General features: G+C 44.7%; 7 protein-coding genes and 2 pseudogenes across 17 annotated transcripts; 4 read left to right on the top strand and 5 right to left on the bottom strand.

Moving 5' to 3' along the window:
• Positions 1 to 30,133: 30,133 nt before the first annotated feature.
• LOC136525385 (protein ALP1-like) lies at positions 30,134 to 31,475 on the bottom strand (annotated as a pseudogene).
• A 687-nt stretch (positions 31,476 to 32,162) lies between these two features.
• On the top strand, positions 32,163 to 35,038 carry LOC136525384 (uncharacterized). The gene is made up of 2 exons (XM_066518391.1): positions 32,163 to 32,255; positions 34,166 to 35,038. The coding sequence occupies exons 1-2, from the start codon at positions 32,163 to 32,165 to the stop codon at positions 35,036 to 35,038; spliced, it is 966 nt and encodes a 321-aa protein (XP_066374488.1).
• A 12,150-nt stretch (positions 35,039 to 47,188) lies between these two features.
• LOC136528796 (wall-associated receptor kinase 3-like) lies at positions 47,189 to 50,075 on the bottom strand (annotated as a pseudogene).
• Positions 50,076 to 58,527: 8,452 nt separating this feature from the next.
• LOC136528685 (uncharacterized) lies at positions 58,528 to 62,114 on the top strand. Of its 4 annotated transcripts, none has more exons than XM_066521654.1 (7): positions 58,528 to 59,340; positions 60,020 to 60,052; positions 60,857 to 60,977; positions 61,067 to 61,144; positions 61,235 to 61,318; positions 61,410 to 61,598; positions 61,856 to 62,114. In XM_066521654.1, the coding sequence occupies exons 1-7, from the start codon at positions 59,285 to 59,287 to the stop codon at positions 61,886 to 61,888; spliced, it is 594 nt and encodes a 197-aa protein (XP_066377751.1). In that variant the 5' UTR covers positions 58,528 to 59,284; the 3' UTR covers positions 61,889 to 62,114. The 4 variants fall into 4 exon arrangements, with proteins under 4 accessions (XP_066377751.1, XP_066377750.1, XP_066377748.1 ...); XM_066521653.1 differs by having other exon boundaries at positions 60,014 to 60,052; XM_066521651.1 differs by lacking the exons at positions 58,528 to 59,340; positions 60,020 to 60,052 and having other exon boundaries at positions 60,602 to 60,977; positions 61,859 to 62,114.
• A 3,129-nt stretch (positions 62,115 to 65,243) lies between these two features.
• On the top strand, positions 65,244 to 65,666 carry LOC136525383 (uncharacterized). The gene has a single exon (XM_066518390.1). It carries the CDS (start codon positions 65,244 to 65,246, stop codon positions 65,664 to 65,666), a length of 423 nt encoding a protein of 140 aa, XP_066374487.1.
• Positions 65,667 to 73,520: 7,854 nt separating this feature from the next.
• On the bottom strand, positions 73,521 to 79,551 carry LOC136527644 (mitotic checkpoint protein BUB3.1-like). 2 transcript variants are annotated; one of them, XM_066520434.1, is made up of 9 exons: positions 79,144 to 79,540; positions 78,905 to 79,035; positions 78,005 to 78,087; positions 77,033 to 77,299; positions 75,514 to 75,589; positions 74,385 to 74,465; positions 74,226 to 74,304; positions 74,038 to 74,138; positions 73,521 to 73,937 (listed from the first exon to the last, which is right to left on the bottom strand). In XM_066520434.1, exons 1-9 carry the CDS (start codon positions 79,270 to 79,272, stop codon positions 73,853 to 73,855), a joined length of 1,032 nt encoding a protein of 343 aa, XP_066376531.1. In that variant the 5' UTR covers positions 79,273 to 79,540; the 3' UTR covers positions 73,521 to 73,852. The 2 variants fall into 2 exon arrangements, with proteins under 2 accessions (XP_066376531.1, XP_066376532.1); XM_066520435.1 differs by lacking the exon at positions 73,521 to 73,937 and adding an exon at positions 75,242 to 75,339 and having other exon boundaries at positions 79,144 to 79,551.
• A 578-nt stretch (positions 79,552 to 80,129) lies between these two features.
• Positions 80,130 to 83,934, bottom strand: LOC136529035 (putative pentatricopeptide repeat-containing protein At1g77010, mitochondrial). Of its 7 annotated transcripts, XM_066522066.1 has the most exons (4): positions 81,379 to 83,934; positions 81,173 to 81,241; positions 80,413 to 80,489; positions 80,130 to 80,332 (listed from the first exon to the last, which is right to left on the bottom strand). In XM_066522066.1, the coding sequence occupies exon 1, from the start codon at positions 83,762 to 83,764 to the stop codon at positions 81,704 to 81,706; it is 2,061 nt and encodes a 686-aa protein (XP_066378163.1). In that variant the 5' UTR covers positions 83,765 to 83,934; the 3' UTR covers positions 80,130 to 80,332; positions 80,413 to 80,489; positions 81,173 to 81,241; positions 81,379 to 81,703. The 7 variants fall into 7 exon arrangements, with proteins under 7 accessions (XP_066378163.1, XP_066378165.1, XP_066378168.1 ...); XM_066522068.1 differs by lacking the exon at positions 80,413 to 80,489; XM_066522065.1 differs by lacking the exons at positions 80,130 to 80,332; positions 80,413 to 80,489 and adding an exon at positions 80,519 to 80,915.
• Positions 83,935 to 109,870: 25,936 nt separating this feature from the next.
• LOC136526770 (uncharacterized) lies at positions 109,871 to 110,564 on the top strand. Its single transcript, XM_066519363.1, has one exon. It carries the CDS (start codon positions 109,871 to 109,873, stop codon positions 110,336 to 110,338), a length of 468 nt encoding a protein of 155 aa, XP_066375460.1. The 3' UTR covers positions 110,339 to 110,564.
• Positions 110,565 to 122,160: 11,596 nt separating this feature from the next.
• On the bottom strand, positions 122,161 to 123,041 carry LOC136529318 (early nodulin-93-like). The gene is made up of 3 exons (XM_066522399.1): positions 122,856 to 123,041; positions 122,703 to 122,764; positions 122,161 to 122,581 (listed from the first exon to the last, which is right to left on the bottom strand). The coding sequence occupies exons 1-3, from the start codon at positions 122,917 to 122,919 to the stop codon at positions 122,360 to 122,362; spliced, it is 348 nt and encodes a 115-aa protein (XP_066378496.1). The 5' UTR covers positions 122,920 to 123,041; the 3' UTR covers positions 122,161 to 122,359.
• Between the last annotated feature and the right edge of the window lie 20,335 nt (positions 123,042 to 143,376).

Raw genomic sequence — 143,376 nt, 5'->3', positions numbered from 1 at the left:
CTTAGGAATTATTCCTCTAATATTCTACCTAACCATGCTAATGCTATAGAAAGGAGTGCTCTAAGTGATTTATCATTATCATTACTTATATATATATCTCTTATCCTATGACTTATCCCTGTTGTGAGTAGAATATTGGCTATGGTTTACTTCTCCTTCAATAGTATAAGTTATCAATACATGTACATGCTAGACATTCCTAGTGGTAAAAATATAAATAACGATACCTGTAATACTCTCAGGTAAAATGTTACAATGGTATACTATCTATGCGTTTGCGGATACTTTTCATTCATAGATTTATATATATATTCTCTAGTCACATACATTAATAAAGAACTACTTAGTGTTATTCTAGTAGTAAAACTACGTAGTACCAACACATATCTCTAGCATCGTCACTAGGGATGACAACCTAGTAAAGTTAGGATATAGGTTTATAATAGGTGGCTAAGTACTTCAAACAAGTGACACGTTAATAAACACCAACACCCACACACTCGCGTGCTCACTCACTCTCTCACTCACACTCTCTCACCCGCGCTCACCAAAGCGGAGAAAAGCACAGTGTCGCTGTCGTTGTGCCTTCGCCGGCTGCGCTAACCACCTACGCTGCACCATCGCTTGATTCGTCTCGCTCATAGCTCCACCGTGTCACGCGCTGCACCGTCGACCTACTAGCAACACCCAACGAGCACATGTAAATCCCATAGATCTATCGTTGTGGCCGCCATGGCCACCGTACGCTGCTGAGCTTGAGCTCGCCATGGCCAGACCACCTCGCGCATGCATCGCTCTCCCTCTCTACCATTCTATAGTCATGAGATCTAGTAGATGCTATAGCCATTGGTCGTTGGCTAATGTCGGCCTCACTGGAGGAAGGACGGGCACCACCCCGCCTTGAACCTGTTGCGCTACCGCCATGCACATGGTCGTGCTTTACCGGCGACTCCTAGGGCCCCAATCCTAACCCTAGACCTCCGCTAGACCACCTTGAAGCCGTAGCCAAGCTCATTCGAGGTCACTATGGCTTGAGATGGCTAGAGCGCCACCGTGCTCTCACCGTTGTGACACCTTGCATGCGACCGGAACACACCGCCGCTCCACCGTAGCCCCTAACCCTACCCTAAGTTTCCTTAAGGTTCACCAGAGCCTCCACCGAGCTCAGGTGATCTTGACATTGCTGAAGACGGCAATGGCACCACCGTGCGCCTCCACCACCCTCCATGGCCACCGTTGAGCTAGCTCCGATGAGCCCCTTGGTCGACCAACCCCTCTAGTAGATGCGCACGGAGATGGAGAGCACGTTGGTGGTGACCTTACCACCGGAGATCTTGCCGTCGGTGAGCTACGGTCGGTCAAAGTGCTGCCCCTGCTTTTGTGCTGGTGATAGGTGGGGCTAGGTTGACCCCGGGTCCTAGCAGTCAGCTGCACTGGGTGCATGTAGCATTAACCGATTTTGATATTTTCTTTAAATGTTTTCTGGATTTTGATGCAAACTTGTAAAATGCATAACTAAATCTAGGAGTGCCCAAATTGAGTGAACCAAATTTTGTTAGCTTCATCTTGATGAGTACTATTTGTTAACAATATGAAACTTGGTATTTGCTATAGTTTTATGCATTGTTTAAATTATCTTGTTTATTCCCATTAATCTTGAAAATGCATAACTTGAGTTTGGGAGATGCTAAAAATGTTATTCTAATTTTGCTAGTCTTTCTTTGACATGCTGGAGCTAGGAAAAATGTTAAACCTATAGTTGGCCTGCTTGTAATATAACTTCTTATTTTGGCTTAATTAAATGCTAGCTCTTGTGAAATTAATTGTGGTAGATTTATGTAACTTATGGGCATGAAATAATTTCCACATTGATCTGGTATTATGAGGAATGTAAGAAAAATAGTAAATCTATTGCTTGACAGTTTTCACTATGTTAAGTATATTTAAGTGGTAATACACCATGTAACTTTCCATTTTTGTAGAGGTTCTTGTACTTGTCCAAATGGCATGAAATTTAATAGTAGGCTTTTGAGAGCATGTATGGGCTGTTGTAATTTTTCTAGAATTTATTGAGCATTGAAAGTAGCAGTTCAAATTTTTATCTAAATTAAATGAATTAACAAAGGCTTATATAAAATTGGTTTGGGTCCAACCATTGTACTTTTTAACATGTTGGGAATATATAAAACCTGATGGTACAATTGATTGTGCCCAGTTTCAATTTGTTGTATGCACTTAGTTAATTATTGCTCTATAATTCACTTGCATCTAATTTTCTTGGCTTGGTTGCTTTGCATAGACTTAAGGCCTATTGTTTAGATTCTTAGGCTAATTGAGATAAGTTGTTAGCTGTAGGTTTTAAGTCTCTTACTGATGATGAACAACTTTATCTTAGGTTGCTAGGAAGTGGTGAGTGTATGTTTCTTGTACTAGAGAAGAGATATACACCTACTTAGTAAAATTTAGTTAATCATAGTATTACCTTGTTAATATATATATACATATATATTCTTAACAAACATGATAACAAGGTAATACTAAGATTAACATGGTAATATATATATATGCAGTGCGCCATGTCATTTATATCATACCTTGTGCATTCCCTATATTTATCCATATCTTCATGTATATAGGATCACCGGAGGGGATAACACTTCTGGAGTTCGAGGTCGTGGGAGAAGAGGACCAGTAGGAGACCCAGCAATAGGAAGTTCTAGAAGATGACGGACAGGCCTCGAAAGAGTTGTCTGAGTGCCTCGACCACCGACCCTTAGCTTTTCTGAAAGGCAAGCCCCGGCGCATTCTAAGTCTCCTATGTTTTACAAATACCAATTTGAGTTCTTTATGTTGGATGCATTATGTTGTAGGAGTTATTTGAAAACACTTGATGCATATGCCCTCCTTGTCTATATATATATATATATATATATATATATATATATATATATATATATATATATATATATATATATATATATATATATATATATATATATATATATATATACCTTAAACCCTGTGTAGGTTCATGATCGAATAAATGCTTAGCCATGCCTAGTTTGGTAGAAGTCAGGTAATTTTCTATCACCTGCGAGCTATAGATGGATACCTAGTCACGGTTGGCCATATTTGCTATCATGAAAAAGAATCATGTAATGATATAATTGGAGGTCGAATGGAGTCTATGTTGTAGGTTGACTCAAGTGATTCCGTCTATGCCATTTAAGGACCGCATCGTTGTTGGTCCTCGGTCATTTTAAACATAGCCTCTCAGTTAGCTGGCCGGATAACTCGCTCCGACTGTGAAGCCGAGTAGCTCAACTTAGGCCAGGAGTCGTTATGTTTGAGTGCGCACACTGGAGGTAGTAAGGATGTGCGGGCACTTAGATGTGAGCTCAAGGGCAGGTCGGGCCTAAGCATCCTGGTAGCTGGTCAGTCCCTGAGGGTGCGACGCTGATCGAACCCGCGGAGTTGAGTACTGGGTTGTACCAAAGGTGACCCAACGCGACCCCGACAGGGGAAGTGTGGGTTTTGTTAAAATTTTTGCCTAGCTGGTTACAATCGATAGAAGATCTTTCAATCAAGAAGCTCAGTCAACCCAGCGATTCTTTAAATCAAGGATTATCGGCTGGTATTAAATGATAATGATATTAACCAAAATAATCGATACTCATGGAACATCAGAGAACATCATCGGCTAAATGGAACATGATCGATATAAAGCGTCGAGCCGATAAGTTTGATAAAAAGAGTATAACATGCGAACAAATCGACTGTCTAATATAAATGAATCTACAAACTGTTTGAATCTAATCTATTATCATCAATGGTGAGATTTGATCATATCGATGCAGCTATGATAATGATAACAAACTAAAGCCAAAGAATCTATAAAACCATCTATATGTTGATAGATTCATGAAAACATGCTATATATGTGAGAGTCCATGTAAATCGGCTAAAATAGCCGATGCAGTCATAGCAAACAAACAGAGTATATATCTTGATCATGAATAAGACCACTAATCGATAATTTCTAATCTAAAGTCTCATCAGTGAGGTTCGATAGGATCAATGCAGGAATGATAGTGTCATTATATTTGATCTCATTAACTAGTGAGTTTATTTAAGATTGAAACATGTCTTTGAATGCATACTATGTTTAATTGGCATAGAGATAAAACAACCGATCTAGCGAAATTAAGCCATCAATTATAAGATTTAAAGCATGACCAGATCAAAGGATGACCAATTAAGATGGTATGATGCCGATCTATCTCAATCTTAATCAGGTGATTTGTTATAATTAAAAAACATTAATTATAACAAGATCGATAACTGGTGAATCAACCAAAAACAGCCAGAAAAATCTTACTAATCTTAGCAGATTCAATAACTGGTGATATTGTATTAAACAAGTTATTTAACACAAGATCAATAACTTTGATCTATATTATGATTCGTAAGAGATCAATCAGCTGATGCAGCCTTACAAACTATGATACAAATCGATAACTAACTTATATTATGGCTCATAAAAGATCAATCAGCTGATACAGCTTTACAAGCACAATACAAGTCATGACGGTACTCACAAGCAAGCTAGAGGTCGATTAGTCAATGCAGCCCTATTTGCTGAAGAACTCGCCGAGATCTATAGTACTCCTACTCCTAATACGATGGTGAAAGCCAGAAAGATTGTATTGATTGAGTGTTTTTTTGTGCAATAACCAGGGTCTAATATTTATACCCGAAACCTAAATATGAATCCTACTCAAATACGACTCATTACAATTCTTGGAATAAAAGAAAAAAGTTCCTAACTTAATAATAACTCGGACCCTAATTTTCCTAATTTGTAAAGTCCGACATATCTTCCTGGAGCCATTCAAGCATAGTCCCTTGACGCCGTCTACTGATGTCATCAATAAAATAGCCGATTCTGACATCGCATCTAAATTAGCTAATACCGATTTACATCTAATTGATTTCTTGATGACACAATCCTGGAAGTTTCGAGTTCCCGTGTTCTTCTTTCTAAATTTTGGTGTAAACACATGGCCCCCAATTTTGGGATAAAAATGATTTTATTCCAAAATTTCTATTTACCTGCTCACCATGTTGCGACTGCTCATTTCGAAATATACGCGTGACTCCTAATTTCTTGGGCCAAATTCTATATAATACCCCAATAGTATCATTTCCAACTTGCTCGGCCTACTTACTTTCCCCTTTTCTCTTGAGCAAGCTTCAATAGTCAAAACTGCCACCACCAAAACCTTAACCCTAGCTGATCTTCTGCTCTGCTAAACTGCTATTCAAGCCACCTTTCTATAATCTTCCTCAGATTCAGATCCATTTCGGCTGTAATGGTGACCAGCAATCACGTTCCTGAGGTATGCCTTCAGATTTATGTCCTTTAAATATTAGCCGCTACTCTGTATTTTCCTTTCTTCTTAGATTCATCCCAACTTGTTTCTAGGAAATGAGGAACGAAATTTTGATTCCATCAGCTGTTGTTCCTAATACCTATTATCTTGAACCTATAGGTGATCCTGATCCATCTGATTTTATCAACCAAGAAACCAATCGAATCCCCTTCAAACAATCTATAATAAATTTATTTTCTTGGAATACCAAAACTCCTTTTAGAAACTAGCCCAAAATGCCTAAAGGATGGAGAGATTGGTTCCGCAGGGTATCAGAAAAGAAAGCTGGAGATTGGGAAATTTCTAATTTAAACCAATGCTTGACACTCTCACTGTCTAGAATGGATAGAAATGATTCACTTCTGATCTCTGCATCTTATTTTTGGTCCAACACTTTGAATGCTTTCATTTTTTGTCATGGTTTAATAACCATTACTTTGGCCAACATCTATCTATTAACCGGCCTTAGAATAACAGGATCAATGCAACCTTATGATTTCTTAAGTGCTGGATCTAAGAAATTAACCAAAATATCGGACTGCATAGGATGGGCAAGTTACATTTTAAATCATATTGGGGATGGATCGACTGTAGATGATAGAGAACATGTAGCTTTCTTGAATATGTGGCTGGAAAAATTTATCTTTTGTGGGTCATCCTGTGGTCCAACCTATAATCATAAATACTTAGCAGAGCGTTTAGCAACCGGTAATGAAATCCCCCTTAGAAAATATCTGCTAGGATTTGCTTATCATCTGATGCACCAAGTAGCTGCCTAATTGCAGAAAAATAAACCAGTGCATACCATTAGTGGCCCTTGGTGGTTGATACAATTATGGTTGAATTTGTACATGCATAAGATTGTAAGACCCAATCTTAGGAATCTGATCTTTCGTTCTTCCAACTTTGCTGAAGATTATAAAGAAAAAGAAGGAAGAACTCGACAGTGTATGAATTATGGCAAAGCTGCATCAGCCATAACAATTGTTGTTGATGTAGGTCACCTTTTTAAGAAATTTTACAGAGGGTTTGATGCAAACATCTTGGCTTGGCTACCTTATGATGAAGATGAAGATAATAAGCTAGTTCTGCCAATTAAATTCTAGTTTGAATCAAGCTGTTCAGATGAAACAGCTGCTGCAATTTTTAGTTGCATCATCAAACCCTGCATGCTGCCTACCGAATTTCGTCAAGGTCATGGAAAAATGGCTACTGGTACTTTTCTCCTAGATAATCTTCCAACTTATGAATTCTATAACCCCTCTTTTGTGGCCTGTCAATTTGGCCTTGGTCAACTACCCCCTCGGTTATTTTTTAGGAATACTCTGAAGCCAAGAGAAGGTATCAGTGAAATAATGGAAGCTTTAGAATATTTTAATTGGGGTCAGATCTTCCTTCTCTTTGTCTGCATGAATGGACAAGAGCCACCTTCTCTTCAAACTTGTTTGACTCTTGGTGGCAAGAATGACACTCTCAGCTCTTCTACAACTCAATTCATCCTAACTATTTAGCCTTGGACAACAACTTTGCTTCTGATAGTGAGGTAACTCACCACTTTCCTTTTAGAAGGATTATCAAGTTCTTCTGTCAGTTCATCTAACAAATTTTTTGCAGGATACCGAATTTGATCCCCCAAGTGTGTCCAGCCTGAAGAATGGGATCAACTGCACCCACTCTAAAAAAGTTGAAGAAAACCCTAGATGCCCCTGCAATACTCACATATCAATCTTCAAAACGCAAGGCAACCCAAGGTGTAACTCAGAAAACCACCACTGGGAAGAGACTTTGCAGAACAAAATCATCAATTGCTCAGGTAAATTAACTTATCTTCCCTCTTAAGATAATATTCAACTTCTAATTCAATTCCTTTCTTATAGTCATCGACTATTGCATCTCAATCTGATTTGGGTGCCGAACTGCTGTCCCAGACACTTAAATCAGCATCTGCTAATCTCTCATCGGCTAATCCTCCTAAGGAGCAAATTATAATTGAAGCATCTGATGTCCCTGATAGATCCTAGATGACAGAAAATGAGAACCTCTCTACTTCACCACCTGATACTACCAAGGTATCTCCTCAAGCCTTCAATCCCATGTAGTCCTCATACTTCTCTGATCATTTTCTTTTATCAGACACCACCTAGGAAAATGCCTCCACAAGAGCAAAGATCTGACAACTCACCAGTTGAAGAGGACCCTATTGACACTGATACCCAAACTGTTGATTCTCTAGCTCGGCAAACAATCAATGGTAAGAAATTCATATGCTTATTTTATCCTTCTATAACAGTTATAAACTGAAAAGCTTCTTGATGCCTGCAGACACTAGCATCGAAATCCCAGAGCCGATTCAACCGGATGTTGAAAAGGATATTGACACATCATCAGCTATTACTTCTCCTTAGCCAGGGTCTCTTTCAGAAAAGGTACCGTCTCCCCCTCACCATCCATCTCATTGTCAACTCATTTGCTATTTCTAATCAGACTCCTTTTGTTCACATATAGGCACTTAACTCTCCAGCTTTAAGCTATTCTTTCAACTTTAAGGAATATATAGATGAAAGCGAGATAAGCTCATCAGCCATTTCTTCTCAAGAAATCTTATCAGATGAGACAAAAAATTGGCTAAAAGACATGCTGCCAATGCTCGAGAGGAACATAGTCGATTTGGTCTAGGATGTAGATCTAATAAGAAGAATCTTCTTAGCCATTAAGGATAATCTGCCCCCAAATCTTACTGAAGCCTTGATACCTCTATCCAACATCGAAGATCAAGCTCCCAAGGTGAAAAAGGCTCAAAGAAACCTAACTGACTGTGAAGCCTTGATGGCTAAGAAGAATTGTAACAAGCAGGAAGCCAAAGAATTAGCACAATTGATCGACAATCTAAAGAATTCTTCTTCCAAAATTGAACCAGAACTGACTCAGCTGAGAATTAAGCGTGCTGAGCTCGAACAAGAACTAGAAAGTATGAAAGCCGCCATTGACCGTCATAAGTCTAACTTGACTTAGATCCCCAATGCCATCAAATAGAAGAAACAAGAGATGCTGACCAAGGTTAAGGAAGGCAAAGCTATTTGCAGCATTCTTGAGAGCATTCCTGGATCAATCGAAGAAGATAAACAACAAATTGCAGAAGTTGATGCTATTCAGCTAAAAGCACTAGGAGCAATTCATGATGCTCTTAACTTGTAATTTATGTTCTAGCATCTGTAGTATATATTTTGTGTAAACCTGATGATAACTGTACTCTTCCTGTTGGTCTACTGTACTTCTTGGTTCGGCTAAAATAGCCAATTGAAATTAACCGATTTCCAATTCTGACTTTAGTCTGACTTAATTGAATATGAAAACGGCCCTTATTGCAAAAACCGTTCAAATTCCTTCTCAGTCATCAACGCCTCGTTTCCCTTGTTATTAGCGAAATGGCGCTTCCCCTTCCATTAATTGGGGTTGCTTTCATACATTCCAAGATATCTACTATCTCACCTTTATGGCTATAAATACCAGCCAAGGGCCTCGGCCTCAAACACATCTGTATCTGAAACTATTTCTCATTCTCTCATGTCTTTATACCTTCAAGAACCCTGTAGCGGTTTCTTATTCTTCCCCTCTTAAGATCCAAACCAAAATCCATGGCTGGCGAAGACAACCGTGGCAAGCGTGCGGCGGAGGAGGTCCTAGAGGAGAACATGCCGATGAGCCAGCGCCTCCACCGCATGAGGTAAGATCAACTACCTTCTATTCATGACAATGAATCATCTTCTAACTTGTTTACAGGTTTGTCCTGAATGACAGACTTCAACCTCTTCCTCCCAGGGCCGATGGACCCTCCAATTCTGCACCTACCGCTGCCCCCACGCCGGACTCGTTGTCGAACTCCTCCAACTCGTACACCGGAGACGACGTCCAGCGCTTCCTTTGGGAGTGGTGGGCTGCCAAGGACCGTTATTCCAAGGCAACTTGGAAAAACAGTCAGCTTGAGATCCGTCTTGGGGCCTCCCAAGCCACCCTCCTTGCCACAGAGGAGGAAACCAATGCTGCTCGGGTGAGGTTGGCCGAGTCCGACGCCATGGTGGCGGGTAAGCCTAGTTCCAAGAAAACCCTCATTCTTATCTACACTGCCCCTTTCTTGACAATCTTCTTACCTCTTTGATTGCTAGCCATGATGGTACAGTTAGAAAACCTCCAACTGGCGGCGAACGTAGCTATGACAGCCATCAACGTCTGGGGCCCTCTTCTCATCAACCGTCTGCACGACATCCCAGCGCATGCCCAGGAGATTGCCCTCCATGGCATTAGTCGTGGTGCAACGATGACTCTGGCCGCGGCGTAAGTCTAGACCAGGCACGACCTCTGCACCATGGAGCTAGGCTTCCCAATGTCCGATGATCCCAACATGCACAAGGAGTTGATTGAGGACTTCGACGACGCCATGGTGGCCATTGTGGATATCACACCAGCCCAAGATGTTGTGAATAAGGTGTTTGATTAGTTTGTACTAGGAGCAAACGATGAATGAATAAAGTTTTTGCCTTTTCCTTATGAATTCATCTCTGAAACTACCATAGTATGAATCATGATTGTCCTTGTTTGTGTTTTTGCTCTATAGGCGATACATATCGTATCAGCTTTTACCCCTTCGGTTTAATTTTTTTGAACTAAAGGCGATACCCTCCTGGTACCGGCTACTAGAGCCGATGACTAAACAAATCGGCTATCAAGTATTAATCTAAACGCTAGGATAATACTTCTTTATAAAATTTCCATTGATTGCTCTATCAAACTCCTCTTCCCCTTCTAGCGTTTCCAAAATATAAGCATTGCTAGGGGCACAACGTTTAATCCAATAAGGACCTTCCCAATTAGGCGACCATTTACCAAACCTGCTGTCTTTAGACCTAATCGGCAATCTTACTTTCCAAACTAACTCTCCTTCACAAAACTGTTTGTTCTTGACCTTTTTATTATAATGCCTTGCAACCCTTAATTTATTGGCGTCAATATTTTCAAGAGCGCGCAGCTGATAACAACTTAAGTCCTCCAAATCATCCATCATAAGGTTTTTATAGACTTCGGCTGTCAAATCATTTTGCAATGTAACACGTCTTGATCCAGTCTGGATCTCCAAAGGAAGAACTGCATTATGCCCATATACTAACTCATAAGGTGATGATTTAATTGATCCATGGCAAGCCATCCTATATGCCCACAATGCTTCATTAAGTGTTAGGTACCACTTCCTTTGTTGCTCTTCAATTTTCTTCTTAATCAACTTAATCAAAATTTGATTGGATGCCTCTGCTTGGCCATTATCTTGAGCACAATAAGGAGAAGAATTTAGTAATTTAATTCCAATACTAGCAATAAAATCTCTGAATTCTTCTGATGTGAACATTGTCCCTTGATCAATAGTAATAGTTTGAGGAATCCCAAAATGATAAACAATATGCTCCCTGACAAAATCAACCATATTCTTTGAAGTTACTGTTTTCAAAGAAAACGCCTCAACCCACTTGGTAAAATAATATATTGCTACCAATATAAACTTGTGCCCTCAACTTGAAGGTGCAAAATTTTGGCCAATTAAATCAATTCCCCAGCCTTGGAATGGCCATGGCTTAATTATTGGGTTCATAGCTGATGTAGGTGATTTCTAAACACTACCAAAACACTGACAACCCTGACATCCCTTGTAATGTTCAAAACAATCTTCTAATATTGTTGGCCAGAAATATCCAGACCTGCGAATAACCTATTTCATTTTATAAGTCGATTGATGAGCTTCGCATATTCCTTCATGTACTTCTCCCATCAATATTCTTGATTCTTCTTGACTTAAACATTTAAGCAAAACTCCATCGACTGTTTTGTAATACAACTGATCATCTAACAAAACATACTTAGTCGATTTATATCTCAATTTTCTGGTAACCTTCTGTGATGGATTCTTGAGGTAATCGGCTATTTTAACTCTCCAATCATTAGCCAAGGTCTCATTACTTAAGATTTCTTAGAACACTCGATAGCCTGACGCATTCAGAGCTAACCGATTGGGCTCTTAATTCTGTGCTCTTGGAAAATGCTGAAGAGAAGCAAGGGGAAACTCCTCAAGTAACTTTCAACATTCATCATGGTATCCCTTCATAATATTATCTTTACATTCATACATGCCGATCAACTGATTAATAACTAGTTGTAAATCTCCAAATATTTTAATTGACTCGGTCTTTACATTCATACATGCCAGGGAACCTAAAGGCTATTTTTGCTATGTCTTCTTCAACCATAAAAATTTGATTATAACCTGCACTACCATCCATGAAACTAATTACCTTGTGTCCGGCTGCTGCATCTACCAACATATCAGCTATTGGCATCGGATAACCATCCATCGGTGTAGCTTTGTTCAAATCTCTAAAATCAATACAGACTCTCAACTTCCCATTTTTCTTATACACAGGAACTACACTCGATATCCACTCTGCATATCGGCAAGGTCGGATAAATTTTGCTTCTAGTAGTCTTTCAGTCTCCTTCTTAATATCATCAAGAACATTTGGATTCAATCTCCTTGGAGCTTGTTTAAATGACTGATATCCAGGTTTGATTGACAACCGATGTTCAACAATGGATCGATCTAAGCCAGGCATTTCATAATATTCCCAAGCAAAATAATCTTTAAATTCCTTTAACAAATCTATCAATTTCTATTTATACTCATGATCCAATTTAGCACTTACATACGTCGGCCTAGGCCTATCTCTAGGACTAATATCTATTTCTTCTAACTCATCGGCTGATGTAAAGTCATGTCCTAATTTACCATCTATATCATCTATTGGATTATCTATTAAAATAAACTTTCAGAGCCGACTGCTCAGATCGGCTGTTGGCCTTCATCATTGATTCTAATGAAGCCTCCTTCCCATCGCTTGCCAGAAAAACACTCAAAATCTTCTAGTTTCCAATACATTAGATCAGCTGTTGCTATACTCATAAAATCATCAGCATGAACTAGCTCAATATTGTCTCCATGCCACTAAATCAAGCATTGATGCATAGTCGATGGTATACAATTGGCATTAATCCAATCATGACCAAGGAGTAAACTGTATGAACTCTTTCCATCAATGACAAAGAATGTAGTGAGCAAAGTCATGCTTCCAATTGTCAATTAACATTTATTGCCCCCTGGTCTTGGACGCATTACCCTAAAAATCCTTAAGCATCATGTCAGTCTCAATCAGATCTCGTTAAAATGCAAATTTGAAACCAGCGCAATATCCTTGAGAACAAAGCTCTCGTTAACCCGAATGGTTCCACGAGAGACCATCTTACCTTTGCTATTGTCCCTAAATGTGATGTACTCCTTGCAGCTCATGGCGTCGAGGCTGGAGAACCACTTTGAGTTTCCAGTCATGTGGCACGAACAGCCGGAATCAATGAGTCATGTGTTCTCCAGGCCTCCGTCCTGCATCAATAGAAAGGCATGGAATGAGCAAATGGCACACCACTAGGGTTAGTAAACTGTGAAGGATACTAGTGATGAGTCATTTGCCCTAGAAAAATGTTAGGAAAAACACCAATCATGGCATGTCCCATTTGAGGAAAGCGATCACCATGAGGGGGAAAAGTGGTCCGCTAAAGCCATGGGACTGAAAGCCACCGCCATGGAACTCAGGATCGTATTGACCATGACCTATACCCCACCAGGCACGACCACCACATGGTCTCGCAACCAGAGGCCTAGCACCTTAAGGCATTGTACCTCTAGGCCTAGCATTGTGCCTCTGAATAGGCGGTACATGTACGCCAAGGGGAGGGCGGTACATGTTTTGGTTGTTCAACTCATACTCTCACCGCTCATCTCTCTTCCTCGTAAAGCAGAACTCAGCAAGGTGACCATCCCTATGGCAGTAGTCACAGTGATACCTCACCTCTCTCTTGGGTGATGGTTGGTTCACTCTCTTATGGGTATGGTTCACTCTTAGTGGCTTTTGGACTCTAGGAAGGGAATCCTCAGAGATGTTCGGTAGAGTGTCAAGTGGGTTCCTGAGATGGTTAAGTTTTGGAATCCACACTTATTTCTAGGGTGGAGCTTTTGGAGGTTCTTCAAACACTCCATCTTTGATAGTAGGCTCAATGGGCTTAGGTGGTATGATTTTGATCAACTTGGGAGTGGTGGAAGGTTTTTCACTTGGGTTCAAACCACTACACTCACCAATGTTGCCATAGAGATTTTCACCCTTTCCACCTAAAGCAAAGCCTACTCCCGATCTACCAGTTCCCCTCTTGAACTGGCTTATCATCATGCCCAACTATGACTCACTGCAAGACACCCAGCTCAAGATGGACCGAAGGTATGTGTTTTCTTCCTCGGTTCTCATCTTGTCGTGCCTGCAAGACTCAAGCTCTAGCTCCAAACTCTCACAAAGCGCACACCTAGCAATAGCTGTGCTATCTGAACTGACCTTCTCAAGAACTAAGATCTTGGCATTCTTCTCTGCTAGCTCAGATTGCAAGCCCGAGCAGGACTTGCATGCACCCAACAAGCTAGACCTAGCCTTCACCTCCTCAAACTCATCAAACAGATTTCCATACTTGGTTTGTAGGATAGCAAAGTTAGACATGTGAATCGCACAAGCATCGCACTCAGCCTCGTCAGACACAACAACAGAGGACTTAGCAAACTCTAGATCCTTAAGCACTTGCTCTAGCTTGTCCTTATACTCTTTCCTCTCACGAGTAGCATGCTTAAGCAGCTTGTCTTGACTAATCAAAGCTTCACTAAAAGCATCTACCTCAGCGGCGAGCTTGTCAGTAGAAGGTAATACCTTAGGGGTGTCATCGTCGTTGAGAGTGTCATCCTTGCCTGTCTCCTCATCACCAAGAGCCATGGTGCAGAAGCCACCATGTGTGAGTCGGCGAAGAAGCAGAGCTCATTCAGCTTCTCCTCGACCTTTCTCTCAGACTCGTCGTCACTTGAGGAGAAGGAAGCTCGCTCGTTGCCAGAGTCGTTGTCGAGGTGGCTGAGGGAGGTGAGGAAGGCATGCTGCTGAGCCTTGGCCTTCTTGATGTGCCTCTTCTTGAGCACTTCCTTGTCGAATCCTCCCTTGGACTTGTGCTTGTCGGAGATGTACTCGTGCTTGTCCTTGCGCTTGCCAGCATCGAACTTGTCGGAGGGGTGCTTGCTCTTCTTGGGGCAGTTGGCGATGAAGTGGTCGGGATCTCTACACCCAAAGCATCCTTGGTTCTGACCACCACACCAGCGATTCAAGCGGTTGTTGTGGAACCGCGAGAACCGGCTGATGTTTAGAGCTAGCTCATCATCCCCAAGTGCCTCCACCTGCTCCTCTATGAGAGACACCAAAGAAGACAGGGCAAAGAAAGCATGTGAAGGGTTAGCCAAAGAACTTGAAGTACCATTACCTGAGACCAATGCCATGGTCGGCGTAGAGGGATTCTCGAGTTTGGCTCGAGTCTGGTAGTCAATCTTGGTGGACTTGAGCTTATTGAATTGCTCATCCACGGTGAGGGTCTCATAGTTGGGTGACTCAAGGATAGTAGAGACTTTCACATCCCAAACCCTCCGATCTAGGGCGTGTAGTAACTTGAGAGCCCTCTCATGATCATCATAGGGTAGCTGCGACTTATTTGCCCGCATCTTGTTCATAATGGACTAAAATCGAGTGAATATGGCATTGACAGACTCTCCAACCAACTGAACAAAGTTCTCATACTCACGTCGGTACGTCTCAAAGAGTCTGGTCTTGACCTGAGTGGTCCCCTCGTGATAGCTCTGAAGCCTCACAGATCTCTCGAGCCGTAACAAGATTGGAAACCCGCTCAAACTCAGAAAGCGAAAGATTCAAAAAGAGAGCATTACGTGCCTTGCAATTGGCTTCATGCTGATCAATCTGCTCCTGACCAACATGTTCTGCAAGAACAACGTAGGTCTGATCTTCACAGATTTCCCAAACCCACGAGCCTATGCTCTGAAGATAAGCAGACATGCGAATCTTCCACTATGGGTAATTTGTTCCATCGAAGAATGGCGGCTTGCCGGTACCGCGCTCCATGTCGCCTTCGCGGATCATGGACCGATTAAGGTGGAATGATCCTTATTCAGCTCCGATACCAATTGAAGGACCAAAAACGGCGACCAGTGGGGAGGTGAATGGGAGCCTTAAATTTCTTTCAAAATATTCAGCTGCTGTCCCAAAATCACCACCAAACACTCAGAGCAACAATTGCGATGTCCACAACCTAAACAAGTGGGTGGATGTTCCCTAGGAACACAGCGAGACATCACGGAAGAAACCGGAACACAAAACGGAGCTCAAACGCGCGAGATACGAACAAAACAGTGAAACATGGCGGTCAGGCTCTCATACCGGACATGTCCGAGGGCTTCACCGGACAAGTACGGAAACCACGTAGAGAACCAAAGCAAGACTCAAAATCGCAGTTCCTACCGGACTTGTCCGGGTTGAACTCGACAGCACAGAGGGACCTTGGGAGAAAAATTGAGAACCCTATCAAACGGTGTTCAAAAATTATGAAATTTTAAAAATATCTTCTAGACACCATGGGGTAGCTCGCCACCAAATTTCAGCTCAAAACTCAAAAGATTTCCGACCAGACATGTCCGAGGTGTCTACCGGACATGTCTGGTATGCACCAGCAGATTTCAAGAAAATTTGATTCAAAGCCTGAAACTCGACTAAATCAACTCGGATTGACTTCAAACTTTGCAGGGAGGTTCTTGGGGGTGTTGAGAAGAAATCTTCAGAGGATTAACACCCCAAAACCAACAAATCTCAAGCAATCTCAAAATCCATCAAGAACGGTGGGGTTGTCTCAAAAATCCTCAAATGGATGGATTTTCGTGCTCGAGTTGAATCTGTCCAAACCAGTTGGTGGGAATGATTCTCAGATGTCCTTGCATGTTTTGATCCAACCCAAAAGCACCCCAAAACTCAGATTCAAGGAGATCACCCAAAATCAAGTGAAGGGGGATACCGAGAGAGGAAGAACACCAAAACCAAATCAAAACGAAATTGACTCAGATCTTGAAGCCCGGAGGACAAGATGAGGTTAAGCCCTCCATTCTCATTTAGATCAGGTCTACAAGATTTTGTTTACACAGATGAATGATTTGGCTAAATCATATGCGGATCACTACAGTAGTCTAGAGGCAGGGAACCCTAACAAGGATGAAAGAAAATGACTGACTGGAGAGATAGGGCTGGTTGGATCAGCCCTCCCCTTATTTATAGGGCTATTACAAATGACCAACTTGCCCCTAGATATTTTGAGCCAAACCACTTAACCCCAGGGGCGTTATGGTCCAACTCGAGATCCCGCTCGCGAGTAGCGTACTCCATACACGTGCCCCGCTCCTCGACACGCGTCGCCACCATCCTCGACCGCCGCCCGCCAAGTCTTCTAGAGCCTCCGCTCGACTTGCACGTCCACCATCTTGACTTGGTCAACACGGTCACTCCTTCATGTACACTTGTGCCTGTCGATATCCCCAGGTGTCAGCCACCATGGCTAGTCGTCCGGCTTCTCCGATCCCTCAGTCCAAGCCTCCGGCATCCGTCCTTCACCGCTCCCGGTCCCTCGGCACGAACCCGCTTGACCTTCACCTTCACTGTGGACCATCGTCTCTGAGCTCCACACCTGCGCACCACGAGCCAAGAGACATGTTGCACAACATAACTCACACCACGGTTAGTCCACAAACTCAACCCGAAGCGCTAGCTCATTGACAATCACTCATCACAATATCGAATCACAAGAGCACATATCAACATTATGTGCGCTCTATTCAATTTGTATCAGATATACTTCCATCGCTACTTGCATTGGAAGCAGGGAACGGCTTTGTGCTGAAGGGATGATCGCCAGTGTCACTAGTACTAGGCTACTAGCCACTAGCGTCTCTAAGCTGAAGAGAATCAGGTAACTGGTTTGCTACTTTGATCTGTACTTTTGTGGACCATGACTGCTTTATCGTTTTTCTTTACCTAGAGAACTAAGACGCATACATGCCAGCGTATCAAAAGAGGCGCCCGGCCGACTTTAGCTGAACACTTGCTCTCTATCGAAGCAAAACATCTATGCACTGTCACCAAAAGTACGAAACTTGCCCTTGACTCCATCTCGCAACTTTACAAGCACATATAAATACGAGTTCATGGCGAAGTATTACCATGTGTTATACTTGTGCTTGCCCATGCCCCAGCTGATTGAAATGAGCCCAATAATTATAAGCGGCGAGGGATTTGGTGTAGGCAATCTAATTGGAAAACAAAGGTAACACGATCGAGTCAAATTAACATCTTGCTTTCAGGTTATTTTTATGTGAATCACACACACTTTTGTGTGCTTTGGGTAACTTGGAGCTAACTCTTACGAAGTTACATGCATGCATGCAATTGTGTTCTCCTCAGCTTGGCTCCCGCTGTACAAGAGCTATGGGACGTGTGGCAGATCAATGGCCTGATCCTCATCAGCCTATCCCTGCAAGTCTTCCTCTTCCTCACAGCGAGCATGCGGAGGCGCAGCGCCTCAAGCATACTGCGCACCCTCCTGTGGCTGGCGTACCTGTCGGCCGACTCCGTGGCCATTTTCGTGCTCGGCCACCTCGCGGTCCAAGCGAGCAGGCCCCACCATCAGCTCATTTCGTTCTGGGCGCCCTTCGTGCTCGTCCACCTGGGCGGGCAGGACACCATTACGGCCTTCTCCAAGCAGGACAACGAGCTATGGGCGCACCACCTGCTAAGCTTGGTTACCCAGGTTGGGGTCGCCGGGTATGTGGTAGCCAAGGTGTCTTGGCCGGACCGCCGCCTCAGGAATGCCATGGTACTCATCTTCCTCTCTAGGTGCTTCAAGTATACTGAGCGTGTCTTGTGCCTTTACCTTGCTAGCCCGCCGGTGCTCAGGTCCAAGTCCCTTGGTAATTTGTCGCGCATGCTAAATAATTTGCATATAGCGCAAGACAAAGATGATGTTGCGATGTCCTTAGAGATCGCCGAGCAAGGGGTGACCGCCACATTTCAATACATGTTGGAAGGTTGGACCGAGTGGTACTGGTACGGATTGAGTTCCCAATGCCCATGTGTTGAACCTAATTTTGAGGATGAGCCTAATAGAATTGTAAGTATGATAAATGACATAATGTCGGCGAATACAACCCTCAATAAGGAGGCAAGTATTTTAGCTGCCGACTATATATCAGACAAACTGAACAGGGTCTTTCTTGTTAGATTGATCTCTAATCCCAAACTGGGCCCAACGACCCAGTTGGGCCTTTGATCCGTGCCCTGATCGGGGGTGCCCAGCCCACTATGGCTGGAGGGCCCCTGTCACACTGCGCAAGAAATAGAGGTGGGGGCCGGCAGCTCAAGTCACGAGGTTTGCCTGAGCCGAGCTCCCCATCGACAAACCCTAAACCTGATCTAGTGAGGGGCGCAGCCAGTGACGGGAAGCACCTCCACCACAGCACTATGCCGCCTCCGGACTGCGTCACCGGACTCCACTGCCTTCACCGCCGGTCGCCACTGCGCATCACCGACACCGTCTTCACTGACCGTCGCTGCCCAAGCGCAGACACCGATTCCATGGCGGACGCGAGCAGTTCCTCCTCTGCGGTGTCAGGTTCGACACGATCTTCTACTCCACCCCTCTCTGTCTCTCTCGTTACACTAGTAGATGTTCTAGGGTTCATGATTCTATTCAACAGCAAGTAGACATGCTAGTTCTATGCCTATAGATCCTGTTCAAGGTCTAACAATCGTACCAGAGCCTCGTTTGGGTATAGATCTAGCCTATCAGATTAGATCCATTCGGATCTGAGAAAAGAACAGAGGGTTCGATCCGTTTTCAGATTGAAACCCTAACCCTACTCGGGAAACAAACCCTAACCCGTCGGGGAAGAAGAACAGCGACTCAACCGTACACTAACCCGTCGGGGAAGATAAACAGTGAATGAAACCCTAACCCTAACCAAACCGTAATCTCCATCCTAACCCCATCCCCAACCCCAAATCGGAGAGATCCAAGAAAAGAAGAAAGGAAAATCAAAGAAAAGAAAAGGGGAAGGGGAAGAGGCCTCATCGGCGCGCGGGTGGGTGCTCGGGCCAAGGGTGCCGTGGCCAGGCCGCTCGACGGCGGCACACTCATCCGCTGGGGAGCGCGCGCCAGCGAGAGGGCCGGCGATGGCGCCGTCATCGTCGGGACCGAGACAGAGGTGGAGGAGTATAGGCTGGGTCAGATCTAGGGTTTCGAGGGGATTAGGGCACCACCACTAGTCCGCTCAACGGTGGCGCGCTCAACCGCGTGGGGAGCGCGCGCGCCGGCGAGGGAACCAGCAACGGTGCCAAAGTTGCTTGCGCTCTCGCTCTCGATTGCTGCTGCTGCTTGCTGCACTGAGGAAGGAGAGCGGCTGAGAGAGAGAGAGAAAGAAATGAATTAGGGTTTCCCCGGGGGCGCCGCGGCGTCGGTTTTTATTCCGAGTGAAACGCGCGCGTGGTCGTCGGATCTGGATGAATGGCCAACGTTGATCGGATCGGCGTCCGGCCTAGGCAGGAGCGCGCGCGCGGGCAGCTTTGCCAGCCCAGGCCCAGGTTGCAGCCTGGGAGGGACAGCGCACGTCAGCGAAGCCAGGCCGGGCCGATTTCTTGGTCGAGCCGATGGAACAGTGCATATTTGAGTCATTTTTTGTTTTTCTTTTTCGAGTAAAAGTTTTATTTCTTGGAAAATGGATAAATGGCTTAAAGAAAATAGAAAAGAGGATTTGTCCTGTGGGCAAAATTCATTAAATTGAATTATTTTTCCGCTGCGTATTTAAAGTTGTTATTTTCATTATTAAATTTGAACCAACGTGAGAATTTAATTTTAAAAAAGTAGATATGTTTTTAGTTTATTATAATATTGTTATTATTCTGATCAATGTTGATTAATGGCAATATTATGATGTTTTGCCATGCATTAATTCTATTTCTGTCCAACGGTGATGTAGAATTAGTGTAGAGGACAATTGTATGTTTTAATTTTGACCAACGTTGAAACTAAGGCATGTAATTGTTATTATTATATTTATGTTCTCACTCTATATGAATTATGTTTTCAGACAGATACAACTTGATGGGTTGTATCAAAGAGATCCCCACTCTCAAAGGTGACAACTATACGGAGTGGAAGAAAAAGATTGACCTGGCCTTCATCTTGGCTGAGGTGGACTAGGTAGTCACATCACCGAGTCCCACTATGCCTATGGCACCAGTGAGGGAGACAAACGAGGCTGATGCCGCTTGGGCAACAAGAGAGAGGGATTTTGCATCCCAAAAGATGTCCTATGACCTTGAGCATAGGAAGTGGGTTAATACCAATAAGAAATGTTTGGCTGTGATAAAGAACATGATTGAGCCTGCAATTATGTGCTCAATCCCAGAGTGTGACACGGTCACCGAGTACCTTGATAGAATAAAGAGTTAGTTCACTGGCTCTTCAAAGACATATGCTACCCAGCTGATAAAGCAGCTGGTTATAGAGAGGTACTCTAGAAATGGTGGCATAAAAGAGCACATACTAAGGATGAGCAATTTGGCATCCAAGCTAAAACCAATGGATTTGGCTCTCAAGGAAGAGTTCCTTATCCATCTAATTTTTGCTTCTTTGTCAAAAGAATTTGACACTTTTGTTGTCAATTACAACATACAGCCCGAGAAATGGGACTTAGAGAGACGCATGGCTATGTGTGTGCAAGAGGAGGAGAGAATGAAAGCTGCCAATGGTGGCACTATCAATTATGTGAAAGACAACAAGAAAAAGAATAATAATGCTAACTCCTTAAAGCCAAAGGGAAAGGGTCCCATGCTGCATCAGCCTCAGTAGAACAAGTTCACAGTAAAGAAAGACCAGTGTCTCTATTACAAGAAGACGGGACATTATAAGAAAGATTGTCTCGACTACTTAAAGATGATCATAGCAAAGAAAGGTGAGAACATTATTACGTTCATAAATGAATCCCTGTATGTACTGTATTCAAAATCTACTTGGTGGATTGACTTAGGTGCAACTGTTCATGTTGCTAATTCTTTACAGGGATTCCGTTCGACGAGGACTACGCAAAGAAGCGAAAGACACATTAAAGTTGCAAATAGAGTTCGAGCAGATGTCGAAGCCGTTGGCGATCTTTCTCAAGAGCTTGCTGATGGCTTCACACTTTTACTCAGAGATATACTTTATGTTCCCCCTTTACAGAGAAACTTGATTGGTGTTTCATGCTTGGACAATGATGGATATGATTGCCATTTTGGAAATTGCAAATGTAAGATAACATTTAATAATGCATGTGTTGGTCTTGCTATCTTACAAAATGAGCTTTATTTGTTATCACTATATGATGATGTGAATGTTGTATGTGATGATGGGAACATTGCGTGCGACAATGAGAATATATTCTCGTCTGCGGATGTAAACAGAAAATGAAAGAGAGCTCACGATGCGTTGTCGAAATTATGGCACTATCGTTTAGGCCATATTTCGAGAGGGAGAATAGAAAGACTAGTTAAGAATGATATTCTTCCTCCATTAGAGCTCTCAGATTTAGAACAATATAGAGAATGCATAAAAGGAAAGTATGTAAAGAAAATTAAGAAAGATGCCAAACAAAACGCATGAATTTTACAAATTATTCACACAAACATCTGTGGTCCATTTCTTGTAAATAGTGTGGATGGTTATCATAACATTCATAGATGATTACTCCCGTTGTGGCTACATTTATCTAATCAAAGAAAGAACAGAAGCATTGGATAAATTTAAGATATTTAAGGCAGAAGTTGAAAACCAACACAATTTAAAGATTAAGATAGTCAGGTCCGACCGTGGGGGGAGTACTACGGTCGGCATACCCCATATGGCCAAGTTCCTGGACCTTTTATAAGGTTCTTACAGGAGAATGGCATAGTAGCCCAGTATTCTACACCGGGCGAACCTCAGCAGAATGGAGTAGCTGAAAGACGCAATCGTACCCTGATGGATATGGTGTGCAGTATGATAAGTTACTCCACCTTACCGTTGAGCCTATGGATGGAGACATTAAAAACTGTCATTCATATTCTCAATAGAGTACCAAGTAAGTCGGTGCCCAAAACACCATCTGAGTTGTGGACAGGAAGAGTACCCTCACTAAACCACTTACGTGTGGGGGGGAGTCCTGCTGAGGCTAAAGTATTTAATCCAAACATTGGGAAGCTAGATCCCAATATAGTAAATTGTCATTTCATTGGCTATCCAGAAAAGTCAAAAAGTTTTTGTTTCTACTGTCCAGACAGACATACAAAGTTTGTGAAAACGAGACACGTTGTCTTCCTAGAGGATGAAATGATGAGGGGGAGCATGGTAGCTCGAGAAATTGACCTTGAAGAGAAGCGGGTGTATGTGCCCACTTCGATGATTCATGAGCCATTTTTCTCACTACCTGCTGTCGCTGCACCGACAGTGCAAAATACTGTGGTGCCAGCACCTGTTGTTATTCCGTCTGTGGCAACAATGAATGACGATGAGGAACCTGTTCTTCAGGATCCTATAGAATCTATTGCCACACATGAGGGGGAGCAACAACAGCCTCAAACAGAAGATGTGCCAAATATGGAGGCCCCTAAAATGTCTCAAAGAGTTAGAAAATCAGTTATTCCTGCTGACTATGAAATATACAACACTGAGGAATTTCAAATGGAGGATGATCCCACCTCATTTAAAGAAGCCATGAGAAGTGATCATTCATCAAAGTGGCTTGAGGTCATGGAAGGTGAAATGAAATCTATGAATGCGAATAAAGTTTGGGACTTGGAAATAATTCCTAAAGGAACCAAAACAATAGGTTGTAAATGGATTTACAAAACAAAACTTGACTCTCAAGGAAATATAGAGAGATATAAAGCGCGACTTGTGGCAAAAGGCTTTATGCAAAGAGAAGGCATTGATTATAATGAGACCTTTTTCTCCAGTCTCATGTAAGGATTCCTTCAGAATCATAATGTCATTAGTGGCACATTACGATTTAGAATTACATCAAATGGATGTAAAGACGGCATTTCTCAATGGGGACTTGGAGGAAAATGTTTACGTGGCACAACCGAAAGGCTTTGTCATGAAAGGAAAAGAACGAATGGGATGCCGCCTAAAGAAATCCATTTATGGATTAAAACAAGTTTCAAGACAGTGGTACTTGAAGTTTGATCAGACAATAAGGAATTTTGGGTTTAAAGAGAATATAGAGGACAATTGTGTCTATGCAAAGTTTAAGAATGAGAAGTTTATCTTCCTTGTCCTATATGTGGATGACATCTTACTTGTTAGTAGTGATGTTAGTCTACTACTGGAGACAAAGAACTTTTTGTCCTCAAAATTTGATATGAAAGATTTTGGTGAAGCTTCATTCGTTCTAGGGATCGAGATTCACCGAGATAGAAGTAAAGGGGTATTAGGACTGTCACAAAAAGCATACATAGAAAGGATCTTAAAGAAATTTAGTATGCACAAATGTAGTCTCTCACCTGCTCCTATAGTCAAGGGCAACAGATATGGGGATTTTCAATGCCCTAGGAACCACTATGAGATCGATCAAATAAAAACGGTTCCATATGCTTCAGCTATCGGAAGCTTGCAATATGCTCAAGTATGTACGCACCCTGACTTGGCATTTGTTACCGGGTTACTTGGCAGATTCCAGAGCAATCCTAGAATAGAACACTGGAAATTGGTAAAGAAAGTCTTACGTTATTTGCAAGGAACGAAAAGCCTCATGATGACGTATGGAAGATTTGATTCACTCCATATAGTGGGATATTCATATTCTGATTATGCGGGAGATGATAGAAAATCCATGTCTGGATATGTATTCACTCTCGCAGAGGGAGTTATTTTATGGAAAAGCTCAAAGCAAACCGTCACTACATCGTCCACAATGTATGCCGAGTTTGTAGCGTGTTATGAGGCAACGGGGCAGGTGAACTGGCTAAAGAAGTTCATACCCGGTTTGAAGGTGGTTGACAACATCTATAGACCACTTAAGTTATACTGCGATAATAATCCGGCAGTACAGTATGCTCATAACAATAAGTCAAGTGGTGCTGTCAAACACATTGACATAAAGTATTATGTTGTGAAAGATAAAGTTCGGGATCATGTCATAAGTCTTGAGCATATAAGTACCGAAAAGATGCTCGTAGATCCGCTTACAAAAGGCTTACCACCCAACGTGTTCAGAGAACATGTAGCCGGCATGGGTTTAAGGGAAAGCCTATAATTCTTGGACAAAAGAAGGGTCAAAGTTAAGTATCTATTTCAGAATAGAGTGGTGTGTTATAGCTTTTAAATCTATTGGCAATTGATCGTGATGATGAAACATGCTATATGCGCTAATCTGTAATGGAATAAACAAAAGTAAATGATATGAAATTAAAAGCTGGTAAGAGATCAAGGGAGAGATTGTTAGATTTATCTCTAATCCCAAACTAGGCCCAACGGCCCAGTTGAGCCTTTGATCCGCGTCCTGATCAGGGGCGCCCAGCCCACTATGGCTGGAGGGCCCCTGTCACACTATGCAATAAATAGAGGTGGGGGCCGGCAGCTCAAGTCACGAGGTTTGCCTGAGCCGAGCTCCCCACCGACAAACCCTAAACCCGATCTAGTGAGGGGCGCAGCCAGTGATGGAAAGCACCTCCACCACAGCACTGCGCCGCCTCGGGACTACGTCACCGGACTCTACAGCCTTCACCGTCGGTCGCCACCGCGTATCACCGACACCGTCTTCACTGACCGTTGCTGCCCTAGCGCAGACACCGATTCCATGGTGGACATGAGCGGTTCCTCCTCTGCGGTGTCAGGTTCGACATGATCTTCTACTCCACCCCTCTCTGTCTCTCTCGTTACACTAGTAGATGTTCTAGGGTTCATGATTCTATTCAACAGCAAGTAGACATGCTAGTTCTGTGCCTATAGATCATGTTCAAGGTCTAACATTTCTATCTAATGCAGGGTGCTGTAGATCCTATGAGTTTGTGGGAGCGTGTTTGGTAGATTGCTACCACAGCCTCTACACCAAAAAGCCACTTCGGAAACCTCTCGGCCAGCTTCTTTGTCAACTGTATATTTGTTGTTTTGGTTGTTGTTGTGGTCATTGTTCTGTTAAAGTATGTCTAAACACCTTACTGCTGCCATACACCTTCTTCTGGTGGGTTTCAACCCTAGTGGCCCTGTAGCTCTTTAGAGCTGCCGAAAAGGGGGACCAATTGCATATAAGTTGCGAACACAAGGTTGATATGTGCCCTTGTGGTTCAAGGTTGTGATGAGTGATTGTCAATGAACTGGCGTTTCGGGTTGAGTTTGATGAACTAATCATGACGTGAGTGGGGTGTGCGACATGTCTCTTGGTTTGTAGTGCGCAGGTGTGGAGCTTGAAGACGGTGGTCGACGGCGAGATGAAGATCAAGTAGAGACATGCCGTGCCGATGGACCGGGAGCGGTGAAGGATGAACGTGAGGCTTGGACTGAGGGACCAGGAGGCCGGGTGACCAGCCGCGGTGGCTGACACTTGGGACATCGATAAGTGTAAGTGTACATGGGAGTTGACCGTGTTGACCAGGTCAAGACGGCGGCCGGGCAAGTCGAGCCGAGGCTCTGAAAACTTGGCAACCGGACGATCGAGGATGCGGTGACACGTGTCGAGGTGAGGAGGACGCGTATGGAGTACGCTACTCACGGGCGGTTTGATAGTTTGGGCCTCAAAACGACCGGTAGATGGTTTCTGGGTTTGGGCCACAAAACCTGTGCGAAGGTTTCGAGGAGGAATGGAACACCACGTGGCAGAATCGCAGAGGTTGCGTCGAGACGAAACAAATCTGTAAAGAAAGTGTGGTCGTCCGATCGATAAGCGAGTTCTCAAATCTAAAATACACAAGCCAACCGGTGACGAGTAGGTTCCTTGGATCGATGAAAATCCAACGCAAAAACCAGAACGCAGATCGGAGCTCAAACGCGCAAAACGCAGACGAAAAAGCGAGCACGAGAATTAAAGGCCGGAAATTCCAGGGTCTGCACCGGAAATTCCGGAAGAGAGAGAAAACAGATAAACACGAACAGAACTGCAGTCACCGGTTGCCTGCGCGCCCACACCGGCACTCCCTCGGGATGCCACCGGTGCTTTTTCTGCTGATGCAGATTGCGTGCAGGGGCACTGGAACTGGTAGCAGATGGACCAACCGGAGTGCAGCACAGACCCAGAACGGAGGGAGAGAGAGAGAGAGACCGGACCAAGACAGAACAAAGAGAGGAGAGAGCGCACGAGCGGAGGGTCTGCACACCGCTGGACGCAGAGCCGATAAGCACCGGTCACCACCTGACCAGCCTGGGAGCAGCACGGAACCAGAATCAGCAGAGCAGGCACCGGTCACCTGAGGGCTGAGGCCCATCACCGGTCACGGCACCGGTTGAATCGATGCTCCTTGGGCCACTCACGCCTGCGCACTGGCCTCTCTGGCTCGGGTGGCACAGGAAACACAGAGGGCGTGATTGGTTACTCGGGCATCAGTGATCCGAGATGGAGGGACTGTGTAGGCTCTTTTTGGCCATGATGAAAGCATGCAAGTGGGTGTGTTTGGTTGCAACCGACTATAGTATACCGGATGAGCAGCGGCGTGTTTGTTCCCCGTTTGCACCGTTTCGGTGTATGAACGGGTGATTCCAGTTCTCGATTGGTTGACCGTATTGCCCTAGGTCTGAGTACTCATGTATGAGTTTGATGTGGTTACCACCAGCTATTGCAAAATAAAGAATAATAGACAGAAACATAAATAAATTTGCCTCAATTTAACAAGCTTGGTATTGACAATGACCTTGGAGCTTCTAATGACATAAACATGACAATAGTACTCCCAGCAAATCATGAACAGGGCCGTGATTGGTTGCCCAAAAGTCATAGTTCCTCACAAGGTCATTGTCTCCACACGTTTTCATGGCATTTTGAAACCATCACAGGCAATATGAAACAATTAGAGGCAGCTACAACAATGCTTAGCAATGAAAAACTCAAGCATCATCAAAATAAACGACTGAACTCAAGCATAGACCCAGGCTACTTTCCCCTACAGGCAACTTACCAAGCTAGGGCATTTTAAGCATCACAGGCAGTTGTAGCAACGAGCAAGAACGAACCACAGGAGCACCAGCAATAGAAAACACTGCACCACAGCCACAACAAATAACACCAGTTTGTTGCTAAGCACCTTTGGTGGAGGATTGACAAAAACTTTATCATCTTCATAACCCATGAACTCTAAGTATGATGCTTCTGCCTCTTCTTTGTTAGGAAAGCTCTTGTAACTGTTGTTTTTAAAACCAGTTACCTGGGCATTGCATCTAGCCCAGGTTGAATATACCCCAGGTACTCTTCCACGGTACACAACATACCAAGCCATTTGCCCCTTAAAAACACATAAAAGCAAGTGTAAGATGTTGACAAAATGAATGGTAGTTCAATCGATTTGCCTCAGATTTAATTGCCTTTTTATTTGACCTTGAATTTGGAGCTTAAGAAACATAGACAACAACAAACCTCAAACAGATTGTAGAAAACTAAGATCATGACAGGAATGAAACCATGAGAGGCGTCTAGCCCAGCCATCAGATCATCAGAATTGTCCAATTGTTGCTTGGGCATGGATGTCTCACATGGTTTGATTACAGCCATGAGAAGTATAAGCAGAAGATAGAAGAAACAATGCTCCAGTACATCACAAGTCCAAGGTCAACAATGTGCATAATCCATTACTCAAATTGGCACTGTTATCTCCATAGACATGAAAAGGATCTCACAATTGTATCAGCCTCAGTCAAAAACTGCAATCATCCCAGGTGGCAAATAAGAACACAAATTGCTAAGGCAAGTTCATGACTCCCATGGAAGTGTGGGACACGTCCATCCCAACCATCCGGTAGGCATGCCTACAACAGTTGCTTGGGAATGGACGTATCCCACGGTTTGATGAAAGACATGAGAAAACACAAGAAGACAATAAAGCAACAACAGGAAGAATACCCACAGCCACCTCAGATTGCTATAGTTTGCATCATTGACCAACAAGAAACTCCTACAAGAACAATAACAGCATCTGAAATGTCTCAATCAACTGACAATCTAAGGTTTTTTAGGGCTCAGATCAACTAAGTGACAATCCATCACCCTTTGTTAATGTCTACACCACACAGATCAACAAAGCCTCACATCCATCACCATGGCTCCTATGCTATTCCAGACTAGGTGCAGCCTTGGTTAGGCGGCAAATGGTTCTTTGTAGCATCAGTTGAGGTAAGTGCTACACATCAAAATACTTCCTACAGCATAAGACGGTTAGCATGGCTATATGCAAAAGTGGAGAGGCCAGCTAGTATGCATCTAAGAAAAGTAGGTTGTGCTCAGATAGGTCCTAAGCCACAAGATCCTATGAGCCTCTGTCATCTGAACAAAGCAAAGTCCCCCAGCCTTGTTCTTCAGTAGGTAAACCAGGGCAAACATGAGTGCCTCTTGTGAGTACCCAGGGCAGTCCATAACACAGCCATAAAGATCCTGAAGCACCTCATTGTGCTGTGGAGTCTTGAGGACATCTCCTACAGACTCCACAGCCTTGATCATTTCATTCATGAGGTCTATTTCCTCTTGGGCAAGCTTCCTTCTCTTGCCACCCCTTTCCTCCTGGCCCTTGGCATTAGAACCCTTAGAGCCTTCCATATCAGAAGGAGTTCCCTTTCTAGACTCAGCCTCTGTGCCACCTAAGTCAGTGTTGTCCTCAACGGTATCAATATCACCTTGGTCAATGTCGGTTGGAGTACCCAGAGGCTCATTTGAGCCCATTGCATACCTGCCTATTGCCTAGTTACCACCAAAGATGGCCTCCATCTGAACATAGTTCTCTATTGATGTGTTCAAGAACTTAGCATCAGCAAGATGGTCCTAGTTAGTGAAACAGATGTAACTATTAGACATAGGGGAGCAAAATATAAGAGAAGGGATAGCTGAGGTGTTATCCAAACAGTTTCTAACCTTGGTGTGGCCTAGCAGGTATTCATCATCAAGTACTATCATATGGTGGTCCTCATCCCATAGAGCACCACTCAAATCCTTTGAGCCTAACAACCTTAACCCACCTTTGCCTACACTTTCTCAAGTGATTGTAAATCTGCTGGGTGGTCACATTGACCCTAGCAAACTCAGAGACCATGAGTGCAACCTGCCTAACATGTACCTTCTTGAACCCTTTCTCAGTTTTGACCCCCTGCCCCACCAAATCATGGAACCTCCTAAGCATGAACCCAGACTGGACAGGACTCCAGTGCATAGGGCCATTGGGCTAAGGGGCTGCTTGGTTGCCATCATCAGCAGCAACTACCCCACCCTGTTCCACCACATTGTCCTCACCATCAATGTTAACAATCTGGTCAGGCACATTGTCCATTTCCTATCCACAACCAGTATGTAAGGAAAATAAATTGCATGGTATGAAATACAAGTTGTACAGATCAAATAGGCAGAAAAGGAATAGGTACTACATCATTGTAAAGTGTCATAGGTCTTAGTAAAAATACAAGTTTCTCCAATGCTACTAAACAGTACACACACCATGCCACTACACCCTAGAATTCCCCCTATTTTGCCACATCTGTGCAGCCCATGTCTCCCTCTGTTGTGCCTAGGTACCATTATTAGGGACATGGTCTGGTTGTGAGGCATTATCATTGATGTTAGGTGTCCATGTGGATTCAGCAGGCACATGCTCGTCCTGCCCATGCCTGAGGATCCAATTGTGAAGAATACAACAGGCTAGAACAAGCTTAACTTGGGTCTTGTATGGGTGGAAAGGTTTGTTGTCTAATATCCTGAATCTATTCTTTAGAGCCCCAAAAGCCCTCTCAATTGTTACTCTAAGAGACGAATGCCTTAGATTAAAAAGCTCTCTTTGATTTTGAGGTCGGTTTGAACCAAACTCCCTCAAATGGTACCTTGTGGCACGAAATGGTGGCAAGAAACCAGGCCTCACTGCATAGCCAACATCGACAAGATAGAATTTGTCTAAAAATTAGCAGATAGGAACATGTTTTAGTAGTTTCATTTAGGATTAAGCAAAGTGTCAAAGTTTTTTTATGGTTTGATTGATACCTGGTGGCACTCTAAGGCCATCATCTCTTTTAAGAGCATCAGACAAGATAAGAGCATCATGTGCAGATCCCTCCCAACCAGCAAGCACATAGGTGAATCTGAGGTCAAAGTCCACGACTGCCAACACATTTTGTATGATGGTGTGCTTTTGGCCTCTAAAGGCAGCTTGCATCTTCACAGGCACTCTAGCTAATACATGAGTACCATCAATTGCTCATATGCAGTCCTAATTGAAAAAAACATAAGTGCGAGTGAACATTGACACTAAACTGATAATGCATGAGACCTATATATGACAAGTTATGGATACCAACCTTGAAATAGGGGTACCACCTTCTGCTCACAAGGATCCTAGGATGGACATTGGTAGCAGGAGGGACAATCAATTCATTCCTCAACTCTCCTACCGCATATAACACCTTCTAAAAGAACCTACTAATTGTCTCTGTGGACCTCCTGAAGGTAAGGTCAACCACCCTAAACCTCTCATTGTGACCAACAACATGTAAGAACATGGCTACTTATTCTTCAACAGATGCATGTATGCTGTCAGTGACAAGCTCTCTACTACGGAAAAGGTCACAAAGCTGGAAAAAAGGGGCCCTCCTCATTCTAAGAAGGTTGACACAGTGCACATCATTAGAATCATAGATGTATCTAAGGTTGTTCATCCTCTGTATGTCCCTCTCAGCAAAGGGACCATAGGTGACTGAGCGCGAATCTTCAACTCGCCTCCTAAACCACATGAAAAACCAAGCCGCCACTGCAACAACCACAGCAGCGGCAGCCCTTCGCCTAGCTTCAAACGCCATGTCTACCACAACAGGATGGAGGGCAACATTAGAAAGCGAGCATGCAACATGGGTATGTACTACTTAGCAAGCAAAAAATCAGACAAAATGAACAATGAAAGAAGCAGCTGCCACACCAAAGGGTGCTCCTCTAGCGTATACTGTTAACCAATCAACATCATTGACCTAGGCACTTTGCTCAGTGTATATAACAAAATAGGCATCAGCATGTACAAGATCTACACAAAACATGAGGTATAAACCAAAAACGAAGCATCATGTATAGATCTGAGCTAGGAACAGGTAAATCAGGTATAGCATCATACAGATCTGAGGATGTCAAACTAAGAACCCTGATTTCTTGGCATTTCAAGCAAAATCCACCAACAAATCAACAAAAAATCGACAGTGAAGAAGAGGAAGGGAAGAGCGTAGGTGGCATATATATACTGTCCAAGCGCCGGAGGACCGAGAGAAATCTGCCGGCGAGGGTCGCCTCGGTAGGGCTACCGAGGTCGAGGGGGAGCAAGACGGGAGTTCGCACCGGAGCTATAGCGGAAGGAGAGGCGAAGAGTGAGGGTGGTAACCCTAGCCGAGACCCGCGCGCGCGCTTTATGGTCCAGACGGCCTCATCTCCCGCGCTCGGCGCGAAGGTTCCCGCCAAGCACCGAGCGAGCCTGCACCGATAGGAAAGTGGGGATCGAGAAGATGGCGGCGTTCGGGATGGAGGAGCGAATCTGCACGGGAGGAAGCAAAGGAAAGATGCGAGTAGGGCAACCAAACATAGCGGAATGCACCGAAGTATGCGGGATAGGCCAAATGACAGCCCGATTCGAGCAACCAATCACGCCCAGAATGTCTCTGGCCCCGAGGGTGCCACAGTCACCCTCACCTCTCCTCATTTTCGTTTTTCCTCTTCTCGTTAGGTTTTCTCCTCCCCTAATCTTGTTGAGAGAGATCCACAACTAAACAAATTCGTAATTGTGTTTGCTGTGATTTTGAGTGGGGATGGAGGCCCGAATCCTCCTCGTGCCCTCTGAGATTTGTCACTTCTGTGTGTGATTTTTGTTTCTCTGTGTTCTTAGCTTTTTCCATTTAAACAAATTCGTAATTGTGTTTGCTGTGATTTTGAGTGGGGATGGAGGCCCGAATCCTCCTCGTGCCCTCTTAGATTTGTCACTTCTGTGTGTGTTTTTTGTTTGTCTGTGTTCTTAGTTTTTTCCATTTTTATTCTTGGCTAGGATTTAATTTTTCCGGAGTCTAGGTCAATCCCTTGCAGTGATTTCTTGGGGATAAGTTCGTAGCCAGTTGAATTTCATCTGTGTGAAATTTGGAAGCGAATCATGGAGTTCAAGTGCTCGTAGCGCTCTGTTCTTTCTGGTCGGGCTCTGCTCGTGCGTCCGCGTGTGGGCGTCGAAGGTCACCGGTGCAGTTGGGATCGGGGGGAGCAGCCCCCGCCGGCTCCCCTGCAGCCGCGTTCGTGCTGTGCCTCCGGCAGAGTTCCGGTCCGGACCGAGTGGTGCAGGTCGGTCTTTCCCGTCGCCCCCTTCTGTCTGTCGGTCTCGGTATTTGATGCGTTGGCTCAGTGCAGTTCCTGGCCATCAGCTGTCCCTCCGTGATCTCCGTTGTTTTTCGATTGTGTGCTCGAGTCTTTCCCCAGTGGCAGCCGGCGTTTGTGCAGTTCGGCGGTGAGCAAACCTGCGCCAACTGCCTCTCCTTCTCTGTTCCTGGTCCGTCTCTCTCACCCTCTCTCTGCTGTGCGCACAGAGCAGCAGGAGTAGCACATCACGTGAATTGTTCTCAAGCTTTTGGAGATGTCTCAATCAAGCAATAGTGATTGGAATATTTTATTCTCTCTCAAAGCTAATCTTTGCTTGGCCCTCTCAAAGCCAATCTTTGCTGGGCTCTTGTTTAGTTGCTTCTAACTCTTAATTTTAGCACTATGAATAGAGTACTAAATGTAGATGAAATAAAAACTAATTGCACAGTTAGGTTATACTTTGCGAGACAAACGTTTTAAGCCTAATTAGTTAATGATTGGATAATTATTACCAAATACAAATAAAATACTACAGTGCAATACAGTGCGCTACAGTACCGCGCAGTAAATCCGGTGGCACCGGCCAACTAAACAAGACCTTGATTTTTTAATTCATTTTGCTTGAGATGCTCCCCGCTGATTGGATCTCCCTGCAGAGCACGGTGGAGAGCAGCCCCTTCACCTGCGTCTGTCTCTTCCGGTTTCTGTGCTGAAGATTCCAGTCCGGAATTTCCAGCCCTGAGCCTGGAATTTCCAGCTCCGCTGTTTCATCCGTGGTTTGCGCATTTGAGCTGTTCCGGTTTTTTGCGCTGGCTTTCCTTCTATCCAAGGAACTCATTGGTTTGGATATTTTAGATTCGAGAACTCGTCTCTTTCTCATAGGAGTTGAGTATCTCATTTTTTGTTTTCCGGATCAGGAGTGATTCGTGGTTGCTGTGGTGTCCCACTGTGTTTCTACGGAGCATCCACCCACTAGTTGGGTCGAGGATATCATGGTTATCGGCTTTGTTTTTGAGGTGATTTTGGGACAGCGGTGGTATATTTTGAAAGAAATTTAAGGCTCACATTCACCCCATCCACCCAAGCGCCTGCCGATCCATTGGTGTATGGACGCCGCCATGCCTGAAGTATTTTGCGCGGTGTGCCTCTTGATCATGCTGTACTGTGCCAGCTCTTCGGACCATCTGTCGGGTTACTTGAGTTAACACAGACGCCCGTCACACAGGATCACACACCCATCAAGGAGTTCATCCTTGACAATTTGTTGCGCTTGGGACCAAGAAAAGAGTGGAACATTGCCAGCTCCCGTGGCAAGCTGGTTCTTCAAAAGTGGATGGAAACACAAGAAGAATTAGCTGGCTCTTCAGGTTCTGGATCATGGCCAGGAAAACAAGTGCTGGACTATGGCCTCAGTGCTGATTTCCCAACAAGCGTGCTCATATGGCACATTGCAACGGACATGTGTTGCTACTTTGGAGATAACGACGACGATGACAGCACTACTGATTCTGACCAAATGAAGAAGCACAAGCAGATGAGCAGAGAACTATCAAACTATGTAATGTACCTTGTCTTCAAGTGTGGTATCATGCTTATTAGCCAGTCACAGTTTGTACATGACAAAGCTCATGATGAAATCAACGGGATTTTGTCAGATCAGCAGCATAGGCCAGGTGAAAAGGATGCAATCAGGAAGCTGTTTGAAGCCAAGAATGAGGAGCCGTCAGCAGGCATCCATATTGTTGATGCCACCACTAATACTTATGGCAGTGATCACCAGCTCCTGCGGAGCATTGAGGAAGCTCTTTATTCTCCAGTGCTGCCACGTGCACGTGAAGTGGACCAGGTGCTCATTGGTATCGAGAATGAAACTGAGCGCTGGGGCCTCATCGCCTCGGTGTGGTCAGAGATGCTTTACTACATCGCGCCTCGCTGCGGGGGTGCTTTCCACTACGAGCATCTAAGCAACGGGGGACAGTTCATCACGCATGTTCTCCTTCTAATGTACCATCTAGGCCCTTTCCTACCAACACCTGGTAGCTGAGCTCCATGCGCTGTGTCATTGTGTAGCGTGCAAGGCGATCATCTTCCTACTGTGTTGTATCTGTCAGAAAATATAAGTGTCCATGTACCATTGTATCATTCTGGCTTTGTCATTGATTTACCTTACCATGCATGGCTCTTCTTCTACCACCACTGCACCAAATTAAAACCCACTTACAGAAGCTCTACATAGAGTGTATTCTGGTATCTGTTGTCACCGAAATAATAATGCACCGCTACACGATTGCATGATCGCACAGGATTGTTGGAGCGCTGATCTGCGCATCACATAGACCAAAATTGGTTTCTGCTAGCTCGGTGTAGAAACCTAAGAACCCTCGTCCAGGAGGGAACCTGTCAGGGCGAGAACACCTAGGGTTGTCCTAGGCTTGTTAGGGCCACTTAGAACGTCTAAGTCGATGTAGAGACGAAGAGAGTGTTGGATTAATTGGGCTAGGCCCATGTATTTCAATTAATCAAATAAGAATTAATAAAAGGCTCACTAGTTAATGCTAGGGAGTTACAGACCATTTAAATCCCACATGGGTAGTTGAGGACTGACGAGAATCCTATCCAACTTATTTGGTGGACTGTTTGTACACCGTTTGTGAAGCTGGTAAAAGGAGATTAGTTTGCCACACACGCGCGCTCGCTCACGCTGTGGCCGTGGCTGTTGAATGCAATTATTTCTGGGACAGTTACTAGCGATTGATGACACAGATTAATGACTCTTAACCTGTGCCCGTTACTAGTAACTGATCCTTAGTCAGAGACACACCTCAACAGCTGATACTCCTGTTTAGGAGATCACTCCCTTGTCCCTCTTTTGTTCGGCTGCTTCTGGTGGTCATTTTCATCCTCAACGCAAAGCTCTACGCGCACAGTGGTTTGCATTCTCGCTGCGATCACGGTTGATTGCAACCACGAGCATGGTAGCCCTCGTTGGTGTGTGATCCAGGTTTGTCACGTCCAATTTTAAGGATAAAATTGAATGCACAAAACTCATGTGTGTACAGGGATCAGTCACACACATAAGCTGACAAATTAAACAAGTATCATCACAGTGTATCTTACATCATGATTAATAACATAACTTAGTCTTACACAACACAGCGGAAAATAAAAAGATAGCTCTCACGTGGAAGCTCCAACACAGGGACGGTCAACTGGTTGACCACAAGCCTAATAGTGCTCAGAAAACTCCTCATATACGTTGTCATCTGTTACCCATCCGGAATTTTTATCCAAATATAGAAAGTAAACAAGCGTAAGTACATCCCGTACTCAACAAGTTAACATGGGGTTATGAAGCTCAAAAAGGTTGACACTGGTTTACTGCAGTTAGCACTTTTAGTAAGTCAAGATTTTATTATCAAGTATTATCAAGTTATGCTTAAGCTCCCATTTAAACCCACTTAATCAGATATCAGCATTATTTGGATCATATCATCATAAACCATCATAAATGAACACCAATTATTCTGTGAGTTTTCTGGGCCGCTCGTGACCGTGAGCACGGCTGTTATAACAGTTTGTTACCCTCTGCAGAGGTGGTGCACATTCACCGTGAGTCGTGGTTCCCATATGCCCAGGTTAATTACTCCCATATCACTGTCAAGGTGAGCGGGCAGGGTACACTATGAAGCCATTTCATATATTTCTCTAACAAGTTAGGGCCGCTAGGTTTTCTCGGCAGGCAGATGTAGGAACCCCCCTTTCCTATGGCACATATCCATCGCGGCTATATATATAGGAACAGAGGCAGTCCTATACCCAACGTGGCAAGCCCCTTTTGCGCCATAAAGATAACCTCTAACAAGCTAGAAAATGTCCTATTACTGAGCTAAAGTCAGAGCCATATGACCCTCACGGTTGCACTATCAGTCCCAGCTTTTGCCGACAGATAAGTCCTTATGGAGGGCCGAGAGCATCATGATCAAAAGGTCATTTGCTCCATCGCCCTATAATTCAGTTGTTTAAAAGTCAATTTTACCTTTTTCCATAGAACCATTGTTCATTATGTAGATCAGGTATAGTTACATTGAGCGCTAGCAAACTACCCATATGCATATAACCCATAGGAGACAAGGAACAGGATAATCAATCACTAGGATATCCTTACGAGTATCAAAATTAGACACATGCAAATGAGTAATTAATAAAGGTGAATAGGCATCAAGGTAGATCCCATGCTATACTTGCCTTGGTTAGCAAACTCCTACTGGTCCTGCTGGTCGTCGAAGAACTCTTGGTCTCCAACGTTCTCCTCACCGTCTGAACACGACCAACACGGCAACATACAACATTCCAAGAACATTCATGCAAAGCAAACAATCCTATGGTTAGAATAGTACACCAACAGTAAAGAAAACAAGATAAAATGTTTATGAAAAGAATCTACGTCTCGCTACGATCACGTCAACGCGAAGTTCACAAAAAACGGAGTTAAAACGCGAAAGTTATGATTTAAACGGGATTTCCTATAGCAATTTATTTAACTAAATCTAACCTCAAAATTTAAATGTTGCAAATAGGACTAACAGTGGTATTAACATGTAGAGAACTTAATTGTGAATCTAACGCAATTTGAACGGGTCAATTCGGAGCTAAAACGAAGTTTTTATGAGCAAAACAAATCCAGTGGCATTTCTGTAAATACTGAAAACATATTTTGGACTAAAACAGTATATTTTACGTTTTCAAAAGGGGAAGGCATACCTTGGAAATGTGCTTTGGACTGCGGGTTAGGACTTAGAAAAACTCAGGGTCTCTTAAGCAAAACTGCCAGGGCGAAAGGGTATCGGCTTCGGTGGCCGCTGGACCAAGAACGGACGGCTCGGATTAGTTCTGGGAGGGAGAGAGGGAAAGGAGCCAGCCGGAACAGTGGCTCCGGCGGCGGCGCTCCATGGCCGGCGGAGTGGAGCTCGCCGGAGTGCGCGGTTTGGGGCCTACGGGCCACGGTTCGAAGAACCGAGGACACCGGGAGAACGAGAGGGAGCAGGGGATCTCGGCCAGGCCGATACGGTGGCCGGAGAATGCTGCTGACGCGGGGGTCGCCATGGCCGGCGGTGAGAGCACACGGCGCACGCGGAACTTGGCCTATGAGCCACGAAACGAGAAAATAACTGCACGGGAAACAAGAGGGGAGAACGGCGAAGCTCACAGCGGGGAAAAACGGGGTCGACGGCGGCTCGGAGACGGCGGACCACGCGGAGACGGACGATGGATCCCGACGCGTGCTGTGGCGGTTGTTGTGGCTTCCTCGACGCCTGGCGAACGCGAAGAAGAGAGCGGGGAGGCAGCAGGGGTGCGCGCGGGGGGTTCGGCACCCTTTAAATGAGGCCGGGGAGCGGGGCGACATGCCCACGACGCCAGGAGCGGACGGCGGTTGCAGCTTGGACTCGCGTGGCGGTTGCGGGAGGAGGGAGACGGCGCTAACGCGCGGGCCCGGTTCGTCAGCGGCTGTGGAGAGGGAAGGGCACGTGGCAACGGTTGTCGCCCAAGTGGGCCGGCCCAGGAAAGGAAGAGGGGGAGGGCGAGCGGGCCGCGGGAATGAAAAAGGCCAATTGGGCTGGAAGTGAGGAAGGGATGGAGAGAAAAGAAGAAATCCTTTTTCTTTTTATTTTTAGAGTTTTTCAAAAGTATTTTTCAAATGGATTTGAATTCTTGTTTTCAAATTTGGTCAAACCAATCATCCCAAAAATGAATATGCAGCAGCATGTATGCATCAAGAGGTACTAACCTTATAATTGATTTTAATTCCATAAAACTATTATTTCCCTAGGTTCAATGCTCACAAAAATTGCTTAAATAAATCAATTTGGCTATTTTAGAAAATGCAATTTTTTAGGGTGTAACAATTCTACCCCCCTTAAGATGAATCTCGTCCTCGAGATTCGGATGATTGCTTACTCAAATAGTTGGGGATAAGACTTTGGCAAATCCTCTTCTCTTTCCCAAGTAGCCTCATCCTCTGTATACCGATTTCACTGTACTTTGCACATTTTTATAACTTGGCTCCTTATAACTCTTTCTGCCATCTATAAGATCTTTATCGGATACTCTTCATATGTGAGATCTTCCTTAACAGCAAGTTCTAAAGGAATCTGCTCTTCTGGTACTCACAAACACTTCTTTAATTGAGAAACATGAAACACATCGTGTACACCTGACAAACTCTCAGGCAGTTCCAGCTGATAGGCTACTTCTCCACGTCTCACTAGGATCTTAAAAGGTTCAATATACCTTGGTGTCAACTTTCCCTTCATATTGAATCTTTTCACACTTCTCATTGGTCACACCTTCAAGTATACATAATCTCCAACTTCGAAAGTCAGTTCTCTTCTGCGAGTATCAGCGTAACTCTTCTGTCGGGACTGAGCCACTCTCAAGTTGTCTCTAATCATTCTCACTTGTTCTTTCGCATCTCTAAGGACATCGGATCCAAACACTTGAGTTTCTCCAGTCTGATTCTAGAACAAAGGCGTTCTACATTTACGCCTATACAGCGCCTCAAAAGGTGCCATTTTGAGACTCTTCTGGTAACTGTTGTTGTACGAGAACTCAGCATATGGCAGACTTTTATCACAACTAGTACCATACCGTAGTGCACAAGCTCTCAACATATCTTCCAAAATCTGGTTGATCCTTTCAGTCTGTCTATCAGTTTGTGGGTGGTAAGCAGAACTAAAATTCAACTTTGTCCCCAAAGATCTATGTACTTTCTGCCAGAATTGCGACATAAACTGAGTGCCTCTATCCGACACAATCTTCTTGGGAGCACCATGTAAGCACACTAACCTTTCCATGTACAACTCTGCTAGCCTTGCACCTGTATAGGTAGTCTTAACTGGTAAAAAGTGACCAACCTTGGTTAATCGATCCACTATTACCCAGATTGAGTCATAACCTCCTTGAGTGCGGGGCAAACCTACGATAAAATCCATTCCAACTTCTTCCCATTTCCATTCAGGAATCTTCATTGGTTGTAGCAACCCTGCAGGTCTTTGATGCTCAGCTTTCATTCTTTGACAAGTGTCACACAAAGCCACATACTCTGCCACATCTCTCTTCAAAGCATACCACCAATACTTCTTGAGATCCAAATACACCTTAGTACTTCCGGGATGTATAGAATAAGCAGACTCATGGGCCTCTTGCAGAATTGCATCACGGATAGCCTTTACTTCAGGTACACATATCCTTTTTCCGAACCAAAGAGTACCATTCTCATCCATCCTGAATCCTGGTGCCTTTCCAAGCACTATATTCTCTGCTATCTCCTTAAGTTTTTCATCCTCCAACTGACCTTGGCGTATCTCTTTCTCCAAAGTAGGCTCTATCACCAATTCCATTGCATTAGTGACAAGGCTTAAGTTGAGATACTCCATTTCAGCACACAACTCTGCTAGCATAAATGTCATCCAAAGTTCATTGGCATAACTCTTCCTGCTAAGTGCATCAGCCACGACATTTGCCTTTCCTAGATGATAATGCACTTCCAAATCATAGTCTTTGATCAATTCTAACCAACGATGTTGTCTCAGATTTAGATCTGACTGGGTAAAGATATACTTTAAACTCTTGTGATCTGTATAGATATCACTCTTATGCCCAATTAGATAATGTCTACAGATTTTCAAAGCATGAACCACAGCTGCCAATTCCAAGTCATGAGTAGGGTAATTCAACTCATGCTTCCTCAATTATCTAGATGCATATGCCACAACTCTTCCTTCTTGCATAAGCACACATCCAAGGCCCAAACGGGATGCATCACAATATATCGAGAAGTTCTTGCTTAAATCTGGCAAAATCAACACTGGAGCTGTAGTCAATCTCTTCTTTAGCTCATCAAAGTTTGTCTGGCATTTATCAGACCATATAAATTTAGCATTCTTTTCCAATAGAGCTGTCATAGGCTTAGCAAGCTTGGAAAAGCCTTCAATGAACCTCCTATAGTATCTAGCCAATCCCAAAAAACTATGGATCTCACTTACATTGGTTGGTGGTTTCCAATTCAGTACATCTTACACTTTGCCTGGATCCACTGCTATTCCACCATTGGAGACAACATGACCCAGAAAAGAGACTTCCTTCAACCAAAACTCACACTTGCTCCGCTTAGCAGACAACTTATGTTCTCTAAGCTTTTGCAAGACCAACCTTATATGTCTAGCATGCTCTTCTTCAGTCTTGGAGAATATCAGTATGTCATCAATGAATACCACCACAAATTTATCAAGAAACTCCATGAACACCTTATTCATCAGATACATAAAGTATGTAGGTGCATTGGTCAATCCAAAAGACATAACGGTATACTCATACAAGCCATACCGTGTAGTGAATGTTGTCTTGGGTATGTCCGTGTTTCGAATCTTAAGCTGATGATACCCTGAGCGGAGATCAATCTTGGAGAACACATGGGCTCCTCTCAACTGATCAAACAAATCATCAATCCTAGGCAAAGGGTATTTATTCTTGATTGTAACCTCATTAAGTGAACGGTAATCCACACACATCCGTTGACTACCATCCTTCTTATCCACAAAGATCATAGGTGCTCCCCATGGGGAAGAACTAGGGCGTATAAAACCTTTTTCTTGCAACTCTTTTAGTTGTTTCTTAAGCTCTTCTAATTCATTAACCCCCATTCTATATGGACGTTTAGCTATTGGTGCAGTTCTAGGTAATAATTCAATAATGAATTCAATGTCACGGTCAGGTGGCATACCTGGCAAGTCATCGGGGAAAACATCCGGGAACTCCTCCACAACACGATCTTGTTTATTGGCATCACCATCCAGCTGGTTCACAGTGGCTATTGGCTGAGCTTGCACTATCACTTCTACACAGATTCTATCTCCATTTGGTGATGTCACAACAACAGATTTCTCCTGACACTGAATCACTGTCCGGTGTTGTTTCATCCAATCCATTCCTAGAATAAGATCAATTCCCGCTGTTCTTAACACAATAGGTTTCACTTTGAAGTCTACCCCCCTTAAGGAAATACTAGCTGAGGGACTCCAATAAGAAGCGGGCATACTACCTCCCGGTGAATTTACTAGTATGGGGTTTTTCATGGCACACAAAGGTATGCTATGCATTCTAACGAATGGTTGGGAAATAAATGAATGCGAAGCACCGGAATCAAAAAGTACTGTAGCAGAGATAGAGTTGACACTAAACGTACCCAACATGACCTCAGGCGTCTCCTAAGCTGCATTAGATGACACATAATTCACCTTCGCAGTGTGAGGTGGTCGGGCATTGAACTTCTGATTGCCATTCTGGTTCTGTAGAGCTTGCTGGTTCTGCTTATTAGGACACTGATGAGCATAGTGACCCACTTCTCCACAGCGGTAGCATGCATTGGGGTTATTGGGTGCACCACTCTTCATAGGAGCATTGTTGGGCATTCCCTGGCGTGATGCCGTATTGCTGGTCTGTTGCTGGGGACGCTGATTTCCAAACTGTTGCTAGTACTGAGGGCGTTGCTGGAACTGGTTACGCTGAGGATATTGACCATGGTTTCTCGGGTTAGATGGTCCTTGATTCCTCTACTGAAAACCCTGCTGGGGATAGGCACATGGGCGGGTGTTGCTTCCAGAAGCTTTCCCTTGAAGCCTCCTCTTCTTGGCTTCCATCTCTTTGCGCTTATCGTCAATCACAATAGCGCGGTTCACCAAAGACTGAAAGTTAAGGTAGGTGTTGGACATCAGCTGGAGCTGCAGGCCATCATAAAGTCCCTTGAGGAAGCAGCGTTGCTTATCCTTATCATCAGCTACATCATTTGGAGCATAGCGTGATAGTCGAGCAAAGTTGTCACGATACTCCACCACAGACATGGATCCTTGCTTAAGGGATCTGAATTCCTCTTGCTTCAATTCCACCAGTCCATCGAGGATATGATATGACTAGAAGTTGTCCTTGAATTCCTGCCAGGTGATAGCCTGGAAATGTGCTTTGGACTGTAGGTGAGGACTTAGAAAAACTCAGGGTCTCTTAAGCAAAACTGCCAGGGCGAAAGGGTATCGGCTTCGGTGGCCGCTGGATCAAGAACGGACGGCTCGGATTAGTTCTGGGAGGGAGAGAGGGAAAGGAGCCAGCCGGAACAGTGGCTCCGGCGGCGGCGCTCCATGGCCGGCGGAGTGGAGCTCGCCAGAGTGCGCGGTTTGGGGCCTACGGGCCACGGTTCGAAGAACCGAGGACACCGGGAGAACGAGAGGGAGCAGGGGATCTCGGCCAGGCCGATACGGTGGCCGGAGAATGCTGCTGACGCGGGGGTCGCCATGGCCGGCGGTGAGAGCACACGGCGCACGCGGAACTTGGCCTACGAGCCACGAAATGAGAAAATAACTGCACGGGAAACAAGAGGGGAGAACGGCAAAGCTCACAGCAGGGAAAAGACGGGGTCGATGGCGGCTCAAAGACGGCGGACCACGCGGAGGTGGACGACGGATCCCGGCGCGTGCTGCGGCGGTTGCTATGGCTTCCTCGGCGCCTGGCGAACGCGAAGAAGAGAGCGGGGAGGCAGTAGGGGTGCGCGCGGGGGGTTCGGCACCCTTTAAATGAGGCCGGGGAGTGGGGCGACGCGCCCACGACGCCAGGAGCGGACGGCGGTTGCGGCTTGGACTTGCGCGGCGGTTGCGGGAGGAGGGAGACAGCGCTGACGCGCGGGCCTGATTCGTCAGCGGCTACGGAGAGGGAAGGGCGCGCGACAGCGGTTGCCGCCCGAGTGGGCCGGCCCAGGAAAGGAATAGGGGGAGGGCGAGCGGGCCGCGGGAATGAAAAAGGCCAATTGGGCTGGAAGTGAGGAAGGGATGGAGAGAAAAGAAGAAATCCTTTTTCTTTTTATTTTTAGAGTTTTTCAAAAGTATTTTTCAAATGGATTTGAATTCTTGTTTTCAAATTTGGTCAAACCAATCATCCCAAAAATGAATATGCAGCAGCATGTATGCATCAAGAGGTTACTAACCTTATAATTGATTTTAATTCCATAAAAACTATTATTTCCCTAGGTTCAATGCTCACAAAAATTGCTTAAATAAATCAATTTGGCTATTTTAGAAAATGCAATTTTTCAGGGTGTAACAAGGTTCCATCTCGGCATCAATAATATGACTCTAAAATAAATAATAATACAGATGCACTTGAATTCAGGTTTTCATCATTTTTCAATATCCAAATTCAGACCCGTATGTGATACAAATGTATGGATGGATATTGACATCATTTATATTCAAAGTGGCCTCCAGGCTTGACTTTACTCTCTTGAATGTTCATCTATGTAGCAGCAGTGTAGCTTAGAGATGGCAACGGGTACTGTTGATGGTTGTTAACGTCAATCATAAACCGTCAATATAACCTGCATTTATCCTTTAAATCAACCACCAACAAAGATGTAGTGGTTTAAACTAAGTATTTCCATGAATTTTGGTAATTCTATGAATGCAGGAGGATTTATCCAGAAAACAGACCAAGTGGGCCATGCTATCTCAACAAATCAAGTTTATCCACAATGAAACCGACACCACTGGACTCTAATCCACTGTTTAAGAGTTTCCGACGAAGATCGACAGAGGAGGAGCCAAGGGGGTCTCGGCCTACCCCACCTATAGGTCGTCCAACCCCCTGGTCCCACCACTTGCCAGGCCACGATACGGGGATCCTCCACAGCCACCAAGGATCAATCTCCACCATGCATTCAAGTCGGTTTGGAATGGAGAATCGAGATGGAGCCGTGCCAAGGATTCATGGGCCCACAGAGTGCCGGAAGACCCCTATAAAAAGACCCCCAGACCCCTCTAGAAGGGCGTTCAGAAGAGAACCACATACACACTAGGAGGAACAAGTCTAGAGCTTTCCAATATAGTAGATTAGTAGCTCGGGAGTTAGGGTCGAGTCAGGCTCGTGCTCAAGTTCTGGATCTAGTCTCGGAGGCTCGGTAAAGCCCTTATATCTTCACTTTGATATCTTGTGAGACTTCATTATTAATATATCATATTCTTATCTACATGGTTGTATTTACTTTGATTATATATCTTGCTTAGTTAAGATTCTTTACGTTTGTGCACGGGTTCACAGAGCGCTTGGTCTCCAAGTTGATCGATCGAACTGAGTAGTCGAGCCTCGTATAAGCGTGGTGCTTACACGTTGTTCTGCCTATGATTGCACCCTGCTCCCTGGTCGCGTGGTAGGTAGCGGGTGGTGACAGCCCCGTCTATCCTCTGTAGTCCAACCCGTGTTGAGCAGGTTCTTAAATCTGTAGGACCGTAGTCGCGTCGGCTGAGTTATCTTCTGTGATGCTCTACCTACTAGCGGCGTCCCAAAGTGCACAAGAGTAGAGTTCGTCTTAACTATAGTCGAGTATATATATCATCATATTCTATGACTTTATAATAAGAATATCATAGGAATCTACCTCACCCGTTATTCCCTCGAGTTAACTAGTTTATTTTTCTTTATGGATGTCTCCTCTACATGTCATTAGATCATAATTCCTATCATTACATTTACCCCTGCTCTAGTTATGCTGGTATGTTAATTAGTAGATACTTCTTTGTTAATATTCAATACTCTTTATTCCATTGCTTTCCTGTGGTTAAATACGATACCTGGAATACTCCCGATGAAATGCTACATTAGTATTCCGTGCGTTTACGGATTTATCTGTGAACTTAAGAATTACCAACAAGTACGAAACCCGGTGGGGGCGTACACCCACACCCGCCCCCACCATCAGGTATAAAATCGCCCACACCCTTATATATGTGACTAATGATTAACTGTAGTGAAATTATTTCTATTTCTAATTATAATTATTTAACTGCATAAACTATTTAATGATGTATAGGGCTTGTTGTATTTTTAATTAATAAGACTATTGGTGCACAATGTATAGTCAATAGGGCTAATGCATATTTTTATTGTTGTCTAAAAGAATGTCGAGAGACTTCACATCTCCATGAACAATAGGAAGGTTGATGGAAAGATGTAGATACTCCAATGCTTCAGTAGATTCTTGAGCGATCCTGAGACGGTCTTCTAACGAAACATGTTGCTGGTTCTCATGGATCAATTGAATGAGAGATCCATTTGGGATGAATTCATACACCAGGATGGGCACTTCAACTTCCAAGTAGCAACCTAGAAGCCTGATTACGTTTTTATGGTTGACCCGTAAAAGTATAATAATCTCCTACACAAATTCTTCGGTTTGCATTAGATTCACGTTCTTTGAGCGCTTCACTTCACGGCTACTTCCTTGTTTTCCCCTAGAATGCCCTTGTAGACAGTGTCGTGGCCTCCTTGTTATGCCCTAGAATGCAAGCAGTGTCTTCTTCACCACAGCCATGGTCCTTCGGCGCCTAAGCCGTCACTTGCCCTTCACCTACGCTTGGCCCTTCGAAGCCTTTTTCTTGCTATCTTCACCCTCACAAGCCAATTCAACTCATACCATGATTTGAATCAACAATAAGCATACATTGAATTCCATGAAGTGAAAACATCTTCATCAAAATTGAGTATCATAGCAAGCTCTTTAAATGAGACCATTCCATATGCAAGACCTCATGTCTAATATAACAATTTAAATATACTTGCTTTCATATGAACCGTAGATGCCTCAATATATATAAGCCATTACTTGAAGTTCATTTGCATTGTTGTCTTGTGCTAGAACTAGATTGTCTTAACAATCAACACATCATTTTGGCTTTACATTTCAACACAATATGGAACATCATCAAGTTTGCATATAGGCCCGTTCGTTTCGCTGAAAAAACAAGCTGAAACACTGTTCCGGCTGATTTGTTGTGAGAGAAAAACATTATTCCGGCTGAAAAGACAAGCCGAAAAGTACGGATTATAAAACAAGCGAACAGGACCATAATAATTAAATTACCTGTTCAACACTTAGCAAACTTGTTAGTCTTTTAATCATGTTGCCATTCAATCATCCAAAACCCAGGGTTAGATGCACTTACAGTAATTGCCTCTACCTCTGCTTTACCCCACCGATTATATCTACAAGAAGAAGATTATGTGACGCCTACATGCTAAACCTGGTGTGATCAAAATGACTACATGTACATAAGATCCATGTTTGTAACACTCCAGAGTGGTTTCTCAGTATTATTCCTAGCTATAGCATGTTGGTAGTAGTACCAGCATGATCTACATGTGGTGTCTCAATATCCAACCCCATATTTCGTGCCGTCCAGTACATGCTTGGGGATAGGTCACCAACTGAATCTGTGCCCCGCTGCTCAGCAAGACGCTGAGTTTCTTCGTGCTTCAGCAACAGTATACCACTACAGGTACTTCGTATAGCCTTCAGTTTGTCAGCCACTTGGGTCATGGAAGGCCTCTCGCTCCCTTTCATACTCAAGCACTGGCTAGCAAGCTCAGCAACCTCCTGAAACAATTCCTCTGTTCCATGATACGTTATGCTAGCGTCTAACATACTTTGCACTCTGTTATCCTTAAGCGCTTGCAGGAACGATGTTGCAAGATTTATTCCTTCCTCATGGCCTTGAAAATATATTGCCGTCTTCCTTGTGATCAACTCTAGAAGCACGACTCCAAAGCTATAAACATCGCTTTTCTCTGTTACTGTTAGTTTTCGCTCTTGCAAGTACTCGGGGTCTAGGTAACCTAGAGTTCCTTGCACCATTGTCATGAACTGGACTGCATCCCTAGGGAGCATCCTCGAGGCTCCAAAGTCAGTCACTTTTGCCTCGTAATTGTCGTCCAAAAGAATGTTAAGAGATTTTACATCTCCATGAACAATAGGGTGGTTGATGGAAAGATGTAGATACTCCAATGCTTCAGCAGATTCTTGAGCGATCCTGAGGCGATCTTCTAAAGAAATTGGTGTGTGGTGGTTATCATGGATCAACTGAAAGAGAGTTCCATTTGGGATGAATTCGTACACTAATATCGGTACTTCAACTTCCAAGCAGCAGCCGAGAAGCCTGATTACGTTCTTATGGTTGATCTGTGAAAGTATAATAATCTCCTGCACAAATTCTTCAGTGTGGATCAGACTCACAATCTTCGAGCGCTTCACAGCTACTTCCTTGTTATCCCCTAGAATGCCCTTGTAGACAGTACCATGGCCTCCTGTACCTAGTTCTCTGCTTATATCAAAATTGTTTGTTGCCTTCTTCAAATCTTCTATCGAGAATATTATCACTGTATCAATTTTTCTAGAGAGTATGTTCTGGTATAGTATAGGACCGCCATTTTGTTTGAAGAACCTCTCCTTCTCTTCTGCCAGTCTTCTTTTTTGATACTCAATCAGCAGAGAAAAGTCACAGACGATGACGAACACGATCCCGATAGAAATACCTGAAAATATATTGTTATCAACTTGTCATTGGTTCAACTCGTTGCACGGCCATTGGACATATTTTGAAATTAAGGGCCTGTTTAGTTCCACCCAAAACCCAAAAAATTTTGCGCAGTATCCATCACATCGAATCTTGCGGCACATGCATGGAGTACTAAATGTAGACGAAAAAAAAAACTAATTACACAGTTGGGTGAGAAATCGCGAGACGAAACTTTCGAACCTAATTAATCCATAATTAGACACTAATTGCCAAATACAAACGAAAGTGCTACAGTACCCAAAACCAAAAATTTTTGCCAACTAAACAGGCCCTAAAAAGAAAGAGGGACATTTCCATCCTTTTTATCAGTTAATTGCAACTTATCTCTTTTATTCACTTTCATGCCCCCATTTAGAAATCAAAATCTGTAGAATATACCTATGAACACCTTCATTGGAGTCTGCTTCTTAGAAATTGGAGTGCAGGGCATTTTCTTGGGATCGTCGCTCTGAGTTCCCTCTGGGCATGAGCAGTTGTAGCCCCCAATGGTGTTGGTGCAGGTACCATTGTTCATGCAAGGATACAGGGACGGGTAATGGCACTCATTGATGTCTGTCAAACATATAAGTGAGTGAAATCAACATTATGTGATAGGTGGAGAAGATAATTATAAAGCATAATTAATGAAGCGAATCAGTACAAGAGAGGACAAGAAATGATTACGGAGATATATGTATGCTAACCTTGACACCCTCCGATCAGGTAGGGAATTCCCTCGTAACCTGTAGGGCAGATGCAGCGATGCCCACTGGTCACATGGACGCACACTCTGTTCGTGTCAGCGCATAATGATGATCCCATCTTGGTGGCGGCGTCACAGGTTGTATTGTCAACAACCCAATCGAGAACCAAGGGGGGCCTTTGTCCACTTAGCTTTTCCTTTTCAAAGACATGTGGTTTGACGTAATTAGGATCAAATTGAAACCAGTCTGACTCGGCGACAAATGCGTAGCTGCAGTTAGTGAAATTCTGACCAACTGTAGCGTTGTAACTGTTGAACGAGGGATAGAACGATCTCAGGTTTGTTGGAATTTCGGACTGACAACAACCTCTGCCAGAACAATCCGTCTTATTAGCGCTGCTATCATCTGCGCAGAATACTCCACATGCGCTGACCCTGTAGAATCACCCATCATTCGCGTACTCCGTACTATCCTCCATAATGGGTGTCAGTATATCCCCCGCGATGAGTGCAATGGTAGAACAGCCAACTGCTGTGAATATGTTCTTGGTTCTGGAAACCATGAAAGAACGGCCAATTGGAAGGAATGGACCGTCACTTGATTTTTCGTGACTGAGATTACAGGCCACTGATATGCTTTTATTTTCAACGCGAGCCTCGCCAGAGGTTAAATTGATTTCCAATAGTCGTGTGCCTGTAGAGTTTAATACTGGGACATTATCTGAGGTGCAGTTGACTTCAAAGCCTTCCAAGAAGCAGCCTGCTTTCCCCATGCCGAACGGATAGGGGATGCTGACGTTGCCGCATTTGTCTGGGCAACCGTTTCTCGCTAGGCTGGTACCAGCCCCACCAGTTGCAGTACTAAATTGCAAGATTAGTGTGGCCGCTACAGCTAGCAGCAATTTCTTCTTGCCTGTAATAAGTATGGACCATGAATGTATCAGAAAAGACATACAGCGGTAGTTTTAGTTTTTTCTTTTTTTTTTCTACTTGGTTTATTTAATTTGCTCGTTAATTCAGCAATGTTGGGGCGGATCTAACAGTAGGGCAGAGGCTCCCAACTACCATCTTCACGACAATAGAGCCCCTATGAGTCCCTCATAATTCTTATAGACATGGTAGGACAGAGGCTCCCTACTACCATCTTCACCACAATAGAGCCCCCCATGAGTCCCTCATAATTCTTATAGACATGGAAGAGAGAAAGGAGTTGTAATAAACGTTATTAATAAAGATATGACTTGAGTCCCTTCTACTATAGAGTATAGACTACTATAGAGTTCTAGGTCTACCCTCTGGGACAACGAATTAATAGTATACGGTGTATGTGTTTAATCATAATTTTTTGCCACTAATATACATTATCTATATTTTTATTATATTAACTGCTTGTGTCATAACGGAAAAACAAAGTAGAGCAAACCACTAAATCTAAACCTAACTTATCACCTATGCCATTATAAAAAATAACTAAAAATCTCTAAACTTATATCTAAATTACTTATTCCTGTCGTAAGGAAAATGGCACCTAGCAAGGGCCATTAGTGATTTTGCCATGACAACATCATCATTGGGACTAATGTTATTTGCTATATACAAGGTTTTAGTTCTATGGATGCAAGGATGGACTTGAGCAATGCTATACATAGGAGATCAAGTGATCAACACATCAAACAAAGGTCAAAAAGCTATCATGAAGATCCTAGAAGATAAACAAGAAGCTAAAGACATCAAGTAGAATAAGCTTGGATGAAAAGACACGAAGAAATGAAGCTCAGAAAGCACTGGAGCTTCCTAGTCAGGCCTGGTCCAGGGCTGAAGAAGTGAAGATCCTCACCTTATGTTTTGGTGGGTCACCAGAGAGGTGCACCAGAGGTTATTCACAATGAGAGTATTGGAGAAATTGGTGGTGGAGTTAACACTCATCGGAGCTCCCTATTGAAGCTTAAATCTTCAACGATCGGCCGTGACGGTTAGTCTATGTGGCATCACCGGAACTTCCATAAGGGGTCACTGGAGGAGCTTTCTGGTGAGTGTTGTTTCAGCCAACCCGAGTTGCACAACTAGTTTGATGCATTGGGGTTATATATACCCCCATACCCGGTCATTTGAATGTGTTTGGAGCTCAGGGAAGTTGTTGAGTTGAGTCTCATCCATAGTGCTCTAGCCACCAAAAGTGCTTAAGAGAAGATTAGCCGATTGGCAAAAGTGCTATGTGTTTAGTGAGGTTTGCATAAGCTTTTGGTGCTTGCACGCAACAAGTGCTATACACTCAGGGCTTGTAGCCTTGTGAGACCCCCAACTCATGGAGTGTCTCCCGTTGTTGTACTCGGGGACACGAGGCCCTTGGCGTTTTGGCCTAAAACTTGATAGTGAAGATGGTGGGGAGTGATCTGGGAGAAGGTCACACGGACACCCGTTTGTGAGTGGGGAAGGCCTATGGACGATCCATGGAGTTTCCTAACCGGGAGAATGGGCCTTATGAGGGCATCCTTGTGAGGGGCTCCAACAAAGACTTGGAAAACTCTTTTTATATTAGAGGTATTATAGGTGCCGACATTTTTCCCTATAGTGTTGTGGGCGCCATCAACTCTCATACCAGATAAATACGGTAAGGCTCCCCCACATGCCTCTAGGACATCAACAGTGTTGTGGGTGCCGGTATGTACCATACCAGGCGAACATGGTAAGACCACTTGCATGCCTCTGGGTATCAACAGTGTGGCAGGCACCGACGTCTGCCATACCTGAAGAAGACGACGCAACCTCCCACGTGCATCTGACACTAAACAGTATTGTGGGCGCCTACCATCATCTTGTATTCGCCGACGTAGGTAACAAGACTTAGTAGCATACATACTCTCTCCCTCTCACTTGTATTCATCTATAAAAGGGGATGCACTCTCTCCCAAATTGACTCAATTCGATAGAATCGATCAGTTTACTAGTACACAACAACAGAACCACCAGGTTCGAACCACAAGCACACGCTCGAACACTTAACACATAGCGGGGCTCCTGTACCCCCCATCTTTCTCCCTTCTGTTTGTAACCCCACAGCAAACTTCGAGCACCTGGGCTCAGGAATAAAGTCACCGACCAACTCAAACTAGACGTAGGACACGTTGCCTGAACCAGTATAAACCCCATGTCATTGAGTGCTAGGCCACCTCCGATCACAACGTACGGCAAAACTATAAATATTTACGTGTTGGTCACTTTCTGCACCGAGAGTTGGCGTCGTCCGTGGAGAAGACGTTGTACATTCAACACTTTTTGGTCATCGGATGGCACACTTTTCCGCCACCTTCGCCATGGTGGGCTCGAGCGATACGACTCGCTTCGGCTCACTGGAGTTTCCCGCACTCCCACCTGTTGGGATGTGGGTTCCACCCATCTTCGAGCCGTCCCAGGCCTTCCTCTTCGGAAGCCTGGACTTCGTCGCCGACCGGCTCGGCGTACTACACCTCCGTGAGGAGGCACTTGTTCCGGCACCCGTCGGAGGGGCGCCCTCCATCGGCTTCGGGACGCACGACGACTTCAACGACGAGGCACCTGCGCTTCATTCCGAGCAAACTCTCTGCTCAAACCCCGCTGTGAGTAATGTACATACTGTTATTTACACTATGTTTACTATCTCCCGCCGATTATCCAGAGGGACCGTATTGCCCGCACCGCGAACACCGTACGATCGGTTCCCCTGCGGCCTCGCGTCTCCCGCAGACGCGTGCGCTCGAGGGCTCCGAAGGACGCTGGCGCCATCCCCTCTCACATCCGAATTCGTGGGAATGGTGAGCTATGCTCCTACCACTTTCCACGAACTCCTGGATGATGAGGTTGAAAGCGACAGCTCCAGCATCGGCGACATGACACCTAGCCACCGTCCGTCACGGGGGTGCGCTATGGCAAACGCTCTGGGATAGCCGCCGGTGGTTGCGGAGTCTGTGCAGACTCACACCTCTCTAGACCCACATGCAGGGGCCCTCGCGCTTGCACAAGAGCACGCCGAGGAGCTACGACGACGGCGACAGAACCAGCCGCCGCCTGCGCCGACACACTCGGTGCAGCACGTTGCGCCTTAGGCGCATGACCCGGCGGGCGGCGCCCAGGATCGCGCCTGCCAGGTCCAGCGCGACATCATGAACGAGGGGAACGACCCCCCACAGTTCACTCGGGCTAGCTAGAACATCGCCACTGCGGCAATGCTTCTGCGCGGCGTTCCTGAGCCCGTCGACCTCCAGGAGCGGGCGGTCTACCGGAACTTCCGGGCGCTGGAAGAAGCTGTCTCCATTCAATAGGTGAAAAGCTCTGCATCGCGACTCCAACACGCGCCCTCTCTCCCCACTGAGGGAGTGGGGACGCACCAGATGGATCGCTCCGTCCGCTCACTACCACAGCCACCAAGCATGGCTCGGGAGGCAGCGGCTGTGCCGCGGTCTGACTTGGCACTTGCTCTACACCGACCGCCGATACACGAACGCCCGGTCCGCACCAAGACGCTCGCAGCGTCATCAACAACCAGCATCAGGCCTAGCATGATGATGACGTCCACCGGGCGACAATGAGGGCAGGCGACACGGGTCCCACCCGAACCATCGAGGGGAGCGATGAAACGCGCCCCAGGCATGGTCGCCGCCCAGACGACCGGAGTCCTAGCCCTAAGGGCCCGGGACCATGGGCCTTTGGCCGGCGTATCCGGAGAGCGCCATTCCCACAGCGCTTCCGACCGGCCACCAACATCGCCAAGTACACCGGGGAGACAAACCCCGGTATTTGGCTCAAAGATTTTCGGCTCGCCTACCGAGCCGGAGGGGTGGATGATGACCTTTTCATCATTCAATATATCCCCATCTGCGTAGGGGAATATGTTCGGGCGTGGTTCGAATTCCTCCCGCGCGACAGCATCCGTGACTGGGCGGACCTCAAGAGGGTCTTCGTCGGAAAATTCTAGGGGACATATGTCCGCCCTGGAAACTCCTGGGACCTCAAGAGCTGCCAGCAGGAGCCCAGTGAGTCCCTGCGGGATTACATCCGTAGGTTCTCCCAACGATGCAACCCCCTCCCTGATGTCGTCGACGCGGACGTCATCAGCGCATTCCTTTCCGGGACGACCTGTGAGTCCCTGATCCACAAGCTTGGCTGCCTGAAGCCCCGTACCACCCACGACCTGCTCGATGTCGCCACTAACCACGCACTACTAATTTTTAACCCTATTGCATCGCTTCACCTTGAATCAAACACAAATCTGATGCAATAGGTGGCTACTATTGCATCAATTTTGCAAATCTGATGAAATAGGTGGTCATTATTGCATCGAGAAGGAATTGGATGCGATAGTAATTTATGTCGATGCAATAGGTACGATCTATCGCACCGATTTCGAACAAGAGATGCAATAGGTAGAATTAATTGCATCGGACAAATTTGGTTGCATTACTATTGATTTTCGATGCAATACGTAGGTGGTATTGCACCGGTTTAGAATATAGGTGCAATTAGAAAGTACTATTGCAACGGATTGACAGTGCTGGACTCTGATGCAATATGTGATTTTTATTGCATTGATTTAGCATGCGATACATGGTCACTATTGCATTGAAAGCTTTATGTTGCAAGAGGCTAAAACATATTGTTAGACCTCAAGTGCCTCGAGGACCCAAGGAAGCACAAGGCAGGTATCAAAATGGAATATTTTTTTGTGACAAATAACTCATATAGCATCGATCAATGTTCGTGGCAAATAGTTAAATCGCAACATAATTGCATAGTTGCAATAGCCTATCACAACAAAGTTGCATTCAGGTTTACCGCACAGAAAGATTTGTGGCTAAAACAGCACATATAACCTTTGTTATTTGATTAATAAATCAATGTTGAAAAAAGTTTGTAGCAAAATAGAAATTATTGCACCATAGTACCGTACACATATTAAATCAATTCATCAATAACTGTGACAAGACTTTAAAATAGTATGTATAATCCTAATTGTAGAAGTATGTTACTAATAGTACAAGAATTACGTATAAAACTGTGTATGTAGCTAGTACTGCAAAAGAAAAGTCCAGCGGCGGCTCCTCCCGTCACTGTTGTTTCTCCTCTTCCTCCGGGCTCTTCTGCTTCTCCGTGAAAGATACATCACCGTTGCAAAAAAATCATGATTCAAACAACAGTTATAGATGGGCTACATTAATCTGCCACTATCTAGTAGCAACAAAGAAAACCAAACCAAATTTATCATAGTGGTCATTTACATTTCTCATTTCAAAAAAGTGCTAATTTTTTCAACGGTGGCATTAGGAAACATAGTAAAGAATTTCAACATTAAGAAACCTCAATATTTAATAGGCCAAGCAGACTGTTCAACCTCATAAAAAATCGATCAGATAAGACTGTCATTTAAAGAATCCACACACACAAACAAGACATTGTTTCACTTCCGTCACACACATTAGTATCATGGCTCTCATTATCTTGAATCCTGACAGAGCTAAACTATAATAGGTATTTTCATATATATAAACATCATTTTCAGTAGTTTTACCACTGTCAGTCACATATTGCTGCCTGCCATGTATACTACTGTCAGATAAGTCCACTCTCCAAAATTTCACTACTACTATGCATTATATTAGTTCAGATAGGTTCAGATCAAAGCAGGGCTGCATGCATGCATGCTTTTGTTACTAATCGGCAGGCAGGTGGTGGATCCCTGAACCTCTGATTTGTACAGTTACAGTATGGTGCTGATACTGATTTGCAGGCCAGGCCATGTCAGGAACGGCCGGCAGGGGCGGGTCCAGCAGCAAGCCATCTCCCTAATCCATGGATCTGCCGCAATGCTCCATCGGAATCGGATGATTGCTGTGCATCCGTTCTATAGAAATGCGGAGTACGGCCGCAGCGGCAGGTCCGGCGCCGGCACCGGTGAAGACTACGACAGCAATGAAATGCAAGAACTATCTTTGACTGAAATCAAATCAAGCGCTAGAAAGAAATTGCTTTTGTGCATCCACATGACAAACGCCGATCGGATCTTGGATGCTTTGTGCAAGGAATTGCAGCAGATTCAACAAATTGCCACTCGGGTCTGGGAGGAAGGAAAATTACACGTATAGATAGGGGATATCTAGATCTAGATGTATGTACCTGTCATGCGGCACTTCAATCCCAGGAGCAAGGTTCTTCCTCATGGCGACTAGGGATATGAGCACGGGAACGGGAGCCGCCAGCCCACCACCGACGACGGAGATGATGCAGCAGGGAGGCCACCATCGGCTGTCGTGCTGCAGCCGCGAAGGTTCCCGTCGCGCCAGTGCCGCTGCACAGGTAGGGTTAGGGAAGGTACAGTGCGAGGGAGCTCTGGGGAAATTTGGAGAATCCAAGAATGGGGAAGTCCGGCAAGACTAATGAGTTGAGGGGAGATTGAGGCAAGGTTAAGGCGCGCTGGGGCAGGATTTTGCACGCCTACGAGGGGATTTTGCGCGCGCAGCGTGGCGCCATTGCGCGAGGCGGGCGCAAGAGTGGTCAAGCGCCCAACATCTTTTTTTAAGAAGTGGTTCGTGTGGGCAAACTATTATAAGTAATTTAGATAGTAAGCTATTTTAATTAAAATTTAAAGTATATTATTTATTTTAAAAATATTTGTAAGAGTTTTTTAATATGTTTGTAAGAGTTTTTCAAAATGTTTGTAAGAGTTAAGCAAACTGAAAGTATTAATACTCAAAATTGGCCGAAGGGGGATAATCCTAATCCTAAATATTCTAGAAAAACAAACTAAGTCGGTTTTAGATTAGGCTAAACCAAAATTGACGACTTACTCAAAATGCAAAATAAGCTCCACCATTGTGTTCCACTCGTCAAGGCAATTAAAAAACATACATAGATCGCCCAATCTGGAGTTTGTACAAAGAAATTGTGACTTCAAAAAGAATCATCCTGCAAAAGTCGGCAAGGCCGGTTTTTGCCATGTTTCCTAGCTTAAAACAAAAATGGCTAAGCCGGCCGGTTTGCCTAGTCTGAATCGAAAACTATGGAACAGGAATAGGGAGCTATCTCCCAATTGACATCTCCATACACATGTTCATAGGGCATGATTGGTTCGCCGAGAAGACACACCAAGCTCATAACAGCCAGCGCAGGCTCCCCTTTGCCGGCCTAGTTCCATCCACGGGCGTGAACCAAGCTGTTTGAGTCTCAGATACACGCACGAAGTGCCGGTGGGTGGTAGCACGTCACCGATGGAGCTTGTCTCACTAGAATGGATTTCGTTTTATCTGGAACCTGGGCTCGTCGCGTCATTTTGAATTTGCCTAACCTGGCCAGCTACGCACATAGGCAACCCAACAATCACATCATGTATCCCATGGCCAGGCTCTTCCATACTCAAGAAACAAATCATGCCCGTGGGCTTCTATCTCACTACCAGTAGGTTTTAATGTGACTAGTGGATAAATTTATTTTCTTACAGAAAAAATTAGTAAAAAAACATTTTATATCCTCCAACGTGGAAACCCTAGTCCTCTTCATGCACTCATCGTATTCGTCCACTACCTCCAAGGGCTCAAATCTTGGATGCACGTCCTTTCCAAATCATCGCCCACATTCCCTCCAACCATCGATCTAGAGGCAAGAGGGGTATTCTGCTTTCTCTCTGTTTGTATCAGTTTGCTATTTTATCAGGAATATAAGTGCATCTCTGTCAACAATGAGGCATGTTATTAATCCAGAAATGTGTAGCCGTTCACTGGTGCAGTGACGCCTTCTTGTCAACTTCAATAATTTTATTCTATCCTTGTTCCATCATCTTGTTACGGTGTGCAAGTGCAACTAAAAGAGATTAAATGTTGTGAGAGGATAGCAGCATTACTTTGTGCCTAAAACATTGTAACAGTAATATTTGGTCTCTAATATTTAGTAGCAATTCATTTCATATGGCCTTTTAGTACTAGAAAATATGTAGGGAATACTGATTATGTTTGCTCCGATTCAGATTTCACAGCACTGAACAATACTGAACATTGTCAGTGTCAGTGGTAGTATGCAATTTATAGTAGCACTAAGCAAATGAGATGTGGTAAATTGTCTACTTAAGGCCATATTGATGCCTACAAGAGTTCACCTCTTAATCGAGGCATATATGATTATTGATAAAATTTCACTGGTGTATCTTATTCATTTGTTCTTTCCTTAGCAAACTAGGTATTTTCTTTAAATAATTTACAAGAGCTGAGTCTACCTTCTATGTTACTTCTATCATAATTTACATGGAAATGTAAGGGGTAAGGATCTGTACCAAATTTCCCAACCTATTCCCTCAAATTTTCCCAACAGACCCCTAATTCCTACTTCCATGCCCCTAATTAAATATCCTGATACTTCCACTCTTTGTACCTTTGCTTCATTTGTCGGGTCCGTTGATATAATTATTGTCCATTGATACAGTAGGTACTCCAAAGGTTGAGAGACTTGCCTAGACCATATTTGCTAGCGCATTCTGTTGAAGGCACACACTTTACTGTGAGAAGTGTAACCTTCAGTTCCTCAGTTTGGGTTTGGGAGTTTCCAGAGTTGGGGAATAGATAGCTGGGTACCCTGAGCACTTGATCTTGTTTGCATGTACTAGATAGCTGGGAATAGATATTTATTTTTGCAATTTGTATCGTATCAAATGATAGAGGGTGTGCTGGTATTGGTACTGCAGGTCTGTAGGCTGATCATTATATTTGCATTATATTACAGTGACTGCATTTTCAAAACAAGGGAGCAAGAGCAATGTCAACCCCTGGCACATGTGGATCTCAAGCAGTGCAGCTCAAGGCGGTGCTGGTGCATCTCAAGAGGATGATGTTGCTGTTGGTGATAAAAGGAAACAACAACAAAACAGCAAGCTGAAATATGTTATTTGGAAAGAACTATATGTTACTGAAATTCTATCATGTTTGCACATACTAGTCATGTTGAATGTTATATGCAGAGCCCGTTCAGTTACATCAAGTCAATATAGTAAATTTTAACCTGTTTCATGCATGCATATTATTCTGTTCCTGTCAATTATTGTTGCTTGAATTGTTGAATGGAGACATCTCATTTCTGAAATTGCAGCAGAGGCTGATGAAATTGCAGTAGAGGGCAACTGAGCCGACAGGCTGCATCTGCTTCTTCCATGGCTGTAGCATTTGGCGGTGGTTTCACGAGCACCTCTTCCTCAGTCGGATCTTTGTAGGTCATTCTGTCAAAGCTCTTCCCTCTTTATGTTTTTCCTTGTCAGAGTGTAATAGGTTCAGAATTCTTATCAGGGTCCTCAGTTGATTTGGACATAAATAAAACATTGTGCCAAGCCTTGACATTTATTTAATTTTTCTAAGATGTGGCTGGAGATGTGGGCTGCATTTCAAACAAAGGAATTGCTAAATCTCACCTGAGATTTATTTTGCACTATCCCTCCCGACAAAGCATTATTGGCTTTCACATGTCCATTATAGAACTGCATGAGGCATAATTCTTTTTCTGGAGCCTGATTTTGGCAACATATACACAATGTATGTTTTAGCAACTGTATATGTGATTAGAAGTGCAAAACCAAACAATGACTGGTAGTCTGGATGAAGTTCCAGCATAGTTTAGAAACTAGTGATAACAATTAACTGAAATTACTAGATTTCTGTGTCCGCAGCTTGCTAGATTAACTGAAATGATTACTCCACATACACTGAATTTTTTTTTGTTGATTTTTGTGTCTGCAGCTTGCTGCTGCATCTTACTTTTGACACTCAAATTTAATAGTATGCAAAATTATGTTTGCTAAGCCTATACTATTTATTTCTGACATTAGTTTGCAAATGATACTATGTCATACCTGACATGCCTAGTCCGTGTTTCTGTTATTTGGAAGATTCAGCGATACCTTATTGTGTGATGCCTACTTTGCAAGTGTTTCTGTTCATGCAGTCATTTGGAAGATTATGTGATGCCTACCGTGATCCAGATATGATTTATTTTCTGTACAGCTGTTGCATGCCCAGATTTCTGGGAACTTGCTGGAAAGCAAGTTGCTTATATTAGATGCTTTATGTAGTTAATTATGTTCTTTAAAGTAATTTGAATAGAGCTGGGCTACTCGGTAAACGAGTGTCCAGTGATGTATGTTCTCATAACATGTTTTATTCATTTATCTCCAATGTCATACATATCTCTGAAATGCTAGAGTTCAACTGTCCATTGTTTTTTACCTCTCAACATGCTTTGTTAGGAATCATATTTGTATGATTAACATGGACTTGGATTTTTTGAGGAAGTAATCAGTACATGAATCTAATTGATACAGTTTGATTTCCAAAGTATCCATTTTACCTAATTCTTATTATACTTGAACTGGAACTGCTGTTGCTACTTGCTAAAGTTGAAAACACTAATTGTGTTCTTAAATTTAGGAAAGCGCCTTCTCCAAAATTGCAAAGAGAATTGAGTTGGAAGCTTCTGTGATTTCAAAAGAACAAGAAAGGCACATTCTTCATGAAACCTACAAGGAAACCACTAGATGCAGGAGCAGGAAAGGTCCTGGACATGGATACTTGGCAAAGTATCCGACCCGAAGCCAACTTATGAATGAACGAATTGAAGAGCAAGCTCGTGCATCTGCATTAGCAGCAGCAGCCCAACAGAAAAATAGTGAGATGCAAGCTGAGGTAGAGAAGTTAAAAGAAAAGCTTACCGTTCAAGCCGCTGAGAGGGAGAGCGACAAGGAAAAAATTCAGCAGCTGCAACATCAACTAGAGAGTACAAGTAGCAAGATTAGAGAAGAACTAAGGCAAGAGTTTTTTTCACTAATCAAACAACACAATCAAGCACCGCCTTTGGTAATAATACTACTTCTTAATTGTTACCAACATCATTGATTTTAGTAAAGCTTGATTGCTAATGTTTCTCCTTATAACTCCAATGCAAGAATGCTGCACCAACCACAACAGCCCCTCAGCCTGCAGAAAATATGGTTAGTGGAAATGAAGGTGCAGATTTAGCACAGGTATTATTTTTTGATAAATGCAAACCGCGATGTAATGGATACCTACATTTAATCTAACATAATGTGTGAATCTTTTTTTTAAATATGAAGGCTGGTACAGAATCTGCCCTGCCCACACATAATGAACCTGCTGTTGTTCCGACTCCCATCCAAGGATCAGAACATGTGCAACAGGTAATATACTTCAAAATTATCACATGCAGTTGAACAGATTCTTAGAATTGCTAAGTGGTGATTGCTCCTTCAAATCTTCTGGTTTTTACAGACTGTACCAGACAGTGTATTGTTGAGCAAACAGAAGAGTATCCAACCTAGTCACCTCACTCGCAGTGCCAACAGATCACTTTTCCCAAATGATAAAGATAGTAATGAGACAGTGACATTTATTACATCACAAACACTGAGGAATACTGCTGCAAATAAAAAGCTACAATGCAGAAAGAAAGGAGGAAAGGTATGAGCAATCAGGTGTCATTTTAAGTTGTTGTCCAGATTATTGACATGAACTTTGTTCACTTATACATGTATGTTTGTTCACTTAACATGAGCAATCAGGAGTTCATGCCTTATGTGTTTATAGTTCGGCTTCAGTATCCATTCTATTTGTTAAACCCAAAAATATTGTTATCCATCATGTGTTGTCTATGTTTGATTCCAACTGTGTGATCAACTATATATATTACTAATGCATGTCATTTTGACTTTTTTAGGAAGATCAACCTTGAGGGAGTCTTGGCAAGCTAAAATGAATCAAATATTGTGCAACGAGAAAGATGTCATGTTGATCTGTGCTAAGAGACATGTATTTTTGTTTATGATTGCCTATTTGTAGCATAAGTTAGTGGTTTGTAATGCAGTTCAACTTTGCAATTACCTATTTGGAAATAGGAAGGCATTTGACTTCCTTACATTGTACAAACTATTGAATGCTTATGATCCAAGTTATTAATATGATTGCCTTTTTGTGCCATTGAATTTTGTAATTTTATGAATTTCTATGCAATGAATTTGATGCAATAATTGGTTGCCCTTCAAATCTCATGTCGATGCAATAGTTTGTATTGCATCCAAGCTCATGTCGATGTGATAGTTTGTATTGCATCTAACCTTATGTCGATGCAATAGTTCGAATTGCATCGAACATAACGTCGATGCAATAGTTCCTATTGCATCGAACCAAAATGATGATGCAATAGAACCTCTTGCATCGAATCAAAATGGTGATGCAATAGATTATATAGCATCGAACCTAATATGGATGCAATATAGTCTATTGCATCGAACGATAGCCGTTGCAATAGATGTATTGCATCAACATGATTTGGATGCAATAAGCTATTGCATCTCTCAATTTTGATGCAAGAGACAACGGATGGACGATGCAATAGCTGCTTCTCGCATCAACCACAAGTAACCGATGTGAAAGGCTATTGCATCAAGACCGCTTGCATCGGCTAGCATCAAACGAGAAATTGATGCAAAACCGAACTATTGCATCTATTTTAGACCTATAACATCAAAAATTGACCGATGCAACAGGGTCAAAATTTAGTAGTGACGCCTCCGACGAGGAGGCAGTCGGAGCGCTCTTCAACGGAGGCTGGGACAAAGGCAAGGCCAAGTGCGTGGACCAAGACAAGGGCCCCTTCACGCAGAGGGGCAAGAAGAACAAAAAGGATCGGCGCCGACCGGACAACACCGCGTTGGTCGCCGCAGCGGATCGCACGGGCAAGCAGCCCCAACAGGGCCTGCCTGACCACTTCAACAAGCTCATGGATAGCCCGCGCACCAACCATGCCTACCCCATCAAACACCTCTACAAGGACTGCGAGCTCCTCAAACGTTTTCTCCAACAGGCCGATGGGCCGAAAGAAGAAGATGACAAAGAGACAACAACCAAGAAAGGAGGTGCGGTGGGCAAGGATGGAGATGGCTTCCCCGATCCTAAGGAATGCATCATGATCTTTGGCAGATCCAAAGCCATCTGGTCCAGACGCCAGCACAAGGTACGCTATAGGGAGGCATACACCGCTGAGACAGCCATCCCCTCCTTCCTTAGCTGGTCGGAATCTCCGATCACCTTCGATCGGAGGGACCATCCCTCCCACGTCGTGTGACCGGGACGCTACCCACCCATTGTCGACCCCATCGTCCGCAAGAAGCACCTCACCAAGGTGCTGATGGACGGAGGCAGCGGCCTCAACATCCTCTACATTGACACCCTCGACGCCATGCGCATCCCCCGGTCGGAACTCCGCCTAGCGGGCTCTCCCTTCCACGGGGTGATCCCAGGAGCACAGGCATACCTACTCGGGTAGATCAACCTGCCCGTCACGTTTGGCAACCGAGCCAACTTCCGCTCGGAGGTCCTCACCATCGAAGTGGTGGACTTCCTAGGGTCCTACCACGCCATCTTGGGGCGGCCATGCTACGCCAAATTCATGGCAATCCCCAACTACACCTACCTCAAGCTGAAGATGCCGGGACCGAACGACATCATCACCGTGAGCAGCACCTTCTCGCACGCCTTCACGTGCGGCCGCGAGCATTTCGAGTTCGCCACCGCGGTCATCAACTCGTCCGAGCTCCCGTGGCTCGGGGAGTCATCGACCCCAGCAGTCCTAGACTGCAACAAACCAACCTCTTCGATGGCCTTCCGCCCACTCGAGGAAACCAAGGTGGTGGGGATCGACCCCACTGACCCAACCAAGACGGTGCGGGTCAGAACCTAGGTCCCAGCCAAATAGGAATGCGAGCTCGTCGACTTCCTACACGCCAATCGTGATGTCTTCGCATGGAAGCCATCTGACATGCCGGGCATACCGCGGGACGTCGCCGAGCACGCATTGCACCTCATCCCAGGTTTGAAGCCCGCTAAGCAATGCATGCGTCGCTTCGATGACGAGGGGCGCAGGGCCATAGGCGAAGAGATCGTCAAACTCCTGGCAGCCGGATTCATTAGAGAGGTATTCCACTCTGACTGGCTTGCCAATCCCGTTCTTGTTAAAAAGAAGACCGGAAAATGGAGAATGTGCGTTGATTATACTGGCCTCAATAAAGCGTGTCCAAAGGATCATTTTCCTTTACCACGCATAGACCAGATAGTTGACTCCACCTCGGGTTGCGAGATCCTCTCCTTTCTGGATGCCTACTCAGGCTATCACCAGATCGCGATGAAAGAGCCCGATCAGCTCACAACCTCGTTCATCACCCTGTATGGTTCGTACTGCTACGTAACCATGCCTTTCGGCCTAAAGAACGATGGCGCCACCTACCAAAGGTGCATGCAGCAATGCTTCGCCGACCAAATCGACTCGCTCAATCAGCCTGATCAAACCGAACGGCTGAAACCAACAATCGCCGTCTATGTTGATGACATAGTGGTCAAAATGGTGCAAGCCTGTGACCTGATCGCAAACTTGGCCGCAACGTTCGTGAACCTCCGAAGGTTCAACATCAGATTGAACCCCAAGAAATGTGTTTTCGGGGTTCCGAAGGGAAAGCTGCTAGGATACATTGTGTCCGAGCGCGGCATCAAAGCCAACCCAAAAAGATCATGGCCATCTCCAACATGGGCCCTATACGCAATGTCAAGGGCGTACAAAGGCTCACCGGCTGCCTGGCCGCCCTAAGCCGATTCATCTCCTGGCTCAACGAATGGGAGATGCCACTCTACAACCTCCTCAAAAAGACGGACGCCTTCGTATGGACTGAGAAAGCTCAGCAGGCTCTAGAGAGTCTCAAAGCATCCCTGACGTCGGCCCCAATCCTCGTCGCTCCCGAACGGGGAGAACCCCTCTTCCTCTACGTCGCGGCAAGCAACCATGTTGTGAGCGCTGCCCTGGTCGTCAAAAGGGAGGAGCCGGGACACCACCTTAAGGTCCAGCGGCCCATGTACTTCATCGGGGAGGTACTCACCGACGCCAAGGTCCGGTACCCCTAAGTGCAGAAACTTCTATACACCATGCTGATGGCGACCCGAAAGCTCCTGCATTACTTCACCGACCACGAGGTCACGGTCGTCACTTCATACCCGCTCGGAGACATCATCTGCAACCATGATGCCACGGGATGAATCTCCAAGTGCGCACTCAAACTCATGGGCCACGACATCAGGTATATCCCTTGTACCGCCATCAAGTCTCAATCTCTCGTGGATTTTGTTGCCGAATGGACGGAGGTCCAGCTACCGACCCCAGACGTCACCCATGAGTACTGGACAATGTACTTCGATGGATCCATAATGGTGCCTGGCTTAGGGGCTGGAGTGGTTCTGATCTCCCTAGATGGGAGTAGGCTCCGCTACGCCATCTGCCTCCACTTTTTAGCCTCAAACAATGCCACGGAGTACGAGGCCCTCATCAATGGACTACGCATCACCATCGAACTTGGTGCTAGGCGACTCTATGTTCGCGGCGACTCAGAGCTAGTCGTCAATCAGGTCATGAAGGAGTCCTCCTGCAAAAGGCCCCTCATGGCAGCATACTGCCAAGAGGTGTGCAAACTCGAGGATAAATTCTAGGGAATCGTGATGCCGTCCCCCAAAAGGACAATGATGCCGCCGATTTTCTTGCAAAATTGGCCGCTAGGCAGGATCCATCTCCAAGCGGGGTCTTCATCAACGACGTCCATGAGCCGTCTGCCCGCATCCTAGAAGGTCCTATCCAAACACACCCCAATGCCAACCCTACACTCGGGGGCTCCGACCCCGACGCCAAGCCGATGCTCGGGGGCTCCGACCCCATTGTCTCCATGGCGACGTCGCCCGCCGGCGTCGCCATATTGGCACTCGACCAAACTGACTGGCGAGCATCGCTACTCGCTTACCTCCTCGAGGAGGTTCTCCCACCCGAAAGGACTAAAGCCCAATGGATCGCTCGACATGCCAAGACCTTCGTCGTGCTTAGTGACGAACTCTACAAACGAAGTCCATCGGGGGTACCCATGAAGTGCATCCCTACCAACTAGGTGAAGCAGCTCCTCCTCAAGGTCCACGCCGGGATCTGCGAACATCATGTGGCCCCAAGGTTGCTGGTTGAAAAAGCCTTTCGCCAAGGCTTTTACTGGCCCACCACACTATGAGATGCAGAGGACGTTGTCCGCAGGTGTGAGGGATGCCAATTCTACGCTCGGCAAACCCATTTGCCGGCGTAGGAGCTTCAAACCATCCCTATCACCTAGTCGTTCGCGGTCTGGGGCCTCGACATGGTAGGACCCCTCAAAAAGGGCCTGAGCAGCTTTCACTCACCTGCTCGTAGCGGTCGACAAATTTACCAAGTGGATAGAGGCTAAGCCCATCACCAACATCCGCTCGGAAGAGGCAGTCAAATTCTTCCTCGACATCATCTACCAATTCGGCGTTCCTAACTACATCATCACTGACCACAGGACTAACTTCACCGGGAAGAAGTTCCTGGACTTCAGTGATGGATACAGCATCAGGATCGACTGGGCCTCGGTCGGACATCCATGTACTAACGGTTAGGTCGAGCGTGCCAATGGCATGGTCCTCCAAGGACTTAAGCCACGCATCTTCGTCCAACTCAACAAGTACGCCGGGCGATGGGTTGCAGAGGTCCCAGCGATCCTTTGGAGCCTAAGAATGACCCTGAATCGATCCACAGGGTTCACACCCTTCTTCCTGACCTACGAAGCTGAAGCAGTGCTGCCCTTCGACCTCGACCACGGCGCCCCAAGAGTGAAGGCTTTTGATCGCGACCGAGCCATGGAAGCTCAGCAAGACACAGTCGACCTGCTCGAGGAGGCCTGCGAGACGACCGTCATCCGCTCCGCTCGCTATCAGCAAACTCTTCGCAGGTACCACAAAAGGAAGATCAGGGGGAGGATCCTCGAAGTCGATGATCTCGTGCTTTGAAGGACCCAATCAACGAAGGAAAAACACAAACTCTCTCCACCATGGGAAGGACCCTACACGGTAACCGAAGTGATCCGACCAGGTGCCTACCGACTGGAGGATGACAACGGCAACGTTCTCACCAACACTTGGAACATTGAATAGCTACGTCGTTTTCCCCTAAATTTGGTCTTACTGCTTTTTAGTCAAACACTTGCTCCTGTAAAGCACCCCAGCCTAAACATTTTCAGCCCAGGTAGCTCGGGGGCTCCATGAGGGTACAATACTAAATACTACTGCTCTTTTTTACTATCACATGGTAAAGAACTTTTTTGCCCAAACAAAAGTGCATTCCATTCCTTTGATTACCCTACGTAACTTTGTTCTTACTCCCAACCGAACGCACCCCGTCACAACCTACGGTTATGAGCAGCTGAGCCCCGCAGGCCATGCCTAGGTTCCTAAAAGTTGTAGGCTACGGAACGAACGGGCAGGTGCGAAAAAGAAAGGATAAAAATAAAGCTATGCTAGGATAAAAAACAAGGAACGGATAGTGATTCTATCACAAAAACAAAACTGATGCATTCATTGATACAAAAAAACTGTTCACACAGGGGCTCCCCCACGAACTTAACGATTACATTTGCTAACTACTTCTACTCCAAATACTACTATGGCCGCTCGGCGGCATCAGCTGATGCCAAAGGAGAAGCCACGGGCCTCGCCCGGTTCCGCTCCCTCGACTTCGGCGAGCGCAACGGGTACCTCAAGGGCGTCACACCCATAGATGGTCAGTAGAAGAGCATGGAGCCCCTGACCTTCTCATGTAGTCAAGGCAGCTCCTAGGCAGGGACGCCGCCCGCTGAGGTATGGCGACCGTGGCTGGAAGACATCTCATCAAACTTTATGAACTGGCTAACCTGAGCAGTTCTAGGCATGGAACCCTCCACTAGCATGATCCTAGGCACCTTCCCCTCCGACAAGGCTCGCCCGGTGAAGATCCACCGAAAAGAGTCCACGCACGACTCCATCCCGAAAAAGGCCTCGCAGACTAATCCAGCGCGCCACCTCCTTCAGCGGAAGCTGCCCCTTCTCAGGCAAAGACAGCCAGCACTGCCTCGGGCAGCCTCTAGCTTGACATTGCACTCTGGATTCACGAAGAGATCTGTGAGTTCTCCCCCTCGCTTACCCTCTCTCTCACTTAGGAACCACCACGGCATACAGGCACTCTTGATGAGAGGGAAGAAGGAGGAGAGGCAATAGTTGGAGAATAGGCAAAGGACTGCGATGAGAAGCCTTCTCCCTTCCCCTATTTAAGGAGGAAATGCAACAGCTAAAGAAGGGCAAAGGATCAGAGCAAAAAACTCTCTCCCTTCCCCCATTCAATGCGGATGGGAAACGATGGGACGCACACTGACCGATGGAACAGCGCCTGGTCAGATAGGACGAGGCCTGGGTATGGCCTACCACTATCGCACGATCGAGCACGAGAAACAAAGCGCCACCACGAGTAGGCGGCCCTCCGCCTTCCTAGGCGAAACTTGGAAAAGCCCACACAACGGGATCTCCTCCAGGAGACACCATCGGGCTTCCTAAGTCAATCGAACGGCTCCCAAAAACACCGAGAGACAGGTAAGGAGCAAAGGGATGCCCTAGGTAGGCCATGCCGACTCCGTCATAAACGATGAGTGCGGGTCCCGGTCAGACATTTCCGATTGGAGCTCTTCAAACCCAGTCACTCGAGTCATCAAGGTAACATTACCGACCCCCACTCTTTTCTTTATAATCATTCATACATCCATACATGCATTCATTCCATACGCCCGCGCCACCGGACGATTCTACCCGAATCGCCCGGGGGCTCGGGAACTAAAAGCATCGCACATGCGGCTAAATCCATCACAACGCTCCGTGTTGCATCACGAAGTGGCAGTTGCCTCATTCGACATGAGCAACGACCGACCGAGATTCGAAGGCTGGCCCATGAAGGGCTCGAGGCCGCCTCGCGTCAAACAGAGCCAGGGGAGAAAACACAAATGAGCCCCGTGCAGTCCTTGCCCAGTCTACCCCGAAGCGGACAGGGTCATCTCAACCTTCTCGTTCGATCCTAAACCTCTGCCAAACCCACAGAATCTCCATCAAGGGGAGGCCAGCGGGCCACCCAGGTCAGTCTCTGGAATGACCTAGGCATCTGTCGGGTTGCAGGTAAAGGAGCAGCGGAATGTCATAAGAGGGCTATGCCGACCCCATCACGAACGATGGACCCGGATTCCACTCGATCATACCCGTTAGCGAGCTCACCGAGCGCGTCACTCAAGCCCGAGCGATCGAGGCAAGCGACAAAGCTCAGCCCCTCCGGTTGGGAGAAACCGAGGACGGGGTAACACACAAAACTCAAAACCGACCCCTACCAAGACCAACGGGGCTTAGGGGCTCAAGACACCTAAACTAAACTGCCTCCGTTGCGCGGGCTGAACTGATGCAAGGATCCGCGAGCTCCGTCTCGCTCGATCCCTAAACTAACTGCCTTGGCTGCGTGGGCTGCACCAACACCAAGATCCGCGAGTTTCATCTCGCCCGATCCCTAAACTAACTGCCTCGGCTACGCGGGCTGCACCGACGCCAGGATCTGCGAGCTCCGCCTTGCCCGATCCCCTAAACTAACTGCCTCAGCTATGCGGGCTGCACCGACGCTAAGATCTGCGAGCTCCATCTTGCCCGATCCTTAAACTAACTGCCTCGGCTGCGCGGGCTGCACCGACACCAGGATCCGCGAGCTCCGCCTCGCCCGATCGCTAAACTAACTGCCTTGGCTGTGCGGGCCGCACCGACGCTAGGATTTGCGAGCTCCGCCTCGCCCGATCCCTAAACTAACTACCTTGGCTGCGCGGGCTGCACCGACGCCAGGATCCACGAGCTCCGTCTCGTCCGATCCCTAAACTAACTGACTCGGTTGCGCGGGCTGCATCGACTCAAATACACGCACACACGCCCGCTGACAACCCCCCCCCCCAAACGATTCAGCCCGAATCACCCTGGGGCTACACCCGTGGGTGCGCTCGCGCGCACCCGCTGACAAAAAAACCCACTAAATGATTTGGCCTGAATCGCTCGGGGGCTCGGGGGCTACACCCGTGGGTGCGCTCGCGCGCACCCGCTGACAAAACGAAACGACCCCCGCTGGCAACACGGAAAACCCCCCGGACGATTCTACCTAAATCGCCCGAGGGCTCGGGGGCTACACCTAGGGGTGCGCTTGCGCGCACCCGCCGTCAAGACAAAAATCCCCCAGACGATTCTACCCGAATCACCCGGAGGCTCCTGTCGGGTTCATAAACCCGGGGTCCCTTACGGACCGGCTTCCCAACGAAAGGCTCGGCCCAGCAGACAACGTTGCGAACCAACGCGCAACTCTTGGACTGGCCCAAGTACCTAAATGACAGGCCAGGAGGGCGATCCAATCTCTGACCAGAAGGCCTGGCCGAGGGGGAACGGCTGAAAGCTCTAGTTTGGTTTTGGTAAATTGATGAAACCCGAAGTGCTAACCTAGTTCATCAAGTGATTATGAGATAGGTAGCACACTTCAAGTAAAGAAGCAAATGAAGATCATAACATGACAATGGTGGTAGCATGGAGATGATCAAGGGCTTAAACTTGAAGAGAAGAAAGAGAAAAACAAAAAGCTCAAGGCAAAGGTATAACTTGTAGGAGCTATTTTATTTTGGTGATCAAGATACTTAGAGAGTGTGATCACATTTAGGTTTGATAGCCGTACTATTAAGAGGGGTGAAGAAGTAAGAGTTGAAATGGAGTTGATCGAAATGATGCTGGCGTCGGTCTACTGACCGGACGCTGGGTCACTCAGCGACCGGACGCTGAAAGGCTACGTCCGGTCGAGCTGTCAGACAGCACAGTGGCTAGGGTTAAGCACCGGACACTGGCTGCGTCCGGTCAAGGTGGACCGGACGCGTCCGGTCGAAAAAACATGCCTCGGGGAGCTTACTGGAAACGACCGGACGCTGAGGCTTCAGCGTCCGATCAGTTTTACCGGAGCGTCCGGTCAGCTTCGCAGCCGTTGAAATCTGACGAACAGCGTTTGAAGCTGGTGACGCGTGGCGTCCATCGGGCGACCGGACGCTGAGGGCCAGCGTCCGGTCAGTATGACCGGAGCGTCCGGTCAGAGCGCGTTTTGCCCAGTGAAGGGGTATAACGGCTCTATTTGATTGGGGCTCTATTTATAGCCCCATGGCCGGCTCAAGGGAGTACTCTTGCATATTTTCATTGACATAGCAACCTTGTGAGCCTAGCTAAAGGACTCCCACTCATCTACATCATTGACTCATCATCATAGTGAGATTGGGAGTGATCCAAGTGCATTGCTTGAGTGATTGCATCTAGAGGCACTTAGTGATCGTGTTTCGCTGCGGATTTCGCTTGTTACTCTTGGTGGTTGCCGCCACCTAGATGGCTTGGAGCAACAAGGATCGTTGAGTGGAGGAGGTGATTGTCTCCGACTCCGATCGTGGTGATTGTGATGGGTTCTTGACCTTTCCCCGGCGGAGCGCCAAAAGGTACTCTAGTAAATTGCTTGTGGCTTGTGTGATCCTCATCTTGTGTTGGTTGTGCGGCACCCTATTGAGGGTTTGGCGAGTGATGCCAATCAGCGCGTGAACCTCCAAGTGAGTGAATCGCCATAACGAGGACTAGCTTGCCGGCAAGCAAGTGAACCTCGATAAAAAACATTGTGTTCATCATTTGACTCCGAGGTGATTGGTCTACATTGGTATTCATTATTGTGATTGATTGGTTCCTACCACTACACGGCGGTATAACTCTCTTGCTCACTCTTACATTACCGCAAACTATTTATCAAGCTCTTTAGTGTAGCTAGTTGTGAGAGCTTGTTTGTTTGATTAGTGTTGCTCTTTAGTTAGTCTTTGAGAGCACACTAATTTAGCTAAGTGTCATAGCTATTGTGTGGACATACACTATTCAAAATAGAATTGAGGTAGGTGGCTTGCATTTTAGTAGGCTAGCGCAACACTCGCTTCGCCGCAAAATTGTCTAACACATTTTGTTAAGTGTTGTTGTAGAATTTTATTAGGCTATTCACCCCCCCCTCTAGCCATTAGGACCTTTCAACGGCGCCTGCTTTCGACTCCGGCCCACCCCTCCGACCGGAGCGCTCGCTTCGGCCTCTAGCCTGCCTCCGGACGGCCTCTCCGACCGGAGGGCCTGGCCAAAACACCACTTTCGACTCTGACCCGCTTCTCCGACCGGGAACACGCCGAACTCCTGCTTATTGTTCTTCTTCGACTGGCGCAATCAGAGCCGACTAGGACCAACCAACCGGGGGCGTCCGCTCTGTAAGGACCAGGAAACGGATAGAGAAAAGTAAGGCAGGGCGCACAAGTCAAACCGTAATACTAGGGACCGTACCCTGCGACCCTCCTGGCACGACAGAACCCAAGCAGTATTATAGGCGCCAATATTTTCCCCTACAGTATTGTGGGCGCCATCAACTCCCATACCAGACAAATATGGTAAGGCTCCCCCACGTGCCTCTAGGGCATCAACAGCGTTGTGGGCGCCGGTATTTACCGTACCAGGCGAACATGGTAAGACCTCTTGTATGCCTCTGGGTATCAACAGTGTGGCAGGCACTGACATCTGTCATACCTGAAGAAGATGACGCAACTTCCAACGTGCATCTGACACTAAACAGTATTGTGGGCGTCTACCATCATCTTGTACCCGCCGGCGTGGGCAACAAGACTTAGTAGCATACGTACTCTCTCCCTCTCACTTGTATTCATCTATAAAAGGGGATACGCTCTCTCCCAAATTGACTCAGTTCGATAGAGATCGATCAGTTTACTAGTACACATCAACAAAACCACCAGGTTCGAACCACAAGCACACGCTCGAACACTTAACATATAGCAGGCTCCTGTCAATCTCGGCCCTTTGTACTAGAGTCCGACCGGACCTCTTATACCCTAATCTTTCTCCCTTCCGTTTGTAACCCCACAACAAACTTCGAGCACCTGGACTCAGGAATAAAGTCACCGACCGACTCAAACTAGACGTAGGGCACGTTGCCTGAACCAATATAAACCCTATGTCATTGAGTGTTAAGCCACCTCCGATCACAACGTACGGCAAAACTATAAATATTTATGTGTTTGTCACTTTCTGCACCGACACATTTAAAGTCCTTAGGTGGTTCCAGTGGACACACATCTTCCATGACATACTCCTCCAGTCTATGCACCTCACAAGACAGGCCCAACCTGATCATAGCTAAATCCTAGTCTGTCCTAGAATTAGCCCGACAACCAAACGCCCCTGCAAGTGCCCGAAAATGGAAAGAGTAGCGCACGCACAGGCAGAAGATCAGGAGTGAAAAGGATGAGTGCAATGCTCAGGGTGAGGGAACAGAAAGTAGCAGTGAAGGGCGTGCGAAAGATTGGATACCAATCGCACAGACAAATGTGTGATGTTCCCATGATCAATTGCTCATCGTCCAAACGATATCCTGCAACATTAGACTTAACTGGCTCTGGCTGTTTGCCTGCGCAGCACACAGCTGCACCCAGAAAGAGTGCCGGGGTAGTTCTTAAGATAATGCAAATCGAATAGACTAAATCCCTCTCGAAATATACAATCAGCTGGAACATTAAATGTTTCCGAGGACAAGTAAAACGGAAGAAGAGGACCCAGATTAAGAAACAGGCGTTTCACTTCTTTCAACACAAACAAGCACTGCGTCAACTAATGCAATTGACATCAACTTAAGAGAAGTACGGGTCATCTAACCACATGACTGATACCGCAGCCAACAGATCACAACACTACTGGGGGGCGGCTAATGCCTTGGGCTTTGGCTTCACCTCGACTTCATTCACTGTTCGGATAAATATTGCATCAGGCTCATGCCTGAAATGCACAAGAACACTGGTGAGTAAACATTTTTTTTCTTAATCTTATGTGAACAGAGATTTGTCAGACAAAGTAGTTCAGCATTATTCAGTATTACGTTTTTTTTCCCTCTTCGTAAGTGTAGCTGGATGCCACAGCAAGCAGATGGCCATCCTTACTGAATGACAGAGCAGCGATGCTTGATGCGTACTTTGAGTACTGCAACCAAAAGTAGGGAAATCATGAATACAAGAAACGTTTCAGACAGTAGCATCCCAATGAAGCAAAACTCTTCACTTGGTTTACCTGATATAGTCTTTTCTTGTTAATGCCATCCCACACATTCACAAATCCATCACACCCTCCGGTGGCAAATGTTCCATATCTGCACAAGGATGAGAAAATGAGAACTAATAATCCAATGAGATATCAAACTAGCAAGAAATTGGAACATCAAGGCTTTACATGGGATGGAAAGCAATTGCATTGACAGGATAAACAGTGTCCCTGCCAGCTTCAGATTTCCGGTGACACTTGAAAGCATACCTGCACGAAAAATTGCCCTAGATCATTGCCACTAGAGATGCAAGAGGGTACCAATTGTATTTTGTGGCTCAGCTAGTTTAGTTCATTGCCCCTTTAAACTAATTTAAATTAATTGGTTTAGCATGCTACTCTAGTTCATTTTGACAAGTTTTGCACGACGGTCGACCCAATGACCCAAAACAAGTGGAACGGAACATACATCCCTAGGCACTACTGTTCAGTCTAGGTTTCCAGAAGAAGGTAAGTGTACAGTAGCATCATTTCACTACTTTTAGTAACACAAAACAGGTAGTTTGTACTTGGTACATATGCAGTGCAATCTGTAACTGTAACCAGGCACAATCATACAATCAAATTTAGTTTAGGAAACAACTAGAAAATGCCAGGAAAAAAACCTCAATTTACTTCCTAAGTGATACTCTCTTTTGAGAGATAAGAAAAACACAAATTTCTAAAAAGACTCAAAATAACAGGAAAAAGAAATAACAAGGTTACTGTTTGCAGGCAATTTTGTTTTCATTGTTCTAACAGCTTTTGAGTTTGAATTGGCATTATAAAATGTTGGTACAGACACTACATAGACTGCCCCAATCTTTGTTTGAATTTGAATAACATAAACAATTGATCTGCATTACAACTGAAGTGTCAGCATGTTTGCATGTAAGTCGATCACAGATTGCTATAAGCTTCAAAAAATATAAAAAAAGGGCGTACCCAGTGCAGAGAGCTCCCGCTCTGTGCGGGGTCTGGGGAAGAGTGTCAGTGGCAAGCCTTACCCTCGCCTGTGCAATGCGAGGAGACCGCGACTCGAACCCAGGACCTTCCAGTCACAGGAGGTAAGACTCTACCGCTTACACCAGGCCCGCCCTTCAAGCTTCAAAAAATATATATGGGGAATTGTGAAAGTGTGTTTGCAAATGAAGTTTCACTATCCATTGTTTCAATTGATGATACAGGAACCACATGTACAGTTCAGTCATAGTATTGAGCAATTATAAGACGTCAGACATGCACCCATCTTTTGGCAGCTAAGGTGCAGAAAACATACTTTTTAGACTGAGCAGACTCGGATAGATCAAAGAATTCCATGGAAACTCGCCCTTCAACAGAACTTAGAGCATATCCTGAAGCAAGACACAGAAGACTGAGATCAGCATACAGCATGCATATTTGGTTTATATACATCATACTATAATTTGAAAAGTAAATAAACAATATTGAACAATAAATGTACAAAATACAGGCAGCTTGAACAGAATACTATACGTCTATAATTATTAAGAAAAGGACAGACCAGTCGTCCAACCTGGAAAAACTAAAACTGAAAGCTGACCAGTATGCCCGCACCATACTACCTGGACCACTACAGAGCAGCTAACAGCAATCAAACTGTAGTTGAATAAGCAGGTTTCCTGTAAACAAGACTCATTTGAATTGGCCACCCAATCCTCGAGGAATATTTCCCAAGAGTGTCAAAAACATGACTTTTCAAAACACGGGTAACACTTCTCAAATACCCTAATCTACCACCTATGGTAGGCATGATCTTGAATATACACATGTTTCAGGTAGTAACTAAATGGAACAAGACCTGTGTAGTGTGGTAATCTGTAGCTTACCGCACTTTCCATTATTGATAGAACTAAGGGATGTGATGCCCTTTTAAGAAAAGGTTAGATACAGACAGTGCATCAAACAAACACTATCGGAATTCATTATACAGGCACTAGTTTACGATTTTAATAGAATGTAAATAAGTAATTATTGTTGAACTCGGAAGAATATTCTGAATTCTAATACAAGAATAAGCTCTCGCAGCATGGTACCAAGAGTGGCATAGTTATTCGGGATTATTACTTCCATACTGCTATTGATTTGGAAGATAGATCATGAAAAGCTAGTATAAACAATAACTAGAAGTGAAAAAATAAACAAAGTTAAGTTGCAACTTAAAAATTTCAAGGCGTGGACAGACGACAGAGACAGCACCAGAAAACTTATTCACTGAAGTTAAATCAACAGATAAAATTCTAATACCCCCATCTTAATATGTGATAAAAAACATACTATAAAAAATACATACACACATGTTAATGCTACATTTTTAATAGGTTTCCTTATCATTCATGTGGAACAACTTAAACGACACTAACCATGTGCTGTCCAGATTTAGATTATTTGATTTTGTAATTAAACATACAGAGGAAATTCAATGTCCATTTGGATGAACCTACCCAATAATCCTCAACTCAAACTCATAAATAAAGATTGAATTGAACTTATGGAACCTGTCATGGCCCTGTATGGTCCATGGCCTTCTTGGGCCATGGCAGAATCTTGAGGTGCCCCTAATCTTTATTCTAGATGAAAGCCCCCATCACAAATAAAGACAACCAAGTATCAACAGAAACGTAGCACTAGTAGACTAAAAAAAGAGCTAAAGGAAATCCGTGAATGCAAATCGATATATTTACTGTTGCTCTACTATATAAACAGAATAAGAATATACAATTAAAAACCAAATACGTGTTGTCAACTAGCAACCTAATCAAGATGGAAGCAATTACCTGTTCCATTGGGGAAACATCGAACACATCGTGTTTGATATTTCAAAGAAGAGTCTCTTTTTTGCTCAGGTTGAGACATATTGCGCAGGTCATAAATATTTACATGCCTTCCTGCTGTTGCAACAACCAACCTGTTTCCTACTAATGAAAGAGAATATACACGTTCAGGTTGAGCATATGTCCCAACAAGGGTACGCTCTGGTCCACTCACTCCTCTCGGATCCCAGCATTTTACAGTTTTATCCCAGCTGCCAGTGATGACTTGACCTAAATAAAACAAAACAGACAGTTTAATTCTGACTCATTAGGTAGTCACCTATAAAGCACAACAGATCAAGTACAATACGTAAAAGAACACCAAGTGCATTAAAAGGGCTTTTCATTATTTAACTTCAACCCCAGAGATTTATTGAAATTACAAAAGAGCATTTCATCAGCTTAGGAAATTTCATTCAATTTAATAACATAATTCCTGGAATAGCAAGGGAACAACTATTCTCACATGACCATAATCATCATAGAACAAAGACATGCCACGATTGGACAGAGATTGTGATTAAATTGAGGACCATGCATAGTTAATTTGCTGAGAACTGAAATACTACAAAACATTCCAAGACCAAAAAAAAGGAAACAAAAAAAAAGGTATCAAATACATGACTCTGACAAGGACATCTGTACAATCCTCAACACAAATTGAGAGACAAAGGTTTTAATGCAGAACCAAATCCATGTAGCAGATCAAGTAATAGGAAAATAACTTCTATTTTGCCCTAGGATTAAATACTTTCAAAAACATAACTGCATAACTATATATAGTGTTTTCGGAATTCAAGTAAGAAAATAGTTATCAATGTGTTCTATTTATAGAAAACGTAATTTTTGACTGCATCAGGCTGCACAAGTACCTTGCAGAAGAAAAGTAAAAGCTAGAACAGAAATCCAAAAGCAATTCAGTAGGAATAAAAGTACCCGCAGCATAAGAGTATTCCACGCAACGAACCGGACCATCATGCCGCCCCAAAACATCTTCCTTGGACGAGCTAAATACCAACCTGAAATAGATAATTTGGGCCTATTACTTGTCCTCGCAATCACATATATAAAAGAGAAGGCAAATCTAAGCGTATTTGCATGCAAACTAATTATGGAAAGAAGTAACATTCAATAATCAGATCTTCAGGTTTCCATGTAAGTGGATCCCAGACAATGCAAATGTAAGTTTATTTACAAGCTACCAATTATGGAACTAGCAGCATTCAATGAAACAAACTGGGCACAATGATTGTCCATCTTACATGAAGAACTCTGATTACATCAAACAATAAACATAAAACCAAACATTTACATCTGGTTTCATGAACAGTTGGACAAATTTAGAAGGACAGGCCCAGATATTTCCCAACTTAAATATAATATAAACACCACACAACTGCCATTCTAGAACAGAATCCTGTCAGTAGAAAACTGACAGATTTCTCTTTCACTATAAAATTCTTTGGTTAGTTATTGCTATGGACAATCCTCAGCGGGAAAAAAAAATCAATAGAGCGCAACAAGTCTCCAGATTTTCTCCTATATGCGAAAGAAAAGAAACATAAAAATCTACTGGGCAGCAACTCGCAAAAATAGTGGATCTATTTTCAAAATCATATGCACCACAAAAGACATTTCAACAACAGCAAATAATATTATTCTCTAACTACATGTGACACAGCATACCTATAGCATCACTCTCACCAAATGGATAACAAAAGTGTGATCTCAAAGCACACAGCCACATGCAATTTTGCAGCTGCAGTGCTTGTGCAAGGTGTGGAATAAGGCAGGAATGGAAGAGACAGATATAACACATAAAAAAAAACAGCTCACCTCCGCACGGTGTGGTCGGCTCCGGCGCTAAACCCCGAGGAGTCGTCGTGGAAACAGCAGTCGAGGACGGCCCCGGGGTGCACGAACTCCCCCTTGAGCACGTTGGCGTCGGCGTCGTAGAGCCGCACCGTCTGCAAGCCCAAGCCCAAACCAGGTCAGATCAGCGGGATCAAAGAGCTAGGGTTTAACGAGCGGGGGAATGGGGGGAACGGGAGAGGAGGCGGCTGACCACCACTGACCTTGTCCCATGAGGAGACGAGGAGGTTGTTGCTGTGGTTGGAGAAACGGAGGTTGGAGATCCCGTCGGCAGGCGGGTTGGCAAGCTCCTTGCCGCTGCCGACGGCAGCTGGCGCGGCGGCGGAGCTCATGGTCGGCGGTGGCAGAGGAGGAGGAGGGATCGGACTAGGGTTTGGGGCGTAGGAGGCGGAGGAGGGGGTTCGAAATTTGAACGCGCAACGAGCGAGGCGAGCACGAGGGACTGAGGGAGGACGATGGATGGGCAGCGGACGGTTTGTTAAAGAAACGGAAATGCTTGGGGAAATCTTTCTGGATTCGAATTTTGAACCACGGCCACGGGAAGCGGAGTGGGGAGGGAGCAAGTGAGGGAGGTGATGAAGCGAGAAGATTCCACGGCGTGGGCGTGCCTCTTCCCGTCAGATCGGCGTGGGCCGAGACGGCAACTGTCTGCCTGCCCTTGCTGGGCCCGCCCATGCATTTCGTGAACATTTTCTCCTTTCTCGTTTCGTTTTGGCATTTTTGTTTCAGAGAAGGACCTCGCTCCGCCTCTTCTATTGCCACAGCGTTGACTCTTTTTTTTTGAAAGGCCACAGCGTTGACTTCAAGGCGCCACGGCACCGTGATGATTGATGAGATATTGGGATTTGTGAAGATGGGGAGTCAAATAGGTTCACTGGAGAACTCGTCCAAGCTAATTTTAACCCGCTAACAATTAATTTTGAGCCTATGTTCTCTTTCGGTCCTGTTTGATTGCATATTGAATTATACTACAAGCAGGTGAATATTTCAAAGTTTTTATCCTAATATGCATATGTGTCTTATGAAAGAGAATGAATGGAGTAAACTTTAGGTGACTAAACTTCAATTCACAACTTTAGTCAACTAAATTTTAGTTTTGACTCTGTTCGGCAGGACTTATTTTGGCTCCGGCTGATTTGTATGGCTGATTTGTTGTAATTACCTGAGCCAGGCAATTTCTCATGCAAACAGCAGCCACAATATTTATATGCTTCGTGCCTCCATGTAAAAACATCAGGCACCTCTTAAAGCTAAACTTCTAGCACATGAAAATGGAGCGCCTCATGTGTTGCGTTTGCCTCCATTTGACGTCTCATAGTCCCATGTGGCTTGCTTCTCTTATGCGAAGGGAACAGCGTAGTACGGCGGGCATCCTGGTCTGTTTGCTTGATCCTATACAAAAAAAACTTGGATTCACGTTCACATAAATGGCTGAATTGTTCACAGAACTCTTCTGCAGAGTGGATCGAGACCTCTATGTTATTCACAAGCAACATATTCCACAAAACAACTCTTCTGGAGCATCCATGAGCCGAATAGAATTGTAGAACTGTGATTGAGTAAACACAAGAGCCTCCTTTGAGCATGCATAAGAAAATCCTTCATACTAGACATGGCATATGACCCTTTCTATAAAATTGAATATTTCGAGCAAACAATATCAAACATGACGCTGTACAAGTGTTCCTCGGTATGAAGTTGTATTGTGATATCCATCAGTACCCAGCAATACACTTCATCGTGTCTGTTCGCTTGAACTTATCAGCCGGCTTATCAGCTAGAATCTACAATATTTTTCCCTCACAACAAAACAGCTTCAGCCGGCTTATCAGCTGGCTTTAATACCAGCCGAACAGGCCTGCATTAATACCATCATATAGGCCACTATCTGGTAACAGTTCGACTATACAGAACTCCATGCAGCTGGGTAGGTTCTATCTGTGTTGGCCACTATCACTGTATTCTCTTTCCTCTCCTACGCAGATTGCAGAAATAATTTTGAAAGTTAATAGTATAATTTCACTGTAATAAAATATGATAGAAAAAGTATATGCTCAAAATTATGACAGTACAATTGCAAGCAAATAATTAGAGATGTAACATAATTTCCAATCCTTGTCGAACTACTATGGTCCAGCTAAAAGACCAAAGGAAAAACGATGGAGAACATCGATAGTTAGCATTTGCTGGGTCCACCAAAATGAAAAGAGTGCTTTTCAAAGTACAGCTAACCTGGTCTAGACCAGGTTCTTTGTTTAACTTCAGAGATCTTCGTTACTTTTCTTCAGATCTACAGATTTTCTGAATGCAAACAGATAATTCTTTTAAAGTTCTGACCATGTCTAGATGGCTATCTAAACAAAATACGAGTACTGGTGATTGGTTTTAGATCAACTTAGAAATGATACAATATGATATGTCCAAAGCTGGTAATGTACCTCTGAAAGTTGTGCTGCCAAAGCTGGTGATTGGTTTTAGATCAACTTAGACTAGACCAGGTCAGTAACGGAAGGTGAGATCAGCGGGAGGGGTAATGTACCTCTGAAAGTTTAGTAACTCGTATGTCACTGCAACATAACAAAATGAATAAAAAGAAGCAAAAGGTCAGATAGAAAGCTATGATGAAAAGCACATATAACAGGATCGTTATTTGTTACCACTTCCTGATTAGCAGAAGACAAATCGAAGAAACCAAAGCCAATAGGGAAGGGCCCAGAGGAAAGGGACCGAGATGCCTGTGGGAGGTGACATTGGCAATTTCCTCTATGCCCTGTCAATCCAACTGCAGCCAGCGTTCTTCGAAATTCTTCTGTCATGCATCATACTCCTAATCTCTGCTGATTTGTCCCAATCCCCAAGAGCTGCGAGTGTGCTTGACAGCTGCACATACAAACTAGAATGCGGTGACACTTCTGTTTCCATCAGTTTGTTTGCAACCTTGTGCAACAGAGCCTCATTGCCCTGGGCTTTGCATGCTCCAATAATAGAAGTCCAACTAATTGAATCAGCTTTGAAAGGCATGTTCTCTATGAACTCAACTGCTTCATCCAGTCGACCTGCTCGGACCAACAGGTCAGTCACACACGCATAATGCTCAGCTGATGGACTCACACCAAAATCTTCCTTCATCCGGTAAAACCATCTCAGTCCCTCTTCCACAAGCCCAGAATGGCAGCATGCAGAAAGGACACCAACAAATGTCCGTTCACTTGGCTTCAGACCCCTACTTTGCATTAAATTTAGAAGTTTCAGTGCCTCAAGTCCATATCCGTTAAAAGCATAACCTATAAGCATTGAGTTCCACAAGACTTCGTCTGGATTATCAATACCACTGAAGATCCTGCATCCATTGGCCAAGTTGCCACATTTGCAGTACAGGTCAATGAGCGAGGACGCTACAATATGGTCAGACTGCAGGCCAAGTGCAATAGCAAGACCAAACATCTGCTCCCCAAAACTTACAGAGCAGATGTTGCCTGATGCACTCAGAGCACTGGATATAGCTACATTGTTAAGCTGCAAACCAAGCCGATGCATCTCAAAGAACAGCTCCATTGCATCAAGAGCATGCCCGTTTTGGCTGAACCCAACAATCATAGAATTCCATGAGATGACACTCTTGCAAGGGATCATATAAAAAACTCTTCTAGCATCATCTATTTGGCCACAGTTTGAGTATACAGTGATCATTGAGTTGAGCACAATGGTGTCATGATGCCTAAGTTCACCGAAAGCTTGGCAGGCATCTGCCCAGCGGCTGCATTTCGAGTAGAAGTCAATGAGAGCACTTGCTGCTATCAAGTCATTGACAGCTCCACTCTTTAAAGCACAAGCATGTGTCTGCTGCCCAGGCTTCAGCATGCCTAAAAAGCCACACATATTCAGAAGAATGGCATAAATTGAAGAATTAGGCAACATGTCTGACCGCAACATCCTGACAAAAAAAACAAAAGCACTATCTCCATGATAGGCAGGGACACAGCCACTGATAAGAGAATTCCATAGAGCAATGCTGGGGTTCTCCACCTTGTCAAAAAGGCATAACGCCTTGTGCAACTGTCCACAAGATGCATAGCCATAGACCAGTGCGGACAGTGAAAATTCATCCACATGTTTTAATCTATCAAGAACAAGGCGAGCAGAGTCCAAATCCCCACACTTGCAATACATGTCAATCAATGCGCAAGCCAATACCGAATCGATTTCTGTCTTGGCAACCACCAACCGGGCGTGAGCTTGCCTCCCAATCTCATACTTCATCCAATCAGCACAAGCGCCAACCACTGTGGTAAGCACAAAGGGGTCATTCCATGGCGAGATCACATCGGAATTGCGCTGCGAACCTATCCTCTTGAGCAGAGCAAATGCCTCATCCACTCGGCCACAGCGGACAAACCTATGCAAGACAGCGTGGCAAGCCACAGCATCCTTCACGGGCATTTCTTCAAGCAGCTCGCCCGCAGTGTCAAGATCCCTAGCACCAGCCAAGCCAGTTATCACCGCATTCCAGGAGAAGGTGTTCCTGTCAGGCATGGAGCGGAACACGCGGAGCGCCGCGCGGTGGTCTCCGGACTTAAAGAAGGAGGTGATGAGCGAGTTGTAGGAGAAGCAGTTCTTCGTGGGCATTTCGTCGAACAGGCGGCGGGCGTCGCGGGAGTGAAGCGGAGAACCGCGCACGTACATGAGGAGGACGGAGTTGGTGGGTGGGAGGGAGGAGGGGACGTGGCCGGATTTGAGGAGAAGCTGGTGGAGCTGCCGGCCGGCGGCCGCGCCGCAGGAGCTGAGGAGCTGGATGCACGAGGGGACGTCGACGGCGACGGCCATGACAGGCCAGCGACTCTTAACTTGGGGAGAGGACGGGCATTACCTGCAGGCGCCTCGAACGTGCTGGCCGCCGCCGAGCCCTGCGCCTCTTCACTCGCCTCGCGCACTGCCCCGCTGGACAGGACAGCTCCTCGCCAGCGCAGCCTCGCACGTGGTCTCCCCCGCCACCGCGTCCCGCGCCCGCTCGACTGATTGCTAGAGGCTTATCTACGGGAGGGGGAATTTGGACAATTGCGGACCCAGGATTTGAAACCAGGTAGTTCTATTAAAAAAATTTGATGAGCAACACGACAAAATTTAAAGAAAAAATTCAGTAAAATAACTATAAATTAACCAAATTAAGATAATACAATTGAAAGGCTCAAAACTTATATAAATTAACCAAACTTATATAAGGTCTTACATAAATAAGAGATTACAATATAAGTTCTAGTTCAAGGCTTTTGCTTTGCGCTTTCTCATTGCCATGAAAGCATGAACTTGGCGGAGATTGGACATAAAAGAAATTCGAAATTTATTTTATAGAAAAATAGTATCAAACAAAGTTTTGGAGTACACCATTGCGAAGAGCTCGTCGAGACAATCGAAACAGAAATATTATTTGCTATATTGGGAGCTTGGATCCAAAAGATATTAATTTTAAAAGAGAAGTCAACGTCCACTTAGCAAACTCTAGGAGAGCCCAACAACACAGCGCCATGCAACACATGCACTAGGCATCGATACTGGCCAGGCGCGTCCCCATCTGCTTCCTCAGTGGGAGAGAGCCGTCGAACGGCCTAGCCACTCTGGTAAAGCCGCATGACTCAGGCAGGAGGCCCCGCCTGCTCCCCAGTTTCACCACGTAGGAGCACAACAGGCCTTGATTGCGCACACTTCGTGACTACGATAACGTGGGCTTCTTTCAGTTTTTTATTGGGCCATACTTTCTATAGGCTAAAGGATTGAAAATGCTGAGTACTAAATAAACTTTGGGTCAGATTTCAGGGTAATCCTGGGCCTACCTAAACTACCCTCTGGGTCCGCCGTTGATTTGGATGCGGCCGCCGGAGGCCACCAGGCCGTGATGCAGCGGCCCACGGCAGGCGGAATAGCGGCGAGAGAGGCGGCGGCTGCGGCGCGAGCGCGGGAGGCTCAGCCTGATATGATGTACGGCCACGATGGACGCTGAGGAAGAGGAACGGGCAGGATTGTCAGCCTGTCGCCTAGTTGCACCCTGCAGAGTGAGCCGGTGAACGCTCTGCTTGCCCGGACATCAAGACGCGCCTATAGTACTATTTCCACGCCGTGTCACGCATACATGTGGGATCCGCGCCACCCCGAACGTAACTAGGGCCATGTTTAGATTGCAAGTTTTTTCACTCTCTCTCTATCACATTAAATCTTTGGACACATGCATGGAGTATTAAATGTAGATAAAAAAATAACTAATTACACAGTTTGATTGTAAATTACGAGACGAATCTTTTGAGCCTAGTTAGGCCATGATTGGACAATAATTGTCAAATACAAACGAAAGTGCTACAGTGCCAAATACTGATTCCTAACCTCAATCTAAACAAGGCCTAGTATCCAGAAGAGAGAAGGCGGCGGAGATGCAACAACCGATCTACTTTTAAAATATTAAGATGCAACACACATAAAGACATATAAATGAAACACTTGATACATATATCTGAAACACTAGAAAACCATTGCAAAAACATACGCAACATCTATATAAAATATGTATAAACATATATAACATCTAGATAAACACACTCACAACCTGTCTAGAAAAAGATGAAACATTAGAAACAAAAGTTTACAACATACGTGTACAATCATTGCAACATAGGTAACATCACGGTCTACTTTCGCAACATCCATACAAAACACTTACAACATACCTCTAAAATACTTGAAACAGACTCTTGCAACATACGCTTTCAAATGCAACATCTACTTGCTGGTTGGATGAAAATGGAGGTTCATCGACGCGGAACTCGACGCCGACGTGAAGCTTGATGCTACGACGTGGCGCGGAAGCCGCCGATGTGGAGATCGTTGGCGGCACGGACCTCGGAAAAGGTCATGGTAGGAGGATGGAGCGCAACGGCGACGGGAGGCACGAGTGCGGGCAAAGGCACGCGGCGCGAGAGGAGTCGGCGCGGGTGAGGGCAGGGTCCATCCCACGAGGAAGGACGTGCAGTGCGCAGAGCGAACGGGCGCAATGCGGGCGGGGGCGGCGTGGGCATGGACAGGTTCTGTTTCACGAGCAGGGGCGCGCAGCGCACATTGCAAACCGGCGACACGAGCGGGTTGACACCGTACGAGGAGCATTACCGCTGCAGAAAAAACCAGGCAGCTCCTCCGTTTCCAATCCTTCCCCTTGTGCGCCGCTTGACAAAAGTAAACTGCTCCTGCTCATGACGGTCCATCCATTGCTTCACATGCCTCCATCTCCATGGAAAAGAACCCACAAACGCATTAAACTAGCTACTGCCAAAGCCATTGTGCGTTTTGATATGGGTCCAATTCTATTTGCTATAGAGTTTTTTTTTCTTAGCAAGCAATCATCACGCCTGTATTAAATTGAAAACTTCATATAACTAACTATTTTAGGGTGTCTATATTTAGGAGCTAGCACTTTCGGTGGGATAAAGCTATTATGTTTCCTACCTCTTTAATTTCTTATTTTATGAGCATCTCCAAGATTCTTTTTTAAATTAGTGTCACACCCAATTTTAAGGATAAAATTGAATGCACTAAACTCATGTGTGCCTAGGGATCAGTCACACACATAAGTTGACAAATTATAAAAAGTATCATCACAGTGTATCTTACATCACGATTAATAACAACACATAGTCGTACACAACACATCGGAAGATAAAATGATAACTCTCTCGTGGAACTCCATCACAGGGAAGGTCAACTGGTTGACCACAAGTCTAATAATCCTCAGGAAACTCCTCATACACGTTGTCATCTGTTACCCATCCGGGATTTTTATCCAAATATAGAAAGTAACCAAGCGTAAGTATTTTCCGTACTTAACAAGATAATATGGAGTTATGTAGCTCAAAAAGGATAACACTGTTTTACTGCAGTTAGCACTTTTAGTAAGTCAAGATTTTATTATCAAGTATTATCAAGTTATGCTTAAGCTCCCATTTAAACCCACATAATCAGATATCAGAATCATTTGCATCATATTATCATCGTATACCATCATAAATGAACCACAATGAGTAACCAATTATTCTGTGAGTTTTCCGAGCCGCTCGTGACCGTGAGCACGGCTATTATAACAGTTTGTAACCCTCTGCAGAGGTGGTGCACATTCACCGCGAGTCGTGATTCTCATATGCCCGGGTTAATTACTCCCATGTCACTGCCAAGGTGAGCGGGCAGGGTACACTATGAAGCCATTTCATAGGTTTCTCTAACAAGTTAGGGCCGCTAGATTTCCTCGGCAGGCAGATGTAGGAGCCCCCCTTTCCTATGGCACATATCCATCGCGGCTATACACATAGGAACAGAGGCAGTCCTATACCCAACGTGGCAAGCCCCTTTTGCGCCATTAAGGTAACATCTAACAAGCTAGAAAAAGGTTCTATTACTGAGCTAAAGTCAGAGACATATAACTCTCACGGTTGCACTGTCAGTCCTAGCTTTTGCCGATAGATAAGTCCTTATGGAGGACCGGGAGCAACATGATCAAAAGTCATTTGCACCTTCGCCCTATGGAACAGTTGTTATAAAGCATGTTTTACTTTTAGTTCTATAAAACCATTAACCATTGTATAGATCATGTTCAGTTAGAGCGCTAGCAATCTACCCATATGCAATTAACCCAAAGGAGTCAAGGGAACATGTCATCAAATAACTAGGATGTCCTTATGGTTATCAAATTTAGACACATGCACATGAGTGAATGATTAAAGTGAATATGACATCAAGGTAGGCCCATGCTATACTTGCCTTGGTTAGCAAACTCCTGCTGATCCTGCTGGTCGTCGAAGAACTCTTGGTCTCCAACTTTCTCCTCACCGTCTGAACGCGACCAACACAGCAACATACAACATTCCAAAGGCATTCATGCAAAGTAAACAATCCTACAGTTAGAACAGTACACCAATAGTATAGAAAACAAGATAAAATGTTTATGAAAAGATTCTATATCTCGCTATGATCACGTCAACGCGAAGTTCATGGAAAACGGAGCTAAAACGCGAAAGTTATGATTTAAACGGGATTTCCTATAGCAATTTATTTAATTAAATCTAACCATGAAATTTAAAAGTTGCAAACATGATTAACAGTGGTACTAACACGTAGATTATGAAATTACGAAACTAACACAATTTGAACGGGTCAATTTGGAGCTAAAACGAAGTTTTTATGAGCAAAACAAATCTAGTGGCATTTCTGTAAATACTGAAAACGTATTTTGGACTAAACAGTATACTTTACGTTTTCAAAACGAGAAAGCGTACTCTGGAAATTGCGCTAGGGACGACGGGTTCAATTTGTCAAAACCTGGGGGTCTCTTTAGAAAAATAACCCACGAAGGGGTATCGGACTTCTAAGAGCCGTTGATCAAACGATGGAGGGCTCGGATTAGATGGGAGGGAGAGAGAAAGGGAGGCGCCGGCCAGAATAGTAACTCCGACGGCAAGGCTCCATGGCCGGCGGTGAGGTGGTCACCGGCGCGCGTGGAACACGGCCCACGGGCCACGGTTCGAAGAACCGAGGGCACCAGGGGAAATAGAGGGAGTAGGGGAACTCGGCCAGGCCGACACGGCGACCGGAGGACGCGGCCGAGGCGGCGGTCGCCATGGGCGGCGGTCGGGAGCTATCGGGCGCATGCGAAACGGCTCTAGAAGCCATGAAACAAGAAATAAACTGCACGGGGAGAGAGAGGGGAGAACGGCGAAGCTCACAGCGGGGAAAAACGATGTCGACGGTGGCTCAGAGACGGCGGACCACGCGGAGGCGGACGGCAGATCCCGACGCGCTCTGCGGTGGTTGTTGTAGCTTCCTCGGCGCCTGGCGAACGCAAAGAAGAGAGCAGGGAGGCAGCAGGGGTGCGTGTGGGGGTCACAGCTCGCTTTAAATGAGGCCGGGGAGCGGGGCGACGTGCCCACGACGCTAGGAGCGGGCGGCGGTTGCGACTTGGACCGGCGTGGGTGGTTGCGGGAGGAGGGGGACGGCACTGACGCGCGGGCTCAGGCTGGCAGTGGCTGAGAGCGGGGCGGAGGCGCACAGTGCTGGGCTGAGCAGTTGCGGCTGAGCTGGGCTAGGGAAGCGACGGCGGTTGCAGGGGATGCAGGGCCGGCCTAGGAAGGAAGAGGGGGAAGGCGAGCGGACCGCGGGAATGAAAAAGGCCAATTGGGCCGGATGTGAGGAAGGGATGGAGAGAAAAGAAGAAATCCTTTTTCTTTTTATTTTTAGAGTTTTTCAAAAGTATTTTTCAAATGGATTTGAATTCTTGTTTTCAAATTTGGTCAAACCAATCATCCCAAAAATGAATATGCAGCAGCATATATGCATCAAGAGGTTACTAACCTTATAATTGATTTTAATTCCATAAAAACTATTATCAGTGTTACTAACCTTATAAAAACTATTCAGGTACACATAATCATCAACTTCGAAAGTCAACTCTCTTCTACGAGTATCAGCGTAACTCTTCTGTCGGGACTGAGCCACTCTCAAGTTGTCTCTAATCATTCTCACTTGTTCTTCCACGTCTCTAAGGACATTAGGTCCAAACACTTGAGTTTCACCAGTCTAATTCCAAAACAAAGGCGTTCTACATTTATGTCCATACAGCGCCTCAAAAGGTGCCATCTTGAGACTCTTCTAGTAACTGTTGTTGTACGAGAACTCTGCGTATGGCAGACTCTTATCCCAACTAGTACCATACTGCAGTGTACAAGCTCTCAACATATCTTCCAAAATCTGGTTGATCCTTTCAGTCTGTCTATCAGTTTGTGGGTGGTAAGCAGAACTGAAATTCAACTTTGTCCCCAAAGATCTATGTACTTTTTGCCAGAATTACGATGTAAACTGAGTGCCTCTATCCGACACAATTTTCTTGGGAACACCATGTAAGCACACTATTCTTTCCATGTACAACTCTGCTAGCCTTGCACCCGTATAGGTAGTCTTGACTGGTAAAAAGTGAGCAACCTTGGTGAGTTAATCCACTATTATCCATATTGAATCATAACCTCTTTGAGTGCAGGGCAAACCTACGATAAAATCCATACCAACTTCTTCCCATTTCTATTCAGGAATCTTCATTGGTTGTAACAACCCTGTAGGTCTTTGATGCTCAGCTTTCACTCTTTGACAAGTGTCACACAAAGCCACATACTCTGCCATATCTCTCTTCAAACCATACCACCAATACTTCTTCTTAAGATCCAAATACATCTTGGTACTTCCGAGATGTATGGAATAGGCAGATTCATGTGCCTCTTGCAGAATTGCATCACGGATAGCCTTCACTTTAGGTACACATATCCTTTTCCCGAACCAAAGAGTACCATTCTCATTCATCCTGAATCCTGGTGCCTTTCCAAGCACTACATTCTCCGCTATCTCTTTTAGTTTTTCATTCTCCAATTGACCCTTGCGTATCTCTTGCTCCAATGTAGGCTCCATCATCAATTCCATTGCATTAGTGACCAAACTCAAGTTGAGATACTCCATTTCAACACACAATTCTGCTGACATAAATGTCATTCCAAGTCCATTAGCATAACTTTTCCTACTAAGTGCATCAGCCACGACATTTGCTTTTCCCGGATGATAATGCACTTCCAAATCATAGTCTTTGATCAATTCTAACCAACGACGTTGTCTCAGATTTAGATTTGATTGGGTAAAGATATACTTCAAACTCTTGTGATCTGTATAGATATCACTCTTATGCCTAATTAGATAATGTCTCTAGATTTTCAAAGCATGAACCACAGCTGCCAGTTCCAAGTCATGAGTAGGGTAATTTAACTCATGCTTCCTCAATTGTCTAGTTGCATATGCCACCACTCCTCCTTCTTGCATAAGCACACATCCAAGGCCCAAATGGGATGCATCACAATATATAGAGAAGTTCTTGCTTAAGTCGGGCAAAATCAATACTGGAGTTGTAGTCAATCTCTTCTTTAGCTCATCAAAGTTTGCCTGGTATTTATCAGACCATACATATTTAGCATTCTTTTCCAATAGAGATGTCATAGGCTTAGCAAGCTTGGAAAAACCTTCAATAAACCTCCTGTAATATCCAGCCAATCCCAAAAAACTACAGATCTCACTTACATTGGTTGGTGGTTTCCAATTCAATATATCTTTCACTTTGCCTGAATCCACTGCTATTCCACCATTGGAGACAACATGACCCAGAAAAGAGACTTCCTTCAACCAAAACTCACACTTGCTCCGCTTAGCATATAACTTATGTTCTCTAAGCTTTTGCAAGACCAACATTATATGTTCAGCATGTTCTTCTTCAGTCTTGAAGAATATCAGTATGTCATCAATGAATACCACCACAAATTTATCAAGAAACTCCATAAACACCTTATTCATCAGATACATAAAGTATGCAGGTGCATTGGTCAATCCAAAAGATATAACGATATACTCATACAAGCCATACCGTGTAGTGAATGATGTCTTGGGTATGTCCGAGTTTCGAATCTTAAGCTGATGGTAACCTAAGCGGAGATCAATCTTGGAGAACACATAGGCTCCTCTCAACTGATCAAACAAATCATCAATCCTAGGCAAAGGGTATTTACTCTTGATTGTAATCTCATTAAGTGAACGGTAATCCACACACATCCGTTGACTACCATCCTCCTTATCCACAAAGATCACAGGTGCCCCCCATGGGGAAGAACTGGGGCGTATGAAACCTTTTTCTTGCAACTCTTTTAGTTGTTTCTTAAGCTCTTCTAATTCATTAACCCCCATTCTATATGGACGTTTAGCTATTGGTGCAGTTCTAGGTAATAATTCAATAATGAATTTAATGTCTCGGTCAGGTGGCATACCTGGCAAGTCATTAGGGAAAACATCTGGGAACTCCTCCACAACACGATCTTGTTCAATAGCATCACCATCCAACTGATTCACAGTGGCTATTGGCTGAGCTTGCACTACCACTTCTACACAGATTCTATCTCTATTGGGTGATGTCACCATAACAGACTTCTCTTGACACTGAATCATTGCCCAATGTTGTTTTATCCAATCCATTCCCAGAATAAGATCAATTCCCGCTATTCTCAACACAATTGGTTTCACTTTGAAGTCTACCCCCCTTAAGGAAATGCTAGTTGAGGGACTCTAATAAGAAGCGGACATACTACCTCCCGGTGAATTTACTAGTATGGGGTTTTTCATGGCACACAAAGGTATGCTATGCATTCTAACAAAAGCTTGAGAAATAAAAGAATGTGAAGCACCAGAATCAAAAAGTACTATAGCAGAGATAGAGTTGACACTGAACGTACCCAACATGACCTCGGGTGTCTCCTGAGCTGCATTAGATGACACATAGTTCACCTTCGCAGTGTGAGGTGGTCGGGTGTTGAACTTCTGATTGACAGTCTGGTTCTAAGGAGCTTCTTGGTTCTGCTTCTTTGGACACTGATGAGCATAGTGACCTACTTCTCCACAGCGGTAACATGCGTTAGGGTTATTGGGTGCACCACTCTTCATAGGAGCATTGTTGGGCATTCCCTGGCGTGTTGCCGGATTGCTGGTCTGTTGTGGGGGACGCTGATTATCATACTGTTGTTGGTACTGAGAGCGTTGCTGGAACTAGTTATGCTGAGGATACTGACCATGGTTTCCCTAGTTAGATGGTTCTTGATTCCTCTACAAAAAACCCTGCTAGGGATAGGCACATGGGCGGGTGTTGCTTCCAGAAGCTTACCCTTGAAGCCTCCTCTTCTTGGCTTCCATCTCTTTGCGCTTATCGTCAATCACAATAGCGCAGTTCACCAAGGACTGAAAGTTAGGGTAGGTGTTGGACATCAGCTGAAGCTGCAGGCCATCATAAAGTTCCTTGAGGAAACAGCGTTGCTTCTCCTTATCCTCAGCTACATCATTTGGAGTATAACGTGACAGTTGAGCAAACTTGTCATGATACTCCACCATAGTCATGGATCCTTGCTTAAGGGATCTGAATTCCTCTTGCTTCAATTCCACCAGTCCATCAGGGATATGATATGACCGGAAGTTGTCCTTGAATTCCTGCCAGGTGATAGCAGGAGCATTGTTGGGATGTCCATGCTGGAAAGAATCCCACCAATCCTGAGCTGCTCCCTAGAGTTGACCAGAAGCATACAACACCTTCTCAAGATCATTGCATTGTGCTATGTTAAGTTGCTTCTCCACAGCACGCAACCAATTATCTGCCTCCATAGGGTCTGAGGCATGGGTGAACACCGATGGGCGACCCTTCATAAACTCTCCACGCTTATCTCTGACCTGAACAGGCGGTAGTCCTCTTGCAGGTTCATTATCCAAGCGCTGCATCATAGCTTGCATCAACTGCGCTTGCATTCCCATCAATTGTTCCATGGTCACTGGTGGCGGTGGTGGTGGATTTATGAGAGCATCATGTCCACGACCATGGCCTCTGCCTCTTCCTCCTCTTGCGGCCATCTGCTTTCCAACAAATGCGCAAAATTTTAGAGATTTCCAATTTTATAGAGAGCTTATAAAGATAAGGAACAATGCTGAAAATTTTCTGGACAAGATTCAAATACAGTAGTTCAGTAAATCTATTATAACTCAAGTTTCAGAGATCCAACAGAGGTGTACCAAGAACGGTTGGAAAGCTTAGGAGATCAGCTACAACTTTTATTTAGATCACTTTTACAGATTCTGACATACACATGGTCAAAAATAGCGCTAAACTGAATCTATTCTGGGTTCTAGTCTGCGCAGAAACATCAACTTGTGATAGCTAGATCTCATAAACCTTAATAGCTATTGATGTGATTCTAGAGACATTTGAAAGATACAGAAGTCTAGATATCTCCACAAAAATTTCAGAATTTTTGGCAGCCCAGATTTCGAGATACAAGATAAAGAACACAGATTGCTCCAGAAAACAGCACAGCAGAGATAAGATAAAGCAAACTCATCTACATTAAGATCATCATCTAAACTTAAAGTTCAAACCTAAGGAAGTTGTGGACATGCCCACAAACCTCCAGCAATTAAACAAACTCCAAATCATCCAAGTTCACAATTAAAAACATCTAATCATTAAAGTTCACAAGACCAAACAAGACTAGACATGACTCACGAACTAACAACGTTGTAATATTAAACAAGGCACCTAACACCTATGGGGCGGTGTCAATCATGGTGAATGACCGGCGCTTCTTCTTGTAGATCGATGGCTGCCCAAGTTGAGCACGTCGTTCATCAACTTGCTTTTGGAGACGTCTCTCAGCCCTCTGTGATGCACGCAGCTCTCCCTTGACCTCTTCATCCACCCCTGCATAGCATGGACCTGCTGCACTGTTGCTTCTAGAGTTGGGTCACTCTCTGGTGGAGCCAGGACCTGCCAAACACCCTCATGATCATTGCGAGGAAGGTACCTAAAACGAACCTCCTTCATGGCCTAAAAACGATGGCCATGGTAGTAGATGTAGGCGTCCTGCGCTGCATCTTCCATGCCATCCAATGCATGGGCCCTCCTGGCAGTGGCACGGTGGACAGTCTCCACCTCATGTCCATTCTTTATGTCATTCCAGGCAATGACAACTAGCTCTATCTTTCAAAAGGTTGCCTCCAAAGGATGCTGGTACTCTGCACAATGATAGCTGATGAAGGCATGCAGATCAGGGTAGTAGTCATCCAGCACATATGTAAGGAGGGTGTGGTAGTAGGCCGTCTCTAGGGCTGGCTTGAAGTAGTACTTGCACTTCCAGCCTACCTCCTCATCCACCACAGGGACATCTAGGGATGGCACAAGTGTAGGTGAAGTAGCTGATGACTCCTTAGGGGTAGCTATAGCAGGATAGATAGGTGCATCCGCTGGCGTAGGAGCATGTGCAGGTGTCGGGGTAGCCATCTCCTCATCATCAGAGATGATCACAATCTCCTTCTCCGCCTGTGGAGCACGAGGGGTGAATAAAGCACGGTAGCCTGCAGTGCTGAGGCGGGCGGTCTTCGGGTTATGAGACATCTATAGATTTAAAGTGACATAGAATTGGAATCAACAATTTTATATAATAGATTAAGGTATGAAAAGCATAAATGTTTTGATAAAATAACAAGAAATAGACAGTAAGCATGAAACCAGAGGAGCAAAGATGCTAATACGACCATTCCTAACTGAAAGTGCATCTAGCCCTTTAGTGGGTTTTGGATGATTGAATGACAACGTGATTAAAGGACTAACCCGTTTGCTAAGTGTGGATAGGTAATAGGTTATCTCACAGGTACTTAATGAAAGCCAAAATGATGTGTTGTTGTATAAACAATCTAGTTCAAGCACAAGACAAGAATGCAAATGGAATTCATGCAAGTGCTTGTTTATTGTGGGATTTCCATGTACAATGTGAAAGCAAGCTCGTGAGTATTAGTTAATGAGACATAAGGGATTGCATATGGAATGGTCTCATATTTGAAGCTTGCTAAATTGAAATGAAAAAGATAACAATACATATGAATGGATGATTCAACACAAGATGTGACTTAATGGCTTGAGATGGTGAAGATAGCAAGGAAAGGCTTCGAGGTACTAAGCAAGGGTGAAGGGCAAGCGACGGCTTGGCGGCCGAAGAACCTAGCTAGGGTGAAGAAGAAAGTACTTGCATTTAGTTGAGGTACTAATCAAGCTAAGATGGTCATATTGATGTGAAGGATCAAATCTATATTGGACAAGTTGATTAAAGTGACTTGATGCATTTGGAGTTATTCATATTTGATGAATGGAATCAAGTCACGTGCTCAAGATGGCTATGCTCAAGCGACAAGATCAATATTGACATGTTTGCACCCTCACTTGATGAAGATTGAAAGACACGGCATCAAATTTAAAGAAGATCAACTCAAAAGGTTTAATTTCATTTTTCTTTTGATCTTGAGTTAATAGACATGCCGTACTATTAAGAGGGATGCAAGTTTAGGTGGTCTGAGGAAGATAGAGTGCTCAAGCATAATAATTAAATCAAAAGAGAGACACTCTAGCACTTCACGAGCACAAAGAATATTTTTCTGTGACTGCCGGTGTCGGAAGTCCCGACGTAAGCCGGAACTCCCGACAGTCGGAAGTCATGACTCTTGCCGGAAGTGCTGACTCCCAGTCACTGCCTGTGCGGTGACTGTGGACGTCAGAAGTCCCGATGTGAGTCGGAACTCCTGACAGTCGGAAGTCCCGACCCAAGCCGGGAGTCTCGGCATCGATGGTTCTACTGACCTGCTGACTGTGCACGTCGGAAGTCCCGATGTTCGTCGGAAGTTCCGACCGTCGGAAGTCCCGACGTTCGTCGGAAGTTCCGACGTTGGCTGTCTCGAGTGGACTTTGACCTCGCATGAACAGTGTTTTCTTCATACGTCGGAAGTCCCGAGATCTGCGTCGGAACTCCCGACGTAGATCTGAACGGTTAGATTTTGCCTTGGAGTATATATACCCCTCTCCTCCTTTCTAACCGTTGCCCACTCATTTCATTGCAACGAACACTCGGCCAAAACAGCCCCCAAGCATTCTAGGCTCGCCACTCTTCTCTCCTTTGCCTCCAACTTCAATTCCTAAAGGGTTTGAGTGATTGGAGAGTGGATTGAGTGAGAAAAACACTTTGAGCAAGCTTGAGCACTTGATTTCTTCGTCAAGCCGATTTGATTTGCATTTGTTACTCTTGGGGATTTTCCCCTAGCCGGCGAGGCGTCGCCCAAGAGCTTCCATCTTGTGGAAGAGCCTTGGGAAGTTTGTATTACCCTTGTTTTCTAGTGAAGAAACTCAAGTGACCTTTGTGGTATCCTTGAGTGAGGCAAGGAGGTGGAAGAGACTCTGACCAAAGTGGTCACCTCAACAACGAGGATGTAGGAGCTCCTTTGTGGGGCTGCCGAACCTCGGGATAAATTCTTGTCTCCCGCGTGCTTGTTGTTGTTGTGATTTGCTCGAAATTACTTGTATTTGGTTGTCTCCCTCTCTCTAGCTATTTCTTAGGGTTTGGGACTCGATCTATGGAGTGGTGACTTATCAACGTCAAGAGAGTGACCCAACACCTTACCTTACCACTAGGAAGTGGGTTTGTAAGTTATCGGCATCACAAAGTTCATTTTAGCACTTGTAGTTCATTTCCAGTAGGGGTCGGAAGTGCTGACAGTTTGCGTTGGAAGTTCTGGCCTAAACTGTCGGGACTTCTGACACGTCGGAAGTTCTGACCCAAACGTCGGGACTTCTGACACGTCGGAAGTTCTGACCTAAACTGTCGGGACTTCCGACATTAACTGACTAGTGTATTTTGATTCAGCTCTTTGGTTGCCGCTGTTTGGCTCCCTAGGTTTATCTAGTATCTTTTATATACTTTGTGGCTAACTTGTGAGGGGTTGTATTACTCTAATTTGGAGTTTCCATTTTGGAAACTCCTATTACTAATCGTTTCCGCTTTTAAAGGTGTTAATTTTTCAGAAACGCCTATTCACCCCCCCTCTAGGTGACATCCTAGGTCCTTTCAATTGGTATCGGAGCGAGGTTCTCACCTAAAGCTTCACCGCCGTGAGAAAAGGATGTTGACGCCTATCGAGTTGGAGCCGGTGCTTCTCCAAAATGATGGTTCTAACTTTCTACCTTGGTCAATTCATGTACTCAATGCTTTTAGAGATATTAGTCCTCTTGTTGAGTATATTGTGTTTGCTAGCATACCTCTTCCTATAGTTGATTGGAGCAACTATAAGAATTTATCAAAAGAGGAAGAGATATGCGTGCAACTCAATGCTCAAGCTATTAATATCATTTTGAGTACATTGAGTGCAGAGGTTCAAGATGAGGCAATATTTAATGGACAACCACCTCCAGAGAGTGCTCATCTCATTTGGACCAAACTCGTTGAGTTATATGGAAAATCCAAATGTGATGATGCACTTGAGGCCGAGTCAATGGAAAATATGTCCATTATGTCTTTATGCAGCGAAGAAGCCTCACAAGACCTCAAGAGCACCGAGCCAGAGCAAGAGGTGCAAGCCGAGGCGACTGGGCTGTCTGCAAGCACATACCGGACGTGTCTGGTATCCCTACCAGACATGTCTAGTATGGCCAAGGCAGCCGGACAGCAGACAGTCTGTGATGATGAGGCTCAAGCCCGGTGGCGGCCAAGTGATGAGTCAACCTCAGTATCTCATGATACTCATCACTTGTGTCTCATGGCCAAGAAAAGCAAGAAGAAGGCTAGCAAGAAAGATCAAGCCAAGGAGATAGCACGAGTAGATGATCAAGAAGAGAGTGATATTGAAATTGAAGATAGCTACACTCTTGATCATCTAAGCAACAAAGACAAGCTCATTCTCATGAAGCTAGTTGAGAAGAATGATGAGCTAGAGGAAGAGAATGAGAAACAAGAGCAATCACTTCAAAATCAAGAAAAGTTTCTCATCTCCAAATTGCAAGAGCTAAAGGCCATAAATGAGAGGTATGAAAAATTATTAATTGAGCATGCTTTAGTTACTAACTCCTCTTCTAGTGTTTCACAACTAGAGAAGGAAAACTTTGAGCTCAAGGCAAAATTAGATGAACTCTCAAGCAAATATAATGTGCTACAAGCAAACTATGTTCATCTCAAGTGCTCTCATGAAGAATTAGTAGAATCAAGCATCATGCTTGAGGTGGCTCATGAGGTTGTGATTACAACGGTAAAATCATCTCAACCTCCTACTCACACACTCACTTGTACACAATCTCAATTGAATATTTCTTGTGCTAATGAGTGTGCTTCTCAAGCAAGCCAATCTTCGATTGAGCAAAAATTTATAGAAAACATAGAGCTCAAAGAAGAGGTGAAAAGATTAAAGAAAGATGTGATTCGATTGAAGGGTAAGGAGAAAGCACAACCTTCTCAAGATAACCGTGATAACATGGTGAAGAAGCTTGAGAAGGGTTCAAACCTTGCTTCCTTCAAAACCCAACAAAGGAATCACATTTCAAGCAAGGCCAACACAACCAAGAGCAAGAAACATGGAAAAAGTATGTGCTATGGTTGTGGATTGTATGGACATGAGTGGGCTACGTGTCCACATAAAAATTGGGCCGACAAGGTTGAAGCCGCCACTCAAAAGGCTTCAATCAAGGAGGCCAAGCAAGTGAAGAGTGATGGACAAAGCGCTTGTCTCATGAGCAAGAAATTGGGGCATCCTACCAAGAAATGCCCAATATATCAAGAGTCAAGAAAGGTAGCCCAAGTTGCAACAAGAAGATGCTATGGATGCAATGAGATAGGCCACAAGGTTGATGGATGTCCATACAAGCAAAACAAGCATAGAGCAAACAAAGGTCGCATATGCTATGCTTGTGGAAGAAAGGGGCATCTAAGCTATGATTGCCCAAATGGTAACATCTCTAAGCCGAACACATTTGTTTATGATAATATGCTTAGGAAGACCACAAATGGAATTAGCACTAGCAAGGTGATGTGTTCACCACAAACTAGTACTAAGGCCATTTGGGTGCCTAAGCACTTGTTGACTAACCCAAAAGGACCCAACAAGAGTTGGGTACCAAAATGTGCTTAGGTTGATAATGTAGGTACTTGGTGGTGAGATGAAAGCTTCGGGATGGTTGAGCAAGTAAATTGAAAATATTCACTCAATCTATCAATCAATTCTTATCATAATCTCATATATGGTTGACCCGAAGATAAATCAATGACCATATCGTTTACTTCATCTCTACCATTGGTAACAAGTATCTAAAGACCTTATAGGATAGCCACTTTGTGTTTAGTGCTCAATGGCTCACAAATAAGCATATTTGTGAAATAATTGGAAGTGACTAATTAGTTTTATTTAATCATTATCATATTTGCCATGTGATGCTTTTAATGGCTCTCTAGTAGAGCAATGCATTTGTTCAGATGCAGACATACAAGAAGTACTAGAGCTAAAACAAAGAATCACAAGCAGCGCTTCAATTGTTTCTGTCCTGCACCTACCGGACGTGTCCGGTATGCCTACCGGACGTGTCCGGTATGGCAGGAACCAGAGCACTAATTGGGATGCAATTGAGGTTTGATCCATATGATTTCATATATCCTTAATTTGCTCAGAAGCTTGTGATCTATCAAACCTAAGTGGGTTGTGAGTATGTCTCAACGAAATTTAAATATGGCAAATTACTTTGTGTTGGTCAAAATAGAAAATTGACTTCCAAATTCTTAAAAGAATAAAGTGCTTGTTGAAAGTCATTCAAATTACTTGTGGTACTTATTTAGGGGGAGCTCAGTTTCTATTTTGCACCATTGTGGACTAATAAATTTATCTAGCATTATTTGTAGTCCTTTGGATGAAAATTGATTTCATATATGGTATGATTATTTGACAAGTGAGGTCAACATGATGTTGTCATGCCATGTATTATCTTAGTGGTGATATTGTGGGCTCAAGGCAAAGGTATGTATTTACATACATGCATTGTAAGTGCATCTAAGGCCCTTTATATGCTAGTGTGTGCATTTGTGTGATATAGGATAGATGTTTTTCAAAATCCCTAACTAGCATGTGTAGGTGGTGTGGTTTTTGAAAATCATGTGGTTTTTGGGTCTTTGTGACCTAGTCATGTCATATTGTGATTATTGCTACCCTTGGTTGATTATTTGCCTAATCACATGTGACATGGTTCTCTCAAGTCCATAAAAATCCCTATGTCCCTCTAAAATCTCTCTCAAGTTTTGAAAATCATAAATTTGCCAAATATTCGAAAAAAAGAGAAAATCAATTCTTGGCTAATACATGTCCCCTAAGTGAGAATCCTAAGCCTATTTCAATTGATGCAAATATTATGCCTAGGAAGGTTTGTTATTGTACCTTATTGGTTAGTATTGCAAAAAATTCTGCTATTCATACTAAGGCTATGCCTAAGTATGTTGTATCTAACATGAGAGGACCCAAACTAGTTTGGGGTACCATCGAAAAGTGGATGATCGTTTGTAGGTACCATGGCATTGGAGACTTGATTCAATGGAATTATTATTGTTCATCTTATGTTGAGTCAAGTATTGAAGCATAGTGCAATTCTATCCCAATGCCAAGTCAAAGTTGAGTGAAGTCCATATGCTATCAACATACAAGTGTCATATTCAAGTTGTGGAAATTCATTGATATATTTGAAGGCCTACAAATAAGTGGAGTTGAAGCTTGCAAACATGATCATAAGCTATCAAGGTATATCTCTTGTTGATCAAAGTTTATTTGGGTGCATATGAGTTAATTGAATTGGATATATATGCATATGTTGCTTGCTATGAGATGTTTGAATGGATTAAATTCTTAAGTAATCAAGTTTGAAGTTGGTTTGATTGGATATGTTCATAAGATTTCTTCTAGTAAATGGTTTGAATGGACATATGTCTTGTGAGAGTATTCAAACAAGTTAATTTCAAGTTTGGTTCAATTTGAAGAAAAATAGCTCAATTATTGAAATCTGTCCAATATTGAAAATCTAAGCTAGCAGTGATCATAGACATGTTTAAGTAATCAAATCTATTTGTATTGGCTTGAAATTTGGTCTGCATGCTCTACACTTATGGTATTAGTTGCTGTGCAAATTTCATGAGATTTGGATAAGTGATACTTTGGATTTGGAGTAGATCTTGTCAGCTATAGTGCAGCAGTTTTCAGCATGTAGCAGTGTGGAAAGATGTGAAATCTGGTAGCAATATAGAAGTCAAAAGAAGCTCAAATTTTTACAGCTACTAGAAGACTTAGTGTGTCACATCTTCACCAAATTTCGTGGTTTTTGGATTTGTAATTTGGAAGATATGATTTATTCTTTGAAGAGTACAGAATCTGCCAGGAAAGTGACAATTATTGGATTGATCAAAAGTCACTTAGATTCAAAGGTCCTCAAATTAGAATCATATCTATAAGTGATTGAGGTACCTATGTTTTAGTTTTGGTTTGAGATAGAAGTATGACAAATGATGAGTACAAGACAATTTGTTTGAAGAGGGTATCTAGTACACATTTGGTACTCAAGCTAGAGATCAAGACCAAGATCAAGATGAAGATAGAGTTTAAATTCTAGTGATAATTGGAGATCTTTTGATAGAAAGAAAAGGACTTAAACAAGTAGAAAGAAAAGGACTTAAAGAATGATTCAAAGTTATTCATCAAATTAAGTCCAACAATATGGATCAATCAAACAAAATTTTTCAAGTGGATCAAGTGATTTTCTTTCAAGTTATTTCAAGTGAGTATCAAGGATGGTTCTTTGGAGAGAGGTCACTTCGCTCTAGGCTTGGATGGCTAAAATCTAAGTGGTAATCTAAAGGGACATTTGAGGTACTTGGTTGAAGAAAATCAAGAGATTGGTCTAGAAAGCAAGCAACACCCAAAAGAGAACAAGTCATGAAATTTCAAGTGGTATCTTGAAATTTCAAGTAGTATTACAAGTGGTGCATCTTTTAGTTCTCTCAGGCAAGCAATGATCAAAGAAGAAGCAAGCCAACCACAACAAGAAGAGTGCACTTGATCATTAGTGATTCTCAATTCATATGGGTGAAGAATAGGAATTCAAAGAATTGGTATCTATTGGTCTTCACCAAGCTTAGAATTGGACTTCATGGTGCTATTGGAGAAATGAATTGAAATCTATATGACTATCTTCCTCTCCAACATAGCAAAGGTATCATTGTATTGTGCATGATCATTTTTCATCCCTTACTAGTATGCGGTTAGTACATATAGTACATGCTTATAGGATCATGCATTACAAATGAAAATTTTTAGATTCATAGACTACCACTATTGCTTGAATGATTATATGATCTAGTGGTTAGTGTATGAGTTTGTTCATGAGCTAGTGAACCCATATACTTGATCTATTTTAAATTGCAAACAAGTGACAAGTACAACCTCTTTAAGATGACAAAGGGGGAGAGTTTAATACAAAGGGAGAGATTTGTACAAGGTTTGAACCTTAAGCACCCTTTGTGCTTTGTGTGACAGCTTGTAGCCCCTTTGTCCTTAGTATGTCATTGTTGGACCTTTGTGGTGATAGATGACAAAGGGGGAGAGAGACTGATTAAAGCTTCAGGATAGTTTCATTTGCTTATCTTTGTACCTGAAGATATGTACTGCAGGCTGTCGTTTCTTGTTTTTGAGCTTCATTGATGTATCTTGGATTTGAGATAGATTGTATCATGTGAGAGATGAGACTCACTTATGCTTTATCTATGTATCTCTTGAGACATGATCTTTTTTATATATCGGTGGTTTCTGGACTTGAGAAAATGTGTAATGAGTGCTATGTGTGAATTACATGTGTTATATTTATTTTTATAAGGACTATGCATGCTAGAATGAAAATATTTGATGTGATGCCATTATATTTATTCTTGTGTGATATATCTTGTCATATGCATCACGGTTTAACTTTGTCACACACACATGCACCCCACGGATGCAATGATTTAGGGGGAGTCTCCTATATGTTTTAGTATGTGCAATTGACATTTGAGGTCATTTTGTGAATTCTAATCATAAGCACATATTAAGGGGGAGCCTCTCATAAATCATCGAACCCAAAAGTTTAAATGTTTATATCATTTTGTAAGCTTTAATCAAGTTGTCATCAATCACCAAAAAGGGGGAGATTGAAAGTGCATCTAGCCCTTTAGTGGGATTTGGATGATTGAATGACAACGTGATTAAAGGACTAACCCGTTTGCTAAGTGTGGATAGGTAATTGGTTATCTCACAGGTACTTAATGAAAGCCAAAATGATGTGTTGTTGTATAAACAATCTAGTTCAAGCACAAGACAACAATGCAAATGGAATTCATGCAAGTGCTTATTTATTGTGGGATTTCCATGTACAATGTGAAAGCAAGCTCGTGAGTATTAGTTAATGAGACATAAGGGATTGCATATGGAATGGTCTCATATTTGAAGCTTGCTAAATTGAAATGAAAAAGATAACAATACATATGAATGGATGATTCAACACAAGATGTGACTTAATGGCTTGAGATGGTGAAGATAGCAAGGAAAGGCTTTGAGGTACTAAGCAAGGGTGAAGGGCAAGCGATGGCTTGGCGGCCGAAGAACCTAGCTAGGGTGAAGAAGAAAGTACTTGCATTTAGTTGAGGTACTAATCACGCTAAGATGGTCATATTGATGTGAAGGATCAAATCTATATTGGACAAGTTGATTAAAGTGACTTGATGCATTTGGAGTTATTCATATTTGATGAATGGAATCAAGTCATGTGCTCAAGATGGCTATGCTCAAGCGACAAGATCAATATTGACATGTTTGCACCCTCACTTGATGAAGATTGAAAGACACGGCATCAAATTTAAAGAAGATCAACTCAAAAGGTTTAATTTCGTTTTCTTTTGATCTTGAGTTAATAGACATGCCGTACTATTAAGAGGGATGCAAGTTTAGGTGGTCTGAGGAAGATAGAGTGCTCAAGCATAATAATTAAATCAAAAGAGAGACACTCTAGCACTTCACGAGCACAAAGAATATTTTTCTGTGACTGTCGGTGTCGGAAGTCCCGACGTAAGCCGGAACTCCCGACAGTCGGAAGTCATGACTCTTGCCGGAAGTGCTGACTCCCAGTCACTGCCTGTGCGGTGACTGTGGACGTCAGAAGTCCCGACGTGAGTCGGAACTCCCGACAGTCGGAAGTCCCGACCCAAGCCGGGAGTCCCGGCATCGATGGTTCTACTGACCTGCTGACTGTGCACGTCGGAAGTCCCGATGTTCGTCGGAAGTTCCGACCGTCGGAAGTCCCGACGTTCATCGGAAGTTCCGACGTTGGCTGTCTCGAGTGGACTTTGACCTCGCATGAACAGTGTTTTCTTCATACGTCGGAAGTCCCGAGATCTGCGTCGGAACTCCCGACGTAGATCTGAATGGTTAGATTTTGCCTTGGAGTATATATACCCCTCTCCTCCTTTCTAACCGTTGCCCACTCATTTCATTGCAACGAACACTCAGCCAAAACAGCCCCCAAGCATTCTAGGCTCGCCACTCTTCTCTCCTTTGCCTCCAACTTCAATTCCTAAAGGGTTTGAGTGATTGGAGAGTGGATTGAGTGAGAAAAACACTTTGAGCAAGCTTGAGCACTTGATTTCTTCGTCAAGCCGGTTTGATTTGCATTTGTTACTCTTGGGGATTTTCCCCTAGCTGGCGAGGCGTCGCCCAAGAGCTTCCATCTTGTGGAAGAGCCTTGGGAAGTTTGTGTTGCCCTTGTTTTCTAGTGAAGAAACTCAAGTGACCTTTGTGGTATCCTTGAGTGAGGCAAGGAGGTGGAAGAGACTCCGACCAAAGTGGTCACCTCAACAACGAGGACGTAGGAGCTCCTTTGTGGGGCTGCCGAACCTCGGGATAAATTCTTGTCTCCCGCGTGCTTGTTGTTGTTGTGATTTGCTCGAAATTACTTGTATTTGGTTGTCTCCCTCTCTCTAGCTATTTCTTAGGGTTTGGGACTCGATCTATGGAGTGGTGACTTATCAACGTCAAGAGAGTAACCCAACACCTTACCTTACCACTAGGAAGTGGGTTTGTAAGTTATCGGCATCACAAAGTTCATTTTAGCACTTGTAGTTCATTTCCAGTAGGGGTCGAAAGTGCTGACAGTTTGCGTTGGAAGTTCTGACCCAAACTGTCGGGACTTCTGACACGTCGGAAGTTCTGACCCAAACGTCGGGACTTCTGACACGTCGGAAGTTCTGACCCAAACTGTCGGGACTTCCGACATTAACTGACTAGTGTATTTTGATTCAACTCTTTGGTTGCCGCTGTTTGGCTCCCTAGGTTTATCTAGTATCTTTTATATACTTTGTGGCTAACTTGTGAGGGGTTGTATTACTCTAATTTGGAGTTTCCATTTTGGAAACTCCTATTACTAATCGTTTCCGCTTTTAAAGGTGTTGATTTTTCAGAAACGCCTATTCACCCCCCCTCTAGGTGACATCCTAGGTCCTTTCACTAACTAGGCTTGCGTCCTACAGTCAACACGGCTCTGATACCAATTTGTCACACCCAATTTTAAGGATAAAATTGAATGCACTAAACTCATATGTGCCCAGGGATCAGTCACACACACAAGTTGACAAATTATAAAAAGTATCATCCAGTGTATCTTACATCACGATTAATAACAACACATAGTCTTACACAACACAGCGGAAGATAAAATGATAACTCTCTCGTGGAACTCCATCACAGGGAAGGTCAACTGGTTGACCACAAGCCTAATAATCCTCAGGAAACTCCTCATACACGTTGTCATCTGTTACCCATTCGGGATTTTTATCCAAATATAGAAAGTAACCAAGCGTAAGTACTTCCCGTACTTAACAAGATAACATATGGTTATGTAGCTCAAAAAGGATGACACTGGTTTACTGCAGTTAGCACTTTTAGTAAGTCAAGATTTTATTATCAAGTATTATCAAGTTATGCTTAAGCTCTCATTTAAACCCACATAATCAGATATCAGAATCATTTGCATCATATTATCATCGTATACCATCATAAATGAACCACAATGAGTAACCAATTATTCTGTGAGTTTTCCGGACCCCTCGTGACCGTGAGCACGGCTGTTATAACAGTTTGTAACCCACTGCAGAGGTGGTGCACATTCACCGCGAGTCATGATTCCCATATGCCCGGGTTAATTACTCCCATATCACTGCCAAGGTGAGCGGGCAGGGTACACTATGAAGCCATTTCATAGGTTTCTCTAACAAGTTAGGGCCACTAGGTTTCCTCGGCAGACAGATGTAGGAACCCCCCTTTCCTATGGCACATATCCATCGTGGCTATACACATAGGAACAGAGGCAGTCCTATACCCAACGTGGCAAGCCCCTTTTGTGCCATTAAGGTAACCTCTAACGAGCTAGAAAAGGTCCTATTACTGAGCTAAAGTCAGAGACATATGACTCTCATGGTTGCACTGTCAGTCTCAGCTTTTGCCGACAGATAAGTCCTTATGGAGGGCCGAGAGCAACATGATCAAAAGTCATTTGCACCTTCGCCCTATGGAACAGTTGTTATAAAGCATGTTTTACTTTTAGTTCTATAGAACCATTAACCGTTGTATAGATCATGTTCAGTTAGAACGCTAGCAATCTACCCATATGCAATTAACCCAAAGGAGTCAAGGGAACATGTCATCAAATAACTAGGATGTCCTTATGGTTATCAAATTTAGACACATGCACATGAGTGAATGATTAAAGTGAATATGACATCAAGGTAGGCCCATGCTATACTTGCCTTGGTTAGCAAACTCCTACTGATCCTGCTGGTCGTCGAAGAACTCTTGGTCTCTAACGTTCTCCTCACCGTCTGAACGCGACCAACACAGCAACATACAATATTCCAAAGGCATTCATGCAAAGCAAACAATCCTACAGTTAGAACAATACACCAGCAGTATAGAAAACAAGATAAAATATTTATGAAAAGATTCTATATCTCGCTACGATCACGTCAACGCGAAGTTCACGGAAAACGGAGCTAAAACGCGATAGTTATGATTTAAACGGGATTTCCTATAGCAATTTATTTAATTAAATCTAACCATGAAATTTAAAAGTTGCAAACATGATTAACAGTGGTACTAACACGTAGATTATGAAATTACAAAACTAACACAATTTGAACGGGTCAATTCGGAGCTAAAATGAAGTTTTTATGAGCAAAACAAATCTAGTGGCATTTCTGCAAATACTGAAAACGTATTTTGGACTAAAACAGTATACTTTACGTTTTCAAAATGAGAAAGCGTACTCTGGAAATTGTGCTAGGGACGGCGGGTTCAATTTGTCAAAACCTGGGGGTCTCTTTAGAAAAATAACCCATGAAGGGGTATCGGACTTCTGAGAGCCGTTGATCAAACGATGGAGGGCTCGGATTAGATGGGAGGGAGAGAGAAAGGGAGGCGCCGGCCAGAACAGTAACTCCGACGGCAAGGCTCCATGGCCGGCGGCGAGGTGGTCACCAGCGCGCGCGGAACACGGCCCACGGGCCACGGTTCGAAGAACCGAGGGCGCCAGGAGAAATAGAGGGAGCAGGGGAACTCGGCCAGGCCGACACGGCGGCCGAAGGATGCGGCCGAGGTGGCGGTCGCCATGGCCGGCGGTCGGGAGCTATCGGGCGCATGCGAAACAGCTCTAGAAGCCATGAAACAAGAAATAAACTACACGGGGAGAGAGAGGGGAGAACGACGAAGCTCACAGCGGGGAAAAACGATGTCGACGGTGGCTCAGAGACGGCGGACCACGCGGAGGCGGACGGTGGATCCCGGCGCGCGCTGCAGCGGTTGCTGTGGCTTCCTCGGCGCCTGGCGAACGCAAAGAAGAGAGTGGGGAGGCAGCAGGGGTGCGCGCGGGGGTCACGGCTCGCTTTAAATGAGGCCGGGGAGCGGGGCGACGCGCCCACGACGCCAGGAGCGGGCGGCGGTTGCGGCTTGGACCGGCGCGGGCGGTTGCGGGAGGAGGGGGACGGCGCTGATGCGCGGGCCCGGGCTAGCAGCGGCTGAGAGCGGGGCAGAGGCGCGCGGTGCTGGGCCGAGCAGTTGCGGGCGAGCTGGGCCGGGGAAGCGACGACGGTTGCAGGGGATGCAGGGCGAGCCCAGGAAGGAAGAGGGGGAAGGCGAGCGGGCCGCGGGAATGAAAAAGGCCAATTGGGCCGGAAGTGAGGAAGGGATGGAGAGAAAAGAAGAAATCCTTTTTCTTTTTATTTTTAGAGTTTTTCAAAAGTATTTTTCAAATGGATTTGAATTCTTGTTTTCAAATTTGGTCAAACCAATCATCCCAAAAATGAATATGCAGTAGCATGTATGCATCAAGAGGCTACTAACCTTATAATTGATTTTAATTCCATAAAAACTATTATTTCACTAGGTTCGATGCTCACAAAAATGCTTAATAAATCATTTTATCTATTTTGGAAAAATGCAAAATTTTCAGGGTATTACAATTAGTTCTCTAAATCATCATTTAGAGCATCTCCAAGTGTCTTTTTAAACTCACTTTCTAAATCATCATTTAGAGCATCTTCAAGAGTTTTTTTTAAACTCACTTTCTAAATCATCTTTTTGAAAGCTATTTGAACAAAAATGATTCTCTATATCTTTTCATACTCCAACAACTTCTCTATATCTCGTGCATACTCTAAAGAGTCATCTCTGTTCTCTATTTTTGGCTAGTGAGAAATTAAAAATAGAGGATGTTAATATTTAGAGAAGCCGTCGAAGAGTTTTTTTCAACAAAATCTCTATTCCTCTCGAATAAGAAGTATATAAGAGTCTCTTGGAGTTGCTCTTAAAGAGCCAATTAAATAAAAATTGTTCTCTATGTGTTTTTTCATCCTCCAACAGATTTTCTATATCTTGTGTGCAATCTACAGAGCATTTTCGCCCTCCATCTTTTGCTAGTGAGAAATCTAAAATAGATTATGACAATATTTGGAGACTAATTAAAAAACTGTTGCAGGATAATTTTTTTACCAAAATTTCTATTCATATCAATTAGAAAAGATATAAAGAGACTCTTGAAGTGGCACTACATTCTGGAGCTAGCATTTTTAGTGGAATGAAGCTACTGTACATGTATGACAAAAGTGCAAAAGCCATTGCACGTTTAAAAATGGGTCAAATTTTATTTATACTTTGTTTTTTTTCATAGCACATATCACCTTTATTGCATTGAAAACAGCACCTAGCTATTTTAAGGATGTCTATTTAAGATCTAGCACTCTTGGTGGGATGCCAAGAAAAGGAGTTGATCCAAAATTAGCGTGGGCTCTGCTTGATTTCTGGTGCCATGCTTATTGATTAAAACATCGGAGAGAGCAGTGAACAATAAGGAGATTATTGATTATCCAACAACATCGTCGGAGAATGAGCAACCTATCGTCGCACCTGACCACCCTGCAAGTGCCCCGCCGCGGGGTCGTCGTCGTCGCGGGAGACGCGGTGGACCCCTACGACGTCCCGCAGCCGCAGACGGCCACCTGCTGCACGGCGCTGCAGCGTGGCGTGGCTTCCGACGGCCTGGGGCAGCCGCGGTACGCGCCGCTGCGGACGCTAGCAACCGTCGACGACGAAGAAGCAGAGGATGGCGAGGATGATTCCAATAACGGCAAGGACGACAAGGACGACGACGGCGCCACCGCGACCACGATGAGGAGCGACAGCAACAGCAGCAGCGGAAGCAGCATCAGGAGTAATAACAAGAAGATGGTGCGCAAGTGCAAGTCGACGGTGGATGAGTTGAAGGTGTCGCAGCTCATCCAGGGCCCGCGGCTCCGGCGCAGCGCCGGCATGCGCCGGGATTGGAGCTTCGAGAACCTCGGCAACGCCGCCTAGCGCAGCTAGCTACAAGCTAGTAGCTCGATCGCTCCCCCGCTGGGTCCCACAAGGCGATGATGGCTTCCGTCCTGCAGTTATTATATTTCTACGTACGTACTGCTACACCTACACTGCACGTTTGTACATGCCGCACAAAAATTCTACCTCCAAGAATCTAACGCTGCGCAATTAGTAACATCTATCCTAAATTTGTACATATATGTATGTATATTGTTGAGGTGTATGTTCCGTCCGGAAGAGAATCGAATGAAATTACAGAATAGTACTGAGTCAAATTGTCTTAAGTTTAATCAAATTTATATAAAAGATATCAATATTTATAGTACTAAATAAGTATCACTAGATTCGTCATAGAATATATATATATATATATATATATATATATATATATATATATATATATATATATATATATACACACACACACACACACACTAGTGAAAGGGTGGGCCTGGTGTGCAAGCGGCAGAGTCTTACCGCCTGTGACCGGAAGGTCCCGGGTTCGAGTCGCGGTCTCTTCGCATTGCACAGGCGTGGGTAAAGCGTGCCACTGACACCTTTCCCCAGCCCCAGACCCAGCATAGATCGGGAGCTCTCTGCACTATGTACACACTTTATATATATATATATATACACACACTAGTGGCCATGCACGTGCGACACGCACGTGTCTAAGAAAAAAATTATAAACATCATTAGAACAGTAATGTCATTTTTTTAGAACTCTTTATCATTATTGTCCTCCCCCATTACATCATGTAAAAGCTACCAAAGTAGAATTGAAGTCACCATGTTAATTTCAAAACACATATTCGATGCACAGTTCATTAAAAAAATTGAATTTGATCTAAGTAACTGCAACCATACTCAGAAATAGTGCAAAAGGAATAAACAAATTATTCAACTGAAAGTTAAGGAGATTACAACTGTTAAAAAAATGTAACTTTTAAACAAATACAGTATAAATTGTCACCATCAGCAGCAAATTGTTATAGCCCCCACTGAACATGATAATGAGTGGGCTGCTTGTACCCTGTAAAGACTGCAAATCAGCCATAAAAAATCAACAACTAGGCCCTGTTCGGCTTACCCTATATCCGGCTTGTTCGGCTTCTTTTTTCAGCCGGAACAGTATTTTTCTCTCACAACATTTCAGTCAGAACAGTGTTTTTCAGCCAAAATTCAGCAAGCCGAACCTAAGTGTCAGTGTCAGCATAGACACATATAGAATTCTGAGCCAGCCTATGTTCCTGGCACCTATTGTCACAACGAAGAGATATGTCCACAATAATCTATCACCATTCTTCTTACAAAGGAGCTCCTGTAAGGTTTTCTGCAAAGAAAGAGGCTCACTGAGCTGAATTAGGGACCCAATTTGAAAAGATTTAGTTCAATGTAGTGGTAGTAACTGCATTTTATTTTATTTTTCTGACTATATTGTGCCACATAGCTAGATATCGACCTTTTCTCTGTTTAGTAAATTATCAATGGGTCATTGGATGTTCAATTGCCACAAGAGGTATGGAGGCAGTTCGCTCAAAAATCCAGCATTACATAAATGTTGAGATGAATGTGAACAAGCAGTTGGTAGTAATTTGTACACACTGTATATTTGCTAGAGAAATACAGTAAATTCTCCAATTCACACACAAATCAGCTTAAAGATCAAGGCATCTGAATCAACATGAATGTAATATTTACACCGCCTACAACGAAGAGATATGTCCACAATAATCTATCACCATTCTTCTTACAAAGGAGCTCCTGGAAGGATTTCTGCAGAGAAAGAGGCTCAGAGCTGAATTAGGGACCCAATTTGAAAAAAAAAATAGTTCAATGTAGTGGTAGTAACTGCATTTTAAATTTTTTTCTGACTATATAGTGCAACATAGCTGGATATCGATCTTTTCTCTGTTTAATAAATTATCAATGGATCATTGGATGTTCAATTGCCACAAGAGGTATGGAGGCAGAGTTTCACTGAAAAATCCAGCATTACATAAATGTTGAGATGAATGTGAACAAGCGGTTGGGGTCTAGTAATTTGTACTCACTGTATAGTTGCTAGAGAAATACAATACTAACTGTATAGTTGCTAGAGAAATACAGTAACTTCTCCAAAGATATAAAACCACCACCCCTGTAAGTCCAACAGAACATATGATTACATATTTTATCAAATGAATGTTTTGCTAAACAGCAAATGTTTGAATGAAGAAGGGATGAAAGACCTGAAATCTGTAGATGGATCTTTCCCTTGCCATCCCATATCCTTCCACTGGTCGGATACTAATCCTAGAAGTTCAGTTCCAGTAAAAGAAGCATTCCAAAGGGCCTTCAGTACTGACTCTGCAACATGGTTATTGGGTGTCAACTAATAGAGATTTCTTATACTTCACTTTAAGGCATCAAGAACCAGGACCGAAATAGCATGAGTAGAGCAGTGATGGTAAGACACTTCAAAGTTTGATGCCTGCATGGGAGCGTATGTTCTTACAACAGCCTTGCTATTATTGGTTCCATGCGCCAACTATGATCATGACAATTTTTGTGTAAGAGTATCATAGTTTTGTATTTATTAGAGACATATAACTCATGAAGTTTTCATGACCTATGCAAATGTTTGAATGAAGAAGGGATGAAAGACCTGAAATCTGTAGATGGATCTTCCCTTGCCATCCCATCTCCTTCCACTTGTCGGATACTAATCCTAGAAGTTCAGCCCCAGTAAAAGAAGCATTCCAAATAAAGGGCCTTCAGTACTGACTCTGCAACATGGTTATCGGGTATCAACTAATAGAGATTTCTAATACTTCACTTTAAGGCATCAAGAACCAGGACTGAAATAGCATGAGTAGAGCAGTGATGGTAAGACGCTTCAAAGTTTGATGCCTGCATGGGAACGTATCTTCTTACAACAGCCTTGCTATTATTGGTTCCCATGCGCCAACTATGACCATGACAATTTTTGTGTAAGAGTACCAAAGTTTTGTATTTATCAGAGCCATATAACTCATGAAGTTTTCATGACCTAGGTCTGCATAGTAGTAACCCTTAAGCTGACACGGTTTAAGCTGGCCCTTGTAAACAATAGTTCTGTAATGTAAAGAAATACAACTTCGAATAAGAATTATATTCATACAAACATAAGCCAACCAAATGTCATTTGGTTACATATTACTATCACATGGAATATATATGAATGATAATTGGAGACCGGGTGGAATGGTACTTTGGATCTGGACTTGGTTAGGCATTCGAGCGAGGCTCGGATTGCACTTGTTCCGCCTATGTCGATTGAGGACCGTCCATTGCTGTGGATTCTAGTCAAGTCACAGACTTATTATCCTGAGCACATACTTGCTTATGGGAGCGGGAAGGCTCGTTGCTCTCTTGTCGTGGGTTCCGGCTCTTTCCGGACCAACTAATTGGAGGCGGGGATGGTGGAGGTCTAAGCACCGCACTGAGTCCGAGACTCAGGAGTGGGGGCTTGGAGTCTAAGTTTGGACGCGGACCTAGACCCCTTAACAGGAGAGTGGTGGGTTGGTCTTGTTTGTGCCTAGGGTACAAACAGGGCATGTGTCTCGGGGTACCCAGCTGGGATACATTGGTTCACGAATCGCCGTGTGGTACGATATGACTTGGCTATGATCTAGCACCGTAGTAAGAACTGGAACTTGGAAGGTGATAAAATGGTTTTGATTGCTTACCACCTGCTTGAAAGTAGCATAGGTGCTTACCTAGAATGGTTAGATAATGAACTAATGATGACTGCTAATAAAATTGAATATAAGGATGCACGTTTAGTAATGCTCCTGAAGATGCAATAAACCCACAAGCCAGATAGCCTTGCATATCCTTTGAGTCTTATCTTTCCTCCTGACGGGTAAGTCTTGCGGAGTACAATTGAGTACTCAGGGGTTGTTCTACCCTGTTGTAGGTGATAGATGGATGCTAGAGCTGACACTTGTGTGCGGGAATCTCTTGGTGGGCTTAGCGAGGATTTTCTTAACGTTGCGGACATAGAGTTTATTTGAAACTTCCACCCAAAATGTTTTACAATGGAAAAACTTATAACCTGTTATGATATATATAACAGATCATCATGTTAATATTTAACTTGTCATTAAATGATTTTATTTTCACTGAAACTCTGATAACATGGTTATATTCCGCTGTTATAAACAATAAATATTATACTCTGATGTTGCATGGAAAGTGATGTAAGAAATGGCTAAAATGTTGTAAGCTTTATTCTCCCATTTATGATCCTGTTGAAAAATGTGGATTTCTGGGTTCTCCCATGGGGTGTGCTCGACAGAACTGTTTAAATTAGCTCACTCTTGGGGTGTCTAGTGTCTAATGGAAGACAAGCACCTCCGAAAGTGAGTTATTTTAGGCGGTTCTGCCACAGAATCCTCCACACAAGAATTACTCCTCAAGATGCACCTACAACAGGGGAAAAATAAATCATGAGTACACAATGTACTCGCAAGACTTACCCGACTAGTGGGAATAGTTTCCTGACTCTCAAGGATATGATAGGCAATATGGGTTTGCTGTTTTCTTTTTGTTTGCGAAAAGCATTACTAGAAGTACGTCCTTAAGATCAAGTTTAATTAGCAGTCATGATTACTTCATTAGCTAACCATTCTAGGTAAGCACTTGTTCTACTTTCAAGCAAGAGTTAAGCAATTAGAACCATTTCACCATCTTTCATCTTCTAGTTCTTACTACGATGCTAGACCATAGCCAAGTCGTACCGTCTCACAGAAATGGCGATTCATGAACCAATGTATCCTAGCTGGGTACCCCGAAACACACGCCCCATTTGTACCCTAGGCACAAACAAGACCAACCCATTCCACTACTGTCACGGGGTCTAGGTCCCCATCCAAACTTGGATGCCAAGCCCCCACACTTGAGACTCGGTCTCAGTACGGTGCTTAGACCTCCACCTTTCCCTGCCTCCAATCAATCTATCCAGAAAGAGCTAGAACCCACGATAAGAGCGTAACGAGCCTTTCCGCTCCCATAACCAAGTATATGCTCAGGATAATAAGTCTGTGACCTAAGTACCATCCACAGCAATGGACGGTCCTTAATCGACACGAACAGGGAAAACAGTGTAACCAAGCTAAGCCATGTTGGCCGTGGGGCACAACCTGTTACACTATTACACGTCGCGATGGCCTAGCATGTCCTAAGACCGGAAGGGGCGGTCCCCGGTGTACCCACGCGTGATGGTGCGGCACACCGGCAGCAATGGCGGTTATGCCGGGTGAGCTAGACCCGCTGCGATAGGAATAAAGGGCCGACCACCATCTACGACTAAACCCGCAAGCATGAATGGCGGTTGAAACTCAGCGGCGTACTACCAGGAGCGGCAACGACGTGCCTATTCCGACGAACCTATGCACTCTTGGAAGGGTAGAGGTGGCGGAGAAGCGTCAGTAGCTCACCGTGGTGCACGCTCCAATGACGGTTGAAACACGAGAGCGCTGGGGCAGTCTAGCCATGTGCGACCGAGCAGGCGGTGGCTCTCCGAGCACGGCACTGCCATGTCACCGCACCCATGACAAGAAACCAAACCAACCAGTCACGAGCACCAGCTAGAGGGGATCAACATGAGTCCAGAAATGCCACCAATTGGGTTCTTTGGGACTTACCCCCGATCCATTGGCTACGGCGGCGCCCATGGCCGGCGGCGAGCAAAACACTAAATTGGCAGTCGGTAGCGCTTGACCGGGCATGGGGAAGATGGGACGCCTAGTTGCCTTCTTATGCCACCTACCGGTACGAGGAATCGAACTGTGGAGCCCTGAGCTAGGCGAATTGGAGGGCGGAAAGGCGGAGCTCTAGCCATGGTCATGCAGTGGAGATTGCACAAGAGCATGGGCGAGCGGATTAGGATGGAGCGGCTCCATTTGATGGCGGTAGCTCGAACACGTGCGCACTAGTGACAGTTCATGGGTTTGGCGTGACACGCTTGAATGGGGCAGCAAGACCCGAGCGGGGGCTCACCGGCGTCGGCTAGCGAGCGAGACAGGGAAACATCTCGTCACCACAGTGACCGGGGTCATCGTCCTAAGCGCGGTGGTAGCGGCACACGTCTAGAGACTCGACGCTGTAGGTAGGATGAAAGGTGGGGCGAGTGCCATGATGGCAAGGCGGTGACAGCCGCAGCTCCACCACGACCCCGCACACGGCTCGATGGCTGTCGTTGGTGCGCGCACAACGTGGCCGGGTGACCAGACCACTGCCAGCTGGGTCGGGCCATGCAAGACCTGGCTGCAGCGCGGCACAGGCCTAGCACACGTGTGGGCCAGCGACCATGGCTTGGTCGTGACGTGACCCCAGCGCCACCACACTATGCCCGCGGTGACCACGAACCTAGTCCGAACGACTGCCCTAGGTGACGTGCACACATTTCAAAGCATAGCAAAAGTCACTAACGATCACAGTTGAGGTTCAACTAACTCCCCTATCGTAAAGTCCATATTGCCAACGACCTAGCAACGCCATCGCCATGACCAGAGGACCACCAGGGAAAGAGGTAGATGGATGCCAACGTGAGCTCGTCGCTCTGAACATCAGTTCGTGAATAGAGCGCCAACAACACGACTTTGACACGTTTTAACGAGGTTCGGGCAATTTTCGCGAGGGTATCGTGACACCCAACACCACTACCACCTAAGACATGCTCAAGTACTCACTTATAGGCAGCCAATAATTCGAGAACATGAAGTTAGTGTTTAAACAATTTGATTAGAATTTGAATTTCAAAATAGCATTGTCTACTATCATTTCCAGACTTAGAAGAGGGCAAGGTTCAGTTAGAACTAACATCTATTAGCACTTTTTGTTGCAATTTTTAATATGTCTAAACCTTATTAATTTCAACCAATGAATATTTCACTCAATAGCCCATACTACATACTAACCCATAGGAGCAAAACATTTAAGCACCTTTTAACTATTTTGCTCATTATAATTCACCAAAAATGACGTTCGTAACCTAAGTTCAATTTCTTGCCGATTCAACGGAAAGTTCTAGTTTAAATTTCGGATTCAATTTTTGAGCTCCCAAAACCCTAGTTAACAATATTCACTTCCCAAAATTAAAGTTGTATTCTTATCTACACTATCTACTCACCATTTTTACATAAGCACTATACATACGTTATATTTTGTTTTTGTTTACAGAAATTGTTTTTCGTTGCCTGTGTGTTTTAACTTGTTAAAATTCAAAAACTCGTTCGGCTAGATTCTCCGAGGCCTTAACCTAGGTGCTAAGCAGGTTCATAACACCAGAGGTGTTATACCAACTGTTCAAAGTGGCAAGAGAACCTCCATGGCCGAGATGGAGGGGTATAAATAGCCCCAACACCAAGAGCTAGCGATTGGAACCCCACTACACTAAAATTGGGGTCATGAATCATCCGGTGGCTGCTTGAACTTAGCAGTGGATCAATCCGTTCCCTTTCCAACGGTTAGTTCCAAAACTAGATGTTACTATGCTAAACCTCAACATAGTAACACATAGTCCAGTGACCATCACCGAACTAATCTGGTGGTCATTTTTCCTCTCTGGAACCTCTCTGCATCACACCGGATGACATAGTCTTGATCACTAGATTAATCCAGTGACACCAAAACCTTTCTGCAAAGAAACCCTCAAGCTCAGTTGTTGTAGCGCATAATCTAGTGACATCACCAGACTAATCCGGTGGTCACCCCTCAAAAAACCCTAGCTGGTATACATAGCACATAATTCGATGGTCTTCTGGGACAAGCACCGGATTAATCCGGTGCTAATACTGAGTGTCCATTCACTTCCATTTCAACCATCTATGTGAATGGCACTACTTTCATTTAATTCTTGGGCTTTCTCTGAGCTAACTAGTGCTAAGTTTAACAAGTGTGCACCACACTAACTCACTAGACTCACCTAGGTAAGCTACTAGTTCAAACCCACATTTATAGTACGGCCAAACAAAAAACAAAATAGTAAATTACTCTAAGTGTCTCCTAACTCTAATTGACACTTAGAACTAGTCCGTCCTTAACCTCGTTGTCCATTATTTGAAAATCAAAACAAATTTCATCGATAGGGGCATGAAAACCATTGATTGCCAAAACAAACATCCTTATCGTGACCTAACTCATAATGCCTCTGCAAAACACATGTTAGTCTCACAATAATCTGTGTAGTCATTAATCAGCAAAGCCCAACTAGGGGCCTAGATGCTTTCACTTTGGGTCCTTATCCACAAAATTAGGACCCATCTACATACTAAGACTTCATACAAATTCTTCAGAATTAAGAACCATCCTAATCAGTCATTATGTTGAGTAAATACTAACTGGGTTCGTTACATTCCAATAGGACATATAGGTGCTACATTACCAAAGATGGGTAGTACCAATAGTCTTTCAAGTTTTTTACTTACGATATGTAAGCAGGCTAAGAGGCGTTAAAATCTTAGCATTTGATGCTTACAAGGATGTTGTAGTTGTCTGCATGGAAGCCTGGAGTAGTCTGCATGGAAGCCTTTTAGCCTGCTTAACTCCAGGCGGCAAGGATATTGGAGTAGTCTGCATGGAAGCCTGGCGGCCAGCAGGTTGCTTTAGCAGCCAGCCAGGCTGCTATATACCGCAGCCAGTGGCATGGAGGGCAGCCGAACACGCTAAAAATCTTAGAATTGCATGCTTCTTGCAAGGATGTTGGATTAGTCAACATGGACGCCTATAAGACAATTTCCTTGGTTGCAGAATGCTCTCTGTGATGGATGTATCAATGATTTTTTTGGTGACGAAGGAACTATAATGTTCCTTGCATGAAGTGGTTCAGCAACAATGTCAGTGATATTGATCAATTGATAAGAGAATTATAGTGTGTTCTTTTTGTATGTTACATATCTTTAAATATAGATTAAGTTTCAGTTGTCCTATATGTGTTTTAGGTTATGTCAGCTATCTTATGACCAGTGTTGTTAATGTGTTAAGTTTGTAATCTTCAAACATCTCGGATCTACTTTGTACTTTTGTTTCATATGTCATTATTTATAATCAATTGTACTTTTACTAAAAAAATCTGTGGTGCCAGCCGCGCGCAAGGGCACGCGCTAATCACTAGTGCCTCATGAGTTGTGACTGGATTCGTCCTCGATCATGCATGGCGATTTAGCCCACCGGCGGATGAAAGTTGTCGGTCTGTTTTTTTTTCACTCAACCACGTTAAGGCACACTCATGTACTGATACACAGATCTCTATGCATGACAACTGCTGCACGAGCTACGTACATACACACTACGACATTTCTAAGGCTACCGTCGCATTCTGCGACATCATCTTGTCGGTTTTCATGTCCATGGATCCCATACACATTGACGAACCAAGCACATTGAGTTGTACATGCAAATTCATTCGAGAAAAAGTTTACTCTCAGGATTTTCAGAGACATGCCTCTTAACATGGCCGTTCTGTAAATGCCCATTTATAGAGACGGCTAAATTATGGTGCTCGCCTCTAAAAATCTATTTTCAGAGACGAGCATATGCTTTGAGCTTCTCCTAAAATCTCTGGTCTCCTAGAATCATTTATAGAGACAATTGGACAAATGTGTCACCTCTGGAAATAAAAGACATTGTCTCCGATCCTAATGAAAATAATTTCTGAAGTAGTTATAGTCATGGTCTTAACACGCTGATAAGTCATCTTTCTCCTATGTGCATGTTTCAATCGAGCTATGGCATGGAATATTAAATGCTCTAATTTTCATATTCTTCTCTTTTTTTAAATAATACATGTGTCATAGATTGCAAGAAGGTACATTACATAGCCATCGTCCTAATAGTTAAGTGAGAAACAAGGCAAATATTATGCCATGAGCAATGCAAAATGACTGTTCGGAAATTGTTTACATTATTTGGAGATAGCTTCATTTTTTTTCTAACATATCGTAACTATAGAGAAAATTATTTATCATCGTAGGGGTCATTAGGCGAAGTTCTTGTTCTATATACTTTCGGTAAATTATAGTGGAGCAACCTTTAAATCAAATTCAAAAGAAAACCAACAAAGAGGCCACTGTCCCGCACATGCTATGCAAAACCGGGCTAAGTCTGCTTGCAAAAAAATCTTGTACGCCCATGCTAGCTTAATTAAGCCGAACTGTAGTGCACCATTTTTTATTAGTATGCTCGATCAATGCTTAATTCATAAGAAAGAAGTCCTATGCTTTTGTGCTGTCTTATTATGACCATTATTTCCATGAAAAGGTGCACTGATGCGAAAGCACTGTCCTCGTTCAGTCAAAATCCCGGCGAAAAAGAAAGGGACACCAGCTAATACAATTTGCTCCATTATTGAAAAGGTGCAGTGCCTTTAGCTGAAATTTCAAGGATAGTTGTCACCAAGTTGGTCCGGCATCAATGTGTAATTAAGTTCTTCAGTAATCTGCCGTCTTCGTGGAAATTTAATTACTACCATTTTCTCAGCTAAGTGTATTAGGGCCATGAGCCATGAGCGAGTTGTGCTAAAGTGCGTAGAGAACATCCACCAGATTTCCAAAACTTAGGCCTCCTTTCGTTTACAGGAATATAATTTTATGGGAAGAATGGAGGATTTCATTTCCTATACTACGATTCAACATTTCCTATACTCCTTCTCTGACAACAGGTGCGCCGTCAGGCTCTACTCCGACATCGTCTGACGGATTTCCGACAACAGACCAAGTGGCTGCTCCGCCAGCAGCTGGGCTTCGTAATTCAAGGCCAGAGCGGGCTCGGGTGAACGCTCGCTTCTACGGCCCAGAGTGTGGAAGGCCTAGTGACCAAAGGGCGTTTGGCACACGTCTCTTCCTTTTTGCTATTTAGCCTGTAGCTTCTTGCTGAAGGGGCAACTTTGAACTCTGTAACAAACGTTCCAAAAAAAAAAAAAACTCTGTAACAAACAAACAGATCAGTGACTGGTTTCAAGTCCTTTTTTTTTGAATGAAATGGTTTCAAGTCCTATAGTCATCGTTGTTCACCAGTTCATGGAAAAGGCAATAAAAAGAAACAAGCGCTTTCTAAATGACGGTGGTTGGTGGCAGCACGTGTGCAGTCACCAGGTGACCGGATCGAATCCCCCTTACGGTAAAGATGGGTTATATAGGTTATCTATTGTAATGGTAAAAATAGATAATTAGATACATATTTATAGTAGGATTATTTTAGATGTCAGACTATCTTTCAAAATTGCAGGGGTGGTAATGTAAATTTAAATTTAGGGATTATCTTATGTTGTTTTTTATAGTGACATATGAGGATTAATCTATAGCTATTATTGTCAGAGGTTACCGGATTGATGGTGTGACGTTTCAGCTGATTTCTATATGATCATTTTAATAGAGCTTTCTTATGATAATTTTGTAAGTTTTTTTATCAAGTCTCTCTAATTAGTAATAGTAAGATAGTATATTATCTTTTTTCCTGCAAAGGCAACATATATGGCCATTAACTATCGGTATGAAGATGATTTTTTACAAGAAAATACTCCCACAGTCCAGAAAAGAATGTATAGATCCGTGCGGGTCAAAGTAGCTCAAGTTTGACCAAATTTATAGCAAATAGTATTAATATTTATTTCTCCAAATAAATTTATTATGAAAATATATTCTATGACTAATCTAATGATACTAATTTTGCATTAGGAATGTTAATATTTTTTTATATAATTTTAGTCAAAGTTCAAACTAATTAACTTCTCGGAAAGCATGAATTACATTCTTATGTGGACGGTGGGAGTAGCACATAAAGTTTGGTAACAGAAATTAAATTTGGATTCACTATATTTTCTGAACTGAGCACCAATAGTACAAGGTAATTACAACGCTAGAGTACGATTACTAGTACATCGATGTTTAGTGCGCCACTAGAGCGTCAGCCTAGCAGTTTATTCAGACATCAGCGGCATCTGATGCTTGTACTGACGAATTGAAGAGGTAGCTCGACGGATGTCGCATCTCATTCTCATGGCCTGAAGAAAGCCGGGTGCGACCTGCCGGCGCCCTGGTAGGAGGTGTTCTTGAGGTGCTCTGGTGCGCTCTCGAACGAGTGCCGCCTCGCCAGCGAGAGGATCTTCTTGTCGGCGGCGATGAAGTAGGCCATCCCAGCAACCGTTGAGATGATGAGGGCCTGGCCGGTGGGGTTGATGTTGGCCTTGGCCCACGGCAGCATCCTCACGCTCGCCAGCTGAAGAACCGCAGCAAAACGATAAGTTAGAAATGTACATGGTGGTTTCGCGATTACACGTGACGTGAGCCAGCCTGCATCTCAGGAAAAACAGCTGAAATTTGTGATGAAAACGACTCACGGTGGGAATCGCTGAGGCGATGGTTGCCACGGCTGCCGCCTTAGCTCCGGCAAGGGTCGCCTCTGCAGACATACAGAGAAGCGTCAGTCAGAGCCAGTGTACATTGTACATAGCTTCAAGCCTTCAAGGAGGCTTGTTTGTGCATACACATACCTCGCGAGCAGCGCTTGGCGAGGGCAAGCTTCTGGTCAAGGGATGCACGGCTCACCGTCGACATCTCTCGGGTCGTTGCAGTTGCAGACTTGCAGTAGCAAAGGAAGGCTAGTGAAAAGAAGCAGCTCTTGGAGCACGCTGTGAGTGGCACGCACTGAAAGCACAAAGAGTGAGTGAGGACGAGGACGATGGATGTGTTGCCAGAAGCAGGAGAGGCCGAGGATTTTATAGGCGGCATCAAGGACCCCAAACGATCGGCGGACGGGGAGAAGCGGCGGGCGGGCGCGGACGTGGTTTTGGAGCCCATATGTGCAGCAGTTTTCAGGGGATTCGTTCCAGGGGACCACGGTTTCATTTGCTATCCACTCCTGGCCTGGCCTGTACTGCAGATAGACAGGACAGACACAGACGTCGCATGTCACCATGTGCATTGCCACGTCACCGGCCCTGGAGCTCGATCGATCGATCCTAGCGAAACTAGCTAGATCGATCAGGAGGGAGCTTTTGAAGCCTAACCACGTGCAGGTCAAGGTTACACAAACCCAACCCAGGGATGTGGGTATGCACTAGCACTAGCTTGGGCATCTGTGTGCTACGACTCAAGGTTGTAAAGAGAAGATCGAGTAACAAGTTACCAACCACAACCACTTCTGTATGTGAGTTTGACGCGCTAATGGGAACCAAGGCACGCGAGAACATGCAACACGGTCAGGCCTATGACGGCTGCTGCATGCGTTGCGCAGACCAAAAGTCACTGGTTATTAGTAGGAGTAACTTCAAACATTTGGCAAGGAGTTGTTGTCAAAAAAAAAGAAAAACATTTGGCAAGGTAGCAGACTAGCAGTAGCCAGTAGCCACGGTGACAGTGAGTGTGAAATTGTCACGAGAAGCAAGCAGGGGTAGCCCAACACTTGAAAGCGACTTTTTCCCGAGGATGATGGCGGTCTGGTGTGTTTCGGTGGCCCAGGCGCCCGGCGGTGGCTGTGCCCTCAGTTTTTTGGGGTGGCGCTCCCAGTTTTCGGCAGGCAGCGCAGCACAAAACCGCAGACGTGACGCCCATCCTGGACTCTTCGGCCCCACACAAACACGGCCTGATATCCTGTGGGCTACACGTCTGTAAAAAAGGACAAAAAGGTCGATCAGTGGGTGACGTCGCTGGCTGAAGTTCGACCGAGGAACCCGAGTCCCCCATACACCGAGCAGCAACGCGGGGTGGCGGGACGCGCTGGAGTAAGCTGCAGCGACGCACGGTCGTCCACGGCGACGACGCCATTGCTTCGGTGAGCTAGGACAGCTACCGACGTAATTGGTTAGCGCGTGAGCATCAGGAGACTACTATGGACCCGTCGAGGTGATGGTTGGGGTGGAGGATGACGGAGGAGGGGTGGCCACGTGCGGCTGAGCTGTGCGACGACACACCGCGGCGACACGGGCGCGTCAGCGGCGACGGGGAGGCGGTAGAGGTTCGGCTAAGGCGCGCAAGGCGAAGCGGGGATGGAGGCGAAGCTAGTGGTGCACAGGAATTGGCTCGGGGTGAAGTGATGGAGAGGTGCCCTCGGCCATGGCTGAGCGCAGCCTTAATGGCACGGCAGCGGGGAAGACTCCAAATTGAAACTTGGCCGTGCACGCTTCAAGGTTGGGTGGGGTTGGGTGGCTAGATGACTTAATGACGAGGCCAGAGACGCGACGAATCGAACCGAGGCGACCTGTCCATGCTGAATTGGACGAGCGGGGTCGGCCGGTCGCGGTGAGAGAGAGAGGCGATCAGCGCTCGGCTCGTCCACGCGTTGGCGGGACGCAAGCTGCGCGATGCGGACACACACGCGCAGGCGCTACAGACAAGGCGTGCGCGCGTCCGCGACCGACACGGCATGACTGGCTGCAGCGCTATCAATGGCACGGCGACAACGGGTACGGCCATGTGCCGATTCCACGAATACGCCAAGCGCGCGCAGCAGCGGCAGGGCCACCGGCACGGAGACAACAGTGCAGAGCCGTAGGGAAGGCGCAGACGTGACGGCGAGGCGACGACACCGGCAACAGCTGTGCCGCGGCGCAGCGAGTTGGCAGTGAGGCAGGCACGGCGGGGCAGCCAGCAAAGCCACACGGCCACGCAAGGAACAGCAGCGGCTCCACGCGGCAGAGGCCAGTGGCGACCAGGCTAGAGGCAGCTGCGGCCCGGCCACGCACGGCAGCGCGCGCATGCGCGCGACCAGCGCGGTGATGCCGGGCTCCCGAGCGTAGTGCATGAATTTTAAAGCGTCTATGAAAATTAAACGGTTGCTTTTGGACCTAAACCACCTTCACTATGTTCAAGAGGGAACATCAAACTACCATAATGAACAAAAACATATTACTGACCTTTAGCTAAATTTTTCAAAATTAATTCGCCAACATGGCATTGTTACACTGTTTCCAGACTTAAGAATTTGTTGTCATTGAGCTGAACTTTGATTCCAAGTTCCATTTCTAAGCTATTAGAAATATTAGCTAGCAATGTTATTTTCTATAGCAAAGAATTCATTGCCATCTACAAAGTTCATACTCCAAACTTTATTTAAGTGCCAAATATATGTTCTATAGTATTTTTGTCCAATAAAAATTGATTTTAAACCTTACTCGATATACATGCATTATTGAATAGCTTTTCATCTAGCATTTTTATTAATCATCTTAAGTTACAAAAATTTTATCCACACATTCCACCACATGCATTATCACGTAAACATGATGCTTATGACATAATTTAGTAGTTTGTTTAGGGCGTAACACCGAGGGTGTTATAGCTCTACCCCCTTAAACAAAATCTCGTTCCGAAATTTCATGTGAGTGCCTAGTGTGGGAAAAAGGATAAGAAGTAAACTTTTAACTTAAACCATTACCTCGATACTTCAGGGAGAAGATGGGGATAATGCTCCAGAATATAACTCTCCTGTTCCCAAGTTGCTTCGTCCTCCAAATGATTTTGCCACTAGACTTTATAGAATTTCACCGCTTTATTCCTAGTGACTCTCTCTTTTTCATCCAAGATTTTGACGGGATGCTCAATATAAGAAAGATCAGGTTGGAGAGGAAGTCCTTCAATTTCCACCACTTCATTGGGAACCCACAGACACTTCTTTAACTGGGAAACATGGAAGACATTATGGACTGCTGACGAGATATCCGGGAGTTGGAGACGATAAGCAACAGAACCACACCGCTCCAAAATTTTATAAGGTCCAACATAACGAGGAGCTAGCTTTCCACGGACTCCAAAACGATGCACACCTCTCATCGGGGATACCTTTAAGTACACAAGGTCACCAACTTCAAACTGCAAAGGTCTTCTCCTCGTCTGCATAAGTTTTCTGACGATTCTGAGCTGCATTCAAATGACTCTGAATATCACTGACTTGCTCCCTTGCTTCCTTGATGAAATTAGGTCCAAAGTAACCACGGTCACCCACTTCCACCCAATTAAGAGGCATTCTACATTTCTTGCCATACAGGGCCTCAAAAGGTGCCATGCGAATGCTCTCTTGATATATATTGTTATAAGAAAACTCAGCTAAAGTCAAGCATTCGTCCCACTTTCTAGAAAAGAAATGGCACAAGCTCTCACATGTCTTCTAGTACTTGATTGACCCTTTTTGTCTTACTGTCAGTTTGCGGGTGATAAGCTGAACTTCTGAGGAGACGGGTACCAAGACATTTCTGGAATTGCTCCCAGAAACAAGAAACAAAAATTAATCCTCTATTAGAAACAATGGTAAGAGGAACTCCATGTAGGGTCACAACCCGATCAAAATACAACTTGGCATATTTCTTAGCCGAATACCTTGTATCCACTGGGAGGAAATGAGTAGACTTGGTAAGACGATCCACAATGACCCAAATAGAGTCATATCCCTTTGTTGAGTGAGGCAAACCCACAATAAAATCCATAGAAATATCCTCCCATTTCCAAACAGGGATAGACAGGGAATGTAGAAATCCAGGCATACGCATATGATCCGCCTTAACCCTTCCACAAATATCGCATTCTGAGATGTATTTAGTGATGTCATGTTTCATCTTTGGCCACCAATACAAGTGACGCAAATCATGATACATCCTGTTACTTCCCGGATGAATGGATAATTTGGAGTTGTGAGCCTGATCCAAATTTTTTCCTAAGCTCATCACTTGAGGAAACCACCAATCGGTTCTTGAACTTCACTACACCTTGATCATCAATGCTGAAATGAGGACCACGCCCTTTGGCGATTAGCTTCTTGATATGGAGGATTCCCAAAGCATCTTGCCTTTGCTCTATAATAATTTCCTCAAGTAAATCCGAGACTAGAGCAATATGGGCTAACTCTTCAGAATGGGTGAGGGGCAAAGATTCTTCATCAACATGATGCGACTTCCGACTCAAGGCATCAGCTACCACATTAACTTTTCCAGGGTGATAATAAACTTCTAAATTGTAATCCTTGATTAACTCTAGCCACCTCTATTGCCTCATATTCAACTCGGATTGAGTAAAAATATATTTGAGGCTCTTGTGATCCATATAGATATGCACTTTGTTTTCCAACAGGTAATGTCTCCAAATTTTTGGAGCATGCACCACCGCAGGCAGCTCTAAATCATGGGTGGGATAATTCAGCTCGTGCTTTTTCAGCTGACGTGAAGCATAAGCTATCACACGTCCATCTTGCATAAGCACGCAACCCAATCCAGTCCTTGAGTCATCATAATACACATCAAATAGCCTATCAATATCTGGTTGGGCTAGAACAGGAGCAGAGGTAAGGAACTTCTTCAATGCTTGGAAAGCTTCTTCACAAGCCGGACTCCATACGAACTTGACATCCTTCTGAAGCAACTTGGTCATTGGTTGAGCTATTTTGGAAAACTCAGGGATGAAACGCCGATAATAACCAGCAAGACCAAGGAACTGATGGATTTGATGCACTGACTTTGGAGATTTCTAATTTAACACATCCTACACCTTGCCAGGGTCCACAGAGATGCCTTCAGGTGTTAGGACATGTCCCAAAAACTGCACTCGATCCAACCAAAACTCACACTTGCTAAATTTGGCATACAACTTGTGTTTTCATAGTTGAGTCAAGACTATACGAAGGTGTTGTGCATGTTCTTCGTCGTTCTTAGAATATATCAGAATGTCATCAATAAACACCACTACAAACTTGTCCAACTCCGGCATGAAGACTGAATTCATGAGATACATGAAGAATGCAGGAGCGTTGGTGAGGCCAAAAGACATGACTAGGTATTCATAAAGTCCATACCTAGTAGAGAAAGTTGTCTTTGGTATATCTTGTGGCTGAATCGATACACAGAACGAAGATCAATGTTTGAAAACACTTTTGCACCAGCCAACTGATCGAACAAAGTATCAATACGAGGTAAGGGATACTTGTTCTTAATGGTTACTGCGTTGAGAGGGCGATAATCCACACACATCTGAAGGATGCCGTCCTTCTTCATGAAAATAGCTGGACAACCCCATGGTGAAGAACTAGGATGGATAAATTCCTTCTCCAATAATTCGTCTAACTGTTTCTTCATCTCAGCCAGTTCCTTTTGAGCCATGCGGTATGGACGCCATGAGATAGGAGCAGTACCAGGTTCTAGCTCAATGGCAAACTCCACATCCTGATCCTACGGTAACCTAGGTAGATCCTCGAGGAAGACATCCAGAAACTCATAGACCACAGGAATAGAAGAAAGGTCTGAAGAAGCTTTAGCATGAGCAATAACTGATAAGGTGGAGACTGAAGGCATAAGGAGAGACATTCTATCCTCAGAAGAAGGATGCTTTAACTCGACAATTCTCTGCCTAAGGTTTAGGACTATCCAATAATTTCTCAACCAGTTCATTCCCATAATTGTATCTATGCCTTACCCAGGCAGCACCATGAACTCGAGACGATAAGAGTGAGTAGCTAGCACTAATATCACTATGTCTGTCCGAGTTTTAACGCACAACTGCGCACCAGGGGTTCTAATTCTATAGGCAATAGAAATAGCCATAGTAGATATATTGTGCCTTTGTGCAAACCCCATACTCATGAATGTGATGCACCAAAATCAAATAACACATATGCTGGGTGGGAATCAATGGTAAACATACCAGCCATCATAGGCTCACCCAATAGGATCTCCTCAACCTTGGTGAAGTTGACCTATCCAGAATGGCCCACGGGCACCTTCTTCCTAATAATAGTCCTCTTGACCAGATGAGAGTTGGCTGAAGGCTAAGAAGACTGAATAATCTAGTTCTGGGGGCACTCACGAGCAAAGTGGCCATCTTTCCCACACTTGAAACAAGTGAAAGGATCAAGATGCCCAAGAGGGGGGTGAATTGGGCTAATTCTAATATTCTTTCAATAATTAAACCCTACACTTAGCCCACTTCACCCCTTCTGCCTAGAATGTGTTTCTAATGTTCTACCGCACAAAAAGTTTTGCACCCTAAGTTCTAATCCTACTCTAGCATGGCAATTCTATGAATGTAAAGACAATAATTGAATTGCTCAAAGTAAATGCTTAAAGTAAAGAGAGAAGAAGGAACGCGGCGAAGTTTTGCCGAGGTATTGGAGAGTCGCAACTCCCCACTAGTCCTCATTGGAGCACCCGCGCAAGGGTGTAGCTCCCCCTTGATCCACGCAAGGATCAAGTGCTCTCTACGGGTTGATTCTTCGACACTCCGTCACGGTGAATCACCCACAACCGCTCACAACTTGAGTTGGGTCATCCACAAGCTCCACCGGATGATCACCAAACTCCCAATCACCACCAAGCCATCTAGGTGATGGCGATCACTAAGAGTAACAAGCAAGAACTCTCACTTGACCACAACAAGCGTAATGAGAAGGGTGGATGCATACTTGCTACTCTCTTTTCACTAATGAGGCCTCTCTCTTGGATTCTCAAATCTCAATCACCTCACTAGGACCTTGCTCTCCTTGGCACTCTCAAGGGTGTTTCTCAGCTATTGAAATGAGCAAAAGTGATCCCTTGAGTGAATAGAGGAAGTATTTATAACCCCTCATTCAAAACGAACCGTTATGTGCTACTGCGGGGTAACCGGATGCTCCAGTCAGTTCTCCCCACCACCGAGCAGTTAAGTTGTGACCATACTCTAACCAACGTCCAGTCAGCACTGACCGGACGCGTCCGGTCACAAAAACTGCTCTCTGGAACCTTACTGGAGTTGATCGGACTCTAACACCCAGCGTCCGATCACATTTCTCTCAGTGTCCAGTCGCAACCAGACAACTTCACCTTGATCAAATGAACTGACCAAACTCTACGCCAGCGTCTGGTCATACCAGAACCAGCGTCTGGTCAATATTTGACCCTCCATTCACTTCCAACTCGCAATCATATGTGAATGAAGTTTGCTCCAATTGATCTAAGGGCTTCTTAGGAGCTACCTAGTGCTAGATTTGACAAGTGTGCACCACACCTAACCCACTAGACTCACCTAGGTCAAGCGACCCGTCCATACCCCCCTTAATAGTATAGCCAAAGGAAAAACAAAGTCCTAAACTACTCTAAGTGTCTCTTCAACACCAAACAACACTTAGAACTAGTCCATCCTTAACCTTGTCGTCCATCCTTTGAAAACCAAAACAATTTTCATCATAGGGGCATGACAACCATGATTGCCCAATCAATTGCCATTACCATGACCTAACTTAATTGCATCTGCAAAACACACGTTAGTCACAGTAATCTTGTAATGTCATTAATCATCGAAACCCAACTAGGGGCCTAGATGCTTTCAATCTCCCCCTTTTTGGTGATTGATGACAATACAACCTCTAGTATGTAAAAGAGATGAGGTTTTCAACATGCTTGGTTCATATAAGCTTTTGTCAATAAGAACAAAAGAGTTAGGCAAGCTTATATGACCTAAGCCAACATGATGTACTCAAAAGATATGAAGTAAGCATGAGTACAAGAAATAAAGCTCATTTGCATCGGAGTAAAACGCGGAAGCAAAACAAATGAGCATAACCAAGTGACATGACATATAAATAATTCAAAGTAGAGAGCACATGTCACATATCACATAAATATCACATCACGTAGATATCACTATCACATAAATATAGTTCGATGCATGAAAGTAAACATGAATGCATAATAGTGTATCACACATAAAAAACCAAATATAATAAATAAGCTCCCCCTAGATATGTCACTCCCCCTAAGTCTACCATACTTGATCCCTCTTCCCCTTTGGCGTCAAACACCAAAACATAAGGGTCGGTCGACGGGGCTACAACGGACGAGTTGGGCGCTGAGGTGCGATCAGCGATCTGGAACTAGGCAGCATCATCATCTGATCCTAAGCTTTGAGCTGTATGACCCTCTGTCGCTGGAAGTGACGTTGAAGCAGTCTAGGTTGGATCTGGTACTGGTGCGGCCTATGACTCTGCAGGTATCACTGAAGCAGGTGACTCTAATGATGCAACTGATGAAGGGAGCATCTCTGTAGTCCCAGTAATAGGAGCAACTGTGGAAGGACCAGGGACATGTAGATCTCGCGTCGTAGGCTGCCCTGTCAACTCACTAAAATGTAGCACCAAGGCTCCTAGAAACTACGGTGTCTGGCACAAGCATCAATGAACTCTAAGCCGGTGTGAAGCCCGTATGTAGCGGTGTGAACTGCGGACCCTGGGCTATCACTAGCGAAGCAAACCACTAGGACACCTACTCTGTAGGTGAAGCAAACTAAGTAGCTGTGTGTCCCTAACTCTGAAGCCCACTGGGCTGCAGAACTGGAGTCTATGAGGTGGTGGCAGGCTGGTCGAGCTGAGGTGTAAGCTATGGCGGTGGAGCCCCAATAGCAATAACAACATGCTGCATGAATCCTAGTAACTGCTGCTGCATGAGGAGCTGCTGCTGCTGCATGGCCTGCTGCTACTGCTGGATAGCCTGCTGCTGTCGCTGGAACTCGTCTTGTCTTGCCTGAACCTGTGCTAGAGTAGCTGCTGTCTCCTAGGCCTAGCGAGCCTGATCCTGCCTCATCCACTCAAGTATAGCAAGAAGAGCGGGGTCTGTCTATGGTGTAGGTGGAGCTGAGCTAGAGCTACTGGCCTCACTGCCATGTCGTTGAGGAGGCATCTGAGGGATATCCTGATAATCATCATCTGTACTATCGTTGGGGTCGCTCTTGACCATACCCTCCTACTAAGCATCTAGTTGCTCCTCCTCTATCGCTGCAATGCCCCTAATAGTCTCATCCTGCTAGGCTGCAGACTCTGGCACCTCTAGGCGACGACTTAGCTAGCTAGGTATCCTCACTGCACTATGACAAAGCATCCAAGTCATGTTATAAGCTAGAAACTCTGTGGTAGCACCAGAATACTTTGCCAACATCTCAGGTGGCCTCACTGTGACTGCCCTATGAATCAGAAAAGTAATCTAGTGAGCATATGATAGTTGTCTGTGTCGTCTAAATCCCTCTGCAAGTGTATCCTCCATCTCAGAAATAATGACATCCCATACATCAAATATTGTCTGCTAGATCAGGGAGTTCAGTAGCCATAGCTAAATGTGAGTCAACCCCTCGCGATATCCCATCCTCAAAAGCAGGGTCCTCCTCATGATAGCATCTAGTAGTCTCGCTATAGGAGTAAGATCCCTAGGTGTCCTACTCGACCCCTCGCCGAATGGCTCTGTGAAGCAAGGTCGGATAAGATCTATGGGAGGCACAAGACTGCCGTGAGGGCATCTTGGAGGCTCTATATGTCCATAGCAAACCTTATGAATGCAGATGGGTAACTCCTGTCACCTAAGAATCTCTCTGACTCTGAAGCTCATCAGCCTGTAGTCATGGCCTCTGAATGCAAAGTGAATAAACCTGTGGTCTGGGTCAATATAAAGTGAAGCATAGAACTCACGGACCCATGATGGAACATATCTGCCAGTCCATCTAAGTAAATCGGTCAACCTTGGTAGATAACATAGTTGAGGACGAATCTGCTCTCCTGCTGCTGCAACAATGGCCTCAATAGAACAAACTCACTGAGATCTGAAAGCCACCCCACTGTTAAGATATGCATTATAGAAATCCTCTGCAGTGGTGTATAGAAACCCACTGAGGCACGCTCGTCCCTCCTTGGCGGGAACTAGTTCTCGAACTGAACAAATCTGAGCTGATGCACCTGCTTGGCCGTGGCGGCCCTCAAATCTAGATGAGTCATTAGAGGCGGACCCTATGGTCTAGGAGGCGGACGAGAACCCCTCCACTGTGTCTCTGCCCTCGGGGTCACTTGGGTACGAGTACAACCAGAGCGGCATAACTATAGCTAAGGTGCCTGTTCTGTCTCCTTGATCTGCTCTGCCTCCTATGTCTGCTCTATCTGCTATTGTGGCTCCCCCTGAGGCTGAGTCTCCTCCAAAGCAACACGTCATCCCTCAAGCATGACAGTCCTAGCTAGACTACCATGATGATGCTCAACCTACTCAATGGCTGCCCTCTATGCTGGTAAAAGCTGATATGCAATCTGGACTCCACTCCGAGCACCTCCTTTCTCTGCACGCTCTGCGGCGGCTACCACTGCTGCTGCTCTTGCTGTATCAGCATCTGCATACTTCTACTTCTTTGATGTGATCTTCTTCATCGCATTGCCTTTCACATCAGTAGGCAAGCGAGGTGGAGGCCTTAGATCCTCATCACCTAGACCACCTCCGGCATTCTTGACACGAACCATTGATGAAGCTGAAACAAACTACAATCACAAACAAGAACAAACTGTCACTAACACTTTCGAGGCTTGGCCTCGATCCATACTCACGAGCTTGGCCCTGAGTTATCTAACAACTGTCAAAGTGACCTCAGAAACACCGACTCACTGCACGATGGAATAGATTGGATATATGAATAATTTCAATATACATCTAGAGATACGAAAACCTAAGAAGCAAGCATTAGATACGAAATTAGAAGTGAGGGCTTGCTACCTGACGAACCGACGAACCGAAGAGTAAGGAACGGATTAGGGAGAACCACCAGGAGTAATTAGGGTTAGGGTTGCGCTGGTTGGCGGCACTATTGGGGCACGATGAGATTGAGGTGGCTCTAGTGGGGGCAATGGCGTGGCACGGCGGCGCTATGGCACAGGTGCGTGGTTGCTGGCGTGGCGACGGTGCTAGAGCAGGGCACAGCGGTGCGGGAGAAGTCATGATGACTACGGTGGTGGTGCAACGTGGGGAGGCACAGCAATGTGGCGTAGACATGTAGAGCAATGATGCAGTCTCAGACGGTGCGGGCGCGGAGGTGAAACACGGCGGCGCTGGAGGCGGCGGCTCAGGAATGGGCACGCGGGAGCAGGGCGGCGATGTTGGCGTGGCTGATTGCAAGATGGGGATTAGGTCAAGCCGGCGCTGTGGTTATATGAGGTGGCCCACCGTGATAGATAAGGAAATGGAGAAGAGACCTGAAACCGCATGACTTCTACTGACCGGACGCTCCGGTGGCAATGACCGGACGCTGCCACCCAGAGTCCGGTTGACTCCAGAGAGGTCCAAATCCCCTCGAGTCACGACCGGATGCGTCCGATCACCACTGACCAAACGCAGCTAGAGTCCGGTCGATCCTTAGATCTTCTTCTTCGTTTGACCGGACACAGGGACATCATCTAACCGTATGTAGGGAAAGAACTATTTCAACGTCCAGTCACTCCTTCGCAGCAATGGTCCACCTCCTGTGAACTGACCAGACGCTAGACATTAGAGTCTGGTGCAGCGTCCGGTCACTCTTTTTTAGCAGATCTTCAAAGTCCTTCGCGCTGCCTATTCCCAATCAAGTCTCAACTTTAATAAGACCCAAATAAACACCAACTGGGACTGATGTGAGTGACCTCTCTCAAACCCTCAAAATTTTCAAAGTATTTTGCCTTAGGCTATAATTCTTTTTAAGAAAATAGGCAATAAAAGGGTGATTGAAGAGAAACGACAAAACAACATTCATGCATATGAAATGCAATACTTGAAAGTAATTCTAGTTGCTTGTCAAGTTTGATCCAAGGTTAAGCTTCTTCACACGCGTTTCGGCAGTTATCTTAACTATGTTAGACAAGCCCTAAATGCATTATCAAAGATTAGACATGTTGTATATTACAATACAATGCAAGGGACAACACAAGCTCATTTTCTAGTGAAGTTGCTAAAATCAAGCACATTGAGCTCATTCCTCAACCGACAAAAAGTAGCCTCATCTAGCGGTTTAGTGAAGATATCCGTCAATTGATCCTCGGTCCTTACACCTTCTAGTGAAATATCATTCTTAGCAACATGATCTCTAAGAAAGTGATGGCGGATATCTATGTGCTTGGTGCGAGTGTGTTGAACTGGATTATTAGCAAGCTTTACCGCACTTTCATTATCACACAAAAGTCATACCTTTTCTAGAACTACACCATAGTCTAGCAAAGTTTGCTTTATGTAAAGTATTTGTGCACAACAAGCACCCACGTCAATGTATTTCGCTTTAGCAGTGGACAAAGCCACACTATTTTGCTTCTTGGAGGACCAAGACACAAGTGATCTACCAAGCAAGTGGCACCCTCCGGATGTGTTTTTTTCTATCAACTTTGCAACCGGCATAATCCGAATCGAAATAGCCAACTAATTCAAATCTAGCTCCTTTGGGATACCAAAGGCCAATGCTTGGTGTGTGCTTAAGGTATCTAAGGATTCTTTTAACGGCAATCAAATAAGCTTCCTTAGGATTAGCTTGAAATCTAGCACACATACACACACTAAACATGATGTTGGGCCTAGATGCGGTTAAATATAACAAGCTACCAATCATAGAGCGGTAGAGAATTTGATTAACCATTTTACCTCCCTCATCTAGGTCGAGATGTCTATTAGATGGCATTGGTGTCTTGATTGGCTTACATTCATCCATATTGAACCTCTTGAGAAGATCCTTGGTATATTTTTCTTGAGAGATGAAAATCCCTTCCCTCATTTGCTTGACTTGAAAACCAATAAAGAATGTAAGCTCTCCAATCATAGATATCTCAAACTCTTTCGACATTAATTCACCAAACTCTTTGCAAGAATCTTCATTCAATGATCCAAAGATGATATCATCAACATATACTTGACAAATGAAGATCTCTCCATCAAGCTTCTTGGTGAATAGTGTGGTATTGACCTTCCCAATGGTGAAGGCCTTCTCAATGAGGAAGTCCCAAAGGCGTTCATACCATGCTCTTGGGTCTTGCTTAAGCCCATATAGCGCCTTGGACAACCTGTAAACATGATTAGGATATCTAGGGTCTTCAAACCCGGGAGGTTCATCAACATAGACTAGTTCATTAATAAAGCTATTTAAAATGCACTTTTAACATCCATTTGATATAGTTTCATTTCATGATGCGATGCATATGCAAGGAGGATACGAATGGCTTCCAGTCTTGCAACCGGTGCAAAGGTCTCTCCAAAATCCAACCCTTCAACTTGAGAGAATCCCTTTGCAACTAGTCTTGCCTTGTTCCTCACAACAACGCCTTGATCATCTTGCTTGTTGTAGAACACCCACTTTGTTCCAATGACTCTTGCACCTTGTGGTCGCTCTTCAAGAGTCCAAACTTCATTGTGGGCGAAGTTGTTCAACTCTTCATGCATGGCATTTATCCAATCAGAATCTTTAAGAGCTTCTTCTATATTCTTAGGTTCAACACAAGAGACAAAAGAGTGATGTTCACTAAAAGAAGAAAGCTTTTGAGATCAAGTCATTACACCCTTTGATGGATTCCCTATGATGAGATCTTGTGGATGAGCTTGTAGTAGAGGTGAGTTTCTTCTATCAACCACTTGAGGGGGAGGTTATGGAGCATCAACATCTTGTGCTTGTACCACCATTTGATCATGGGAGACATGAGTATCTTTATTTTCAACTCTCCCATCTTTATCACCGTCTTGTGGCACATTTGATGAAGAAGGTGGATTAATTACTTGTACATCATCTTGTGGCTTGATGTCTCCAACCGGAATATTCTTTATGGCCTCCCTCAATGGTTCATCACCTACATTATCAAGATTCTCATGTGCTCCTTGAGAGACATGAGATTCATCAAATTCCACATCATATGTTTCTTCAACCAAGCCAGTGGCATGATTAAATACTCGATATGCTTTGGACTTTGATGAGTAACCAACAAGAAAACCAATATCACAACATCTTTAAAACTTCCCTAGGTGTTGCCGCTTCTTGTAGATGTAGCATTTGCAACCAAACACCCTAAAAAAGGAGACGTCTGGCTTCTTCCCATTGAGCAACTCATAAGGTGTCTTGCCAAGAAACTTTTGAAGGAATAGGCGGTTGGATGCATAACATGCAGTGTTGATAGCTTCCGCCCATAGAGCTTTGGGTGTGTTGTACTCATCAAGCATTGTTCTTGCTAGTGTGATTAGTATCCAGTTCTTTCTCTCAACTACACCATTTTGTTGAGGAGTATATGTTGCGGAGACCTCATGCTTGATCCCAACTTCATCACAATAAGCTTCAATGTTTGTGTTGTCAAATTCCTTTCCATTGTCACTTCTAATCTTCTTGAGCTTCACTTCAAACTCATTTTATGCTCTCTTGGCAAACTTCTTGAAGCATGATGCAACTTCGGATGTGTCATGAAGGAAGAACACCCATGTATATCTAGAGTAGTCATCAACAATCACAAGACAATAAAGATTTCCTCCCAAACTCTTGTAAGTTGTTGGTCCAAATAAGTCCATGTGAAGGAGCTCTAGCACTCTTGTGGTTGACATGAAAGCTTTTGTAGGATGAGTGTTTGCAACTTGCCTACCGGCTTGACATGCACTACAAAGCTTGTCCTTCTCAAATTTCACATCCTTCAACCCTCTCACTAATTCATTCTTCATAAGCTTCTTGAGTGAACTCATTCCAACATGAGCAAGTATTCTATGCCATAGCCACCCAAGTGATGTTTTGGTGAATAGGCATGTCTTCAAGTTAGCATCTTCGGAGATGAAATCCACTAGATATAGGTTGTTGTATCTAAATCCCTTGAATATCACTTGATCATCATCCTTCTTATATACAACAACTTCCTTCTCGGTAAACAAGCATTGGAAGCCAAGATCACACAATTGTCCAATGGATAGCAAGTTGAAACTCAAGAAAGCAACATATAGCACATTTGAAATAGAGTGATCATTTGATATTGCCACTTTGCCCAATCCTTTGACTTTGCCCTTTGAATTATCTCCAAATATAATTCTTTCTTGGCCATCTACTTCTTCATCTAGTGAGGTGAACATATGAGGATCACCGGTCATATGTCGTGTGCAACCACTATCAATTACCCAATGACTTCCACCGGTCTTGTAGTTCACCTACACACAAGAGATCAAGCTTGTTTAGGGACCCAAACTTGTTGATGGCCCTTGACTTTCTCTACTAGTGACTTTGCAACCCAAATTTTCTTAGGCCTATTCTTATTGGGAGGTCCTAAGAACATGACTTTCATTTTACCACTAGAATCCTTTCTAAGCATGTAATGAGCATTGAAAGCAAAAGCTCTAGCATGCTTGGGCAAGGGTTGTGGTGGTGGAGTTTGACACTCATGGGCAAAGTGACCTTCTTGACCACACTCAAAACATCTCTTTGGCTTTGGCTTTGACTTTTGTTGTTGTTGTTGAGCTTGAGCCTTCTTCTCTTGATTTGCCAAATATCCAATTCCACTTATATCCATCTTCATGACGGTGTTCATAAGTAGCTCACTTTGAAGATGCTTGCCTCTTGTGAACTTGCTCAAGCCAATCTTGAGATGTTCTTTTTCCAACTTGAGCTTCTTGTTCTCTTCTTTTAGCTCATTGGGATTTTTCTCTTGCTTGAGTCTCTTGTTCTCCTCTTTGAGTTTCTCATTCTCTTCTTTGAGCTCTACATCATAATCATGATCAAGGTTCTCTAACACAATAGTGTTTGTGGTTGATATCTTCTCAAGATCTTTCTTTAGCTTCTCATTCTCATTCTTGATCTTGACATACTCATCATAGTCATTGGACTCAACCACTTGCTTGCCTTTGCTACTAGAACCTTGCTCAATGCTCTCAATGATTAAATCATCACATGATGTAGCTATATCAATCTTAACAACATCGTTAGTAGCATCATGTGGCTCATTGGATAAAAACTCATGAGAGATAACAAGATTATCATGATTAACCTTGAGGTTTGTATATTCTTCTTTTAGCATGTTGTAGCTAGTGATGAGCTCTTTATGCATCCCCTCAAGTTTATCATGTTTATCTTTAAGCTCTTTCTTAGAAGATTTGAGCTCCTTGAGTTTGGATGACATAGCTTCATTTGCTTCTCTAAGCTCAACACTAGACTTTTCCGCTATGTCACATTTAGCTAAAAGAGAGTCATTCTTAATTTCTAGTTTTCATTCTTAGCTCTTGACTTTCTAATGATCTTAGTGTATTGATTTAGCAATTTAACAAGATCATCATATGAAGGTGATTCAAATTCATCATCATCACTATCACTATCACTATCATCATTGTTCGCATGATCATCACCACCACTATCATCATCATTTGATACCTTTCGTTCACCCTTGGCCATAAGGCATAGGTGTGTAGAGGATGATGGCGGTGGTGTCGGTGAAGATGATGAAGAGTTAATCACAATAGCGGCCACCATCTTGTTGTCACTATCATCATCGGATGAGCAACTAGATGAATCAATGTCCGTGAGCCAAACACCGATGATGTATGCCTTCCCATTTTTCTTCTTCTTGTGGAAGTCCTTCTTTTTGCCATCTTTCTTCTTGTATGGCTTGTTTTTCTTCTTTTCATCATTATCTTCATCACTTGAGTCATCTTTCTTGCCCTTGTACTTCTTCTTGTACTTGTCTTTCTTGGGCTTGGTGCATTGATGAGCTAGATTACCAAGTTCTCCACAATTGTAGCAATCCATCTTGGAGTTTGGCTTCCTTCTAGTGCTAGTGAAGAACTTCTTTTTCTTGCCATCAAACTTGACGCCATTCTTGTTGAGCTTCTTTAGCATCTTGGTGGTTCTTCTCACCATGAGAGCAAGACTTGCATCATCAACTTCATCATCACTTGAGCTCTCATACTCAATTCTTGCTTTGCACTTCTCTTGGCTAGCCTTGAATGCCAAGTCCTTGTCTTTCTTCTTGGTAGAGGATGAGCCATCTTATGGTGTGATGTGCATGTACATCTCATGAGCGTTGATCTTTCCCAAGATTTGAGTTGCTGTAGCGGTGGAAAGATCACCTTGATGAAGCACGGTCACAATATGCCCATATTTGTCAATGGGGAGGACACTCAAGATTTTTCTCACAACATTGGATAGTTGCATTTGAGTAAGTCCAAGCCCATTGACTTCCTCTACAAGAACATTCAAACATGAGTACATTTCATTAGCACTCTCTTTAGGAAGCATCTCAAAAGAATTAAGCTTTTTCATTATGAGATGATAGCGTTCTTCATGCTCGCTCTTAGTTCCCTCATGGAGCGCACAAATGCCCGACCATAGTGCATGGGTGTCGGTGCAGAAAGTGACCAACACATAAATATTTATAGTTTTATCGTACGTTGTGATTGGAGGTGGCCTAGCACTTAATGACACAGGGTTTATACTAGTTTAGGCAACGTGCACTACATCTAGTTTGAGTTAGTCGATGACTTTATTCCTGAGCCTAGGTGCTCGAAGTTTGCTGTGGGGTTACAAACGAGAAGGAGAAAGATGGGGGGTACGAGAGGTCCAATCGGACTCTTGTCAGAGGGGCCAAGAGTGACGGGAGCTCCGCTATGTGCTAAGTAAACTTGATCGATCTGAATGAATCTATTTGTTGGGTGAGAGAGCATCCCCTTTTATAGATGATGGGGATGGTCTTACAAGTGAGAGGGAGAGAGTAAGTATGCTACTGAGCCTTGTTGCCCACGGCGGCGGGTACAGGATGATGGTAGGCGCCCACAACACTGTTGAATGTCAGATGCACGTGGGAGGTTGTGTTGTCTTATTTGGGTATGGCAGACGTCAGCGCCTGCCATACTGTTGATACCTGGAGGCATGCAATGGGTTTTACCATGTTTGCCTGGTATGGTAAATGCCGGCGCCCACAACACTGTTGATGCCCAGAGGCATGTGGGGGGAGCCTTACCATATGGGAGTTAATGGTGCCCATAATACTATAGGGGAAAATGTCAGCGCCTACAACACTGCTGGGGTTCTGTCGTGTTAGGGAGGTCATAGAGTATTGTTTCTATAGGTGTACAAGGTACGGTCCCTGGTATTGTGGTTTGACTTGTGCGCCCTACTTTACTTTCTTCATACGTTCCCTAGTCCTTATCGAGTGGGCGTCCCCGGTCGGTTAGTCCCAGTCAGCTCTGAATGCACCAGTTGGAGAAGAGTAGTGAGCAGGGGTTTGGTCTATCCCCGGTCGGAGACGTGGGTCGAATTCAGAAGTGGTGCTTTGGCTAGGCCTTCCGGTCGGAGAGGCCATCCGGAGGCGGGCTAGAGACCAAAGCGAGTGCTCTGGTCGGAGAGGTGGACCGGAATTTGAAATGGGCGTCGTTCCTCCTCGGCCAGGCCTTCCGGTAGGTGTTTGGATAGCCCTTCTAGCCTATTGTTTAGGTACTTGGGCTGGCCCATGAGTTGTGTGTTGTTTGCAATGTTGCCTGCTGGGCCGAGCCTTTATTTGGAAGCTGGTCCATGAGGGACCCTGGGTTTATAAACTCGATAGGAGCCCCTGAGCCCCTGGACGATTCGGGTAGAATCATCTAGGTGATTTTTGTCTTCACGGTGGGTGCGCACGAGCGCACCCACGGGTGTAGCCCCCGAGCCCCTGGGCGATTCGGGTAGAATCGTCTGGGGGGTTTTCGTGTTGCCAGCGGGGGAGGTTTCGTTTCGTCAGCGGGTGCACGTGAGCTCACCCGCGGGTGTAGCCCCCGGGTGATTCGAGCAGGATCGCCTGGGGGTTTTGTCCGTGGGCATGTGTGCATGTTTTTTAGTTGAGACAGAGTTGTCAACCAAGGCGTTGTTGCGCAGCCGAGGAGGTTAGTTTTAGAGATCGGGTGAGATAGAGCTCATGGATCCTGGCGTCAGTGCGCGCCGTGGGTTCGGGTGAGGCAGTTAGTTCAGGGATCGGGCGAGTCAGAGTCATGGATCCTAGCGTCGGTGTAGCCCACGTAGCTGAGGTAGTTAGTTTAGGGGTCGGACGAGACATAGCTCGCGGATCCTGGTGTCGATGCGCGTCGTGGGATTGGGTGAGGCAATTAGTTCAGGGATCGAGCGAGATGGAGCTCGCAGATCCTAGCATTGGTGCACGTCGTGGGATCAGACGAGTTAGAGTCATCGATCCTGGCGTCGGTGCAGCCTGCATAGCCGAGGTAGTTAGTTTAGGGATCGAACGAGATGGAGCTCGTAGATCCTAGCATCGGTGCGCGCCATGGTATCATGCGAGCCGAAGTTGTGGATCCTGATGGGGAGAGTTTGGGGTCATAGACCCAGGCGTTTGGTGTGTAGTTGAGGCATAGCCGAGGGATGGGGCGAGTTCAGGGTCACAGACCTAGGCGTTTGGTGTGCAATCGAAGCATAGCCGAGGGATGGGGCAAGTTCGGGGTCGCAGACCCAGGTGTTTGGCATGTAGCCAAAGGATGGGGTGAGTTCGGGGTCGTAGACCTAGGTGTTTGGAGTGTCTTGAGCCCCTGAGCCCCATTGGGCTTGGTAGGGGTCGGTTTGAGTTGTGTGCATTACCTCATCCTTGGTTTCTCACAACTGGAGGGGCTGAGTTTTGTCGCTTGCCTCGATCGCGTGGGCTTGAGTGACGTGCTCGGTGAGCTCGCTAATGGGTATGATCGAGTGGAATCTGGGTCCGTCGTTCATGACGGGGTCAGCATAGCCCTCTTGTGACATTCCACTACTCCTTTTCCTACAACCCGGCAGATGCCTAGGTCATTTTGAAGACCGCCCTGGGTGGCCTACTGGCCTCCCCTCGATGGAGATTCTGTGGGCTTGGCGAGAGGTTTAGGATCGAACAAGAAGGTTGAGATGACCTTGTCTGCTTTGGGGCAGACTGGGCGAGGGCCGCAGAGGGCTCATCTACGTTTTCTTCCCTAGCTCTATTTGACGTGGGGTGGCCTCAAGCCGTTCATGGGCCAGCCTTCGAACCCTGGTCGGTCGTTGCTCATGTTGAATGAGGCAACTACTGCTTCATGACGCAACATGAAGCGTTGTGATGCATTTTGCCACATGTGCGATGCTTTAATTCTTGAGCCCCCGAGCGATTCAGGGCCCAAATCGTCCGGGGGGCATGGGCGTATGGAATGAATGCGTGTATGGATGTATGAAATGATTATAAAGAAATAGCGGGGGTCGGTAGTGTTACCTTGATGACTCGAGTGACGGGGTTTGAAGAGCTCCAATCAGAAATGTCTAACCAGGACCCATGCTCGTCGTTCATGATAGAGTTGGCATGGCCTACATGGGGCGTCCCTTTGCTCC

The sequence above is a fragment of the Miscanthus floridulus genome, chromosome 19 (genome assembly GCF_019320115.1).
Source record: "Miscanthus floridulus cultivar M001 chromosome 19, ASM1932011v1, whole genome shotgun sequence".
NCBI classification, from domain to species: domain Eukaryota; kingdom Viridiplantae; phylum Streptophyta; class Magnoliopsida; order Poales; family Poaceae; genus Miscanthus; species Miscanthus floridulus.
Note: the sequence above shows the minus strand (reverse complement) of the source record. Positions and strands in the feature narration are given on the sequence as shown.

What these genes read in the sequence shown, in the direction of transcription:
- LOC136525384 (XM_066518391.1), top strand. Translation starts at nt 32,163, where the DNA reads ATGGCGGCGTTCGGGATGGAGGAGCGAATCTGCACGGGAGGAAGCAAA. An exon ending in ACATAGCGGAATGCACCGAA is followed by an intron (nt 32,256 to 34,165) that starts GTATGCGGGATA and finishes GTACTGTGCCAG; the next exon opens with CTCTTCGGACCATCTGTCGG.
- LOC136528685 (XM_066521651.1), top strand. Translation starts at nt 60,723, where the DNA reads ATGAATGAACGAATTGAAGAGCAAGCTCGTGCATCTGCATTAGCAGCA. An exon ending in AAGGTGCAGATTTAGCACAG is followed by an intron (nt 61,145 to 61,234) that starts GTATTATTTTTT and finishes TTAAATATGAAG; the next exon opens with GCTGGTACAGAATCTGCCCT. An exon ending in GCAGAAAGAAAGGAGGAAAG is followed by an intron (nt 61,599 to 61,858) that starts GTATGAGCAATC and finishes TTTTTTAGGAAG; the next exon opens with ATCAACCTTGAGGGAGTCTT.
- LOC136525383 (XM_066518390.1), top strand. Translation starts at nt 65,244, where the DNA reads ATGGGCCACGACATCAGGTATATCCCTTGTACCGCCATCAAGTCTCAA.
- LOC136527644 (XM_066520434.1), bottom strand. Translation starts at nt 79,272, where the DNA reads ATGAGCTCCGCCGCCGCGCCAGCTGCCGTCGGCAGCGGCAAGGAGCTT. An exon ending in GGAATACTCTTATGCTGCGG is followed by an intron (nt 77,300 to 78,004) that starts GTACTTTTATTC and finishes TGTTTTATTTAG; the next exon opens with GTCAAGTCATCACTGGCAGC. An exon ending in ACAAGAAAAGACTATATCAG is followed by an intron (nt 74,139 to 74,225) that starts GTAAACCAAGTG and finishes TTTTGGTTGCAG; the next exon opens with TACTCAAAGTACGCATCAAG.
- LOC136529035 (XM_066522066.1), bottom strand. Translation starts at nt 83,764, where the DNA reads ATGGCCGTCGCCGTCGACGTCCCCTCGTGCATCCAGCTCCTCAGCTCC.
- LOC136526770 (XM_066519363.1), top strand. Translation starts at nt 109,871, where the DNA reads ATGAGCAACCTATCGTCGCACCTGACCACCCTGCAAGTGCCCCGCCGC.
- LOC136529318 (XM_066522399.1), bottom strand. Translation starts at nt 122,919, where the DNA reads ATGTCGACGGTGAGCCGTGCATCCCTTGACCAGAAGCTTGCCCTCGCC. An exon ending in CGCCAAGCGCTGCTCGCGAG is followed by an intron (nt 122,765 to 122,855) that starts GTATGTGTATGC and finishes GTATGTCTGCAG; the next exon opens with AGGCGACCCTTGCCGGAGCT. An exon ending in TCGCCTCAGCGATTCCCACC is followed by an intron (nt 122,582 to 122,702) that starts GTGAGTCGTTTT and finishes GCGGTTCTTCAG; the next exon opens with CTGGCGAGCGTGAGGATGCT.